General features: G+C 48.6%; 2 protein-coding genes across 5 annotated transcripts; both read left to right on the top strand.

Moving 5' to 3' along the window:
- Nucleotides 1-2,819: 2,819 nt before the first annotated feature.
- TIFAB (TIFA inhibitor) lies at nt 2,820-6,751 on the top strand. The gene is made up of 2 exons (XM_047096578.1): nt 2,820-2,957; nt 5,613-6,751. Exons 1-2 carry the CDS (start codon nt 2,917-2,919, stop codon nt 6,214-6,216), a joined length of 645 nt encoding a protein of 214 aa, XP_046952534.1. The 5' UTR covers nt 2,820-2,916; the 3' UTR covers nt 6,217-6,751.
- A 42,301-nt stretch (nt 6,752-49,052) lies between these two features.
- On the top strand, nt 49,053-128,371 carry LOC124515853 (core histone macro-H2A.1). Of its 4 annotated transcripts, none has more exons than XM_047084905.1 (9): nt 49,053-49,175; nt 59,606-59,810; nt 81,157-81,263; nt 81,691-81,888; nt 102,627-102,737; nt 112,502-112,592; nt 117,427-117,516; nt 119,989-120,163; nt 127,617-128,371. In XM_047084905.1, the coding sequence occupies exons 2-9, from the start codon at nt 59,639-59,641 to the stop codon at nt 127,780-127,782; spliced, it is 1,110 nt and encodes a 369-aa protein (XP_046940861.1). In that variant the 5' UTR covers nt 49,053-49,175; nt 59,606-59,638; the 3' UTR covers nt 127,783-128,371. The 4 variants fall into 4 exon arrangements, with proteins under 4 accessions (XP_046940861.1, XP_046940866.1, XP_046940850.1 ...); XM_047084910.1 differs by having other exon boundaries at nt 49,054-49,175; nt 102,630-102,737; XM_047084894.1 differs by lacking the exon at nt 112,502-112,592 and adding an exon at nt 110,637-110,736 and having other exon boundaries at nt 49,055-49,175.
- The last annotated feature ends 14,408 nt before the right edge of the window (nt 128,372-142,779 follow it).

Here is a 142,779-nt window from a genome sequence, read left to right as displayed (position 1 = left end):
GCCGGAAGCCGGCCTCTCTCTCCCGAGCACACTGCCAGCCAGGTGGCAGGAGCACGTTTGCAGAAGGCAGGACAGCTGGACTCCAGAGAATACCACCTTCGAGGCCCAGCAGCTTCACGATCAGGCCCAAGAGTGCCATGGAATGGGTCCCAGTCCTGGTTCTGCCGCTTCTCAGATATGAGACCCTGGGGCTAGTTGACTAATTGCTGTGGGCCTCAGCTGCCTCATCTGTCAAATACGTAACCTTGTCCTCCTGTGTTAGGGCCACATGCCCCAGGCCATAACTTGGAGAGTCTTCCTGGAGCATGCCCTTTTAATTTCATTATCATTGAAAATGGAATTTATGTTAAATGCGTGCAAATTAGGTATTGCATTCCAAAATTATGTTCCTTTAAAGCAAAACCTGGGTCCGGGCGCCTGGGTGGCTCAGTCGGTCAAGCGTCCGACTTCGACTCGGGTCACGATCTCACAGTCTGTGAGTTCGAGCCCCGCGTCAGGCTCTGTGCTGGCAGCTCGGAGCCTGGAGCCTGTTTCAGATTCTGTGTCTCCCTCTCTCTGACGCTCCCCCGTTCATGCTCTGTCTCTCTCGGTCTCAAAAATAAATAAACATCAAAAAAGAAATTTTAAAGCAAAACCTGGCCTTCTGAGAATTTGGGGTTTGTGCAGGCTGTTAGTCTGCTCCTCCAGCATCTCTCACAAGGTGCATCTTCACGGTCTTCTGCTGTTAAGGCTTCTACCATGAGCGGCCCTCACGTACCAGCTCTGAACCATGTCTTGGGCACTTGGCGCCTATCTCATTTAGCCCTCACACAACAAACTGTCCTTATTTCACAGAGCAGAAATCAGGTTCAGAGAGGCCAGGTAACTTGTTTGGGGTCACACACACACCTGCTATAAGAAGGAACCAAGCCTCACACCAGAGCCTGTGTGACCCCAGAACTCTCGCTTGCCCGCCACTGTAGAAAGCCTTGGAAACTGTTGTTCTGTCCCTGAGTTTTCCCAGGAGCACACGACAGAGACATTTGCTCACTGAGGTACACTCCTCGGGGTCCCGACACCAACTAGAGAAGGCCATCCTGGCCAAGGGGGCCAAGTAGAGAGAAGCCAGCACTTGCTCTCCCCCTGCTCTCGCTGTCCCCTCAGGAGACTGCCAGCCAGTGACGAACAGGACTTCCTGTTCTCCTTCAGAAGACACAGCCCAGGCAAGACTTCCTCATACTGATGGATTCCCTGGCTGTTTCAGTTCTCTTGCTAGGGAATGCTCTGAACCAAGGTCCTGAGGGCACAGGGGGCCATGAACACATCTCTTCTGCCCACCTACTCTCCCATGCCAGGGCTGGAAGTGTGGACAGAGCCCTTCTCTCACTGAGACATGGTTGCAGGGTACAACGGGAAGGCGGTGTCCCATCCCCAAGGAAGGAAAACTAAGACCCAGAGAGGGGATAGGACTTGCACAGAGCAAGAGGTAGTAAAGCCCCTGCCCGGATTCTGCCTGTTGCCCACCGCCCTGGGTTCCTGACAGGAATGCTGATATTCTGTGCGGATCCCCATGGGGACAGGCCTCCCACACACACACCTGGCCCAGCTCTGTGCATGCTGGAGCTTAGAGAGCTAGTGAAGAAGATGCCTCCAGGGAGGCAGCCTGGAGTTAACAGTTGGTCCCCCCCCAGGGGCAGATACAGTTCCCATCTCCGGAGGACCTGGTTTCCTGGGGGAGCCCTCGTGCTTGTGTCACACTGGCTGGGACACATGGGGACAGATGACCGTTTCGAGATTTTCCTATTTTCCTTCTTAGTTACTAAGCAACCAAGTAGAGTCTAAATGCTCAGAAGAGATAAAGCAGACGAAGCACTGAATAGTGCCCAGAGGGGCTTGGCCCCCACAGTGTGGCCTGCTGAGTTCTCAGGGGCTACAAGGGTCATTCTCGGGGGGAGAGTAAGCTGTGGGTTGGGGACAGTGAGGCAGATTGGGAGACCAGCGGGCTGTACTACCCACCTGGATACCCCCCAAGAATCCCCAGGATAGCCCAGATTTGATGGGAAAAAGAGGAAGGATTATATGCTGACGCACTCTGGGGCCTTGGGCCAGGCACTGCCTCTCTTAGGGCCCCCGTTACCCCCTGTATACCATGGGCACCTGTCTCTTGCCAGCTTGGGGGGTACAGTGAAGGCAGTATGAATACACCGGTGGACACTGGGTCACTTCCAGGATGGCCGGGGCTCACAGTGCTGGGCAAGCATCTATCTCAGTCTCTTCCATGCTGCTCTGGAAGGCCAGCAGAGCCCAGGAGGGGTGAGCATAGAAGATGGCCTTTCTGCTGTCCTGTGGGACAGGCTGCCCACCATGAGCAGCCCTCACCCCCATCCGCTGAGGCCCTGCCCTTCCCGAGATATTGAGTGGACTGCTCTGTCACCCACAGCCCTCTTGGCCACCGCCGGCCCATCTGTAACGCTCTCCTCACACTCTCCCACATAAGTGGGGGCTCCCCTCATTGGCTCTCTGTTCAAAAAGCCTCTCCTTTCTAAAAAGCCTGGGAGGCCTTCACCCCACACACCCACACACCCCTGCGGTTGGCAGCAGAGAAGAGTAGCAGCACCAGTGAATGGTGCCCTGGACACAGCTCCCGGGGTGCCTGGGGACAGGCTGCAGACCCAGGCAGTGTACTGAAGCCCAGCGGGGAACCCCACCCCCCAGGGTCCAGGGCTAGCAAGGATCCCAGGCTGCGGTTTCTCAACCACTCAGCGCTAGGCTTGCACTTCTGCAATGGGAAATCACACATACATTTTCCTTCCTAATGGGAAAAAGGAAGAAAGCAGCAAAACTGATGAATGCTCTGACGTATCACATCCCCAAACCGCAGCCTTAAGTGCCAAGCCAGACCTGCCCTGGCCAGGACCCATTTGCTCCTGAGAGCTCATGGCTGCCGAGTCACAGCCAGAGGTGCCCCTGGCGGTAAGGTAGGTGGAGGGAGACTTGATGTACAGCCAGGGGAGATGGCCCGCGGCGGCGGGGGGGGGGGGGGGGGGGAGGTGGGGAGCAGAGCCCCTGCTGGCTACTCACCAGGCACGTATCTCAGTGTCTTCCTGCTGTCTCCTCCCAGAGACGGCATTGGTAGGGCTGGGTTCTGCTTCCCCAGAACAACTGGAGGGTCCTGGAGATGTGAGGGCCTCTTCCGGGGCTCTGTGCTGCTGGGGGATTTCTGTCGGCTCTGGAGCGCGCAGTGGAGCAGAGAGTAATGTCTCACGAGCAGCGGTGAACCCCCATTTCTGAGGGATTTTCTCAGGGTCCCTGGGATGTGAGATTGGGTCCTAGAAGTGAACTCTGAGTTTCTGGCCTGGCCTGAGGACTTGGATACACCGCTTGGCCATTCCGGGCCCAGCTTGTCTTTTGTAGTCAGGAGGTCTCCTGCAGGCTGGGGCCAGAGCGGGTTGTGGATGGAGACATGTGTATATCTGTGCTTTAGGGAAAAGGGAGGGGCCTGAGGGGCCAGAGTGGAAGGTCTTCACCATGAACCTACTTCACCCAAAATGCAGAAGGGGTGGAGGGTCCCAGATTCAGACCACCTGTGACAGGATTCCAGCCGCCCCCCCCGACCCCCCCCCCCCCCCCCGCCACTCCACACACAGCCCTTGAGCTCTAGGCTCACATTTGCCGCGTACCTAAACTTGGTTTCACATGATTTTCCTGTGTGAGCGTGTCTTCATTGAGCCATTTGTCAAATGTGCCCCTAGGCACATGTGGCCAGGCCCTGTTTGTACAGGCCAATGGGACACTGGGCAACAGGGCGGCTCAGACCACAGCCTGACCCTGGGAAGTCTAGGGGACAGAGCAGAAGGGCTCAGGGAAGACAGGACGAGGACCCACATAATTCTGACGTGTAATGAGAAGATGGACTGAATGGCGGTGTCCAGAAAGGGTCAGAGGGCAGAGACAGGAAAAGAGCTACATAGAAGACGCCACGTTAGAAACAGGCCTTTCAAGAGGAGCGGTATTTGGTCAGGGTTTGGGATGGAGGATACATTCTTAGCAGAGAAAAACCTGTAAGCAAAGTCTGGTGCCGAGAAAGTGTACAATTAGTTATTCCAACCCACTCATCCCCTGGTTCCCAGTGAAGGCTCTGGCAGGTTCTGGGCCATATGGGGTTGGGGGATGTGCCAGAGAGTTTATATTCCTCAAATGCATGCAGGAGCAAAGCCGGCTATTGTAAGTAGCCTTGCTGCATGTGCCAGTGACATTCTAAAGGACAAATGATCAGAGATGGAGTTGCTGGAACAAAGGATGTGTGAGATTCACACTGTGGCCGCCTTATTACTTGGCCTCCACACAGCCCCTGTCAGTTCTTTTTTTTTTTTTTTTTTTTTTTTTTTTAAGAGAGAGAGCGCGCATGCATGACTTAGGGAGGGGGAGGGGGGACAGAGCATCTGAAGAGGGCTCTGTGCTGAGAGCAGCAGAGCGAGCCTGATACGGGGCTCGAACTCACAAACTGTGAGATTGTGACCTGAGCCGAAGTCAGGTGCTCAACCAACTGAGCCATCCAGACGCCGTGAGCCCCTGTTGGTTCTTGAGTGACATCTCTCATGGCTCTCCACCTTCTCCATCAGGATCTGTCCTCTGCCCATATAGTGAGACATTCATGCCCAAAATACACTTGGCATGGGGCCAGGCCCATAGAAGCAACTTGGAACATGCTAGCTGTTTTTCTTCATCCTCTGGGTCTCCAGGGAGCCTTTCTGGTTCCCCCAGGAGCCAACTGGGCTTCCCTGTTCTGTCTCTCTCCATAATTCCTGATGCAAGAGGCACCTGTCTCCTCCCCCAGCTGGGTGTTCCGGAAATCAAGTTCTTGTTCTCCTGTTGCCTGTGCTCATTGCCAGCAGCTGCTCAGTGCCTGGCTCAAACAAGGGCCCAGCAAGGGTATTTTTGTGTGACAGTTGGATACAAGGAAGGTGTATCCTGTCTGTCTGTTCTTCCCTCCCCCCAAGACAGGGCCAGATTGTCTCCAGATGTCAGTAGGCCACCACCATAACCACACCGCAGAAGCTGGTATCCCATATACCTTACAAAGACAAGGAGGGGCATACTGACAGTACAGAAAAGAAAACTAAAGCTCAGAGTGGATGGGTGGTAAGGCCCACTCACAGAATATGATCAAGGTGACACTGAGATTAGAACCAGTGGGGCTGAGGGGCGCCTGGGTGGCTCAGTCGGTTAAGCGTCCGACTTTGGCTCAGGTCATGATCTCATGATTCACGGGTTCGAGCCCCATGTTGGGCTCTGTGCTGACAGCTCAGAGCCTGGAGCCTGCTTGGGATTCTGTGTCTCCCCCTCTCTCTGCCCCTCCCCCACTCGCACTCTGTCTCTGTCTCTCAAAAATGAATAAACGTTAAAAAATATTAAAAAAAAAAAAGAACCAGTGGGGCTGAACTTCCACACCAGCTTGAGCCTCGGTGTTATCCTGGCTTGAGCAGGATGACCGTGTCCACACTCCATGCTCTGCTCTGTTGGGCTGTAGGGGGTCCAGGGCCCCTGAGCCGGGCAAGCATGTCTAGGTTCAGGGAGTCACAGAGGTGTCAGGCTCCAACCACACTTCTCTGTCTGTGTTCCATCCTTCCCAGGCTCCCATCCACGGAGAAGCCCCTCACGGTCCTGCATGTGAGCCTGTACCACCCCACGCAGGACCCAGACACCTTTGCCAACGTCCCACCGAAGCTGCAGCATGACACCAACCCGCTGCTGGTGGGGCGGGGCCCGGACGCCCACCTCCAGCTGCGGCTCCCGTGCCTCTCCCGCAGACACCTGTCGCTGGAGCCCTACCGGGAGAAGGGTGGCACTCCCCTGGCCTTCTGCCTGAAGGCCCTGAGCCGCAAAGGCTGTGTGTGGGTCAACGGGCTGACTCTGAGGTTCCTGGAGCAGGTTCCACTGAGCGTGGTCAACAGGGTTGCCTTCTCCGGCATCCAGATGGTGGTCCGCATAGAGCGAGGCACCTCCCTGGAGGCCTTTGTCTGCTGCTTCCATCTCAGCTCCTCGCCCCTGATTCACAGGCCCCAGGCTGAGGAGACTGATGAATGGGAAAGCAAACCCCAGGAGCAGCCGCCCCCAAGTTCGGGGCAGCAAGCTCCAGATCACCGGGGGCTTCTCCACGGCCCTTCCCATCCAAGCCCTGGAGGAGGAACAGAAACACAGCTCCAGAAGGAGCCCTCAGAAAGTATGCTCTGCTAGCCCCGCCAGCGGCCCAGAGCAAGGCTTACCTGAAATAGAACTTGAACTCTTGTAGCTACATCATGTGAGGCTGACAAGCAAGACGGGCCTGGTAATAATGAACAGATTCTGCAAACACGAACAGCCTGGGCTGGGGGAGCACCCTCCATGGTTACAGCTACGTAAAGGAACGGGAACTTTGTATACGTTAGAGGCCCTGAGGGCTTCTGAGAGCCTCTCTCAGCCTTTCCCCACGTTTCCCCTGGCCTGTCTGCCTAGGAGTTACTTTATGTGGCTAATTTCGTGAGCCGCTTAAGAGCTGGAGTCTGAGGTTGCACGAGGAATGCATGGACACATGTACCAATTACGTTCGTGGTAGCTCGGGGTTACCTTGGGCTTTCTAATACCCACAGGCACTCAGGGCTTAGGGAAGCCTGTGTTTAATAAACTGTAAGTATTTCATTAAGCTGGCATGCCCAGTAGGATTCCCTGATCGCCAGACGGGGTGCGTGCACGCCACGTTGTCACGCAGAGGCAGGGGCGGGAAATACAGAAGAGGTGTAAGAGGAAATTGGAAAGGTGGGGGCTCACATTTCTGGAAAGGATGTGGGCAGAGCTCAGGGTTTCCTGGGGGCGGGGAGCTGGGGGCTGGGCCTGCCGGGAAACTCACTGTCACACGGTCATCCTCACACTCCCTCCCTCTGTTATTTCTGGATCAAAGCCTTGGCTGATGGGAGGGCAAGACCTCCAGGGAAAGGTGGCTTCCCAGAGCAGAGAAATCTTTCAAGACTAAGTCAGTGAGGGTGGGGGGAAGAGGTTGTGGTAAAATTCAGCTCAACGGTAATTTTACTCAAAGTGGGTCATATACCAACGGGGGTGGGGTGGTCTTTCCAATATAAGGGACTAGTTAGTAAGCCATGCAGGTTAAGGGTGGGACAACTTCTCAGTGAACAGAGGGGCTGAGCACAAGTACCTACTCTCCACATCATCTCCATTCCAACTCCCCAGTGGGGGCTTGCAAGCATCATTGAGAAACAATGTTCACCCGTGCCGTGAAGGGAGGGACCTACAAACTCAGATGGCCATCATCATCTTAGACCATGCTCTAGGATATTGGAGACACTGAGCCTGGCAAGAAGATTCAGCTGGTCTGCCAGGCACTCTCTGAGCATCCTCTCCATGGGGAAGACAGCAGTGGGCAGGAACCAGGCCTGTCCTGGCTTGGGAAGCTTCCCTTCTAATGGGGAATAGGACAAGTACACTCAGATTACAGCAAAAGGCAGAGGAGGGCAAGGGCTGTAAGAAGAAGGGGCTGTCCAATGTTGTGAATGGCATGTGGGGGCCCCCAAATGGTCCTTCACTCAGTTATTCAACAAACTTTCACCAGATGCTATGCAAAGCCCCAGGAACCCGCAGTGAACTAGGCTGACAAAGTCCCTGCCCCCAGAGAGCTTACCTGGGCTCATGAAAGACACCTGTTGAGGAACTAATCACTGAATTATTTGATCACCCCTGTTCTTGGTGCTGTAAACATTGTGTTCTCTCTCTCTTCGGGCTGGTGTTAACATTAGTTCTACCATTAAGTGGCCATGTCTGGTGAGTGCTTACGTGTGCTTAGCCCTCTGCTAGGAGCTATGTGCCTTGCCCAGCTGAATCCTCAAAACACTCAGATGGACAGTGGTGTTAACACATTGTGCACCTGGGGAAACTGAGGCTTAGAAAAGGTATCTTGCCCAATATCATGCCACTTACTGGCTGTGTGATGTTGGGCCAGGGACTTAGCCTGCTCTTGGTCTCCATTTCCCCCTCCGGCAAGTGGGTAAGATAACAGTCACCATTCACTGGTGATGTTATGACGGTCTTAGGAGCTCATAGTGAAGCATCTGTCACATAGTAGGCACTCAGGAAGGGCTAGATACCATCATGAAACCTGACAGAGGGAACGTGATGGGTCCGTACCCAAGGGCTCACCTGCAGTCTGTGATTTCCTGATAAAGGATTTTGCCTTTGCTGCAGCCCTGGTGGGCAGTCAGGAGGGGGCTTTAACCTGTTCCTTGCACCAGAAGGCCCATATTTAGAGTTTGTTGGATGGGAGACACACGGTCGGGGCTGGCAAGCAGAAGAAGCCGTGTGCTGGGCGGTCTGATGAAGCCCACTGTTTTGGAGCTGCCTTTGTATTTCATGCACGGGTTGAAAATGCAGCGATCATCCCTCCGGAGACCAAAACGTTCACCAAACTGTGTATAAGGGAGCAAATACAGAACAGGGAAGCCACAACCTGGAGACCACACCTGAATTTCAAAGGCAGAAAAGAGGAAGCTGGCTGGTGGCACGCTACCCCAGAGTCCCAGGGGGCAGCTCCCCTGCTCCAGCACGGAACCTCTACCACTCAAGGGGTCCCCTCCCCCCCCCGGAAGAAAGTAAACCCTAGCCGCCGGGGGTCTATGAGAGGAAACGAGTTACCTCCCCCATGAGGAGTGGGAGATTCAGAGGGAAGTGTCTGGGAGTCCCTCCAGGCCCCAGGATGAAGTGTACAGCAGGCTGCAGGATGCCTGCCAGACACGAGGCAGGAGGGAGCCCAGACACGTCCGGCTCGTTGTTTCGGACTCTGCTGATTCACAAACTCTCCTTGGAAAACTCACCGCTTGCCTCGTACCAGGTTGCAGGGCAGCAAAGCTCCGCTCCGTGCTAGATTCCATCTTTCTTGACCAGAGAACCATTTAAATCACCAGGTCCCTGCACCCACCTACATTTGCACACTTGGCCTGCACAGGCAGCCTGAGCAGGTTGGAAAGACCCTCCCAGAAACCTCCTCTGCATTCTCTCAGCTCCCATACACAGGGCAGTGCTCGGAGGCGAGGGGGTGCACGTGCACGAACGGACACGGGCCACGCCCACCCGCTGGGGCGGCTCCAAGCCGGGGCTCTGCAATCGGGTGCTGCCTGGGTTGGAATTCCTACTCCACCGTTACTAGCTCTGTGACCTTGGACAAGTGAATGAATGTCCCTGTGCCTCTGTTTCTTCTTCTGGAAAATGGGAAAAGTGACAGCCAGCGGTGGTGGTAAAATGAAGCAGTGCATATAAAGCACCTAGTGTGGTGCTTGGCGCATAGTAGGTACTCAGTAGAGTAAGCTTTCACTGTCCAATTCGGTGGAATGAATTGAATGCGGGTTGACACATACACTCAGCATAGACACACATGCGTACGTCTGCTACAAAGGGCTACAACAGGTAGCCCTAGAGCACTACGATTCTCTGAAGGCATGTCCGGAAATCTAGAAATCACCCCTTGTGCCCTTTAAGACATTTTAACCTTCACATTCCTCTGCTCTTCCAAGAATGGGAGTCTCCCCAACCTGTCTGTAAGTGGGACACCGTAACCTCCCGAGCTCCATTTCCAGGGAGACCTGAGAACTCCACATAAATGTGCAGGGCTCTGAGGCGTGAGCAAGCATGGTGAGGATGTGATGGCAGGACAGCACAACCGTGGCTGTGGCCTGGAGCAAGGAAGGGCACCGGACACCCCAATGCTGTCGCCATAGTTTCTGTGTCTGTCTCCCTGTGAGACTTAGGCTCCACACAGATGAGGACCACGGGTGGTTTGCTGTTGTGTTCCAGGGGGCCTCTGGGGAGCTGGTCAGAGAATGGATGGACAGATGGGCAAGGTGAGTTGTTAAGGCGTGAGCGAGGCAGGTGAGGGCATGGCCAAGGCTTGTAGTGACAGGAGGAGAGATGGGTCGGCCAACTGGGGCAGCAGGGCCTGGAAGCCGTGGGCAGACAGTAAGTCTCTTCCAGCTCTAGGCCTCAGGGAGGAGAGCCCAGATCCTCCAGCTGGCGCAGAACACAGCTTGTGCTTCTCTGTGGGGCTTGAGCCTCTGCAGCCCAAGCCAGCCAGGATGCTGCATTTTTGAGATTCTGTGAGATGACTGCTGGGGAAGGTCGACAGATGTGACAGGTCCCCATGTGACTGAGAGCTCTCAGCACTTCCTAGAGGCACATAGGTACCTCCAGGAGACTCTAGGAGGGGCTCCAATCACTAGGAGTCTTGAGTTGGACCGGCAGGATAGAGTGTGGGCCCCCAGCCCCCCACATCTCCTTGGATCTGGTTTGATACCTCTGCTCCACGCCCATATGATGGAGACCACCCTCCACAGAACCTCCTCCCCCAGACACTCGCTAGGAACACGCTGCCTCCCTAAACCGACACCCCACCTGCACAGACCAGAACTGTTCCTTGAAGGGATTCCCTGTGGCTTGGGAAGCTAAGATATCACACTGCTGAAGGCATCGGTATTTCCAAAGAAAGGGCTGGAGAGGGTAACGCTTACCCTGCTGGAGTGAGTTTCATTGTAGAATGAGCGGCATTAAACATTTCATTGTAGGCCAGGGGCGCCTGAGTGGCTCAGTTGGTTAAGTGTCTTCACTCTTGATTTCTGCTTGGGTCATGATCTCATGGTTCGTGAGTTCTAGCCCCGTGACGGGTTCTGTGCTGACAGCATGGAGTCTGCTTGGGATTCTGCCTCTGTCCCTCTCTGCCCCTACCCTGCTCGTGCTCTCTCGCTCTCTCTCAAAACAAATAAATAAACTTTAAAAAAAGGCTTCACAGTAGGCCGATGAAGAAAACATGTCCCTTTCCCCTCAAATGGATAGACACTTCATAAATGTATAAAGCAAGACATAGTCAAGTGGCTGGTTCAAGGTCTCCCTGTGACTAAATAGAGCTGAGACAGGATTCCAACAGAGCTAAGAACGGATTCTTTGCCTAACAGCCCACTGAGTAGCTAGGCTGCTGTCAGCAAAGATGTGTGTAGAAGCAAGTAAGCCACAGGCAGTGTGGACAGTTCATCACCACCTCCAGGACCTTCCCCCACCCCCAAACTGGGCTGCGGAGGGGAGACTATCTACTTTATCTACTGTGTGAGCTCATTTCTTCCTCCTCAGCTTCTACCCCATGGCACCTGGTGATGCTGATGCTGCCATCGGGTTAGCTGGTCCCCAAACTGGACCCTCCAGCTTCCTGTCGCTGTGGCCGCCCTGCCCACATTCCGGCGCGCTCTGGTCGCTGGCCGGCACACGAGGCCCAAGCCTGTGCAAGGCTCTGGGAGAGGAGTAGACAGACCCAGCTCCTCCGCCTCTAAGTGGAGATGCCAAGTTAATGAACTCTATTCACATTGCAGGGCTGTGATCCCTCTTACCTTGAATGTGAACTCACAGGCGGATTAAAGTGAAATAAAACCTACCATTTGAATTACATTCTCAGCTGATTGGAAACATACATTACCTCCCTATGACCGGGCCGTGAGAAGGGAAGTTATTATCTTTCTTTAGAGTTTGTAAACTCTTTATGGCTGAGGCAGCTTTAAGCCCGCCGGGGTAAGAAATGATCCGGGAATAAATTGCTCTCATTTACCTTTGTTTTCCAATCACACGCTCCAGTGGGAACAAAACATCCTAAGTGAAGGGATGTGGGAAGCCAGGTGATCCCCAGCAGAAGAGTTTAATTATTTTCTTCTTTAAGGACGTGAGTTGAAAAGGCTTTAAAGTGTCGTTTGGTATGGGGCTTGCTCCGCAAAAATGTGCCCTCCCCCGATAATGCCAGCCTTCCCTGAACTGTTACTGTTCTCTGCCTCTTCTTTCCAGGGGAACATAGCCTCCATTTCCCCCACAGTGCCTACCTTTTTAAGGGGCACTGGCAGCTACAGTGCCCAGCTCCAGACCTTTGGGAACCAGGAAGGAGTCTGAGAAGGGGCAGATTTGAATAAAATTCAAATCACAGTCCTGGAAGGAGGGAAAAGACCCATGGGGTCTGGAGTTCTGAAGGGGGGCTTTCTTCCCCACTCTGTTATTTCTCCGATCCTCTGTGTTACCTAACAGAGAAATTACACAGAGCAGGTACCGGAGCAAAACCATCATGACGTCCAGGCTCTGAGCCAAGCATTCAAACTGCTGGAAGGAGCCCCAGCTGAGACATCTGCCTTGCTTTCCTTTAAAGACACAGAGGCAGGGGGTAGGGGGTGGGGACTCTTCAGAATAAAGCAGAGACGGGGAGGGGGGGGTGGGGGGGGAGGGGGGGTTCCCAGGGAGAGCTCAGTCAGGCAGCCAGCCACGGGTTTCCTTTCCGTAATTTCTTCTCTGAGGGATCAGGACACCATGATATCATTCCTCCATTCATATGCAGCTTTCTGCACGTTGGATCCTATTAGGTCACCTTGCCTGGGGGGAGGGAGCGGCGGGGGTTGGGGGGGAGGTAGGAGAGGGTGCATAGCAGGATCCAGTCAAGAAAACAAAAACCACTGTAAGCATTGCAAAAACATAACAGGCCACGCACCTCAGAAATCAGCAAGAGCAGAAGTTGCTCCCATCTCTGGGGCTGCAGAGTCAACCAGAGCAGGCATTGCCAGGCACAGAGCTAGAACGAATGTGCCTTGTCCCTGCAGAAGCTGGGACCTTAGGGTCAGAGGCCATCTGGGGGAGGGGGGTAGGCTGGAGCCAAAGAGGAGATACACCTGCCGCTCCAGACTCTCTCCCCAGTGTGAGGCGCAGAAAGAGAGGGTGACATATCCTGGCTGCTCCCCTCGCCCACCCCTTGCGGTTCTTATTGGCCGAAGGCAGCCAGAAGGCAGCTGGTGAGCAAACCTGGGGAATGCAGTTTGCAGGGTGGACTGCCGCCCGCCCCTCCTGCCCCGGTAAGCAGAGGAGAGAAGGGAGAAGGAGGGTCTGAGGGCAAAAAGGGAGAAGGGGGCCTGGGCCACCAGAAAGGGAGAGGAAAGGGGGCATGGCCTAGAGGGCTCCCCTGCCTGGGGGCCTCCTGGAGGCAACAGGCGAGCACAGACCCCCTCTTCCACACGTCACCCCAACCACATATCCTTTGGCCTCTGTAAGAAAGGAAAGAGGAGGGCACAAGAGGACAGGTACCAACAGTGAGGTCCAGAGAAGAGCCAGGTGGGGCCATCCTGGCCTGGGTCACGCAATCCAGCCGGGGCTCCTGCTTTGAAAACCCCTCCCCCCCCACCTCAGAGGCAGGGCAGCAGAGGAGGGTCCAAATCCTCACCGCTGTCCACTTACTGACCCTAAAACTTGTCTCATCTCCCAAGCCGCCGACGCCCAAGTACAAAACGGGAATGCTGTCAGTACCCGCGCCCCCTCTGTGCAGACGGAAATGCACACTTATGTGTAATGGAACTTAGCATGCACGCCTTGGAAACCCTCAATGACTGCCGGCCGTGAGTGTGAACTGCCACCACCCATCCCCAAACGTTTCTCCCTCCAGAAAGCTTTCCTGACTTTTTCCAGAAAGGAATGGTCTCCACCCAAGCTCCAAGCCTGTTGTGGGACACTCAGAGGGGCTTCCAGGCAGTGATCCATGGTATCCACTACATGGTATCTCCTCAGCTGGGAATACGTGTAGTTGCCGTGTGCTCCGCCCCGCCAACATGGCCCCGGGCAAGGCAGAGACCAACTCGGACGAGTCTGCGTCTACTGATGGGACAGCCGCCCGGCTCCTCAGCAGGGGTCTATTGACTGACTGCCAAGAAAGTGAGCTGGGACAAAGAATTTGCGTGGGGTGAAAGCAGGTCTTCGGGAATGAGCTTTGAGAAGAACCTCATGTCACAACAAAGCTGCTGGTTTAACAGGTTAAAATGGACTTTAAACAATGAATTACTCAGAATGAGAAGAGGCCAGGGTAAGTGGTTTGTTCCATGAGTGCCCTCATCTTCTCTATAGGACCCTAAGCCCGGGAGGCAAGGACAAATCCAGCAAGGCCCTGCAGGGCTCACACCCCTGATTCTTCTACTCTCTGCCAATAGGTTTTCCCGTTTCCAGATGAGTCCTATGTCTATGGTTCAACACAAGTGCCCAGCCCCCCACCACCCAGAAACACATGTACGAGGTGCGGAGCTCCCAAACTTGGACCTCTGCCCCGGGGAACACTGGAAGCAAGCAGGCTGCATGCTTGATGTCAGAGGTTTCCAGAATCATCCTGGCCCTCATTACTGAGGAACACATGGTCCCCTGTAGACACTTGTTGGAGGCCCAGGAGGGAAGCTAATAATCAGGGGGCTCCATCTTTCACTTTTACGTTCCTCTTCCCCTGGGGCTGCGGTTGCTGTGCAGATTTCAATTTGAAATGTCAGGAAAGCCTCATGTGGTTTGACTTCTCCTTCTCCATGCCACTCCCCATCTCGCGTGCGCGCACACACACACACACACTCACACACTCACACTCTCACGCACATGCAAGCCTCTGGGCTCTGTCTAGCACCCCGGGTAAGGTGTTGGTTAGAAATCCCCAGGGTCATTATGAGCTGTGAGTTTTGCTTCTCTGTTAAAGAGAAAATACCTCCACCTGAGACTCTCAGCATGCTTCACAAAACCAGGGTGAATATTTTGGCTGAGCTCAGGGAAAAAACCAGAAGCCAAGGAGAGACCTCATTACAGGAATGGTAGGAGGCATTCGGAGGAGGCCAAATTCAGTGTTCTGAATAAAGCAATGCCGTATACCCTGCACACGAGGGCCTGGGAATGCTGGAAGATCTAAGTCTGATGGACAAAGCAGCAGTTTGAGAGAACGACGCGGCATACCGAGAAAGTCACCAAAGGCTCTAGAGACTTCACTCTGCCAATCTCTACAGTCAGTCAGGGTCTGGCAGACGGTTAACCACCAGCTCTCTGGGTGGTGGGAGACCTCTGATTGTGTAGTGTTTGCCGATTTCTGATTTCGGTGATGGAAATTCTCCCACCATCATCAGTTTCAAGGTATCAGGGTGACACCACTGAACCTGGAGTTGGAAAGAGATGTGCAGTAAACACACACAGATAGCACTTCTACACACAGAGAGACTGGATGCAAATACCCCAAGAGCACAGATATAGCCAAATATAGTAAAATAATTAGGAAACTGTGAGTTTTTATTATTTAACTTTGTATTTAATGTAACTTATTCAACACTAAGTTCATGTGCTTTAATTTTCTTTTTTTTTAATGTTTATTTTTGAGAGGCAGAGACAGAGGGTGAGTGGGGGAGGGGCAGAGAAAGAGGGAGACACAGAATCCAAAGCAGGCTCCAGGTTCTGAGCTGTCAGCACAGAGCCTGACGCGGGGCTCGAACTCACGAACCGGGAGATCATGACCTGAGCTGAAGTCAGATGCTTAACCAACTAAGCCACCCAGGCACCCCTTTGTGCTTTAATTTTCAGTGGTGGCTTGTTTAACAATCGGCTCTTATAAGACAGTATGGGACCCTCTTAGCACACCACCATGTGGAAAAAGTTCCAGCACCTGAGAACGGTGGGCCAGAGAAACAAACAAACAAACAAACAAACAAACAAACATGTGAAAATGCCTTGAGATGCATATGGTGCCTACACAGAAGTGCTGGAGAGGTCAGGGTAACCATTCTAAGAAAACAGTATGGTGTTTGGCCATTTTAAAAGTGAAGTCATTTGTATTTATAATGTTAGATGTTTCAAATAACCTTATGAGGATTTTAAACCATCCCATGCTACAGATGAAGAAACAAAAGTGCAGGGAGGGGAAAGGCTCCCAAATGCACTCAGCTGGTAAGTGGGGGACTCTTTCCCTTCTCCTCACCCCCACCATCCATGCACACCTGGTGAGAGGAAGCCCACAAGCTCTGGCTGAGCTTGGGTCGTAGAACCCCACTGTTGATGCCCACCTAGCAGACGCCACGAGACATGGTTCACAATTAAAGTGCTGTGCCTGGACCCTGTAATCAGTCCCCTGACTTCAAACATGCCCACAGGTATTAGCTAAGAGGCTGTGCTCATTTCTTTCCTGGGATCTCACTCTCAGAGCTCAAGGAAGTACAGGTCGCCTGGCATTTAGAAGTCACTTTCTTTCTGAGAAGGGAGGAAAACACAGCTCTCTAGGTCCCACCTCATCTCCCTGCCCTCTTAGACGCTGGGTGTTGGAGTTTCTGGTGAACTGATCAGCAAGGAGCAGGGAGACTTTGAGCTCAATCTCCGAGCTGTAGCCCAACCCCAAGGCCTCCAGGACCCCGAGATCAGGGCAGTGACTGGTTGGTCACCCAGGCAGTGTGCGAGCATTACCCGACAGCCCTTTGGGGAGCCCAGACAGGTCACCACCCCAATGTAGAGCGAAGAGCATTGGATTCCAGATGGGATCAGGACGCTTGTTGGGGGCTTGGATCCCAGACCCCAAACTTACATGCATCTAGATGCCAGTCCCTACAAAATCCTCCAGTGCAAAAGGGAGCCCCTCTCCCACTTTCCACCTTCTCCTGGCTTTGCTACTACAGCTCTGGCTTCTGGGTAGGACATGCCCCATTGCCCAGGCCACATCCCCCTCAATCCTTTGTCATTTCAAATCGTCTGGCGTGTAGGTTCCGTATGCTTGGCTCTTTATGGCCGTTTGCAGTGTAATTCTGTTCCTGTCCTGCCATTCAATTTGAATTAAATATCAAACAGATGTGAGTCATTTTTTGCTCTTTTTAAAGAAAAAGTTTAATATTAGGGAGCATGCCCTCCTATATGATCAGGAAAGCCATTCAGAGAAATAAGCCCCTTCAAATTAAAAAAGAATCGCATTGGTTAACGTTAAGATGCTTTCAAGTGATACATTTCGAAGTGTTAAGGGAAGGTGTTTCCAGCAAGCTATAAAGCAGCCAGGAGAAAAGAGGAGAAGATATACGGCCACAGGCCGATGGGGAAATTGGAGCTCAGAGAGGGGGCAACCCCACCTGGGGAGGAAGCTCTAAACTTGGAGATGAGGTTCACAGATGATGGTGGGGGAGGCCATCTTCCCCCCAAGGGCCGGAGGGCTCTGCTCTCTGCAGCCTGTGTGGTCAGAGTAGGAGGGGAGTCAGCAGGAGCTCCATTCTGCTCAGAGAGGCAGCCTGACCTGGGTACCTGTTCCCCCTCCTCACACTCTCGTCAGTCTGGCACATCTCCCCCTGTCAGCCGTCCCAGGGGTGAGCGTATTTTAGAACATGCTGAATGGCTTAATCTCTTGGTCCCTACCTGCAGCCTCTTGGATAGTAGGATCTTGGGTCTGGGATAGCTCTGAAAGCCCAGAGAAAGCTATGGCCGCCCATTGGATACAGGAGCATGCGTAACACTCGCATACAACCTCAGAAGCCCATGGTCCCCTGATTTAGACCGTGCCCCACCCCCAAGGCAGCCATGGCACAGAACATTTCATCACCGGGCACTTAGCCCACAGGACCACGGCCCCTCTGTCACCAAACAGGGATCTACATTCTCAAGCACCCATACGCCCAGCACTGTGCAAGGCATCTTCACGTGTTGCAAGAGCTGGTCAATCTCCAAACCCCTCTGGCTTCTTGGCAACACGCATGCCTGGAGCCCAACATTATTGGACCTGCCGCCATTCATGGCTAAGAGCCAGGGCCTCTCCGATGCTGGCTCAGGCACTGAGTGTTTCCATGTGCTCCTTTTAGTCGCTGCACCTAAAAGGCAGCTCTCCAACTACAGCCGGCTGATTGCAAATGACATTTCCATGTGGCAGGGAAAAGGGCCAGAATGCCTCTGATTCCAGCTGGTTCTGGACACCCTGGACTTGGAGATGAGGCTCTGCACACCCAACATTTGCCTGTAGGGATGATGTGCAAATGCCCAGAGACCCTGCTCTGCGGGGAGCACGAGGCCCTGCTGATGAGAAACAGAACCAACACTTCCTAGAATTCCGCAGACAAAAGAGAAGGTTGAGTGGAGGGATTTAGAGCAAAGGAAAGCCTAGACTTTGGAATCAGACAGTCAAAGTCTGGAGCCTGGCTCTACCTCTTACTAGCTCCGTGACCTTGGGCAAGAGACCAATCTCCTCCAGCCTCAGGGTCTCCCATCTATAAGTAGGAGCACCGCCTGTCTCGTGGGGTGTTTGGGGGAATGAAACCAGATGATGCCTACGGGGTGCTGAGTGCAGTGTTTGGCTTTCAGTGAGCAGTCAGTGTTGGGAAGCTCTCTTTCTTTGCTGTTCCCCCCTCCCAAAGGTGAACAGCACCCTGTCTGATGGTTCTAGGGTGCTCAGAGGTGGATCAGAATCAGGCTTATCCCCGAAGTAGCCATACTGATAACCACAGGAGGAGCAGGAGAAGCAGAGGGGGGAGTGTAAGTTACTGTTTCCTAAGTCCTGTCTGTGGCAAAGGAAGAAGTAGGATGGGGGAGTGGAGGAAAGCAGCAGAAATATCTGCAAGCGGTTTTAGAAGAGGAATTGAAATTCACAAATCATTGCTACTACTCCAACTGCTATTCTGCATCTGTGGCACGGAGAAGGCACGGAGATCCGCTCTGAAAGCCCCAGGGTGGAGAAGGAGGTGCTGTCCAGAAAGGGTGAGGCCTGGCCCCTGCCCTCCTCAGACTCAGGACCACATCCAGATTCTAGAAGCACTCTGAGTGCAGGCTGGCAAGAGCTGAGCTGCTCAGAAGAGGTTCCTGGGAGCAGGAGGATGGAGCTACGCCTTGAAATATGGGAAGTATGTTGAGCAAGAGAGATGCCCACCCTAGGTGCCTTGCAGCATAGCTGGCAGGGCTCTGAGGCCAAGGTAGAGGTAGGGGTAGGGGGCTCAGGGGGCTCAGTTTTAGCCCCCTCCGTACCTCAACCTACACAGTCACTTGTGGCAGCCATTCATTTGTGCTTCACTAAGAACAAGAGGTCCCAGGGCGCCTGGGTGGCTCAGTCGGTTGAGCGTCCGACTCGATTTCAGCTCAGGTCACGATCTCATGGTTTGTGAATTCAAGGCCCGCACTGACAGTGCAGAGCCTACTTGGGATTCTTGCTCTCTGCCCCTCCCCCAATGCTCTCTCTTTTCTCTCTAAAAATAAATAAATAAACTTAAAAAAAAAAAAAACAAAACATGATGTCCCTTCTACAGTGCTGCTTAGGTAACCCAGCCTTAGAACTCCTCACTACAGTGAAAACCCATTTCTCGCACCCTACAGCTAGCGGCAGCAGTGTGCTGGTCAGAGCCCTGTGGACCCTCCTTCCCCTCTTCAGAGACCAGGGGATTATGCGGGGTCCTGAACTGTGCCAGAGGCTTAGCCCCATTTCCCCCAGGATGCCCAGAACACCCTAACCACAACCTCACGTGGGTGGCCACACTCACTGTGATGACTCCACTTTTATGTCCCCCCACGGTGGCCAAGCTCCAGTCATAGGCTTTTCTCCAGCCTTTGAGATCCCATACATCCTGTCCTGGACAGACGACACGGGGTCTCATCCTAGTGGAAACTCGATAACTTACACATATTCATATCGATCTCTGTTCTTACTTAATTTTCATTTTAAATTATGCATTTAAATATTGAATGACAAATATATTTAAATGAACAATTACTTGCATCTTCCTCCAGTCTTCCTTGAGGTACACATTTTCCACACATCGTAATCGGGGGGCATAGACTTGTCTTCAGTCGTTTCCTGGGCCTTTTACATGGTTTCACACTCAACACGGTGATCTGTTTGCTACTCGGTATTACGTCAATGACATACCTCAGTCTGCAACCAACTGAAGGGCATTTTCATTGGTTACATTTTTTGTTGTTGTTGTGCTGTGTCTAAAGTAATACTCTAAACTGCTCATAAAATGATTTTCCTTTTGAGCACTTCCCTTGGGAACATTCCCGGGAGCTGGATGGTCAGTTGAGAGCCGCGCGAAGATTTTGGGCTCCTCACAGACCGAGGGTATCTCCTCAATCGGCCAACACAGCAGACTTCGTTCCTAGGATGCCCATTAAAAAACTGAGGTGGGTGGGTGGGGGTGAGCCTCTGCCCAGAGCTAGCCAGTGTACCTCCCCGTGCCATTTCTCAGGAGGCCTGCTCCCTCCAGGCGCACTCTGGATGGATGGGGAGCCCCAGGTACCTTCATTCACACAGTGAACGGCTGCTGGTGGAGATGCCCCTATGGCAGCATGGGGAAGCCATAGGACGAGGAAAGCTCCTTCTTTGGCCTCTGGAACAAGCCCCCAGATGGCTGTCTCAGACCGAGCCCAAGGCAGCCTCCCCAGCCCTTCCAGAGCCCCTTTAAGCAAGGGAGGGCATGGTTTGTGGCTCTTTAAGCCCTTCAGAAGATGTGAAAATGGGGGCAGGTCAGCCACGTGAAGAGCTGGCTACAACGTGTAAACACCGCCTCAGGGCGCCGCTAATCTTCCAGGTCAGGCCCTGGTGCCACCAGGCGCCACTCTGGGGCGCCTCTCGCCAAGTCGCCTGCGTGATCTTGTGTCAGCGGTGGGCAGGCACGGGGGACCCGGGGCCAGCCGTGGGACCCCTCGTCGGCACCCCTGTCTGCCCTGCAGGGGCCCGAGTGCCCTGTCCAGCCTTCCCCACGGGCAGAGCCACAGCAGCTGCCGGGTCACAGAAGCCCCGGGCTCACAGGCATCCCTGGCCCCCAAACGTGCCCCTGGGCGAGGTGCACGGGGCTAACCAGAAACACCTGTGTACATGGAATTTCCTGCCCCAGTTCAGCCTTCATTTCCTCCGCCAGTAAAAACCCAAGGCGTGCAAAGGTGAAAGAAACCAGCCAGTCAATCACCCAGACGACGGCCACCAGGGCCGCAGAGACGGGACTTTCTAAATTAAATTTTAATTCCCACCCGATGGCCTGGCCGCCACGGCCATGATTCAAACCGTGCAACTGGCCGCCTCGGCCAGGCAGATGCCCGCCCAGGTCCTTGCAGGAATTAACCTCCCCCCCTGGGCCAGGAGATGGTGGCGTCTGCCCTGGCCCTCGGGTTGTGGAATGAGACCCTAAGAATGAAAGGGACCCCTTCTCTCTCGACCTCACTGTGCAGCTGCAGAGGTTGCCCAGCTGATTAGCTGCTCACTGCCCAGGCTGTTTGAATTATTAGGTGCTGGGGAGATCAGAGCCCACTGGTGACTCAGGGACATTTACCAAGACGACATCAAAGCTGGAGGCGCCGGGGTCCAAAGTGTAGGATAACGGTCAGGGCCCGAGGGTCTGCGCTCTGTCCTGGCCCAGCAGGTTTAGGTGAGGAGAGAGTCGTAAAAATGCCTCCGTTTTTCCAGAAAATTTTTCCAGGGGTTCCTGTTGGCGAGAGGAGGCGGGGCTTGGGGCATGAAGAAGGGAGGTAGTGAGCTGCCCGTTTTACGGCCAAACCAACTGAAGCGGTGTCTGAGATAATGACTTGCCTGACCACACAGCTGGTCGTGACCAGGTCAGCAGACAGAGAACATCACCTCGGATGGAGTCCTGCCCCCCTGCCCCCATCTCAGCCAGCGACGGGAGAGGGCAAGACAGTGGCCTTGAGAGGCAATGCTTGTGGCCCAGCTCGGGCCTTAACGAGTTACTTCTTTCAGCATCGGACTCTTGGTGCCTGAACTGGGAAATCATGACAGTCCCTCCTCTGTAAGATGTTGGGGAACAAAGGAGTGTCCAGGAGGTTGCTTTACGCTGACGAATGTGACAAGCCAGGGGACCAGATGAGGCAAATGATGTCTGTGTCTCTACCCGTGGCATGCCAGTGACAGTCACCATGGGAACAGAAGTGAAGACCCTCTTTTCAGGAGTGCCCAGCCCCATTTGGGACACCCCAGGCCCCCCTTCCTGTTCAGCCTTGTGCAAGCCGCACATGCCCCTCTCGCTATCTTGTCTGATCGGTCTCCTCATCGGGGGTGGGGGGAGGGGGTTCAAACACGAATGTGCATCACCAGTGACAGCAGGTGAGCCAGGGGATGGTGAGATCAGCCTACGTCCTCCCTAGACTCGGAGAGCCAACTGGGAAGAGCAAGGCAGGAGGCAGAGGACCAAGGGCTGGAGGCCATGACCAGCTCCCCAGCAGAGAACTGTAGAACATTCATCAGGAAGTGGAAACCATCCCAGGTTTTTAATAGCTGCCATCTGCCGTCTTTGTAAAATAGCTTTATGATTTTAAAAATAATATACGCTCGTTATAAAATACTACAACCACACACCATAACATAAATGAATCGTACCAACAGTATTGAGCCCAAGAAGCCAGATACAAAATAGTTCACGCTGCATGCACAATCGCATCTATATAAAGAATATAAAGCTGTAAAGTATGTAAAGGGAATCTATGGTATTTAAATCAGGACCTGGGTCATCCTGGGGGGAGGGAATGACTGACTGAAAGACGACACACGGGGCTTCTGAGAGGGCTGCTGATACTCTGTTTCTTGATCTAAGCACCGGTTTACACAAGTATATTCACTGGGTGAAAACCCACTGAGCTATATGCCTACAAACTCTTTTTGGACATATGTTAGATCAGTAATAAATTTCCTTAAAATAAATGAGTGGGTCCATGGCCACGCTGTGTGTACAAATAAATAAATATAAAACACCCAGGATCTGTGTAGAAAATGTGGTGGTTTCCTTATTCCTGAAAAGAGAAAACTTGGAAAGAGGTCACTTATCATCCAGAATTAATTTCCTTTCATATGTTAGTATTTTTCATTCCCACCTCTTCCCAGGTATGATGTGTGCTTACTTGTACAATTAGCATTATTCTTGTATAAAAAATTATATGTGCAACTTTTTTCTTCTTATTATTATATTGTAAGGATTCTGGCACACATCCTAAATCACTCCTAAAAGCCATCCTTTTTTTTTTTTTTTTACTTTTATTTATTTTTGAGAGAGAGACAGAGCATGAATGGGGGAGGAGCAGAGAGAGAGGGAGACACAGAATCTGAAACAGGCTCCAGGCTCTGAGCTGTCAGCACAGAGCCCGACACAGACTTGGACCCACGAACTGGGAGATCATGACTTGAGCTGAAGTCGGGTGCTTCACTGACTGAGCCACCCAGGGGCATCTTTAGGATGCTGTAATATGTCACCGTTAGGGCACATCACGGGTTCACCTAAGTATTTCCCAACTGCAGTGGATTTCGCCCCTCCCTCAGGGGGCATTTTGTAATGTCTGGAAATATTTTTGGTTGTCATAATGCAGGGCGGGGTGGGGGTGGCTACTGGCATCTAGTGGGTAGATGCTTTTAAACACCCTACGATGCCCAGGACAGCTTCCACAACAAAGACTCACCTGACCTCAAACATTGACAGCTGAGGGGCGCCTGGGTGGCGCAGTCAGTTAAGCGTCTGACTTCGGCCAGGTCACGATCTTGCGGTCTGTGAGTTCGAGCCCCGCGTCGGGCTCTGGGCTGATGGCTCAGAGCCTGGAGCCTGTTTCCGATTCTGTGTCTCCCTCTCTCTCTGCCCCTCCCCCGTTCATGCTCTGTCTCTCTCTGTCCCAAAAATAAAATAAACGTTGAAAAAAAAAAATTAAAAAAAAAAAACATTGACAGCTGAGGCTGAGAAAAGGTGTCTCTCTATATCCTTATTGTTACACCTATAGGCTACTTTCAGCTTTTCCTGGCACGAATGAAGCAACAACACACCTGCTAGTAAACCCTCCTGCACATGTCCACCTCCTTGCCATCAGCTTCTGTGGGTACGCTCGATGCTAAGGCCACTTGAAAGAGCTGGGCTATCTTCCAGAACGCGGCCTCAGTTGACACTCACCACCTGACCTTTCCTCTACTTCTGGAGTGACAAACTAGAGCCTTTTAGCCTTTAGAGGGTCACAGACCTGCCATACCTGGGGATGTTCCTCTTTGCCCACCCGTCTTTTCTGACTATGGCCCATCCGCTTTCTCTTAAAGATTCCTGTAAAGGCTGTCCACATCCCTGTCCCCTCACCTTGTTTGTGTCCACCGCTCGGGACACCGCAGAAGGCTCTGACCTTCACTGTTCCCCTGCGACTGCCTCCAGAGTTCTATGACATCAGGTAGATATTCAACGCTCACCTGCCGCCGGTAAGCTCCCATCCCCCATCTCTCTTAAAGATTGCAAAAGACGCCCAAGCCCGCCACCCCTCAGGGTCCATCCTCCCAGGGCTCCAAGTGACACCAGCCTTTCTCACCCAGGAGCAGAGCAACTTCCCGCCGGGCCTGCTCGCCTGAACTGCAGGGCCATGTTTCCGACTGAAACAATGTAACTTGGCCTCTTCCCGGGGCTAGAAGATTTGAACCTTCCAGAGTCCACCCTTCCCTGGGTGAGCTTTCTAAAGCAAAAACTGTAACTGGAGTGTGCACACTGGCTTTGAAACCTGATTCAGACAAAGCAACCTTGAAACAAAAACGTTTGGGGACAATGTGGGAAATTTGGTTGTGAACTTGGGATGACATGTTGAGAAATTACTGTTAAGTGTGTGAGGTGTGATAGCAAGTAAAAAGAAAATCTGAATTTGTAAAGGAGGCACACTGAAGTTTCTAGAGAAGATGGCTTGATTTGCCTTAAAATATTTTAGCAAAGAAACACATTAAGAAAATTTGGAGAAGCATTCATAATTGTTCAGTTTAAGTATGGGCTCCTGGTTCATCACACTCTTCTTTTCTTCTTACGGAATTTTCCATACATTCAATAACCCTGCAGATCTGACCACAGCACTCTCCTGCTCAGAATATTCTGGTATTCTCTACTGCCTACAGGATCCAGTCTGGACTTGTAAGGGTGTCATTCCAGTGCAAGGGATCAGGCCGCTTTGCATCCTGCAGCCTCCCCTCCCCTCATCTGGCCCCATATTGACTGGTGATCTTGTTCACGGCTTGGAGAGCTCAGGTCCCAACCACATCCTGTCTGCCTAAAAAAAATACCCATTTCTCAAGAGTCTCCTCAAAGTGTCCTCTCATTTTTGATCTTCCCTGAATCCTCCAATCTATGACCCATCAGGCCAAGCCTCTGGCCCTCCCTCCACACCCCTGCCTTGCCCACCAGTCAAGGTGGCCGGTTGACAAGTGTTCCCCGCCCCCACCCTCACCCCGCCTGGGACTGAGTTCCCCGAAGGCGAGAGCTGTGTCCTGTCCGCTCTCACTTCCCAAGGTGCAGACCCAGCCCCGGGTGGGGATTCAGTAGAAAGCAGGGGAGTGAACGAGCGAGCCTCTTCCCTTCTTCGTCTTTCCGTCCTGAAGACGAACAAGACTTAGATTTGAGTTTCCAGGTTCAGCCTTTTTTTTTTTTTTTCCTCAGCTTTTCTCTGGATGGGGCATTATCAGAATAGTTTCTGAAAATGAGTCTTAGGAACTCAGAGTAGAAGCGTAAACCAATCTCAAAGAATATTTGAGTTGCCAGGCAACAAAAGAACACAAGCACAACTCTCAAATATCAGCCCAGCGAGGTTGTGTCATTGTTGGGTCGTTCTCTTTGCTAGTAATTTGATTACTTGCATGCAAGAAAAGACATAGTCAATAAATACAGTAAAGTGCATTGGTCATGGGGAGGGGAATACCGGAATGGAGATCATGTACCACCTGAGGAAAGAACAGCAAACTTGACCCTGGCACTGGGAGAACTAGGGAGAAAGAAGACAACATGACCAACTCCAGAAGCGGCCAGAACCCCAAGTCAGCTCCTGCCTCTGGCCTTTGCTGGAGTCAGGAGGGAAGAATGGCTGGGCAGGTGCAGGCTGGAGAAGGACACGGGACAGGGCTCCGAGGGCTGGCATAGAGACCGGCAGGCGCAATCACAAGACCCTGGACCTCAGAGTCACGGTGTTGGTCGCAAGGTCCCTGTTCTTCCTCTGGTCCCAAGAGTGCCACCTTCAGATGCAGCCTGTGTAGTAGACCGGTGTGCCCGTCCTCACCAGGCCAGGGCGCGACATTGCCTACTTTTCCTCATCAGGGTGTGTGAAGTGGGCGTGTCCTGCCTCAGGAAAGCTTGGCCCACCCTCCTCTTTTGTTTCTTTATGTTTCCCAAGGAAGGCAGGTGGCCTGACCTATCCTTATGCATATCTGCATCCTAAAAAAATCCCCTGGATTACCCACATCAGAGACACTTGACAAGTCATGATGGAGCTCCACCCTGGTCATACTGATTCAACAAGTTTGGGAGCGTCCTGGGAAGGCGCATTTCAGCAAGCTCTTGTGGTAACTTTTTTTTTAATTACGGTAAAATAAATACCACATGAGATATGCCATTTTAACCATGTTTAAATGTTCAATTCAGTAGCAGGCATTAATCACATCGACCCTGTTGTACAATCTTTACCACGGTTTCCCAAACTTTTTCATCACCCCAAACAGAAGCTGTACCCATTAAATAGTAACTCCCCATTTACCCCAAGGGTCTGATAATCCCTAATCCACTGTCTAGTTCTATGAATTTGCCTATTCTAGAGAGTGTGTGTAAGTGGAAATGTACCATGCATGTCCTTTTGTGTATGGCTTATTTCACTTAGCATAAATATTTTCAAGGTTCATCCATGTTGTCGTGTGTATTAGAACTCCATTCCTTCTGGGGCTTCTGAGTGGCTCAGTTGGTTAAGCATCCGACTTTGGCTCAACTCATGATCCCTCATGGAGCTCTGTGCTGACAGCTCAGAGCCTGGAGCCTGCTTCAGATTCTGTGTCTCCCCCTCACTCTGTTCCTCCCCCACTCATGCTCTTTCTCTGTCTGTCAAAAATAAATGGACGTTAGGGGCACCTGGGTGGCTCAGTCGGTTAAGCGTCCAACTTTGGCTCAGGTCATGATCTCACGGTCTGTGAGTTCGAGCCCCGCGTCAGGCTCTGTGCTGACAGCTCAGAGCCTGGAGCCTGTTTCAGGTTCTGTGTCTCCCTCTCTCTCTGCCCCTCCCCTGTTCATGCTCTGTCTCTCTCTGTCTCAAAAATAAATAAACGTTAAAAAAAATTAAAAAAAAAATAAATGGGCATTACAAAATAATTAAAAAAATAAAAAGAACTCTATTCCTTCTTATGGCTAAATACTATTCCAGTGTATGGCTATACCACATTTTGTGTACCCATCCTTATTTTTTTTTTTTAGGTTTATTTATTTATTTTGAGAGAGAGAAAGAGAGAGAGCATACAAATGGGGTAGGGGCAGAGAGAAAGGAGAGAGAGAATTCCAAGCAGACTCTTCTCTCTGTGCTGAGCCTGACTCAGGGCTCGATCTCACAACCATGAGATCATTACCTGAGTTAAAATCAAGAGTCAGAAACTTAACTCACTGAACCACCCAGGTGCCCCCATTCTTCCGTTGATGGACGCTTGGGGTTCTTCTACTTTTGGCTATTGTGAGTACATTGTGAGTACATTATGTGTGCATCGGTATACAGGTATCAGCTCAAGCCCCCGTTTTCCATTTTTTGGGTGAATATACCCACGAGTGGAAATGCTGGGTCACATGATAATTCTATGTTTAACTTTTCAAGGGACCCCAAAATTTTTCCCACAGCAGCCGCACCACTTGCCGTTCCCACCAGCAATGAACACACAAGGGTTCCACCAACACTTGTTATTTTCCATGGTTTTGATTAGAACCATCCTAGTAGGGGTGACATGGTATCTGACTGTGCTTTTGCTTCAGGTAATTCTCAAGCACGCTAAGTCTGGAGAACTCTGCTGTATACAAAGGAGACGGGACATTCGTTAGAGAGAGATAGGGACTCACAGTAAAGAAAAGGGGATTTGGGTTACTTTTCAAAGAGTGAATTTTCTTCTTCTTCTTTTGTAGACAAACAGTTTCCTAGTGCTGAGTTCAGTGCCCATCAAGAGCACGTCACAGCAGTGAAGAGAATGTGAAGGGTTTGGGGGTTCCCAGGGCAGGGGCAATTCTGGGAAGACCAGGGCAGGTGAGAATGACCAAGCTGGGGGAGAGCCACTTAGTGCTGGGGATCCACTCTCATTAAGCTTTTGCCAGTGAAAGGGATTGAGTCTGAACCTCTCTCCAGGGTCTAATGATTTTATCTGTGGGCTTTGTAGGATCACTCTGCCTTTTAGGAAGAGCTGCAATGAGAATTCAGAGTGGGAAAAGTGCCATGCAGCTTTTAATAATAATAATAAAAAAAAGTGAGTCAGGAGTGGAGAGGCTAACTTCTCTACCTTCTCACCAGCAGTGTCTGTGGAACAGCTCTTGGTGGGCAAGATATCAGGCTTTGGGTTCATCTTGACAGACAAACAATCAGAGGGGTTTTCTCACATTCCAGGATTTAAGTCCAGGCCGAGTGAAAATCTCTCCGGAGGCAGGAGATGCCCCTTATGACCCTCCATCACCCTGATCAAGAAATGGCTGCCCATTAGCTGAATCTGGGAAGGGTCGAGTGGGATCCAGAGCTGACCCCTGAGCCCCCGTAGAGGCTGCCTTCTCCCAAACATCAAATCCTGCCAGAAGAAACACTCACTGCTTTAGGTGGGATTTCGCTTCTTCGGCTACCCGGGGCCAATTAGCATAGCAGAGCTCTGTGGGTAAGCGCACCCTCAATGGGGCTTATGAGAGCCACAGTCAAGAGATCAAATAACCCCCTTGCTCTCTGTGCAGCAGGCCTGGACTCCATCAGAAGGACACGCCCAGCCAGCCAAGACATAACTTTGGTGCAGACAGCAGGGCAATGAGGCAAGCAATAAAAAGGCCTAATCTCTTAAGGCAACATGAATTGTTGGCGAGAACACAAGGGGGAAAGCAACATTAGCCAAGGATCATTTTCCTCTTGTTAGAGATGCCTGCTGACTGCTTGGAAAAACCAAAGTGGGAGGAAGAAAAAATCCTGCTAGCACCGGCGGGCGGCAAGCTGCCATTTACAGAACTGGTTTTCCCCACTTTCGAACAGCTAACCAGGTAGTCTTATGGCAACCATTACTGAGTACCATCGATGGAGTGCTTCTTCGGAAAGCTTGCCTCAGCCCGTGATTGTGTAAGTGTTAGCAGTACCGCCATCCTGTCCAGTTGGGTTCGGTGCAAGGAACTGAAGTTGTTCTAGGTGTTTCTAGCAAAAGAGGGCTTTTGTGCCAGGAGTCAAATGCTTAGGAGGCTATGGTAAGGGCTGGAGGAGCGTACGCAAAGGAGCGACAGCCGGCTGTCGAATATAAGGATCCATCGCATGACTGAGACTTCGGGAAGCTGCTAGAGCTTCCACCACAGCTGCTGTCACAAGGACCCGGTGACTGCCTTTCCGGTCTGCTCCTAAACTCTCCACAACCAGGCTTGCCAGCCACCTCATCCCTGGCACTTAGAGGCCAGGCACCAAGGGTTAGCTTAGTTCCTCCACACAACAACTTAGGAGATAGGCGACTGTCTCCTCGGAACTTCAGAGATAGGGAGCCTGTCTCAGAGAGGTTAAATGACTCACCCAAGGTCACACAGCCAGCTTCTGATAAAGTCAGAGTTGGCACTGGAGTCTGCCCAAGTCCATATTCTACACCCTCAGCTCCTGGCTATGACTGTGCACCAACAACTCTACGAGGTCCGGCAGCCCACACAGCACACACAGACTCGATGAAGCCAAAACAAATGAACACCAGCGGGGTGAGCACGGCTCATGGCACAGCACTGGAGAATGACCGCCCGGACCACAATCTGGAGAACTCAGGGAAGACGGCCTCAGGCCTGGGCACAAGTTGGGGCTACGGCATCTGTCTGCACAAGCGATGCTGTCCAGGCCTATCATGCATTTCCCCCCATCACACCCATCCTGTAGGATTTGGAGCAAGTCCTAAAACCGAGTTGTCCCAAGGTGAGAAAGCTTAGTGGTTTGTCAGTCCCAACCTCCCATAGTACACATGGGAAAACAGAGGTTCTAAAAGAGGAACTAACCTGTCAGAGGTAATTCAGATGTCTGGAATCAAGGGGAGGGCAAGCCTCAGGCCACTTTAGCATTTCGTCAACTTCGGGGCTAGCACTTTTTTTTTTAAGTTTATTTTTTTTTTATTTTGAGGGAGAGAGAGAGAGAGAGAGAGAGAGAGTGCAAGCAGGGGAGGGGCAGAGAGAGGCAGACAGTGAGAAACCCAAGCAGGCTCCATGGAGTCAATGCACAGAGCCCAATGTGGGGCTCGAACTCATGAAACTGTGAGATCATGACCTAAGCCGAAATCAAGAGTCGGACGCTTAACTGACTGAGCCGCCCAGGAGCCCCTGGAGCTAACATTTAAAGGAGAACCCAAGCAAGGTACTACAACTCAGTGCCCCTGGAATACCCTCTCACATCACCAAGAACCCTCCTGTCCACCCTTACTTGTCAATTTCTAAGATGGGGTAATGTTTTCATTCTTTTTTTTTTTTTTTTAATTTTTGTTTTAACGTTTATTTATTTTTGAGACAGAGAAAGACAGAGCATGAACAGGGGAGGGGCAGAGAGAGAGGGAGACACAGAATCGGAAGCAGGCTCCAGGCTCTGAGCCATCAGCCCAGAGCCCGACGCAGGGCTCGAACTCACGGACCGCGAGATCGTGACCTGGCTGAAGTCAGACGCTTAACCGACTGCGCCACCCAGGCGCCCCGGTAATGTTTTCATTCTTGATGGTGATAGTCACATGGCTGTATTGACCTTGTGAAAATTCACTGAACTGTTTCCTTATGGGCCGGTGGTTTTTCTGCATTTTTCTATATTATGTCAAACTTCAATAAGGAGCTTACTTAAAATAATATTGGCCAATTAGATCTATCCCAGGACCAGGAAAATATTCCGTGTTTTAACTGAAAAGCCTCTTCCTTCTAGTCTTAAGTGGCTGAAAAAAATCACATCCTGTGTTGCTGTCAACTCAGGATTTGAGTAGACTGAGAACATCAATGATCTAAGAAGGTTTGGAGGCTCTTTGTGACACCTGACACATTCTTCTTACTTTTTCTTTGGAAGGCAGAAACACACACACACAGACACATACACAAGACCTGTGGTAGGGACTTGATAGCTGTTCACAAACCATTTACCTATTCCTCCTGGGCCACCACTAAGCTATACTTCCTAGCCTCTTTCTCAGGTGGGTGCAGCCATTTGACTGGATGGTGGCCAATGAAATGCCCAAAATGGGTATAATCCCAAGTCTGGCTCATAAACTTCCCTGTGTGCAAGCCTTGACTACCTTTTCCTTGCTACCGGCTGATTGGAGAGTTCTCTGAGGCCCTAGAAGAGGGCAGAGACATTAAACAGAAGCAGCCTGAGTTCCTGTGACATCAGGTGGAAGAGAGCCATACAGAAGAGTCACCTGACCAGGAAAATCTATGGTGGGACACTGCACAAGCAAGAAAACAATTTTTTTTTTTTTAACAAACCCTTCTATTGAGGGCTGACTCTCAATACATCACAGCAAGAGAGTTGCTCTGCTATGTAGGAAAGCCCGACTCAGAAGAAATAAACTTTCCTGTGTAAAGTAGTGAAATGTGTAGCTTATGTGTTACAGCAGTTAGCCTATCCTGGAAAATACAAGAGCGGTATTGAAATTCGGCAAATCCTATTCTCCCCAAATCACGCCTACCTTCTCAACCTAGAGCCAGCCCCAGGGTATTTTTTAAAACCGAGAGGCCAAAGTGTAGTCCTGCTTGTTACTTATTGATTCTTAATTCAGAAACAGTTATCACAGGTACAATTCACCAGTCCCTGGTGAGTTAGGGCAAGAGATCCAGGGGGAAAAGACTCCTTGTAATAACATGTGAGAGTCGGCAGTCCTTTTTCTCTTTTAATTGTTCTGTCTCCTCCTTTGTTGACAGGGTTCAAAATGGCAGCATTCTGGGCCCATTCTATAAGGGACCAACAGTTCCATCCACCAGAGGGCAATACTATATAATAGCTGGTGCACATGATGGTAATGCAATCATCATGAAAAGGAGAATTGGAGTCAACATTTTTGGAAAGGGACAGGAGGCAGATACCAGAATTGTGGAAAGTTCCCTGGGTGATGGAATGGGGGACAGTGAGGTAAGCATCTTTGCGATGCACGCTCCCCACCTCTATCTCCCTTGCAATTGTTCCAAGGACTAACTCTGCATTTTTCCTTCACGTAGAAAGTTCTTTAGTCTACCATATGCTTTCACTCATATGCGGAATTTAAGAAACATGAAGAAAGTGAAGAAAGCGAAGAAAAAAAGAGAAAAGTCAAGAAGACTCTTTAATTTTTTTTTTTTTTAGAGCGGAAGAGAGGGGAAAGGAGAAGAAAAGAATCTTTAAAAACAAAGTTTATTTTATTTATTTTGGAGAGAGAACGGGGGAGGGGCAGAGAGGGAGACCGAGGATGCAAAGCAGGCTCCACAATGACAGCAAAGAACTCAACGTGGGGCTGGAAGAACTCATGAGATCATGACCTGAGCTGAAGTTGGACACTCAACCGACTGAGCCATTCAGGTGCTCTGAGGACTTAGCACATGGTAAACACTCATTAAGTAGCAATCCTTCATAGCATTTGAGACTGGGATGAAGGGAGAGAGAGAGAGAGAGAGAGTCTTTTTTTTTTTAATTTTTTTTAATGTTTATTTTTCAGAGAGGAAGACAGAGCATGAGCGGGGGAAGGGCAGAGAGACAGGGAGACACAGAATCTGAAGCAGGATCCAGGCTCTGAGCTGTCAGCACAGAGCCTGATGCAGGGCTCGAACTCACAAACCGTGAGATCATGACCTGAGCCAAAGCCAGACGCTCAACTGACTGAGCCACCCAGGTGCCCCGAGAGAGACAGAGAGAGAGAGAGAGAGAGAGAGAGAGTTTTAAGCAGCATGGAGCCCCATGTGAGCTTGATTCCACAGCCCTGAGATCATGACCTAAGCTGAAATCAAGAGTCAAACAGACGTTCAACTGACTGAGCCACCCAGGCACCCCAAGAAACAGACTCTTACCTAGAGATCACACTGATGGCTACCAGAGGGGAGGTAAGTGGGGGGTTGGGTTGAATGGATGATGGGGATTAAGGACTACACTTGCTGTGATGAGCACAGGGTGAGGTATGGAAGTGCTGAACCACTATACACCTGAAACAAATATAACGCTGTATGTCAACTACACTGGAATTAAACATTTTTAAATTTAACAAAAAATAAAATTATAGGTAAATGTTAAGTATGATCTTACATCAACATTTTTCAAAACCTTGACCATTTTCTAGGAAAATATATATTAGAAAAAAAATTCTCCAGCTGAGAGATCCAACTGTATATAGCAAGGAAAATTATACTAAAGCTACCTTCCACCAACACACTCAAACATGGAAAGCTGTTAGAAAACAAAGGCAGTGAGAAACAACAGAAATAAAAAGGTGCGTGAGGGGCAGAGCCTTATTCTGTTCTCTGCCGGGCCTGGGGCCTGCCAGAGTCTGTAAGGAAACAGCAGTTTTTCTAGCGGTACCCTGTGGTTTCCTATGAAAACCCAGGGTTGTGAGTTCTGCTTCCTGAAATGGAGAACTAGCTTTTTTTCTGAACCAAGCTTCTAGCTAAAAATAACTAGGGAAAGAAAAAAAAAAGGCAGAAATATATATCTTTAAATGGTTTGATGGCAAGAAAGAGCAATGCAGGATTTCTAGAAGCAAGATCTCGGAGAGAAGCGGACCCCAGGAAACTGAGCCTGATATTTGGCATTCTTTTTCCCCTTGAGATATTGGCCAATTGAGACTTTTTGGTGGAAAAGGTGATCAGAAAGTGGCGGCTGAGAAGCCGAGTACAACTTTTGGCAGCCTCTCAGCAGGAACAAGAGCTGGAGTTCAAGATCTGCCAATCAGGAGGGCCACTCAGGCCTTTGGTCGGGACCCCAAATATCCAGAGCCTAGAACGAGAGAGTCTTACTGCGGATTTCCTAGAAGAAAGAGCCAGAGGCAAAAGCTTGCATGCTGACACTTTTCTAAGCAATGCACTTGCAACGGGGGCTGGAGAGAGGACAAAAGGGAAGTGGGGAAGAGCAGGAGGAACATGGGTGCGAGGGAGGGCACCGTGAGCTCGACACAACACCAGGACTCTTTGGCACTCTCATTAACGTCAAGGAAAATTGGATCCTGTAACAGACTAGAGCAGAAGGAGACGTGGTGACCAGACATGAAGTGGTATCCTGGGACAGAAACAGTATGTTCGGGAAAAACTAAGGAAATCCAAATAAAGTATGGAGCTTAGGGAATGATCATGTACCAGTGTCGGCTCCTTATGTTGTAAATGCACCACTTAGTGCATTAGTGACATTAGTGACAGGGAACAGTGGGTGCAAGGTGTATGCAACTTGCTTTGCTATCTTTGCAACTTTTCTGCAAACCTAAAACGAAAATTTTTATTTCATTATTTAAAAAATTTTTTTTAATGTTTATTTACTTTTGAGAGAGAGAGAGAGAGAGAGAGAGAGGAAGGGCCAGAGAGAGAGGGAGACACAGAATCCGAAACAAGCTCCAGGCTCTGAGGTGTCAGCCCAGAGCCCGACGCGGGGCTCGAACTCACGAACCGCGAGATCATGACCTGAGCCAAAGTCAGACGCTTAATCGACTGAGCCACCCAGGGGCCCCGATAAAATTTTTATTTTAAAGAAAGTAAACAAGTAGTTTAAATCAAATGAATTTTCACTTTGAAAACATCCATAATGTCATGTGGGATTGCAAAAGTATATATTTAGCATTACTTGTAATTAAATCATACACATATTACATATTAATAAACACACACAATTATATTATGTACATAATTAAACATCCAACAGTAACAGAAAATGCAGGAGGAGGGAGGTAAGTGAAGATGTTCTAAAATCCTTGCATTATGCAGAAAATTGTAAAAATATTCATTTATATTAGATTTTAATAAATCAAAAATGCACACTGTAATCTCGGCTTATCGCTAACAAAATAATTACTAAATGTGTAACTCACAACTAATAGAGAAAAAATAGAATAATAAAAGTGCATAATAGAAAAGAGAGTAAGAAAGGGAATGGAACATAAAAGAGGTGGAATAAATAGAAAATAAATAGTAAATTGCAATGCTTAGCCCCAAATATCAGCTCTAACATCACATATAAATGATGGAAATGCTCCAGTTAAAAGTCTTAGTTAGAGTAGATTTAGAAATAATGACAACATTTACCAAATGCTTCTTTAAATACATACTTTATAAGGATACAGAATTATTAGAAATTAGTAGGATGGGGGTGCCTGGGTGCCTCAATCGGTTAAGTGTCCTACTCTTGATTTCAGCTCAGGTCATGATCTCACAGTTGGTGGGATCAATCCCACACCATGAGGGTGGGATTCTCTCTCCCTCTCTCTCTGCCCCTCCTCCACTCATGCTCATGCTCTCTCTCTCTCTCAAAATAAATAAATAAACTTTAAAAAAAAGTAATGGGATGGGGGCACTTGGCTGGCTCAGTTACTAGAGTATGTGATTCTTGATCTTGGGTTGTGAATTCAAGCCCCACATTGTGTGTGGAGCCTACTAAAAATAAAAAAATAATAATAAAATAAAAATCTTAAAAAAATTAATGGGGTGCAAGAGACATTCAATTCAAATAGTCACTAAAAGGAAGCTGGTTTGCTCAGTGGAATTTAAAACAAAGTGTTTCCGAGATAAAGAAGGATAATGCATATTAAAAGGGTCATTCTACCAGAAATATATAACAATTCCAAATTTGTATGTGCTTCAAAACAGGGGCTCAAAATATAAAAAACAAAACTTGCAAGAACTAAAAGGGAAAGGGACAAACTTCAATACATTTTTCTTGATGACATAACAAGGAAAAAAAATCAGTAAGGATTGAAAAGAATTTGACTATACAATAAAAAATGTTGACCTAACTAACATATATAGACTACTACCTCCCAACAGCAAAAGAATGAATTTACATTATTTTTGCAAGCACATGACTATTGGCCAAAATTGAACACATGTTGAGCCATAAGGCAAATTTCAACACATTTCAAAGAATTGAAACCATACAGAAGATATTCTCTAAACACGGTGGAATGAAGTTAGAAATCAGTAAATAAAATACAATAAAATTACCCCCCAAATTCTTAAAAGTTCAGAAGTTAAGTGATATACTTTTAAGTAAGTCATGGATCAAAGAAGACATCTCAATAGAAAGGAGAATCCTATTGAATAGCAATGAAGACAGCATACTAAAACTTGTGTACTATGGAATGGGGTGCTTATGTCTCCCCAAAACTTGTATGTTGAAACACCAATCCCCAGTGTGATGGCATTCAGAGATTGGGCCTCTGGGAGGTCATTTGGTTTAGTTGAGGTGACACTGACAGAACACCCGTAATGAAAATAGTGCCCTTGTAAGATGAGAAAGAGACCAGATTCCTCCCCATCTTTCTACCATGTGAGGACACAGCAAGATCGTGGCTTTCTGCAGACCAGGAAAAGGGTCCTCACCCAGCACCTTGATCTTGGAATTTCCAGCTTTCAGAACAATGACAAATAAATGTTTGCTGTTTAAGCCACACACATGTATGGAATTTTGTTAGAGCCATCTGAGCTGGCTGAGACATTGTGGGATACAGTAAACCTGGGCTTAGAGGGAAATTTATCCCCTGGAGTTCACGTAAGAGAAGAGGAAAGAGCGTCTGTCTCTGGTAAGTTAAGATAACGACAGCAAATTTGACACAGGGTTCCACTTCCCGGTTGATGAAGTAGCTTGTGGCAAGGCAATGCTCCCACTGACAAGACCTAGAAATAGCAGACAACATTAAAAAAAAAAAAATATATATATATATATATATATATTAAAAAGAGTGTGAGACAGGGAAGGACAGAGAGAGAGGGAGACAAAGGATCTGAAGTGGGCTCTGTGCTCACAGCAGAGCCAGACACGGGACTCGAGCCCACAAACCATGAGATCATGAACTTAGCTGAAGTCAGACGCTCAACCAACTGAGCCACCCAGGCAACCCATAAAAATCATATATTCTAAAGCATCAGAGAATTCTGGAGGCAATGGAGATTGAAGGACACAAGATTTCACGAGGGAAGACCTCTCACCAAATGACTGCAGAACACCAAATTCCTTTTGAAAGATGTGTATATATGGTCAATTCATTTTCAAGAAATATGCCACAACAAACCAAAAGAAAGGTTTTCATCAACTGATGCCATAACAACTGAGGACCCAAAGGAGACAAAACAAAGCTTGATTTCCCTGCTACACACACTACACACAAGATTTGAGGTGTCATAGATGGTAGACCTAAACGTGAAAGCTGAAAGTATAAAGCTCTGAAGGAAAATATCTTCACGATCAGGGGCCAAAGATTTTGATAAAACTGTAAAAGAAATCATTGACAAAATGGAGTTTGTCAAAAGTAAAAACACCTGTTCATCAAAAGACATCACAAAGAAAATAAACAGGCAAGCCACAGACCAAAAGAAAATATTTGCAAGATATATAACTAAGAAGTAATTAGTGTCCAGGACATAAAAACACACCTACAACTTAATGGTTAAAAGAACAAACAATCTTACTTTTTAGGGGACATTTCACAAAGGAAGATATTTGAATGGAAAGTGGCAAGGATGTAGAGCAATCCAAACTCTTCTACTGCCGGTAGGAACGTAAAAGGTCCATCAAGAGGAGAATGAATAAACAAATCATGATATATTCATACAATGCAATGCTATTCAACAATAAAAACTTATGCAGTATTCATTCACACAACAAAATGCATCGATCCCTCAAACAAGAACAATGGAACATGAAAGAGATAAACTGTATTATGCCATTTTTATGAGGTTCTAAAACAGGCAAAACCAATGTGAGGTGAAACACATCAAATCAATGGTTGCCTCTGGGGGGTAGAGATTCACTGGGAAGGGACTCAAGGGAACTTTTTAACATGATGAAAATGTTCTGATTGTGATAAAGGAGGCAATTAAAGTAGGGTATTCTCTGTCAAAATCACACAACTAAAGTGTGTGTACCTCCATGATGCACATTTTACCTTAAAAATAAAAGAGCTATTAAAAATCATCATCATCATTGTTTTTATTGGTCAGGCCATACCCCACTGCCCATCTTCTAAAAATCATTTGCAACAGGTTACCTAAACCTACCAAAACTTCAATTCACAAGTTATGAGTTGCTAGATTACAATATCAGGGCATAGTTGAGTATTTTTCACCATTGTTGCGATTGTAGTTCCTAACTTCCTTCCTCAGAAAACAATTGGATTAGGGGTCCCTGAGTGGCTCAGTCAGTTAAGTGCCCGACTTCAGCTCAGATCATGATCTCGCGGTCCATGAGTTTGAGCCCCATGTAGGGCTCTGCGCTGACAGCTCAGAGTCTGTAGCCTGCTTTAGATTCTGTGTCTCCCTCTCTCTACCCCTCCCCTGCTTACGCTCCGTCTCTGTCTCTCAAAAATGAATGAACGTCAGAAAGAATTAAAAAAATAAAACAATTGGATTAGTCTACACCGTAAAGAAGCAGCTTAGAAAAAAATAACTGATTTCACCAACATAAAACCTGTTTTACTTGTCAAAACACTTGCCTTTCTACATATTCAGATACTAAAATTTTAAGGTTTTGTTTCCTCCATATTTGATTTTGTGAGACAGATTCTGAAGTGTCAGATTTCTTTTGCCTACTTTTACAACCGATCTAAACAAAAAAATCTTTCTGGCTTATAGTCTATCTTCTGAGAAACACTGACAAAGTAAAGCTGTCAGGCTGGTGCTTTCCATGATTTATGAAAATTTTCCTTCCTTTGCATTTTCTCTAACACTGTTTTCTCTACAGCCACAGTATCTTATTTTTTCCTTTTATCTTTTGATATATGCATACATCTATCTATCTCTATCTCTATCAGATTTTATAATGCAATTGATACACTGAAATGCCTTGCATTTCCTTCTCTTTTCCCATTTTTAAAGAAATAAAATTAAAGACCATTGTGCAACATTCCTCATTAAAAAAAATCATCATCATCATCAGCATTACCACCAAGTTGGGGTGCGGTTGGGAGAAGATGTGAGAATGGCCGAATTTGATAATTGTCACAACTAGGTGATGAATCCATGGGAATGCGTTACACTCTCCTCTTTACTTTGTAAATGTCTTAATTTTTCCATAACAGAATTTCTTGTGAGTGAAGGTGAAGTAAAGAAGTTTTGAGACTTCTTTAAAGAAGGAAAAACAGAGAATTAGTTGCCGGCACTAATGGTAGTTTTTTTTCAGGAAAAATAAAAATGATCCGCATGACAGCATAGGTGGTGCAAAGGAGAATGAAGAACACCAAAAAGGGTAAATATAAATGAGTAGAACTGCACAAAATAATCCTAGTGATGTAGCTGAATTTAAAGCAGATGTAGAAGATTCATGAGAATAATGAAACGTTGAAAGAGTTAAAATATCCTCGGTTAAATATTCTGGGGTCTTGTAATCATTGGAAAGATAGAAAAAACAATTTCTTGGTAAAATGTCGAGGGCACATCTTGCAATATGTGTGGCAACTTGTTGTAACGGGAATCAGAAACTAATGCAGTATCCACTGAGGACTTTTGCCCAAACTAGTCTTTATCAGCATCATTGCGAAAGGCTGATGTTCTTCTAGCTTCACCCTTCCCTCAATATTTACCAGTTATTTCAATATTCTACTAGAGTAGGAGAACTTCTTCCCCTCACCTTTATAAATGCATATTTAAAATGTATATATATATATATATATGTATACACACACATATATGTATAATAAGTATACGTGATCATATGTGTATGAGATCTTTTTATTTTCAGTATGGACTTAAGAATCCCTCATACTGTCCCAAATTTAGCCCATGGGGTGCCCCCTCAAACTGGCCACTTTGCTCTTGTGACATGCCCCCATTGTGTGTGTGTGTGTGTGTATTTCCCTATTTTTCTGGCATAACAAGATATCACAGGCTTATCTTGCATACTTCCTGCTCCTTTCTCAAAGGAGCCCTGGCTTCTTTTAGTAGGTAGTAGTATTAGAAACCAAGATGAGTGCTAGATGTGTTTATTGCAAAGGGGTGTCTTTGCTTGTGGACAGAGCTAGGAAACATGCATGTATACAAACATACATACGTATGCATGCATATATACATGTGTGCACATATACAGGTATAGACACATAAATATGTATGTATATTTTAGAAGTGAGTTCACACCAATACCTCCAATCCCAATTCATCCTCACAGGGCTCCTTCTTGACTTCCCTCATTTCATACTTGGGTGTCCCTTCTCCTACTCTGAGATCCCTAACTCCCAACAGCATCAACACGTGTACTCATTTACTAAAACCTATAGTAGATCCAAAGTTGCCTTAGAATTGATTTTCCCATGTCACTGAGAAAAACCAAGTCAGTAAAAGTGGTCCAGGATTTGTTTGTAATTCTTCCCTGATGCGCTTTCTCACCACAGAACAAAAGTATCAAATACTGTGTTCATAAATAAAGTGGATTACTTCTTTCTCCCTGCCTTCAGGAGGATTATGACATTCACTTGAGATACACTTGGGTTTTAGTTTGATTTCAGTTTTAGGAATTTTCTTCCTGTCTATTATTATAGATGAAATGCTAGTTTTTGAGTATGCAGAGCACTAACATTATTCCAAAAGCCAAAAGTATGCAAAACAATATACTCAGAGAAATGCCACTGTGTCCCTTTCTTTCTGTCCCTCACCCCTCACGGATAGGTAACTGTCTTTAGGGTTTTCGTTTATCCCCCTGCATTGCCATTTGTACAGATAATATGCATGTGTTCTTATTTTCCCTACTTTCTTACATGAAATGTAGCATCCTATATATATGCTCGCCTGCTGTCTGCGTTTTTCACAACAGTATCTCCTGGAAATCACTCCGTCATCAGTTCACAGGGATCATTTGTTTTTACAGTGTATAGTGCTTAGCGTGTACCTATCATAGTTTATTCAACCAATCTCCCATGCCTGGATATTTCAGTGTTTGCAATAAATATTTTGCAATGACGAATAATGAAGCAATGAGCAATCTTGTGGGTTTGTATTTTCATATCACTGGGGTGCATTTTCAGAGTAAATTCTATAAGCAGAATTGCTTGGTTAGGGATACTTTATTAAACACTGTGAAAGCCCCCTCTGTAGGGCCATAGCAGCTTGTAGTTCTACCAGTTATACATGAGAGCCGGTTTCCTGTGCTAACGGTTTCTAGCTTTGGAACTTGTACCAGCCTGGTAAGTAGAAATGATAGCGAGGTGTGATTTTATTAGCACTTATGAGTGAAGTTGAACATCTTTTCATACTGTAACCACTATTTTAATCTCTGTTTGTTAATTGTTCACAGTTTTTGAGCAGTCTTTCAATGGTTTTAATTACCCTTGGTGATTTTCACTATATATATATGTATATATATATACATTTTCACTATATATATATGTGTGTATATATATATGTATACATGTATACATATGTATATATGTATATATGTATACATATGTGTATATATATATATATATATATATATATATATGACTGCTATGGACTGAATTATGGCCACTCACAGTTCATATTGAAGTCCTAACCCTCAATCTGACTGTATTTAGAGATAGAGTCTTTGGGAGGTAATTGACATTAAATGAGATCATAAGGATGGGACATTAATCCAATAGAGAGCCCTCCCTCCCCTCACCCTCACCCCACCCCTGGCCCCATACACACACGTACAGAGGAAAGGTCATGTGAGGACAAGTGGCTTTGCTTTGGAAGAGAAACTGAATTGAATCAGAACCTGAATCTTGGATTTTACAGCCTCTAGAAGTGTGAGAAAATTCTTACTTTAAAATTTTAGAAATATTTTTATTTATTTGAGAGAGAGAGAGAGAGAGAGAACCAATGGGGGAGGGGCAGAGAGAGAGGGAGACACAGAATCTGAAGCAGCCTCCAGGTTCTGAGCTGTCAGCACAGAATCTTATACAGGACTCAAACTCATGAACCACAAGATCCTGACTTGAGCTGAAGACTGACTGAGCCACCCAGGCACCCGGAGAAAATTCCTTTTTTTGAAGCCACTCAGTCTATGGTATTTTCTTACAACAGCCTGAGCAGATTTAAGACCAGGACAATCCTTTTTATCTGTGTTATATTTTTCCAGTATTTACTTTCAGTTTGTCATTTGTCTTTTGACTTTTTTATGTTGGATTATTTTCCATGCAAAAGTTTTATTTTGATTTTTATGTAGTCAAGGGAGGAATATTATAATAATTTTTCAAATAATTGTAGATATTGTTCTCTGATTCTACACCCAAACTTGACAAGTGGTAGTTTCTTAAAATACCTTCTTAGCGTTATGTGGATTAAAACATATCACTGAGCTGTTCATACTCTGAGATATTAAATCCATTGCTTTATCTTGCACTTTGGATTTTTTAAACCTACTCATGATGCTGTAGCATCATACATTAGTCATTTGGAAAATACTAGTTCACTAGCTTGTACTGTCATAAATCACTAAGATATATAAGATCTTTCCAAATGTTGACAGATTTTATTATACAAGGTAAAAAAAAATTTTTTAAATGTCTGTTAATACCATCACCAGTCTCATCAGAATGTTCTTTTTTATAGTTTTGTGTTTTTTTTGAGAGAGAGAGAGAGACAGACAGTGCAAGCAGGAGGGAGGCAGAGGGAGAGGGAGAAAAAGAATCCTAAGCAGCCTCCACACATAGCTCAGCCCAATTCAGGGCTCAACTTGGGGCTTGATCTCATGACCGTGAGATCATGACCTGAGCCAAAATCACGAGTTGGACACTCAACCAACTGAGCCACCCAGGTGCCCCAGGAAAGTTTTAAGTATTGGGAAGCTGTCAAGTCATGGTGGCAGATACAAAAATTTTTAAATCTGTTTCATTAAGGACATTTTAAATTAAATGAAACTAGCTGTGTGTGTGTGTGTGTGTGTGTGTGTGTGTGTGTGTGTATGTTGAAGAATCCCATGACTGCTAGCAGTTTGAAACCACTGCCTTGATTCACACTGTGGCACCAACGGTCTACCCACCCGTGTTTCTCTATCATCAGTGCAAATGTCAACATAGTGAAAGAGGCAAGTAAGGCCTTAACATTATTATGAAAGTACTTTTGATGCACAGACCCTAATAAAGTGTCTCAGGCACCCCACCATGGTCCGTGGACCACACTTTGAAGACCACTGCTCTACAGGTAGTCTAAATACTTCACACTATATTTTTCAAACCAGCACTAACTTCACTAGGGAAAAGATATTTAAATTTAGAGTTGCCTGGAAAGAGGTAATACAGCCCCTCTTCCTTCCCACACCCATCCTAGGATGGTTTTCCTCAGCCCCTTGTTACACCTTACTAAGGGTAAATATGTACGTGTGCTCCTCTTGGAGAAGGGCATTAACTGCTTAACAAAGACGAGATGGGGTATGGGTTGTTGAAAACAAGGGAGTGTCAGATGTTGCCGCCAATTGCAGATCAAAGAAAAAGTAATCTCTGAAGTAATCAAGTAAGGAAGAAAGTCCCCAGCCAGTAGAGATGACAAATGCACCTGTTCCGTGGAAAAGAACACATCTGTCTGCTTGTGGGGGCAGAGGGTGGTGGGGGAGATGTGTACCAGAGGCTTTGTTTCCTGGGATTCCCCCCACTCCCTCAAGTGCACACACATTCTTCTTGGTGTGGTTTGTATTGATCAAAAGCTTAGGAGTTAACTGGACACCCACTCGCTGCCCTTCCACAATCAAGATCAAGGTAAAGGGACGTTGGCAAAGAGGTGACACCCGACTAAACAGACCCTCAGATCATCACAGGTCTTGGAGAACACTCAGTGTGGGGCAGAGAGGTGCTGGGGAATGCAGGAATGTTCAGGCTGCCCACCAAGGCACGCTGTCCTGCCTTCTCTGTAGGGCCATTTGGCTCCCTGTGTTAAAGCTTCATGCAGTGGCTCTTTGATCAGCAATCGGATGTGCACAAAGATGTATCTCTTAGGGTATTCATTGTGTCTTTGTAATAGAGTTGGAAACAGTCTAAAAGAAAAAAGAATAACATGAAGGAAACAAAGTATGATGGTACAGCCCCAGGATGTTTGGGACAGTGCTTCACAAAATGGGGTCTGCAGAGCCCTGAAGGTCCCTGAGACCCTTTCCAGGAGTCCACGAGTCAGAACTTCTTATGACAAAACTAAGACATTATTGAGACATTTCACTGTCTTCATCTTTGCACCAAGGACGCAAACACAGAAGTGAGTAATACCACCAGTGACTTAGTACAGATCAGCAAGGACACCACCCTGCACTGATATTCATTTTCTTCTTTAATTGCCAAACACTTGCAGGAAAAAAAAAAGTTTCACTTAGGAATGTCCGTGACTAAGCAACAAAAAGTATTAATTTTATTGAATCTTGATCCTTTAGGATACATTTCTAAACATTCTATGTGACCACGTGAGAAGCCTGGAGAAAGCACTTCACCATATCACAAAGACGGTCGCCTTGAGGAAAAACCTTTGTGGGATTGAGTTGCGCACTAACCTAGCTGTTTTTTACAACGAACACCATTTGTTCTTGAAACAGTAACTGCAGGACTTCATTAGTACTGTCACGGGCCCTGAGCATTTTTGCCTCTGTGGACCCTTTTCTCCATAAAAAGATACAAAAATTATATTTTATGATTGCAATGGTAGAAAGACAAATATTTTAATATTTTTTATTAAGATATTTTCTTCTATCTAAAAGAATTAACTTTCATTTTCTCTTTCTGATTTTTTTCATTTCTTTTTAACGTTTATTTATTTTTGAGAGACAGAGAGACGGAGCACAAGCAGGGGAGGGGCAGAGAGAGAGGGAGACACAGAATCCGAAGCAGGCTCCAGGGTCCAAGCTATTAGCACAGAGCCCGATGCGGGGCTTGAACCCACAAACTGCAAGATGCTGACCTGAGCCGAAGTTGGACGCTTAACTGACTGAGCCACCCAGGCGCCCCTTCTTTTTCTGATTTTAAAAGAAAATGTTTCTGTGGGCCCATAAAGTCTTGTGAGCCTCAGCAATGGAGAAGTTGGCCGAGTGACTGACAAACTATGGTTGTTTAGACCTGGAATGTGCAGGGCTGAATTCTCTGTAAGGCACAATTTTAATATCTAATGTTAATATATTTGTCTTTATAACAATGCAGGGTTTTTTGGGTTTTGTTTTTGTTTTAATGGAGGAAGGGACCCATGAGGGGAAAATGCCTAAGGCCTGCAGAAGTCATAATGCAGTCCTGTGTATGTGATAAAACAGTTTCTTGAAAATGCAGGAAACGAACCTGTCACTTCAAGGAAAATAACCAAAATTATGTTGCCAATGATAAATTTGAACTTTCAAGCAAAAATTACAGTTTTGGGGGCGCCTGGGTGGCTCAGTCGGTTAAGCATCTGACTTCGCTCAGGTCATCATTTCATGGTTTGTGAGTTCGAGACTGGGTCAGGCTCTGTGCTGACAGCTCAGAGCCTGGAGCCTGCTTCAGATTCTGTGTCTCCCTCTCTCTCTCTTCTCCTCCCCCACTCGTGCTCTGTCTGTCTCTGTCTCAAAAATAAATACTAAAAAAAAAAAATTTTTTTTAAATACAGTTTTGGGACACTTGTATTTTGTTGCCATAAGCTTTACAACCTACCAATACTTAAAAATCTTTTGATGATATCAATGCTGATACTAAAAAATGTGATTTTCTGATACTGTACAATGAAAGGTGTTCATATTTGGAAGACTGGAAGGTCTATATGACTCATTTGAAAAAAAACATTTTCCAAATGACCAATGTATGATTTTACCAAATCATGCATGGCTAAAAGATCCATTCAAGATACAAGACAGAGTCATGAACTTTTGTGTTAGTTCACAAAATTTATTAATCAGTTTCAGATTCTACATTGCAATGAACCTTTATGAAACTACTACTTCTTGAATTTTGGTATAATATTAAAGAAGAACAGGCAAAATAATCTAAGCAGGCTATTAAAATTCTCCATTTTAATAGAGGATTTATATACATAGAAATAATTTTCTGTGTGTGATGGGATTTTCTTTGTATACTTCAGATAAAACAACATCAGAATCTAGCTATCATTGATTAAGTCAGATGTTAAAGAAATGTGCACAGTGGCAAAACAATGCCACTTTTCTTTTTACATTTTTTTGTTTAGAGACTGTTTTTCATACAAATACATTTATATATATTATACATTTTAAAGTGAATATATTAATAAATATTGAAAATTTTTGTTTTAATTTATAATAGAGCAAATCTTGATAGATATAACCTGCATAACCAAAAGTGCTTTGGAATCTTCGTTAATTTTTAAGAGGACAAAGGTTTTTGTTTTTTTTGTTTTTTTTTTTTTTCAAGGTTTTTTATTTTATTTTTGGGACAGAGAGAGACAGAGCATGAACGGGGGAGGGGCAGAGAGAGAGGGAGACACAGAATCGGAAACAGACTCCAGGCTCTGAGCCATCAGCCCAGAGCCCGAGGCGGGGCTTGAACTCACGGACCGCGAGATCGTGACCTGGCTGAAGTCGGACGCTTAACCGACTGCGCCACCCAGGCGCCCCAAGAGGACAAAGGTTTTTGAATCCAAATAGTTTGAGAACTGCTGTGTTAGAATAATGGCCTGGTAAAATGTTCATAAAGGTCCATTAAGCTTAAAAGGCAGGTGACAGGGGCGCCTGGGTGGCTCAGTCGGTTGGGCGTCTGACTTCAGCTCAGGTCATGATCTCATGGTTTGTGGGTTCAAGCCCCGCGTCGGGCTCTGGGCTGACAGCTCAGAGCCTGGAACCTGTTTCAGATTCTGTGTCTCCCTCTCTCTGTGCCCCTCCCCCGCTCACACTCTCTCTCAAAAATAAATAAACGTTGAAACATATTTTTAAAAAAGCAGGTGACAAGCACTAAATGCAGTAGAAACCCAAATATATTTAATATTAAGTAGATATGGATACAAAAGCTGAAAGAGGAATAGTGGTTCTCTCCTAGTGGTGTACTAAGAGTGATCTTTATATTTTGTGCAATTTTATTTTCCAAGTTCCGCACGGTGAACATGCATTTTATTTTGCAAGTGGAGGGGAAACAGCTTGTGAACCTCCCTGAGCCAGAGTAGGTGAGGGGACAGGTCACCAAAGGCATACAAAATAAGGAGGAGAGACAAAGGAGAGAAAAGGTGGAGCCTTCTAAAGAGAGATGGACACAGGGCCTCTGCCTGAACAGCTCTGGGGGACGATACTCCTAGTGAGTTCTATGAGAACAGTGTGCTGGAGAGGGGAGTTGGGGGTGGGGTGGCACTAAGATCACCTCTGGAAGGGTACAGACTCTAACCCATGGATGGTGGTGTGGGACTGGGTGGGAACAAAAAGACCCACTCTGCATTGGGGGACATGGAAGACTGGACTGTGCACATAGAGAAAACCGAACCTCCAGAAGGGCTCCCTTCAGGCCTGAATCATGAAAACTCAGGTCCTGGACAAACCTGGGTTTGAAACTCTGTGTGATCTCAGGCAGATTTCTTGGCTTCCTGGAACTATAGCGTCCTCATCTGTAAAATGGAAGTAGAAACGTACAGAACTAGCCTGCCTGTCATGAGGGTGAAATTATAGGGTATATGTGATCTTCACTGAGTCAGAGCCAATACTGGGGTGGCGGTGAATGAGTTACTTCTTGGCCTCCTAAGGTTGCAGATTGGGATCTATCGGACGGTCATCCTCTGTGTCTGGCCTTGGCCATCACTGAGGACCTGTCGAAGAAGAAGCTTCACATCTGTCTGCTGCCAGGGTACCAACAGGCTTTACAAGTCTCCCCCCGACAGGTTTGGTCTTCCCTTCAACCCAGAGGTTCTCTCCTGTTAAGGAGACTGGTTCTCCTTTTTCCTATTGCCTATTTCCCTATGGGGTTCAAACTCCAACGCTGGGATTTTTGCCTGTTCGTTCACTGCTTCATCTCCATCACCCAAATTGGAGCATGGCACACAGTATGACCGCAGTAGTTAACCGGATTAATGAATGCATGAATCGCCTGTATTGGACACTGCTTTGCAAACTTTTGAAGTGTGAAAGCAGCATAGTGAGGGGAGGAGGTCACCACCGCTGCTATAGGGGCGGCCTGAGAGTTGGGAGGAGCGGTTTTGGGTTAATTCCATAATCTCTTCCCGTCACCTCCAGCAAGAGCACAGGAAACTTCTGCTGGGCGTGTATTGTTATTTAAATTTGGTCCACACCTGGGTGCTGAGGTGGCTTCCCCCTTCACAGTTTGGCCAGGAGAGGGAAGGACGCAGAGAGAAGGTCCCTATTTAGGCAACCTGGATGGGGCACTAACGCTCTAGAGCAAGGAACCAATTTAGGAATATACAGATGGGCTTTGCAGTGGTTCCTTCTCTTTCTGCTTGTCTGCAGTTTGAAAAAAAGTGTGTGTGATAATCACTTCTGATGTTGTAAATCTCAGTTTGAGTCCAATAGTGAACGTTGGCTGAATCAAAGTAGCTAACCGCTCCCATGCACAAAGCAGGTCCAGACTTCCGGGGGTCACTATAAAGAACCCCAGGTGAGCATGATGTGCAGCGGCTGGTCGTGGGGCAGGAAAGAGTTTGATGGGGGCTCGAACGGAAACACGGCGAACGTTCTCAGGTGCGCGGGAGGTTTGCATTGGTGGTGGAGGGAAAAGTGCTTGCTGGTAACAGCAATTGTGCCTCCCCCTCCCTGGCTTAACGAGAAGGCTTTTAGGGCTGAGTCAGCTACAGTCCCGTGCTCCATGCCAGGCACACAGTAGGCACTCAAGAAGTGTCGTTCGAGACCCACGGGCTGCGACGCGCGCCAGAGAAGCGCCTTTGCGAGGGACCAGACCCCTTCTGAGGACTTAGCTCAGGGCGCTCCCCGGCTCGCGGGGCCCGCCCTGCGTCGGGCGCCCAGCCTCGGGGCGGGGTGCCCGCGGGCAGGGCCTCGGGGAGGCCCGCGGACAGACGGACAGACGGACAGACGTCCCGGCGGCGGAGCGCGGAGGCCGCGGCGCGCGCAGCCGCGGGGCTGGGGTCAAGGCCGGGGCGCCCGGGTGGCGCGGGAGGGGTGGCCGGACGCGCGGGGACGGCATGGGATGTGACGAGCGGCGCGCTGTGCATTGTGGGAATCCCGGGGCCGCGGCGACTGGTTCCAGTTCACTCGGCAGCGGAGCCGGGCGGAGGGGGCGAGCGCGCGGCGCGCGGGCGGGAAGCGAGGAGGCGGGCGGGCGGGCCAGCGACGAGCGCGGAGAGAAAAGGCGCGAGCGGCCGAGAGGGCACGGGCCGGACACCTAGCTGCTGCCGCCGCCGCCGCCGCCGCCGAGCCGCCCCGTAAGTGCCGCGCGGGCCCCCTCGCCCCGCGCCCGGTCCCCGCCGCCGGGTCTGGCCACCGCGCGCTTCCGGCCGCGGGGGCCTGGGAGCGGCCGGGCCTGGCGCGCACGGGCGGCGCTCGGCCGGGCTCGGGTCGCCGCGCTCGGCGTGTGGCCCACGCGGGGCCTCGCGCGCGCACGGCGCCCTCCCAGGCCCTCCCCGCCCGGCCGCGCGGGATTCTCTTTGGTTTTGTTCAAACAGCGAACCCGGAAGCCAACTTCTCTCCAAACCGCGTCCTCCTGCCCGCGCCTGGGCGCTTTTGTGGGAAGGCGACAGTGCTGGCCCCTCCCCCGGCGACCCTTCCCGGGGCGGGCGGGCGGCTAAGCTAGAGGCCCGGGGAGGCCCCGCGGCGCTGGCCGGCCAGCGTGGGCCTGGGCGACCGGGAGCTGCGGTGCTCGGAGTTGTACTTGGTGAGGGCCCCGCGGGCCCGCGAGTTGCCGGCCCCAGCACAATAAGTCGGGCCCGAGAGCCAGGTGGCCGTGGTGCAGGCGTCTGGCTCGCTCTCTGCGGGGAGGGGAGGGTTGGCGGCTGGGGGATACTTGTGGGATTGGAGCCAGGCAGGGCCGGGGAGGGGGTTGTCCAGGGACTGGCTGGAGAGGGGACGCGGGAACCCCCGCTGCCCTCGCTCATCTTCTGATCGGCCTTTTGTTTGCTTTGTGGTTGGGAGGTTTTTGTGTTTTCTTCCTTTCTTTTTTTCTTTCTTTCTTTCCTTTTAAAGGTAACTCCAGAAGGCTGTAGGCTTCCCGGTGGAGAAGGCCGGGAGGGAAGGGACTCGCTGGGGGTGGGGTGGAGTGGAGAGGTGAGTGCGCTGGATGCTGCAGGCGGTGTCACCTGACAACAGGTGTGCGGGGTGGCGCGCCCCGCCTCCACTCCTGCAGGGACCACGGATCACTCAAGGATCTGGTCGGCAGACTGGAAGGTTCTTTTAGACAAGATATTAGGAAAAATATTGCTGAGTTTGAAAGTGAGAAATGTCCGTACAATCAGCTAAGACAAACCTGGAATTCAACAATTACAATTACCGTGAAATCCTTGTAAGATTTTAACGACCCAATAAACAGCATATAAAAATAGACAATTAAGAGGGGCACTCCTGCTAGCTTCTCTTTTTCTTCCACCTTTGTGGTTTGAGGTTTTACCGTTAAAGAGGGGGCAAGGTGCTTTGTTCCAAGGCTTCCTGCCCCACAGACTAGGGGAATTTCAAGCAGCTTTAGGTTTGAATGGGAGACTCTAGTTGTAAGTTTGGTGGAATCCGCCTATTGCAGGGGCGCCTTTAGTGCCTTCAGGGGGGGTTACCGGCTCTGAAATGGCCACTCCCTGCCTGCAACTGGAATTAATACCCATCGTACAACAACTAGCTGAAGTTGGGTAGCCGCATCTCTGTCTTGCACAAGAGGCTCTCCAGTGAAGATAAATATGCTTTTAAACCTTATATTTTTTTCCTTTTTTAAAAGTTTTTTTAAATGTTTATTTATTTTTGAGAGAGAGAGTGTGAGTTGGGGAGGGGGAGAGAGAGAGGGAGACACAGAATCCGAAGCAGGCTCCAGTCTCTAAGCTGCCAGCACAGAGCCTGATGTGGGGCTTGAACTCATGAACCGTGAGATCATTACCTGAGCCAAAGTAGGATGCTCAACTGACTGAGCCACCCAGGTGTCCCATAAACCTTTTTTTTTTTTCTTAACAAAACAAACCAAAAACCCTCAGTCTTTAAATTCTTGCCCCCTATAGTTTTAGGTGGAGGGTGGGAAATCTCTTCATTCTTGTATTTCGTTTTAACCTGTCACCATTGTTAATGCTGATCCCTAAAGGCATTGGGGAGGTGGGAAGGGTTTAAGTGAAAATTATTTGAGGTAGGTAGGTCCTTTAGAATGAAGAGTAGTCTGGAACATCACATGTGACAGTCTAATGCATTGTCCTAAGTCACTACCGTGGTCTATACCAAAGGGCCCAGACACAGGGAGTGGTACATCTCATTCTGCCATTTCCTCTGGTCCTGGTGACAACAGAACTCCAAGAGTCCTCATCCCTTTCCCACAGGAAGGCTTGGAGTACATGTTTTCTGGGATTTGCCTCCAATACCTTCAGAGCTAATGCTGCCCCCAGTCATTTAAAGGAGATTTATTTAAATAAACAAAGGTGCAAAGTCCAAGCTGATGAAGTCCAATAAGAGCCTATGTGTGGTATTGATCAGAATTGCGGCAGCTTCTAGTTTTTGGTTTGATTGTGCCTTTGGATTTGTGTTGGGTTTTTCAGAGCCCCGTTCTTGGCACATATGCTGGGAAGGAGCAGGGACGAGAGGAACCCCGCACCTATCCTGTGAGTCCTCCCCACGTTCTACAGTTTTAGAAGTACATTAGGTCCCGCCCCAGCTCTTACGAGGGAGCCCAGATGGGTTCCAAAGAGTTGTATAGCTTGTTTTCTTTTTTTTTTTTTTAAATTTTTTTTTAATGTTTATTTATTTTGGGGACAGAGAGAGACAGAGCATGAATGGGGGAGGGGCAGAGAGAGAGGGAGACACAGAATCGGAAGCAGGCTCCAGGCTCTGAGCCATCAGCCCAGAGCCCGACGCGGGGCTCGAACTCACGGACCGCGAGATCGTGACCTGGCTGAAGTTGGCCGCTTAACCGACTGAGCCACCCAGGCGCCCCTGTATAGCTTGTTTTCTTGACTGGTGTCTTAAAGTCTTCCAATAAATATTTCCTGAGAATCAACTCTGAGTCAGGCACTGGGGACAAAAGCATGATCAAGAAGTGCTCAGTCCTTGTCCTTGGGAAACTGACACAAGGAGAAGACAGGCAAGGGGCTATTGCGAGTTTGGTGCAGAAGGCCACAGGAGCTCCCATAGTAACCCCCAGAAAGGTGACATAAGCGGAAGCAAGCCCTTACTGTACAGAAAGACCAAGTAGGAGTTGGCTGGGCAACGGAGGGCAGATGGAGACAAGTGTTTGAGGCCTGGGGAACCCCATGTGTCAAGTCTTAGAATAGTGAGCATAGAGGTCATGTGGGGGAACTGCCAGAGGCTCAGGATGGCTGGATGGTGGAGGGAACTCAGGTGAAGCTAGAAGAAGCCGTTGAAGGTTCCGAGCAGGAAAGAATCATGGCCAGATGTATTTTATTGTTATTGTGAATGCTTCATGTATTCCACAAATACTGAATGGCTTCTGGATGGCAAGCCCAGCCAGCCAGGGTCCTGCCCTATTGAAGCTCACATTTAAAGTTTTCCTTTGATAACCTTCCGTTGAAATTATTATCTTAATGTTTGGCACAACTTTTAAAAGAGAGAGGAGCGTGAATTAAAGTTTCCTTGTGAGGCAGGAAGACAGTGCTTTGCTATTGAAATGCCGTGCTGACTCCCCTAGCCTCTTGTAAACTCTTTCCTGAATAACACTTGGTTCGGGTTTCCGTTTGTTCCCCACCACTAAAAACCTAACACACGAGGAAGACACGTGTGCTGGAACAAAAAGTGCCATTTAGGATTTATTTATTATCTCAATTTGTCCTTTTCTCCTTGTTTGTAATCCCTTGGTTCACTGAGGGTGGACTGTAAGTTCTTTGATCCTCCGGCTCCCTTTATGATCTAGTGTTTTATGAATGGAGAGAGAGGTTTTCCCTGATTGGCTCGAGCACCAGAACAAGTCTCTGTTCTCGGCCAATCAGAACGCTGTTTCTGAACCCCAGCTCTGTGAGCGATACTTGTGTAGTAGATCCTCCTGCCTCTGGAGACCTGACAGCAGTGACACCGTTAATCATCTGGTATGGTAGGAGTAAATGGAAGAGAATGCTGTAAACAGGATTAGTGTCCTGTGCTTCAGAATTAAGTGTCTCAGGTTTGCTGTCATGATTGGACTTGACGGGAAGCTGACAAATGCATGTGGACACGTGGGCATTCATCCAGCCGCAGGGAGTGGATGGTGCAGTCCTCCCTCGGCGACAGCAACTGTAAGTGCTGATCGCTCAGGTTCCCTGTCCTCGGGTGCTTGGGATGGGGGCCGTGTGACTGCCAGCTCCGCAGCAATTCTGGTCAACATTTCATTCGGTATCAATATGCACAAATTCATTGCTTAGGTAACAGAGGACCTCACAATCTCCAGTTCAGGTGGTTTTCTAAGTGCCCTGGTTAAGAGTTTTCTGTGCTGTAGCCTTAGTGGAGGTCAGTCACTTACAGGTGTGAGAAAGGGAAGTATTTCCCTCCAGTCTCTTACTGAGCTAGTTGCCTGGCAAGAGGAGAGGTGGCTGGAGCCACAGAATTATTAGGGAGTGGGAAGGCCTCTGTGGGGCTCCCACCTCAGCTGTCAGGGCCGTTGTGGTCTTTCCTCCCTGGGAATCTCTACGATGGCCCCACAAGCTCCCTGAACTTTAAAGGTCTGAGCTCCCACAGGGATCGGCCAGGTATGTGTCCGTGAATGGTTTCAATGAAGGTCCCTGACTGCTGTCCCACTTGCCACATTTCTGAGTCCTGTGGCCTTTGGAAATGCTGCCCTCATCTTTGTCCAGAGAACTGTAAATGCATCCAACTAATTAGTCACCATCCAGCCAGCATTTGAGGGCCTACCAGGTACCAGGCAGGGCAGTGGGTTCCTGGAGGTACACTGGGGAGCAGACTGGTACGTCCCACCAAGACAGACAAGGAAATTGGCAGTGATGATACAGTATAGCAGCTGCTAAGGTTGGGGAGGTTGGCTTCAGGATATTTATATAAATTGGATGTTGAGTAGCAATCCAGTTGGAAGAAAGGGCTGGGAACTGCATTTGCAGAGCACTTTATATAAGATTGAGAAAAGCAATTGAACATATTAAAGAATGGTGTCAGGGTGAGGAATGTCACGAGGGATTTGTAGCTGGGCCTGGGCCACACGCAGGAATGTCCACTAAGGACTCCGGGAGCCGTTCGGCCTGGTGGAGCCCTTGTTGCTGGAAATAGGGAGAGATGGGCGGGAGGTCAGTGGGGCCTTGTGTGCAAGGCTGGAGTCTGGGCATAGGGCTGGCCCAAACTAGACTGTGACTGGCGGGCACAAGGCACCGCCACAGCAGGAACAGACACAGGGCTGGAGAGAGTGCTATCGACTGAGAGGGTGGTATGTGCCAAAGTGACGAAAGTGGTTTACAGGGCAGTGTGGAGCCTGTTACGGTGCCCTGTTGGGGAAGAGTGCAACAGTGTGGTAGTAGGTAGGACAGCCCTTTGACCCTTTTTCCTCTGTGGCCCTTGTGGTAGTAGAGGGCTTGTCATTCTTGTGTCCATCTTACTCGTGGGATCCTCACAGCCAGGCCTCTCGCTAGTCCCGTGCCAAGAGGACAGATCAGGTGCCCCGGTCACAGCTCAGTTGTTGAGGAGCCGGTGGTCAGAGACCTGCCTATCACTCAAGCCTAGCTTGTCTCTGGGTAAGCCTTGGGTTTCTGCAAGCAAGGGTCATGTCTACTGTGATTGATTTATAGTTGGAGGAGTTGCAGAGGTAAAGACCACAGAGATCCCTTTGGGATCAACCACAGAGTCTTCATTTCCTGGCCCGATAATAGTCAAAAAAGCAGCTATGCTCATGTGTAGTGAGGTTGCCTGAGGCCGTGTCACTGTCTTCAAAGCACTTGGGGTCCTCCCTAGGGGTGAGGACTTCTGGTTTATTGAAGGGGGGGCTCTCCTGGATGATTAGCCTGGGAAGGAAGGACATCGCTTTGTCAGTCTGACAAGATAGTACAGCTGTTTCTTTCCTGAGCAATGTCCATGCCTTGAAGAGAAGCCGAGTGTGCAAGAAGCCACTTTTTTATGTGACGTAGGACTGTCCATCTCGCAGAAGAGGCTGGATGCAGGGCATGGGTCAAACAGGGCCCAACAGGCTTTGGCTGGTTGCTCCCACCCTGGCTTCAGGGTCAGCTTTCAAGTTGGTTTGTTATAGGACAGAGACTGGCTGTTTTCTGAGCAAATAGCAAAAGGGCGTTTCTCAACCTCTTTTGCAATCACGTGTGGCCATGTGACCAAGTTCTAGTCGATGAATCATGGTCAGTAGTGGTATGCTCCGCCTCTGGGTGTGGCCCCCGAAGGCCTCCATGTGTTAGCATCCACGACCTCTTTCCTTCTGTGGTGACATTGGGAACTGTGCATTGAAGGATGGGAGGCGGTGTCTGGGTCCCTGAATCATGTGGAGAAGCACCATCCAATCATGGAAACCTACTTTGGACTTTGCACGAGAGAGAAATAAGCTATGGGGGCTTGTTTGTTACAGCAACTGGTGCTGTCCTTGCCAGTTCAAATACCCAACATTGGTTTTCGAGGAGGCGGCCTTTGTTCGTTGTTGTTGTTTTTATTGACTTATCCGAGCACCCACTCAGTGAGTTCTTGGCAGGCCCCGTATATGCATGTTTTGTTCAGTTTTCCCACCAAATGTTTGAAGTCGATTCTACCTTCATCCCCGCTTGACTGATGATAAAATAAGCTCAGAGGGTAACATCATATCACGTGCCCGAGGATGCATGGTTGGTAAGTGGCAGAGCCACAACTTGAATGAGGTCAGTCTGACTTTGGAATTTGAGTTACACAGCCTAGTGCTCAACAGCCACTTCGATCACGGCCGCTCTGTCTCCAACGTGGGTGCCCACATCTCCATAGACCCCTGAAGAGTAGTATAGAGCCAGCACATTCACAGGTTCATCTGGAGACTGCCCAGCCACAAGGTGATTTTCTCCAAGATGTTTTTAAAGTCCGTACACATGACTGGATGTCATGAAGCTGCATGGCTGACTCAGACGTCTTTCCAAGCTGTGGCTGCACATTGGGGACCTAGTTAGAAGTGCAGGGAATAAAAAAGGGGCACCTGGGTGGCTCAGTCGGTTGAGCATCCGACTCGACTTGATTTCAGCTCGGGTCACGATCCCAGGGTCGTGGGAGTGAGCCCCATGTGGGCTTCGTGCTGAGCATGGAGCCTGCGTAAGATTCTCTCTCTCCCTCTGCCCCTCTTCCCCGCTCACTTGCATGTGCACATACTCTCTCTAAAATAAAAAAAGTGCAGGAAGAACGCGGGGAAGGGTGAGGAGCAGGAGCTGCAGGACCGCCGCCAGGGGAGGGGTGAAGATGGGGCTGCTTTATCAGGAGCCTGACTGAAAACTAGATGTGAAGATGGTTTCCTCTCAGCATAATACCCCTTGAGGATCCATGACGTTTAAGGCCCTGCCTGGGACCCTGGGACTTAGGGATGAGCTGACCACAGTGCCTGGCATCAAGTAGCTTGCGGTTCGGCTGAGCTGGGCAGGCAGGCACACAGATACGTGCCAGGATATGTTCTCTGGGAACGTGAAGCAGTGAGCGATTCCAGTCCATGGCTGGGTCCGAGGACAGGGATCTCACAAGTGCCAGTGCAGCAGATTGGCACAAGGACAGAGGGTGTCACAGGCAGGAGAGACAGCCTGTGTAAAGACATTCTGGACACTGCATCCGAGGGCAGGAAACCAGTGGTGGCCTGGAGCATCGCCCCCAGGGGAAGGGGTGGCAGGAAGCGATGCTGCGGAAGTAGTTGAAGGATGCTGTTTGTGGCTGGCTCAGGGTGGTGAGGAACCAGCAAGGGAGCAGAGATCCCCTGGCATCCATGGAGAGAGACTAGTGCTGGGGAGGGTAGATGAGGAGTAGAGAGAGCTGAACCGAGAGGCAGGGAGGCTGAAGAGGAGGGAAGAGGCTTCGGCAGTTACGAGGTGGGTTCAACAGAGCTTGGCTAATGGCTGGGTGCTGGAAAGTGGGCAGAGAGAATGGGCCCATGTTGACTCCCACTTAGGGGCTTCATGCACAAGGTTGTCACTGCTGGAGCTGAAAATTCCACAGGATTTGGAACAGGAAGGGATTCAAGGTGCCCATGGGATTGTCAAGTGGGTCCTAGCCACAGGCAGTCAGAACAGAGCTCTGGGGCTCTGTAGCCAGGTGTGCACTGGACTAGAGACCTGGGAGTCACCGTCCTGTCCATGTCCACGTCAAGACTCTTGGCTGGAGTGGAAGGAAGGCACCAGGAGCATCACTTTTAAAGAATGAGCATGTCTAGGGCCCATCAGGTCTCTGAATGCTAGTGGCTCTTCCCTGGGGCAGGACGTTACTGATTCCCACAGAGGCAGCCCCAAACCTACCCAGACAGGTCTGCCTGGAGATAGGGCTGAAGCCTGTGCTCCAGTAACAATGGGACTGAGCTGCATTCATCATCACTGACTGCAGGCCTCTCCTGCTGAAAGAGGGGAAATGTTCAGATCTGAAAACTCCGGGTCCAGAGGCATTGGGTTGGTCTGTGAAACACATTTGTGGTAAAGCAAACGACTGCTAGGAAACCCAGTGGCAACTTTCCCTGCGAACACACACATGCACACGTGTACATATACCATTTCCTGCTCAGAGTGAGCATGTGCACCTGTTTGCAGGGAATGTCTCAAGATGGAGCTCATCACAGCAAGAAATGGAGCCATCTCATTGTTTCAGAGAAGCGCAGACCCTTCTGGGACTCTATTTTTAGCACTCAGTGATCCATTAACACTTGGTACCCCTTGATGAGAAATACAAGGTATTATCATAGTCGTCTTTAGTGCCCCTCCCCCTGCCTCAACCCTCCAAACATCTATTCAGAGCTGGGGCTTGAGCCACCTTCATTCTGTCAGAGGGCCCCCAAATTCTGCTCTCTGTTGTTTTGGCCATGGCTGTCAGGCACATGACTTGAGGTATCTTAGGGGTCACACTAATGTTAGGTATGAACCACAAGCATGTTCCAAATACAGGGTTGGGCAGCAGAGTAACAAGGACTCCTAACTCCACTGGCATAGAGGCCTGGCCTGTTGGAGCTGGAGGCACCCAGCCTGATCTCAGTTTACCGGTAGATGGGACACCTGCTCATTTGGTTAAATGGTTGAGCATAAATGTCCTCTAAGACATGCTTGCCTCGTGCCGGAGAACAGGCTGAGAGGCCTGTTCACAGCTCCTCTCCCAGCACCCTCACTGCCTTTTGTGATGATCATTTAAATGACTGTAGGGTTATTTCCTCTTTCTCTTCCCTTCTTCCCCACCAACTCTGGGAGGACAGCGACTTCATCTGCCTTGTGTACTACTATCTCCGTTTTCCAGCATCATTCCTAAAGTGGATGCATGAATGACCGGAATGCTTTTAGCAAACATCTGAGACCTTGAGTGCTCTTAGCAAACATGCAGACCTCAGTGGTACTGTGCTAGGGGCCCAGCCAGGGGCAGCTCTCTGAAAGCCGGGGCTGTATGCACATCACTGCCGTGGTGTGAAGTGCAAGGGAGCCCAGTGGATGGAGGAGCTGTACCCGAGCGCTCAGGGTAGGGATGGCAGAGAGCAGGAAGCAAGTGTGAGGAATAGAGGAGGTCTTGGCGAAAGGGCACAGCCACTGCAGGGGAGGGCACTTGAAGGGAACTGTGTGTGACCCCCCCCCCCGCCCCATGTCCGAGTTTGGACCCCAGGAGGTATGGGGTGAAGCTGGATGGATGTGCCAGGCCTAGGTTTCTAGGGCATCGCATGACAGGCCCAGGATCTTGATTTGACCTTAGAAACTGTGGCAGCCAGAGAAAGCTTTAACACCGGGGCCGTCGAGTACTCGGATTCGTATGCACCACCCTCAGAGGGCCAGTGGATTGGAGAGTAGGGCGAGTAGTGGGGAGATCTCTTCAGGACATATTTGCGATCATTTGGTTAGAGATGACCTGGATCCAGTCACAGTTGGGGTGGAGAGGAGAGGACCCTCCGTGAGGTGTTGAAAAGGGGGCATCCTCTGGACTGCGTGGCATTTTGGATGTGGATTGGGAGGAGGATCAGGGTAAGAAAAGCCCTTCTCCCTCTTCTCTAAGGACAGGCCCAGCTAGTGGACTGGGCATGTTCTGAGGGCCTGTGATTGCAGTCTGACTATCTGCTGAACTCCTGTGAGCTGCCATTGCCCCTCACGGGGAAAGGGTCACGAGGTAGAGATGCTGCTTCCATCAGGCGACCTAGGTGTCAGGCTTTACGTCTTTATTCCAGGGGAAGGTGACATCGTTTGCTTTTTTTCCATGAAGACTTCAGCAAATTTATCAGCCCCAGTCTCAAGTGTATGAAAATGCAATTATTAAACAAGCATATTGGACGTAGCCAAGAAATCCCATTTTCTTTTATACCACGTGGCATAAAGGCAGGGCACCTAAGAGCACTCATTGTCAGAGTAACGTTTAAATGTAAGTGGCCGATAAAATTGATGTCGTGGTATAAAATGTGAAAAGCGTAGCCAGTCTCTTCTTAGGGGCCAGAGTGCGCCAACCAAGTGCACGAACTGGGCCCGGAAGACTCAGTGGCCGTGAGGAGTGGCCTTTCTTGTAGGGGCCGGAGAGTGTGGGGAAGAGGGGTGCACTGCCCCCATGATCCTGACAGCTGTGCCTCTTGCCTCCACAGTGTGTTTACTGACTCACCTCCAGGGCCGCCGCCATGTCGAGCCGGGGTGGGAAGAAGAAATCTACCAAGACCTCCCGGTCCGCCAAGGCGGGAGTCATCTTCCCCGTGGGGCGGATGCTGCGGTACATCAAGAAAGGCCACCCCAAGTACAGGATTGGAGTGGGGGCACCCGTGTACATGGCTGCCGTCCTGGAGTATCTGACAGGTGAGTGTGCCCGGGTCCACCGAGGAAGGGCTCCGCTGTGCTCACAGAGTGGCTTTTCCGACACTTGCCCAGGACCTGTCTGCTTCCTTTTATTTTGGAACTTTTCAAACCCCCGGAAGACTCGTAAGAGTAGTACAATGAACATTTTCACCTAGGTGTCCCGGTTGTTAACATTTTGGCCCCTTTCCCTTTTCTCCCCCCCCCCACCTTGTGTGTGTACGTGAACATGCATGTGTGCACACGTTTGTACCTTGATTTTTGGCTGTTACACAGTCCATGTGGAAATTTCCTTAATTGTCCCCAAAACGTCCTCTATAATTTTGTCTGGTTGTCTTTCCTGACCCAGGATCCATTTCAAGATCACACATTTCCTTTGATTGTTGGGTTTCTTTCGTCCTATTGAAGCTGAAACTGTTCCCCAGTTTTCATGATACGGACATTTTTGAAGAGTGCAGGCCAGCTGTGTTGCAGAATGTCCTTCAGCCTGGGCTGGTCTCAGGCTTGGATTCGAGTTAAACATTTTGGTAGGGGGATTGCCTAAGTGGCATTGAGGCCTTGCCTGGTATCACGCCGGGAGGCGCCTGATGTGGATTCGTCCTGCCATTGGTGATTCCGTTTGGTCATTTGGTTAAGGTGGTGTCTAATGGACTTCTGTACCTCCCGAGTCACAGTCTTCACCCGATGGCTTTGGCATCACTTGATGATCTTTCCTGAATCCGTTATAACTGTAGTGGTTATAAAAGAGTGATTTTTCTATTTCTGTCATTTCTGTTACATTTATCAGTTGGCACTCTTCAGTAAAGAACTTACTTTCCTTCTGCCCTTCCTATTTCTTATACTCTCAGTGTTGCTTCATGGACTTCGTTGGTTTAGTGGGTAATACACTATCCTTTCATTGCTCTATATGGTGCTCACCTTGTCCCACATTTGACCTTCAAGCTGGTTCTGCTGTGCTTTGCAGCGGCCTCTTCCATTCTTACACATCTTCTTGCCTTTTCACACAATGCGATGTTCTAGACTCACCCTGAATTTTCCCAGCACCGGTCTTGGAATCAGCTCTCTCTCTCTGGCGGCAGGGGGCGGGAGAGAAGGGGTGGTCCTTTTCCCAGAAGTAATCTTACTGGTCTTACTAGTGGCTCCATGGCCATTGTGGGAAGCCGGCTGGGCAGGGATGTCACCCCCATTTTTAGTGATGACAAAACCCGCCTTAAAGCATAAGAGAACTTGCATAGGGTCGCATATAGCCAGTGAGGAGTTGGGACGGGACGCAGATCCTGCTGGCCTGTTGTAATGCTTTTACCACTTACTGTTCCATACACAGTCAGGGTAGCTGGCAGGAGGGGCACCCTTGATTCTTGCAGCCAGCCCTCCTCCAGCCAGACGAGGAGACTCAGCAAGACAAGGTTTCCTCTTCCAAAGTGGTAAGAGGAAGCAGAAGAGCTGGGTTACCTCTTGCTCTCCCTGGTCTCTCATTAAGGCAAGAGTGAGGGTTCTTCCATAAAGAACATGGTCCTGAGGGATATGGTGTCTTTGTTCTTTTGAGAGCATCTAGGCAGGAAAAGACATGGGTGTGTTACAGTTGGGAGGCATCTGTACTTCTGGGACATTTAACCCTTGGCTCCTCAGAGACTCTTTTAGGTGGCATGCCTGGCAGCATGCGCTAGTCGTGACTCTTCTCTTCTGTAGATGAGGAAACAGAGGACCGGAGCTCGTGACGCAGGCAGGAAAACCATGTATAACGTTGGCAGTCAGGGGCGAAGTTACTAGACAGGAAGCAGAGGACATTTCTAATTCTGGCTTGGTGGTTGTATATGCTCTGTGACCTAGAGTGATTCACTTAACCTGTGTGGACCCCAGTTCCCTTACAACTCAAAATGTTGATAACAGCCCATGTTCCACCAGCTCCAGGCTACTGTGACAGCCGCAGGTCTTTGTTTGAGCACAACAGGAAAGCTCATGTGCTGGGCATACCCAGCTAGGCCACGGTTCCTGGTGCCCGAATGCCATGATGTCCCTGTCACGGGGATGTCCACAGACACTACCGGTAGGTCAAGTACAACATCAGTTTCGTGTCTTCCGTCAAGCTTCTACCATTTAGTTTGCTGGGGGGGAGACCATTGCTCCGGCATATCTGAGGCAGTTACTATGTGTGCCACGCAGAAAATCTAGTCGTCTTTGGTTGCCTGGCTGGCTCTGGAACTGAGCACAGTGCTCATGAGTTTGAGGCCAGTGGGTCCATTCTCATGGGGCCAGAGACCCTGACTCTGTTTGCACCCACAGCATTATGCCTTTCCCACCCCCGCTCTGGTAGGTGTGTGGGAGTGGTCACAGGGGTGTGGGAATGGTCAGGACAGCCCATCACTAGGGCTAGAAAGTAGCTCAAGGCAGATCTTTACTCAGGCAGCAGCCTTGTTAACCCCTGTGTATTAAACATCATACATATTTTTAAGTTTTACCAAGTCCTCCCAGGAGAGCTACAGTTAGCTGAATCTGAGCCACTTTTTGCTGCCCTCACATACTGCTGAGTCATTGGCTTGACCATTGCCTTATGCCTGCCCTCAGCACAGTGCCTGGCCTACGTGACAGACACCTCGGGAGACATCCTGAGCCATCAGTCACTTTTGTGGTTACTTGAGTCCTGTTCCCTGATGGGAGAGTAGCTGAGCTCTGGGGCCCTATCCAGTGAAAACACTGCTCCGTTCTGCCCCTCAGAACAGTGCTGCATTCCCACACTGACTGACCAGCCCTAAGCTCCCTGGGCTGGGATGTGGGAGCATGTGGGTATTTGGAAGTTCTGAGCATCTGCCCAGTCACAGCTTTGGTTTTGATCCATGAATGAGAAGGGAAGGTGGGACAAGCCCGCTTTCTGTCCTGCTCTTTGATTTTATTTCCCCGAAGACACTTTCTGGTTTGTTCCACACACTTACTGAGCACCTGCTGTGTATCAGTCACCATGCTAGGCCCTGTATGAGAACACAGGAATGACTGGGGCCTGTTCTGTGGGGCTCATGGTCTAGTCTGGAGAAAGAACCAACCACACCGGATGGTTACTGCCTGTGATAGATGCCACAGAGAGCGTAAATAGGCCATAGCGGGGCCGGGCTAACTGGGGGCCTGGAGATGAACTGGCTCGGAAGGCTTCTCTGAGGAGATCTCAGCTGAGACCTGGAGAAAGCTGTACGGCCAGCTGGCCCTGTGAGAGCTGGGAGAGGCGCAGTGCCACTCACTCAACTGTACTCCGTGTGCCTGCCGGGTGCCAGGCTCATCCCAGAGCTTGGGGAAGACAGGGAAAGAGCGAGAAGCCCGAGCAGCAGCCGTCGAACAGCTCAGGGCCTAGACAAGGATGTGGCGCAGACATCATGCTCTAACACCAGGCATGTGAAGCGAGCACCACTCACTCAGCAGGTCCTCACCGAACCTGCATCTGGCCCAGGGATTGAATCCAGAGCAAGACCTTTCCTCACCCCTCAGAGCTGCCTGTCCGAGTCCGGCCCAGGCAAGCAAAAGGCGGTGATGCTGCAGAACTGTATGTGCTGCTGGTAGGTGTCAGGCCAGAGGATGCTTGTTAACCCGGTAACCAAAGCTTCCCTGCCTGTCCAGTCGTCACCTGAAGAGGCTTGTGGAAGGATTACGTTCTCTGCACGACCCAGACTCTTACAGGTGGTACACACAGTTGCAGGCACGGTGATGGCGGAGTGCCCCATGGTACCCTTGCACATGGCTGGGCTAGGCCTCCTGCCTTCAGCAGGCCTCAGTGGAGAGATGAGGGGTCTGAGAGGGCTTGCTAAGAGGACTGCTGAGCTACAGGGCCCTGGTGGGACTAGGTGGCTGTGGAGCAGGGAGCTGACGTCTCCTTGGTGGCCGGCCCTGGGGACCATGTGGGACGCCACAGTGTTCAGTAGACATCAGGAAGAGGCAGTGGAGCTGGATGGATAAGATGTGGACCCAGGTGCCAGAGCCGCCCTTTCATTACTGTGGCCTCAGACAAGTCGCTCACATTTCTGAGCTGTGGTTTGGTTATCTGTACAATGGGGTTGTGGGGAGTGTCTCCCAGAGTTCTAGAAGCTGCAGTGAGAGGATGCAGGGGAAGTGCTCTTCCCACGTCCTCACGGTGTAAGTGCCCAAATCTCACGTTAGCATTTGAGAGAGAAGGAAGTCCCTGGTACTCCTGCTCTGGCTGCTGAGGTGACTTTTCTTAGGGCTGGTGATGGGGGCTGTCACCGCCCGCTCATGCGTGTTATCCTGCAACTCGCCAGAAGCCACCGGGCCTCACCAGATGCCCGCAGGATGCCCTGGCAGCTTCAGGCCCTACTCTCCCTGCTCTGTTTCAAGTGGCACTTGACTCCTCCTCCTGAAGCCTGTACTGGCCTCACCACCAACATGTCCTGTTACCGAATTCTTCTGTCTGATGTTGGAGGCCACTTCTGACTGAGCGTCTGGCACATGCATGGAAATCTTCTTGGAAGATTTCTTAGTTAGCCAGGAGCTGAGCATGCCAGAGCTGAGGCCAGACCACCGTTAAGAGCCTGAACCAGGGTGCCTTGGGTTGAGCCAAGTCATGATCTTGCAGCCCGTGAATTTGAACCCTGCGTTATGCTTTGTGCTGACAGCTCAGGGCCTGGAGCCTGCTTCAGGTTCTCTGTCTCCCTCTGTCTCTGCCCCTCCTCTGCTTATACTCTCTCTCTCTCTCTCTCTCCCAAAAATGAATACATGTTTAAAAAAAAAAAGTGTCTGAACCACCAGCAGCCCTTCAGACAGGGGACCATCAGAGCCCGGTGACACCCCACCACCACCTTCCCGCCCCCGCCATGCAGAGCGTGTTTTCAGTGGTGAGGGACCACATAGGTTCTCCTTCGTACAGTCTGCTCCCAGCTGGGGTAGATGTGGGAGGAGGTTGTAGCTTTGCATCTTGCTCTGAAAAGTGAAGCAGGCCTCTCTTTGTCCTCTTGGGTCCAGAGCCCAATCATCTGCTGCACTTAAAAGGAAAAAGGCAACACTTGGAACCAGCTTGGTCGTGGCAACCAGATAGCTCCTTCCCCAGATCCAGCTTCCCTGCCGGACTCTTTCTGGAGTTCTTCCCAAGCAGTGTGACACTGTCCACTTGTCTTCTCAGTGTGGAGGACTATCTGGGCCTCCCTCCATTCTCCACCAGGGGAGTATAGCAGCCTGTATTGCTCTTGGGGCTCTGTGAGGATTGACACTGCATCTAAAGTGTTTAGCCAGCTTTCTTTTTTTATATATATATTTGAAATTTATATATATATATATATGAATTCATATATATATATATATATGAAATTTATTGACAAATTGGTTTCCATACAACACCCAGTGCTCATCCCAAAAGGTGCCCTCCTCAATACCCATCACCCACCCTCCCCTCCCTCCCACCCCCCATCAACCCTCAGTTTGTTCTCAGTTTTTAACAGTCTCTTAGGCTTTGGCTCTCTCCCACTCTAACCTCTTTTTTTTTTTTTCCTTCCCCTCCCCCATGGGTTCCTGTTAAGTTTCTCAGGATCCACATAAGAGTGAAACCATATGGTATCTGTCTTTCTCTGTATTAGCCAGCTTTCTTAGTAACCTCTCAATACATGGTAGATGGAAGTAAGTGTTACTGCATGGAAACTGAGGCAGTCAGGGCAGCCCCAGTCCATTCATTGTCTTTGCCCCCATGGTACTGTGGTACTTCTCCGTTAAATGATATGTAAGGGAAAAGGGAACCTGACTTTAATCAGTTCAGAAGCTTCTGGAATCTCTCCTCTGTGCCCAGCATAGCACTACTGGAAGGTATAGGAGATGTGAAATGAGAACTATATGGCGTGGCTTTTGTCCCAGTGACCTTTCCATTGATGATGGGGATCCCCAAGCCCAGAGACCAATAAGGGAATAGGGCAAACAGGGTGGGGGGGATAAGTTAAAGATGCTTGAGTCCCACAGTTGGGGGTGGAGGGTGGTGGGAAATGAACAGTGTGTGGTAGAGCAAAGAGCAAGCACCCTTATGATTTGATGGTCTTGAGTCATGGGTCAAGGTCCTGTGGGTCAGCATTGCTCAAACAGTGCTCAGCAGAACCTACGTATCTGGTGAAATTTGAGAGGTATTCCACCAAAAAAACACGGCCCTATGACTGAGGTCAGAAGATGGCTAGATTCACATCCCCTCTTTTGAGGTGGATTTTTGAATAACCTCGACAATTTTCTCAGTAAAGGAATTTGTTTTAGTTTGGAAACCAGCAAGAAATAGCTTTCTTTATGGCAAGACTCTTTAGAGCCTTTAACATGTTGATGTCACTGTGAATCCCCATGGGAAGGAGCTGTGCTACGTAGTGGTTCCCAAACTTTTATCACAGAAGTCTTTAAGGAACACCTTTAAACACCTTGCACAGTACAGTGTAGGGAACACTGGTGTGGCTTTAGCCCATGACAGATGGCACTATAGGGAAGGCTCAGTGAGGAAACAAAATCGAAAGCTGTCATGAAGAACCAGCTTTGGTTTGTTGTGGCATTGAGGCAGGAAACTTGGCTGATACATAAGGAGACCTTGGGTCTTCCTCTTCCATACAGGGCCCAACCCATAGAAGGTGCCTGAACATTTGCTAGGTGAGGTGGTATCTTGGGAAGCCCTTAGCACTTACTTTGCTAAGCTGAGTTGCTCAGATATTGACTCGGAGATGGCCTATCATATCCCAGGCTCTGTGCCAGACACTGAGGTCCAAGACAAAAGTCTCTGCCCAAGGAACTTACTTCCTGGAAGGGAAGTGCCTTTGGAGCCATTTTATCCAACCCTTGAGCAAAGAACAGGCCTGGTTCCTGTTCATCAAATCCAAAAAGATGTGCGATGACATCTTTTCCTTTTTTGGGGGGTGGGGGGCAGAAATCCTGTCACATGGCCTGAGCACAAACCTTACTCTACCAACTTCCCTCCTAGTACTTAAGCTTGTTTGCAGAAATTCAGTGCACTCTCAGAGGGTTTCTCTGAGAAAGATGTCAAGCCCTGGCAGCCAGCTCTCAAGACTGAATGCTGACACCTTGTGATAGGTATAGACTCTCCCAAGGTGGCTATGGGAGCAGCCTGCTGGTATGGGTCCCTAAATTGTGGTCCATTTAAAAACCCAGCACCAGGGGCGCCTGGGTGGCTCAGTCGGGTTAAGCGTCTGACTTCGGCTCAGGTCATGATCTCACGGTCCGGGAGTTCAAGCCCCGCATTGGGCTCTGTGCTGACAGCTCAGAGCCTGGAGCCTGCTTCAGATTCTGTGTCTCCCTCTCTCTCTGCCCCTCCCCCGTTCGTGCTCTGTCTCTCTCTGTCTCAAAAATAAATAAACATTAAAAAAAATTTTTTTTTAATAAAGTAAAAAAATAAATAAAAACCCAGCACCATAGGACTGCATTTCCACCTCTCACAAGGTAAGGCTATAGCTAGAATTTTTTTTCCTGTCTTCTTTGGATCTAAACTACAAAATGATGACCTCTGGAGTTTTATATTTCTAAACCCCACTCCTGCCGTTTTCCCAAGCCCTGCCCCTCTCAGTGCCCATGTTTCAGCCTTGGTCTTCCCTCTCCTGTCTCTTGCTGGGGACCAGAGCCTCCCTGTCTTCTAATCAGTACCTGGAATCTTCTCCCCATAGATGCTCCAGTCAGAAGCTGCCGTGGTGAAGTTTACAGGGCCAGCTCCTGACCTGGGGAACAAGCAGGGTCCCCTGGGTGACCTTATGGCCACTTTGCAGACTAGATGAGTCTCAGCCCTTGTGCCTAACCACATCCTACAGTAAAACCCTAAGGGAAAGGGGTGACTCTTGCGAATATACCTTGCTGTCTGGTTTGGCTGACGAAATGATCATCCTTATCCCAAGTTTCAGCTTGCTTCATTTCTGATCTGTAACTGGGTCAGATGCTGCGTATCTCTCCTGTGTTAGGGGCTGGGTTGCACTCCGTCCCCGCCCTGTCTCCTCTCAGTGCAGGAGGGGGAACCCTCCCTTTCAGCAGCCCGTCCTGTTACATGGATAGTCGGTTCAGCAAACACCTATCGGACTTGGTGCTTCTGGCCTAGGAAAGAAAGGATCTGACAAGCTTGGCAGATTGAGGTAGGCAGAGGCTGCCCTTGGCTCCATCACTTACCTGGCCTCTTTACCACTTTCCTATCCAGGACACCCGAGTGTGTCCTGTTACTCCTGCAGCTAAAAATAGGGCAGGAACAAGAGGACAGTCAGGCTGGCTGCTTGATGCTCTGAGGCCCCCCCAAATTCCTCCTGAGTTTCTTGCTTGTCTGCCTGACCACTCCTACCTTAGACTAACACTTCAGGCCAGGACCCAGCTAACTCTTGCTGGCACCTTCTTGGGCATTCATGCTGCCCTCAGGCTCTCACCACCCCACAGTGCTCATTCTTCTGCAAAGCTCTTTGCCAGTTTTATTCTCCTGAACACACACACACACACAAACACACACACACACACACACACACACACACACACACACACGAAAGGGAAGAGATTTAATGAGCCAGAGGGCTGCAACTAGAATGAAGCTGGAAACACTGGAGTTGAGACTAGTGCACTGGACACCCATTGTGTGCAGACCATAGTTAAATTCATATTCCCATTTTGGGTGATATGAGCAGTTTGTGTTTAAAAATGTAAGAATATAGGGGCACCTGGGTGGCCCAGTCAGTTAAGCATCCGACCTCCACTGAGGTCATGATCTCGTGGTTCGTGGGTTCAAGCCCCGCGTTGGGCTCTGTGCTGACAGCTCGGAGCCTGGAGCCTACTTTGGATTCTGTGTCTCCCTTTTTCTCTGCCCCTCCCCCAATTGCACTCTGTTTCTCTCTTTCTCAAAAATAAATAAACATTACAAAACACATATTTTTTAAATGTAAGAAGCTAAAGCTCATCCATAATGCCATTGCCCAGAGATAGCTGCTGGGCCTGACTGCCTCTTGTGTGTATGCACACATGCATGAAAGGAAGTTAGATTTTAGCTTCAATATTTGTTTTTATTGATATCTGCGATTAACGATCTCCACTGATAGCCCATCACAGAAAATCATCATTATACATAATCTTGCAGAGCCAATCATGAGTTAATTTAGGAGGTGCTCCCACCTATGCTGCACTGTTAGTTCTCCCTCACCCTCCCAGGGGAGTAGATGATTCCATGGTGGGTAGACATCCGAGGAGTGCTTGGAAAAGCAGTTTATCACAAGGTGCCTTTGACATTTTCTTTGTCGTGTGCTGTCGGCCTGCCCGCCTGTTAGCAGATCCAGGGTGGGCAGGCCTCGGGGCTTGAGGAGAGAGCCTGGAAACCGCCACAGGGTGCGATGCCTGGAGCTTCACTACACCAGGCAAGATGTGGAGGTAGAAGCCCGGCTTGACAGCACCCTTCTCCCACAAGCACGTGAATGTGCCATGGAGTTCAAACACTGAGTTTCTATCCAGTCCACCACCCAGTCCTTCCAAAGGGTCCATAAGGTGGTCCATGAGAGTGTAAGTGTGACTGGGGTCCACTTCATGAAACAATGGCCCTGCTACCCCTCCCTTCTCGGGGCTGGGGGCTGGACTGTGTCACTGGGATCAGAAAGGAACGGCCTCATTGCTTTCTTTTCTCCCAGGGTGTGGCTGGTCTTCTTACTCTCTTAGCAGTGTCTTTCACAGAGCTGAAGTGTGTGATTTTAATGAAGTCTGGCATCTTAATTCTTTTTTCATCTATTATGCCTCTGGTGTTGTCTCTAAAAAGTCCTCGCCAACCCAAGGTCATGCACATTTTCTCCTATGTTATCTTCCAGGGGTTTTATAGTGTTTTATGTTTAGGGCTGTGATCCATTTTGAGTTAATTTTTGCAAGGGGTATAAGGTCTGTGTCTAGATTCACTTCTTGGGACGTGGATTTACAGCGCTAGCGCCATTTGTGGACAACCTCTCTGTTTTCTCCAAGATAAGCTGCATTGCCTGGGAACGCTCGGTGGTCAAGGAATCTCACTGTTGCCTCATGATTTCCCTGGGAACGGTGACATGCCACTTTCATTTCTGCCATTGGGGTCTGCACATGCATCGATAAGTTCCCTATCAAGGGCTCGGTTTTTGCTGGGGCCAGTGGAAAAGCACACAGCAAGACAAAACCTGTTTTTGGATTCAGGCAAGGAAAAAGGTGTGCCCAACACTAAGTGTGCCTCTTTCCTCTCAGACCTGCCATCTGGGATCACTTAATTGTGACTGAGGTACATCCTTTAGGATTTCATTTCATGACGTCTTTTAGTGATAAGCTTTCTCAGGCTGTTTTTGAACACGCTTCTGTCACATCCATAAAGTTGTTAGCTGTTACTTCTTTAGTGTCTCTATTCTGGGATCTTTCTCCTTATAAAACACAAATCAAATATATGTTAGTGTTTCATTCTTCCATATCTGTTCATCTCATTCTTATTATTCATTTCTGTCTTGCAGGTCTTATTTGTGGATAATTATTTCTGATCTATCTTCTGGAACTGTCTCCCAGTTTAATAATTCTCTCTTCAGCTGTGTCTTATCTGCTATTTAATTCAGTCACTGAATTTTCAATATCAGCTTTGAAACTTTTATTTCTAGAAGTCCTGTCTGGTTTTCTTTTGAATCGGCTTGGTTGTTCTTTATAATTTCTTATTTTCTCTTCATTTTCAAAGTTTTCTCTAAAAATTATTTCTCTAACTAAAGTTATTGTGTATTTATTTGAATAGCTCATTTTTTCAATTTCATCAAGGAAAATGACAAATATGACTGTATATATATAAAGCATATAATGTGATGATTTGATATCCATACATATTGTGGAATGATTGTCAAGTTTATCTGAATAATCCTGATAATGGAAGTCTTCATAAATCTATATCTGCCAGATTTTGTTGTTCATAAAGTCTACCTCTCTTCAAGGTTACAAAGGAATTCCCCTGTGCTTTTGCTTGGTATTTTTATGTTTTAATTTTTTACATTTTTACTTTGATCCATTTATCCTGATACATAGTGTGAGATAAGGATCGACTTAATTTTATTTCAGATGGTTACCCAGTTTTCTCAACACGATTAATTGAGTATCTCATCTTTTCCCTGGTAATCTGAGATGCTACCTTTACCATATGTGAAATTTCTAGATATATTTAGGGTTATTTCTGGGCTTTATTTTCTGTTTCATTGGTCTGTCTAGTTACATACTTTATGTTTCTCATATCTGGTAGGTCTTTTATTGTCTTTGATTGTTTTCTTTACTAAGTGATGTTTACCAATGGTAAAATTTCCATGTTCCCCTGGACATACGGTGAGACATTCATTTCCCTTCCTGCTCTTTTTCCTACCCAGTTCTCCTCCCAGGAGACAGTATTATTAGTTATATGTATGTTATCTATCTTTCTAAAGATATTTTTCTTCTCCGTTTTCATTTCAAAATCTAAAATATGAAATGCCAAGAAATAATGAATCAGGATAATGGGTACATGTGATGTGCACAGACTGACACTGACGTTTGAGCCAGAATCTTGGCTGGGAGAATCTGAGGATTGTTGATCTCCCCAGTACCCCCCAGGCCCCTGAGCCAACCCTGAGACCTCACTTGAGACTGTGAGGTGAAGCCTGCCTGGATCTCGGACCATCAGGGTGCTAGGATGACTTCCCTCTTGGATGACTGCTTTATAGTTCAGTTCATACTGCCTGCCATGGATCCTGAGTGTTGGCTCTAATACATGAAACCAGGCCAGTGCCTTGGAGAATGTCCCTGTACTTCCATCCTTAATCATGGTCTCAGTGGTGCAAGTGCTTAGTGTACTTGTTTAGTGATCCATCCTTAATGACCTATTGGTGAAGGAGTTACCAAGCTCTAACCAGGTGCAAGGTGCCAGGCTGGGTGCTGAAAGTTGAAAGAATCCGTGTTCATTTCAGAAGATTTGTACTGAGTGTCTGTGATGGGTCAGACATATCGGAGGTCGTATTTGTGACCCCGGGGGCTGGAACTGTGCCTTCCCCACCCCTCCCCCATCACTGTGTGCTCAGCTACCAGCATGAGGGCTTACATTCTGCAGCCGCTTAGTAAATAGTTTTTCACTGAAGGTAAGAAGACCAGCTACAGGGATGAATTTCAGGAGGAGGGAATGTCGGTAAGGTCACAGGCTGCCAGGAAATTGATGAGATGGGAGCTGAACTAGACCCCTGGATTTTTAAATGTGGCATAATTAGGGTTATGCTAATGACACCAGGCATCGGGGGCCAGACCGACCTGAGCAACAGCAAGTGTCAGGCAGCTGTTGGTGGCAAATGGGAAGGCGTGGGAAGTTTATCAAGAGCTGATCTCTCACTTCTGACACAAAAGCCACTGAGGATGTCTGTACCTTGAAAAGCAGAGGAAGCGAGGAGCCACTCCACTGACTTAAATAGCATCCCAGGAGCCATGCTAGAAGTACCCCAGGGTCTCTCTGTGGATGACCACCAAGAATGGCTTTAAAGAACTACTTACTAAGAGGAGAAGGAAGTGGTAAGAATTCTACAAATATCTTCTCTCTTGATATCTTCCCGTTAAAATATCAGCAACTAATAAAACATATTTATAGTCCTCTTGCTTTCTTTCTCTGCCTGAGGGCCTCTATGTCTAGTCAACCTAGAATAAAATATCGTGAAAGTGAAAAGCCACTCCTCAGAGCTATAAATACGTTGTAGCAAGAAGACAGACCCAAAGGGTATTCAGGACAGTGCGCCTCCCTCCATCTCCCTGTCTCTCCCATCCCCCCTACCCCACCCCCAGCCGCCTCCAGTTCCAGCTGCCAAGAGGATAACAGGGACTCTCCTTGCATTTGCCAGGCTGCTCAGCCTGCCTGCAGCTCTGACCCTGGCTCCCACCTTCCTTTCCTTTATGTCTTCCCTCCTTCATTTTATGTCCCACCTTCCTTTTTAGGCAAGTGCCTTCTGTGTGGTGGCCAGAAGAGTGTGTTCCCTGGTACTTCAGAGGCTTGTGACGGCGCCTGATGCTGAGGTGTCGTCTCACGGGATTACTGTCATGCCCGCGTACACAGGGAGACATTTGTAGGGTGGCCTTTACAGAAGACATTTATAAATGTCGTCCTCATTACAAGGAGGCTCTTGCTCTGCCAGAGCCCACATTTCTTGCCTGCAGGACTGTGGGAGCCATGTGGGAATCCAGGGCCTCTGTCAAAGGCTAATCGTAGGCTTCCCTTGCCATGTCTGTCCTGACGGATGCTCCTTGTGGTAACTGGTAACCAAGGTAGTCTTTGGTTAACATTTATCTGCTGCTTCTGTAAATCTGGCTATTGGCTGCCGGAAGTCAGTATCAGAAAATGAGGGCTTTTACCTGGAGGAGCATTGGTTTCCTAGCCCTCCGGCCTCCTCCCCAGGCCCTGGCAGGTCCCCATTCCAGATTGAGAGTGGCTTGTGGTAATGTTAGCTTTGGGGGCATGGAGGCCGGTGCTTTCAGTGCTAGGCAAAGGCAGAGCGATTAAGGAATGAAACATCTGCCTTATAGTGAGCACTTGCTATGTGCCAGGCACTGGCTAAGTGCTTCACATTTGGTAGTTCACAGGATCCTCACACTTCCTATTCTGCTTAGAAGGAAATTGGGGCTTAGAGTGTAAGTAACCTCTGCGAGGCCACTCAGCATAGTGACCCGTCTCTAGAAGAGCATCTCCTGTAGGCTCTCTTCAGGAGCTCAGACCTTAGCAGTTACGAGGACAGCATGGGGGTCTCAGGGTCCCTCAGTATACTGCGCATCTCCGTTGTCTCCAGTGGACATCACAGGGGGATGGTATGCACCCAGTCCTCCAAGGCTGGCTTGGTCCTGGGTGGAGCCACAGCCTGGTGAAGGAGGCAGACAAGGCCTCCCAAGAGAGGCAGGCCCTGAGCAGTTGCAGGGTCCTGTGGCCTGGCGTGGGCAGAGGGGACAGGGGTCCTGCAGGGGTGAGGAGTCACCGACAGGAAGGAGACGGGTTTGAACACAAGAAGGGCCGTGGCCGTTGGCATGACCTGTGCTGGGCTATAGAGAAGGGGCGGTCAGGTCACTGTCGAGGTGCTGGCTGTAGCAGCTGCAGGACAAGTGGGGTGCTGGGGGAAAGAGGAGCGAAAAGAGCCCTAGGAGAGGAAGTCAGTGCCCTCATACTGCTCTAAAGAGAGTCGGTGATGCAAAGAACCTAAAAAGTCCAAATGCTCATAACTTGTGAGAAGCAGGATTGAGCAGGCTGGGACAGCTGTCCGGGCTTGGGGGGCGCCTGTGACCCAGAGTTGCGAAAGCGGGGGGGTGCGGTGGGGAGGGGGGCGGTGCACATACCATAGTTACCTCTGTTAATTTACGCTGCGTTTTCATTTCACTTCTGACATTTTGAAAAGACAAACTGTGCATAAGGGAAACAGCACCAAAGAGGGTAGAGCAAGATGCTCTACCCCGATGGAGTTCCACTCAGAGTAGGCATGTCTGCGTCACAGGTCCGTGAACGCGCATGCGCGCCTAAATGCGGAGGACAGGCACCGCCTCCGTCCCCCGCACGAGGGCAGCCAGCCCCACGAGCACTTCTTGTTCTCCTCCTTAAACGTCCCTCTGTCAGGGAAGTGTCACCACGTCAGGGCTGTTGCAGTGAGTTTCCTCTTTACGTTACCCCCTTCAGATCTTTTCATTTCAGCAGACATCTGATTGTTCGCCCCTTCCCGAGATGAATTAAGAACAAATGGCTGTGATTTTCCGTATCAAAACAAACACACATATTAACCGCTTCCTTGAAGATTAACTTGGCGTCCTTGAAAGGGAGTGAGTGGGAGGGCAGAGGGCCTGGCCCAGCTGTCAGCCAGGGGTGGGGAGAGTTAGAGCAGGCTTTCCTGGGCCCGCCCCCGGCACCTCATCCTTCCACCTACCTTCCTGGGCCTTGACTTGTGCTGTCTCAGCAAACGGTTTTGGTTCTGCCCCTGCTGTGGCGCACTCTGTGGGGGTCAGACAACAGCCCCAGACCCCATCCCCAGGCAGAGACTGCCTGTGGGGCCGCCCTGGGTGCTGCATTCTATCAAGGTAAGTCTGGCAGCCCCAAGGTTAATCAGGTTCAAGTGCGTTTTTCAAACATATGTAAACTGTTAAGTGTAACAGCAAAGAGTAAACTATCGGGCAAGGAAACACCAGGTTTTCTATATTGCTTTTCTCCTCCTCCTCCTTCCAACTCTCATGCACGTGCATCTATCCGTTTAGCTAGGCCGTTAGTGTGGTAGGAGGAAACTGAGGAATAGGAAGTTTAGTTTTCTTCTCCTGGAAATCCAGCCTGCTACACTTTTTAAAAGATGAAGTGTGTGGTTGTAGCCCCAATAACTGTAGTTTACATTTATGTAACCATGCTCTAACCATGGAAGTTGGTAACTCGTTAATCCTCACCAGCCCTGGAGTGACCTAATTTTTATCCCCTTTCTATAGAGAGGGAAAACCTGCCTTGGGTGTGCGTTGGCCATTCACAGCAAGGTGCAGGAGCTGGGATTCATACCCAGGCTGTCTGACAGCAGACCCTAGCTCTAGCACGCTGCCCTTTGTGGCTCTTGCACTCTGTTCAAGACAGACCGAGGAGGTAAGCTTATACAGAAGTGCTGGAGACTTGGGGGAAGATACAGGAAGATGTTCCAGAAAGGGAAGGTACTCAGGCACTGGGCTGGGTTGCAGGGTTAGAGGAAGGTCATGTTTGTCAAGAATGAGATCTCCTTTTTGTTAATCTGTATCATGTACAATGACCTACTTTTTACTTGGAAGTCTAAGAACCAGCTTACTTTAGAAACTCCCAAATTAAGCTGTATTTCTGTCTTACTGGGAGACGTGGGGAAGGTGGGAGACTAGACCAGATGCTCATGGGTTTTTAGGAGGGGTCTGTAACGTGGGCTTAACAGCAAGGGACAGTATGTGTCAGACTTGGAACATCTGCAGAAAAGCAGCAGAATGGCTCATTGTTACAAAATACCTTGCATCTTGCACAGAAAATGCTACCTTCTGTTACTGCTGTCGGTTTTATTTTCTCTGTGGAATCCCCAGTTCCTTTGAGGCCCCGGGACAGGCAGACTGGAGAGCTTTGCTGTGGCCTGTAAGTGAGGCCCTGGAGCTCTGGGTTGACAGCTTAGCAGGCTTCAGACTCTGCCGCTCATCTCCTGAAAAGGTGAGGTGCGGGCTGGTGGATTCTGGGCCCCCAGGGGAATTGGAGGAACTCGTGGTGCAGTCGGGATGCAGGAAACTCTTAGCATTTCCTCTCCAATTGGAGTTGATTGGGTTAAAGCTTTCCAGAATGGTGTAAAACAGTTCTGAACTCCGTGAACTGCTGAGGGAGGCCCGATGAATTGAAAGAAATACAATAAACAGATTGCTCGTCATGTTGTTGGCCTTGTAGCAAATATCTGTTTTCTCCTTGGGATTACGTGAGCATTTGCTTTCCTTTGATTTCTGGTTGTTATTTTCAATATTTCTTTTGTTAACGGAGATGCTTCAAACAGCTCTGGAGAAGCCCCTGAGTCTTCGCAAGGTTTGTGTTTAGAGTTTGGCTCAGCCTCCACACGTCACCTGTTAGCTGTTAGGAGTCTAATTCTGCAAGCCATGACTTCATCTCCCTAAAGGAAGATAGACGGAATGCTTCAATACAACAGATAGGGTTCAGTTCAAGATGTGTGTGGGGGGGGTGGTGGGGGGCAGGGGGGGGAAAGACTAAGCCTTTGGTCTCTGGGTGAACTTGGAAAGTAGACCTGTCAGAGGTATTCACGTTCAGACAGCTGGTCTATAGCTGAAAAGGCTGCCAAATAATGCCATTATTCACGGCTGTGGGAATTTTGTCAAGTGGCCTTAAAGAGATCATGTTCCATGAGGCTGGGGGCTGGGGGGCCCAGGGGTGTCTGCAGTGCTTGCTGCTCTGAGTAGAGAATAAGGTCTCATTACTGGTCTGGGCCACTACAAATGATGGATCCGGTGGCTCACTACTTGCCAGAGACTGGCCCTGGCCAGGAGTGGGAGCCAGAGACGCTTGGGTGTTTTGTGAGTTAGATCTTAAAACAAACAAAAAGATCTCAAAACAAAAAAAAAAATAGCTCAGAAGCCGGCCAGTGTTACTTGTCATTCAACATGTCCCCTTTACCCTTTACAGCATTTATCATTGGGAACCTTACCACCCTTAGAGTCCTTTCCAAGGCTGACCCCAAACCAGTTGACCCTTTGGGCCCAAACCAGTTCATTGTTGGTCATTGGTAACAAAATTTTTCCCATCACTGGCCAGGAAGACATGGCTTGAGGGGGTGGAGAACCTGGTAAGGGGTCTGTTTTTTCTCTTCCTAACTGCTCTTGCCCAGTTTCCTCCTGTGGTTTCTTGCAGATTCCATTTGTATTGGTTACCGCCCACAGGGTTGTAGCTCCTAAAAGCAGCCTCCAAAGGAGGATCCAACCATGAAGCTCTGGACACCATAGAGAAAAGGACTTGTGTCTGTAGATCTGGTGCTTTCTGGATTGTCTTTCCCAGAATCCTTTTCTCTTAATGTAGGCAGGGAAAAAAATTTTTTTAGAGATGGACAAAACCTTCCAAAATACAAGATGAATCAAGTGTAGGAAACCGTCCCTTGCAGGAAGGCATGGTTTCCATTCAGGTTAAGACAGAGCTGAAGCTGGCCCGGGACTACCCCTCCCCCTTGTTTGTGGGGGCATGAGCCCTTCCCACGGTGTATGTGGTGGGGGCCGTGGCAGGAACCTACATAACAGCTCTGACCTTAGGCTTCCGTGACCCTGCCCTTGCTGTCATTTGCAAAGACGGGATCAATTACTAGGAAGGAAACTGAATGAGGAAATCTCCTTTGGTGGCATGTGCCCGGCCCCAGTTCCCCAGCAGCCAGCACCCACTCCCTCTGCAGAGCAGATGGGGACTGTTGCATAGGGCCGAGCAGCTGGCATTGCAGTCCTCTCCTCTCCGCCTGCGGCGGGCAGCCGTCTCCTGGCTAGGAAAGCCCCTTGTGATTGCTATTTCTGAAACTGGCCTGAGGACTACAGGGGGGGGCATTTATGGAGACTTGGCCAGGGCTGAGTTCGTGCTCTGGGCTCCTGCCTTTGTTAGCTGTCAGATTCGGCCTCCGTCTTTCTTGGCTGCTGTGAACTGCCCCGGCTCTCTGCCTGCTGCGGTGCACGGCACGGTCGGGCATGGAACAGGCTTCTCATAAAAGGTGTGTCTCAGAGGTGCTCTGTCTTGTGTGTCCCTTGACAGAGGAGTTGCTATGGTAACTACCCTCTGGAAAACATGCAGGAGTCAACTGAACGTATGGCTCTTGCTCAACTAGCTGGAGTGTGAATATGTGCCCCTCTTTGTTCTCCCCACCTGCCACACCTCCTCTCCCTCCCCACAGGCTGAGCTGAGGGCCTGCCCTTTGGCAGTAGAGGGCTAGAGGGCAGGAGGGCCAGTCCTCTTGGCACTCGCAGATTGAATGCTGGATGGGGTTTGCAGCCAGAAAAGAGTTGGGGATTTTCCTGCTCCTTGGTGAAGGAGGCAGAGGAGTGACAAAATGGCTCTTTCCAAGGAGCTACACTGCTCCTCATCCCACTCAACACACCTGTCCCTCAGTGTCACTTCCACGTGGATCCGTGCTGACTTAGCAGTAAGTGAGTGCAGGCCTTGCAATGGCCCAAGTGTGGAAGCTCAGGCCATTAGAACCTTTAGCCACAAAGCAAGAGCGCAGCGGGCGGGGGCACAAACTCTGCTGGAAGCGAGGGGGAAATTCCTAGAGAATTCATCTCCAGATTGCTGTGCCACAGGTGCTACTCACAGTCCTTCCTGTACTTTAAATGCTTGTACATGCTGCCTGTCTCCCACCCAAATTAGCGGCCCAAACCCACCTTCTGAGTCTTTGCATCTGTCATCACCATGTTCACTGCAAACAGAAAAAGTTAAAGCAGCGCTGCCTAACCTAAGACCACAGCCCTTGCCCACAGTGGCCCTGGTGCCTTCTCATGGGAGAGAGCCTTCCACTGACACTCTGGGGGCGGGAAGAGGAAACTGGCCACGTCCACGTGCCTGAGAAGCCATCCTTTCAATCCATTATGCCGGAGGACTTCCGGCTCCGTTGTGGGTCTCTAATGGAGGCCAGGTAAAGCATTCTTAGCACCTTATTAGGAAAAGGTTGTAATCCAACAGCCCCTTTGTGTGCATTCTGGCTCTGCAGATATGGATGGCCCCGTGTTTCCCTGTGGTGTCAGAAAGTGGGGGGGGGGGGGGAGGGGTGGCAAGGAGCGGAGGGGATGGCTGAGGCCAGGAAGAATGCCAGATGGCCTTCAGTTCTCTGGTGCCACCTGCTCCTCTCTGGCCTTCCTGCCACTTGGTTTCCGGCCAGAGATGGCCACAGTTCACTGTCTTCCCTCTGCCCTCACTCCTAGAGCCTGTGCTCACACCAGGTGAGGCTCCCACTTCAGCTCCTCGCCAGCCATGGGCAGGACAGTAGTGTTACAGGTGTGCTGCCTCCTCGGTGAACACAGTAGGAAGAAGCCTGAGGTGGGCTCATTTCTGCATTCATGGCCTCTGGGGCCTGGCGCCACTGAGGCATCCCAAGCACCCTCTTCTGCATTGGCCAAAATGGGCCCATCTGTGCTAGGCATAGGGACACTCCGCCATGATCACTTACAGGGAGGCTTCAGTGAAATGGCTGGAGGGGCTGTCTCCCCCTGCACCTGCACTCAGGGCGCTGGGAAACAGTCCTGCTGAGACTAACAAGTCAGGGTGGGAAGTGGGCTAGTTCTCCTCCTGTCCCGGGCCCTCCCCGGGCCTCACTCTGGTGACTCTCAACTGTGAAATTCAACATGAGGGACACTGGCCTGGGAGCATCAGGTGGCCAGGGGCCTTGTGGTGCCTCCAGTGTTGGTGTGTGCTCACTGACGGGATTATGGAGTAAATGAAGTCCTGCCTTGGGTTCAGAGTGGAAACCTGTCCCAGGTGTGACTGGTTTTTCACTTCTGCCAATATGAGAGTTTGTGTGAGTAGCCAAGCAATTTTTCAGCATTCTACACACACCATAGTTACTGCATTCGATTCGGCACTTGGCACTTGTGGATGTGTACCATGAAATATTGTAAACTTTGAAGACAGGATTTTCATGTAGCTAGAAGGTTTGCCCTACTTACTTTGTAATGAGTCTCAGTTTTGCCTTTGCTGGAGACATCCAGTGTTGACACCGTGACCTGGAATACTAGGAAATCTTTAGTACCAGGAAGAGGTCAGGCTTGAGCTGGGCCCAGAGGACCACAGCATGGGCAGAATTGCAGACATGGGGAGGGGGTGTAAGATACATTTTGAGACAGTTTGGGTTAAGGAAATGAGGACACAGTGATGATGTTGACAGCAAGAGCATTGTGCTGCCAGGGAGAAAAACCCTCTTGCCAAAGGGCACTGGCTGTCCCCCGGGTTGGGTGCTGTGGCAGAGCTGTCACCCTGTCCAGTGAGAGCCTGCCCCGAAGGACCGGCCAGGGGACTTTGACTAACCACCAACCAGGGACCGAACTCCTAGCTTGCTAGCTGGTAACGTTTTTTTTTTTTTTTTCAGTGTCAAGCGTACAGAATGCTGAAGGAGGGACGCTTGTGTCACACACCTAGATTTAACAGCACGTAGCGTATCCCCATGTTAGTTTTACTCCATGGCGTCTGTGAGAATTGTTTGAGAGACTAAATTGCAGACATCAAGATAGTTCACTCCCAAGTACTTGGGCAGGTATCTCCTACGAACAGTGTTCTCTACAGGGTACTGATGCTATGGTCACACCCCAGAAAATTAATAATCCTTTAGTATCTAATATCTAGTTGACATTCAGATCTCATTTTTTCTCTAGAATGACTATTACAACTTTTTTTTTTCTTGGCTTTGAGTGTAAATGTGCAGTGTTGGACATTGCTTTGGTCAACAGATTTGCTCAGCCACCTCCCCCCACCGTCCCGTGGACACATGCATGAGCCGTTGCTTATGGTGCTTGTTGCCTCTCAGGGTCGCACTCTGGCTCTGCAGGGTCGGTCCTGGTGACGTGTGGAGTGCCGACTGTGGGCAGCCCATTCTGGGAAACAGGTTCACATGTCAGCTCCACCACTTATCACCCAGAGACCCTCAGCTCCTCCCTTCTCTCTAAGCCTCCGTGTTCGTATCTCCAAAACAAAGGAGATGGACCGGGGGCCTCCTGGCTCCGTTCGGTACCTCTGTGGCTTCGCGCAAAGTGTGGCCAGGCAGGACCCCTGCAGCTTCATACCTCAGGGCAGCTGTTTGATGAGGCTGCTGCCTGTGCCCATTCACAGCACCATGAACTGTGGGGGGGATCGGGAGGATGCCCGGGACCCCCTGATGCTCTAACATGACCAGCTGCTCTACCCCTCTGCTCCCCACAGCTGAGATTCTGGAGCTGGCTGGCAACGCAGCAAGAGACAACAAGAAGGGGCGGGTCACCCCCCGGCACATCCTGCTGGCTGTGGCCAACGACGAAGAGCTAAATCAGGTATGGGGCTCTCCTCCGCGTCCCGCACGCCAGACGCTTGTGCAGGCAGTCACAGTGGCCGAGAGACGGAGGGAGGTTGGTGTTTGGCTGGCTCTCGGAGGTTTGGGCTGCATTTTGGACCGTTAGCAGCTTCTCCGCCCCCATGGCAGTTCTTCCTCCAGGCTTTATTTGGGAGCAGGAGGGAATGAAACAAGGTATTTGGCTCTCCCTGGAGGAAAGATAGTGAAATTTCACCAGAGTGAGGGACCCTGAGGACTTATTCCCTGTATAGTGAGCCTGGGTCTCATCAGCATCCTTGTAGATCCCGTGGATGAAGGAGCTCTTCATCCCAACCCAAAGCAAGAATGTGAATGGGCAGGGCCGGCTTCTTGAAGGTCAGAGACAGGGTGGGCTGGCTCACCATCTGCTACTTTGATTTTCCTGCAAGCTGCTAAAAGGAGTCACCATAGCCAGTGGGGGAGTGTTACCAAACATCCATCCGGAGTTGCTAGCAAAGAAACGAGGATCCAAAGGGAAGTTGGAAGCCATCATCACACCACCCCCAGCCAAAAAGGCCAAGTCTCCATCCCAGAAGAAGCCCGTGTCTAAGAAAGCAGGAGGCAAGAAAGGGGCTCGGAAATCCAAGGTATGTGATTTGGCAGAAGTGGGCGGGTTGGGGCAGGTGCAAGCAGGTGAGGTCATGAGTGGCTCCTTTGTGCTGAGAGTTATCCGAGGACTAAGGAGGAACATAGGGGAGCTGCTTGCGGAGAGGCTAGTCCAGCTCAGGTGGGCAGAATTGGGGGACCGGATCCCGGTAGGCAAGGGGGTGTGAGGAGGGTCTGGGGCAGATAGCCCCAAGCTGGAAGAGCCCATTCCTGGCCCGCCAGGGAGATGCTTCCACCTCTGGGAAGGGACCTGCGTGTGCAGGAGCTTTCCTGTGCTAGGGGTGGCTGCCATCGGGTCCTACCCACAGGTACTGGCTGCCTCTCGGAACTGTCACTGTGTTACTGTGCCTGCGTGTCTTCCACTGTGCATCTTCCAGTAGGATGGTTCAGACAGTTGGCTCTGTAGGACGGTTGCCTTGTTAAGGAGAAAAATAGATGTGTTATTCAGGTGCCCCTACCAGACCCAGCCTACACCGAGCAGGTCCTAGGTGCTGGTCTTTTTGTGGTGAGTGAAGCCCTCTCATTAGTGTGACCTAATGTTTTCTTGGGTGGGGCAGGCCAGCTGATCCCCATGTTCGCTCCTCACTGCACGCAGCACAGCAGCCCACCCTCGGGAGGTCTGGGCCTGCAGGTGGTTGCTCTTACCTGTCTGAGTATCAGCAGGATCAAGGGCGGGTGCAACTGGAAGCAACTGGAACACATGCTCCGTGTTCCTCCCTCACCCGTCCCCGCCTTTGAGCTGTTGTCAGAACCTCCGGGGCCAACAACCGAGGGACAGTGCAATGAAAGCTCATCATCAGTAAAATGGAATGTAAGCTGCCCTGCCCTGGGCCCCCCCCTCAGGTGTGATCCTTCTGGTCTCCAGCCAGACGAGGAGGAATTTACCCCTGGCAGAAGGCGACCTGGCTGTTTTGTGAGACCCTCAGTAGTAGCTGGTGGAAATGCCTTGTGGATCAGATGCAGTGTCAGCACGTTCTTCCGAGCAAAACCCAAGCCTCTTACCTGATGAGGTGGTGAGGACACCTTCCCAGGACAGGGTGCAGCAGCACTGACCCGGGGCTAGGCTTGGGGCCACACTCCCAGCACATCCTCTCCTCTGAGCCAGTCCACAGAGCAGGCCCCAGGCTCCCAAGTTTGTGTCTACGCTGTTCGCTGGCCTTTGGTGGTTGAAGTTCTTGTACACCCTTCTGGGCGCAGACACATGATTCCCTAAAAACAAAATCTGAATTCCTCTTGCCACCAGGACACCACCTTGCCCTACCCCACCCCACCTGAGAATCACTCCCAGCTCTGTGAGAGAGAAACCTGTTCCTGAGGAGTGTCCTGTAGGTTCTTGCCAGGCGCTTGTGCTCCACCTAGTCCCTGGGGGAGGCTCAGGACCAGGCGAGGATGTCGCAGAATGCTCTCTTACTCATGCTCACCAACTGTAAAATTAGCATATTGAACCGTTCTAGCATTTGCATTTGCTGGGAATAGTGGGGCAGGGAAGGCAGGGGAAAGGTGCATGGGCAAGCCTTTCTAAATGTTTGAGGATCAAGATGCCAAGTCCATCATCTCTTGAACATGGGCCTCAGGGAGCTGGTGCCCTTAGTGCTTGGCTGAGCCTTCTTCTGGCTGTGGCCCTAGCCATGGCCCTTGTTAATGCAGGCCCACTGCTGGTTGGCGTCTGAGCAGCCTCTCTGATTCTGTGTCTCGGGCAACCCTGGGCTGAACCCCTCTGCCGTCATCCCACTACTTCCCCTATTAGTTTCTGCCTGATGACTTTCTGCCTTCCCACTTAAGCGAACACTAAGAATGCTGTGTCTTTCTTTTTGGACTTCAAATGAAGGTGTGTGTGTGTGTGTGTGTGTGTGTGTGTGTGTGTGTGTTCAGCTCCTAGTAGCTATATTTGGAACTCAGTGTTTCTAATAACCATATGCCAATAATCACTCGAACATTCAGCTTTTCCCTTGATTACAAAAGCAGGAAGTCTGTTATGGTGGTCTGTTTTTCTTCCACACAATAAAACACATTGTCTGCTTACTGTACCAGTATTTGGCTAACATTAAACCCTGGGGGAAGCTGAAATTGGAACCGTGAACAGCTAATTTTCAAAACATTTGTTTAATGTAAATTGTGGTGTCAGCTCCCAGAAACAGCAGAAAACCTGCATCTCCAGGTTTAAGTGGAATGTTCTGAAAATAACCTTTCCAGAGACATGCAGAGAAAGCCTTCCTAACATGCTAAAGCACTTGGAGTAAAAGGGAGTTGGTATTTTTCAAGTGTCAACACGTGAATTCCAAATCATAATTTTCCCCCCAGTTCTATGTAATTGGAAGGTTTTGAGAGTCTCCAGTTGTGACAGCTGAGTCAGCTATTGTGGAACCGGTTGGAGAAGGTGCCAAAACCCACCGCAGCCAGGAGTCCGGGGCCCTGGTGGTGCCTTAGGGCTCCTCCTTCCTACTTGGGTGGCCTCAGCCAAGTCTGTGCCTCAGTTTACCCCCTCCCATGAAATGAAGGGGTGCAATCCAGCCTTATGCTTCAATGACTGTGCCTATTTGCATCATGTTTCTGACGAGGTAATAGGTGTCAGAGTTGGGATGGTATGAAAGAGAGTGCTGTAAGAAGTCCCCCTCTCGCCACGGCCCCCCACTCCTCCCCAGAGCAGTCTCTGCAGTGAATTTTTATGGGCCTTTCAGAAAGTCTACGCATGGAAAAGCGTATAGGCCCACACAGTCCTCCTCGTCATACCTGCCTTTGGATATAAATAAGTCCTGTTACCCAGTGCTTTCGCAGGGTGGGGCAGTGCTTAAGGGCGCCTGCTCACTGGCTTTGTGGAGAAGGACGGGAAGGGTGTGCAGCACACGGGTTGGGTGCTGCTATTACTGACTTGTTCTACAGCTCTGACTATACGGCTGGTTCTTTCTATTTCATGATGTGGTGCGAGTGGCCTCTACAGTGTGCAGTACCGTGTTAACCACGCACGTCTCTGTGGATGAGCCTACAGCTGTCCCGAGCGTTCCGACAGACAGTGCCACAGTGACCGCGATGGTTGATGGGTGTGTGTGCCCACGCACCCGTAGGATAAAGTCCCCAGTGTGAACTTGCTGAAGCAGACCGTTTTCTGATGGCTCTTGGTCACATCGAGAACATTTTGTGCCATTAAGAAATTCCAAAATCTGCCTTGTTCTTTTAACATTCAATGCCAAAGTTGTCGAAAGAAGATGCGTTCGTTCGATCAGTATTCACCCAGCCTGCACGTGCCCATTGTTACTCTTGGGAGTGAGGGCACAGCAGTGAACAAAGGCCCTTGCCCTCCCCTGGTGCTCGGTGAGCTCTGCTCTGGTCTAGCAAGGAGAGGCAGAGTCATTCCAGAAGGGCTGTGGGTACAGGCAGGTGCGGTGACAAAAATACAGCAGAGTGACAGCACAAGCGGTGTTACTTCACACAGGTGAGGCTTCTTTGGTAAGGTGACCCTTGAACAGAGACCTGAGAGGGTAAGGTGTCTGGGCCCTCAGGTGACTGGTAGGAGAGGTGACTGGCAGACGACCAGCAAGTAAGTGTGCCTGTCCCCCTCCCAGGGAGAACTCAACAGGACTTGGCATGTGAGGTTCCAACGTTTCCATAACATGCACACCTTTGGCAGTTGGAGAAGCCTAGGAATCTTTCCCAAGATAAGGTTTTCAAGGGCATAAAATGCTGAAGATTCAAAGGAAACTGTTTATGCTTAAATCTTCCAGGTTAACACCCCTTGTCAGAATGTTTACCGAGAGCCATAGGATAGTCTTTACGAGATCTCCAAGAAGATAGATAGTTGTTGCCAAAAATCTGTATAAAAAATGCTCTCATCTAGGATTTTTCTTATTTTTTCCTTAAGTTTTTATTCAAATTCCAGTTAGTTAACCTACAGCGTCATATTAGTTTCAGCTGCACAATACAGTGATTCAGTCTCACGTAAGATTATTTAAACCTAAATCCGCACTACCACCCTAACTGAACTCCACCCCCGTGTGGAAATCACCCTCTGGATCATGAAGATAGGCTTGCTCCTCGCTGCCTGGCAGAAAGCCCGAGGTGATTTTGGGAGAGCACCTGTTTCTTTTTTGAGAAATAAATATTGAAACTGAAAATTGAGTGGTGAATGTTGGGGTTAGGGATGCCAAAGAAAGAGATTGGTTCTTTCGAGAAGCCGCCATCCTTGCAATTAAGAGGCCAATTTTGCTGGCCTTTTAATGAGCTTTCTAGCAGGTCAGACATCAGGGTGAAAGAGAATGTGCATAGGGAATCCTGGATTGATGATTTCACATAAGGCATTTTGGACACTCAGTCCTATATGTTCTTAAAAAGGCCACTGACTCTGACTGATGAGGATTTGTGCCGTTCAGAACAAAACAGGGTGCAGGTACAATGCATGGGGGCTTTGAGATTTGTAGAACAATACAAAATTCTCCAAAATCAACATTTCAGAGATTGACAAAGAGTATTGCTTGCTAGGGTTTCCCCTTCGGGCCAGGATCTGAAAAGAATCTACCACTATCACCATTTCTTAAAAGAAAATGGCATTTTAATCCGAGAGACTGGGAAGGGAAATAGTCCCTGACTACAGGCTTTATGTAAAAGTTCATGAAACAATTACTAATGATTTGAATGTAGTGATATCTCACGAGGCACCTGAGTGCGACTACCCTGTCTTGGGCTGGGAACCTTGCGCGGAAGAGACAGCCATTTGCCAGGTAGAGAGGCTGGAGAGAACCGGGAGGAAAGGCCCGTCCTATACAGACAGGGTTTGGTGGCCTTCTATCAAGGCCAGTGGCTTATCAGGAGTTCTCTCACCTTAGACTCCTTTTCCCCACAAGGAATTGAAGGCAGAGGGAAGTCCAGCAGTTTTCTCAAGGTTACATCACTAGTAGAACTAGAAATGAAATGCAGAATTTCAGAGCCCAAACATAGTGTCACTTGTATGACCTTTGACCGTGGACCACTTACTTTTCCTTGGCAGAAGCCCCTCTGTTCTGTTGGTGGAGGGCTGAACGCCTTCTGTTGTAGGTGAGTGGGGCAACAGCTTAAAAAGTTTTTTTAATACCACATTCTGGGCTCATCGTGAATATATTTGTGCCTTTGCAATATATACCCTGCTTACAATTTCCCCCTCTCGTTCTCTATTGCACTGTTTTCCAGTTTTATTGAGCTGTGCTTGGCATGCAGCACTACACGTATTCAAGTATACAGCATAAAGACCTCACTTAAATACATCATGAAGTGATTATCACACTAAGTTTAGATGACCTCCCTTGTCTCATAGAGATACAAAAAAAAGTGTTTTTCTTTATGATGAGAACCCTTAGGACTGACTGTCAACAACTTTCACATATGCCATACAGCAGTGTTAACTATGGTTGTCTGGCCACACCTTACATCCGCTGTACTTATCTCCTTGCTGGAAGTCTGTACCTTTTGGGGGAGTATTTTAAAAAAGCAGTGTAGTTGCCCTACAATGTTAAATTAGTTTTGGGCCCTCAACACAGTGATGGGTCTTCTCTGGATGTTTTTACTGTGTTCGCCGCACGTGTAGCTGTCATCTGTCACTGCAGCATCATTACGGTAGCATTGATTTTATCCTCCATGCTGGACCTTTTATCCGTGTGACTTCTTCCCTCCATAACTGGAAGCCTGCACCTACTACTGCCCTGCACCCATTTTGCCCTTCCCATCCAACCCCCTCCCCTCTGGCAACCACGAGTTCTCTGTATTTATGATTCTGTTTCTGCTTTTTGTTTACTTATCTCTTTTGCTTTTTAGATTGCGCAAGTAAGCGAAATCTTGGTATTTATCTTTCTCTGACTTATCTCACTTAGCATAACGCTCTCTAGGTCCGTCTATATTGTTGCGAATGGCAAGATCTCATTCTTTGATATGACTAATATTCTTTTGTATGTGAATGTGTATTAAATGTGTATGTGCCACTTCTTTATCCATTCATCTATTGATACTCACTTGGGCTGCTTCTCTCTACTCATTATTGTGAATAATACTGCAGTAAACATAGGGGTGCGTGTCTCTTGTCAAATTAGTGTTTTCGTTTTCTTTGGGTCAATAGCCAGTAGTGGAATTGTTGGATCACATGGCAACTGTATTTTCTTGTTTTGCATAGTGGCTGCACCATTCTGTAATCCCACCAGGGCTTCTTTTTTCTCCATATTTTCGCCCACAGTTGTTATTTCTTGTCCTTTTGATTTTAGCTATTTTCATAGGTGTGAAGTGATACCTCATTGTGGTTTTGCTTTGCGTTTTCCCTGACCATTAATGATGTTGAGCATCTTTTTATGTATCTGTTAGCCATCTGTATGTCCTCTTTGGAAAAATGTGTATTCATGTTCTCAGACTTTTTTTTTTTTTAATGTTTTAATGTTTTAATTTCAGAGGGAAAGACAGTGTGAGTGGGGGAGGGGCAGAGAGAGAGGGAGACACAGAATCTGAAACAGGCTCCAGGCTCTGAGCCGTCAGCACAGAGCCCGATATGGGGCTCGAACTCACAAACCGTGAGATCATGACCTGAGTTGAAATTGGATGCTTAACTGACTGAGCCACCCAGGTGCCTCTCTCTGCCTGTTTTTTATTCGACTCTTATTTTGGCGTTGAGTTGTATAAGTTCTTTATATATTTTAGATATTATACCTTATTAGGTATATCATGGCAAATATCATTTGCTATTTCATAGGCTGCCTTTTCCTTTTCTTATTTTTTTAATATTTATTTTTGAGAGAGACAGACAGAGAGACAGAGCACGAGCAGGGGCGGGACAGAGAGAGACAGAGGGAGACACGGTATCCGAAGCCGGCTCCAGCTCCAAGAAATTGTGAGATCATGACCTGAGCTGAAGTCGGATGCTTGACTGACTGAGCCACCCAGGAGCACCCCCCTCGCCACCACCGTTTTCATTTTCTTGATGGTTTCCTTAGCTGTGCAGAAGCTTTTTAGTTTGATGTAGTCCCAATAGTTTATTTTTGCTTTTGTTTCCCTTGCGTGGGGAGACATGTCTACATAAATGTTGCTAAGGCCAATATCAGAGAAATTACTGCCTATGTTTTCTTCTGTTTTTATGGCTTATTGTCTCACATTTGGGTCTTTAATCCCTTTTGAGCTTATTTTTGTGTGTGGTATGAGAAAGTGGTCCAGTATTTTTCTTCTGCATGTAGCTGTCCAGTTTCCCCCCACCCTTTGTTGAAGAGACTGTCTTTTCCCATTGTATATTCTTGCCTTTGTTGTAGATTAATTGACCATATAAGCATGGGTTTATTTCTCGATTCTGTTCTGTTGATCTGTGTGTCTGTTTTTGTGTCAGTACCGTACTGTTTTGATTGCTACAGCTTTTGGAGTGTATCTTGAAATCTGTGACTGTGATATCTCCAGTTTTGTTCTTCTTTCTCAAGATTGCTTTGGCTGTTTGGGGTCTTTTGTGGTTCTATACAAATGTTGGTTTTACTTGTTCTACTTTTGTGAAAAATGTGGTAGGGATTGTGTTGAGTCTGTAGATTGCTTTGGGTAGTATGGACATATTAACAATATTATTCCATTCCGTGCGGGTGGAATATCTTTTCATTTGTTTGTGTTGTCTTCAATTTCTTGATAGTTTTCAGGGCACTGGTCTTTGACTGCCTTGGTTAAGTGTATTCCTAGGTATTTTATTCTTTTTTGTGCAATTGTAAATGGGATTGTTTTCTTAATTTCTCTTTCTGCTCTTTCATTTTTAGTGTATACACACCAATTACTGTGTATTAACTTTATATCCTGCAACTATACTGAATTCATCGATTACTTCTGGTAGCTTTGTGATGGAGTCTTTAGGGTTTTCTATGTATGGTATCACATCATCTGCATAGAGTGACCCTTTAACTTCTTTACCAATTTGCATCCCTTTTATTTTTGTTTTTCTTTTTTGATTGCTGGGGCTAGGACTTCCAGTACTATGTTGAATAAAAATGGTGAGAGTGGGCATCCTTGTCTTGTTCCTGATAGAGGAAAAGCTCTCACGTTTTCACCAGTGAGTGTATGATGTTTGCTGTTTTTCATATATGGCCTTTATTATGTTGAAGTATATTCCCTCTAAACCTACTTTATTGAGAGTTTTTATCATGAATGGATGTTGAATTATGTCACATGCTTTTTCTGTATCTGTTGAGATGATCATGTGATTTTTATCTTTTATTGTGTTGATGGTGGTACATCATGTTGATTAATTTGCTAATACCGAACCATCCTGCATCCTTAGACTAAAAATCCCACTTGATTATGGTGAATGATCCTTTTAATGTATTCTTGCATTGAATGCAGTTTGCTAATACTTTGTTGAGGATTTTTCATCTGTGTTCATCAAGGATATTGGATCTGGAGCCCTGGGACCCTGCTCTCATCCACCCATGCTACCAAGGTATAGGGGAAATGTAAACCATGGCACTCATCAGCCCCTCTGACGTGAAAAGAGTTCCAGCAGCTTCCCTGTCATTTGGTGGAGTTATAGCACTGGATCTTTTATACACTAGCTGCTCTTTTTACAGTATTTATTTATTTTTGAGAGAGAAAGAATGTGCACGAGCAGAAGAGGGCCAGAGGATCTAGATCTTTTATATACTAGCCACTCTTTTTTTTAAGTTTATTTATTTATTTTGAGAGAGGGAGAGAGAGAGAGAGAGAGAGAGAACGCACGAACCAGAGGGCAAGGGGCAGAGAGAGAAGAGAGAGACAATCCCAAGCAGTCTCCACACTGTCAACGCACAGAGCCTGACGCAGGGCTCGGAGTCATGAGCCATGAGATCATGACTTGAGCCGAAGTCGGACTTCTAACCAACTGAGCCATTCAGGCATCCCTACTAGCTGCTGTTTTAAATCGAGGCTTTTTTTTCTGTGCCCAAGGCTAACAAATTTGCTCCCAGTCCCTCAGTATCTCCTTCCCTACTGCACTTTGCAGCAGCGGGTGGAGGGTTCCCTTCATCACTGTGTCTCTTTCCTTCTGTTATTTTCTGTGTGGTCTCTTTATCTTTGTTGGACAAAAGCTGTTCAGTCAGCCTTCAGTTCTTCAGAAGGAATTGCTCTATCAGTAGCTGGAGATTGGGTGTGTCTTTGGTGGAGGTGAGGGTCAGGGTCTTCCCACGTCATACTTTTGGACTGGAACTCTAGTTGAAAGTTTGAGCCTTTTGACCACTGACATCCAGTTCTCCCACAAATATACAACTATAAATAAAAAATTAGGTACAGACACTTAGGTGGAATCTGAGCGAGGTAAGGGACCTTTTTAATCTCCATAGTACATTTAACTCCATTAGGGTGTATTTTTTTTTCTTTATTTTTGTCTTAACATTGTGTTTGATTCATTTAGGTTATTGTATGTAGCATACAGCACTGAGTCTGTGTGTTGCATGGTTGGAATTTACCACCACGTGGTTATCCATTCTGCTCTTGAGAGATTTAAGTTGCTTGCAATTTGAGGCTCCTACCAATATTCCTGCTATGAAAGTACATGCCTTTTGGTGCACACATGTTGTATTGTCTTGGGAGTATACTTTTAAGTGGAATTGTGGTATCATAGGGTATTCATATGTTCAGCTTTAGTAGAGAGTGCCAAATAGTTTTCCCGAGTGGTGGTGAAAGTGAGCATTCCCATTGCAGCAAATGGGGATTCCAGTTCTACATTCTTGCCAAGGCAGGCTGTTTTGAGAGTTAAATTTTAGCCAGTCTGATGGCTGTGCATTGTCTTCATGACCATTTAGCTTTCGCATGTGCTGAAACAAATTTTGGCCCTTTGGATAGTTCCTTTTGTGCTAGTGTTTTAGGCAGTTTTAAAAATGTGGATTATCTATCTCTTTTAAATGCCTTACAGTACATATTTATTATGGATATGAATTCTTTTTTTATTGAGATATAATTGGCATTTAATATCATATTAATATCAGGTGTACAACATGATGATTTGATATTTGTATATATTGCAAATGATCACTACAGTAAGTCCAGTTAACATCTGTCACCATATGTAATTACCAAGTTTTTTTTCTTAGGAGAACTTCTCAAGTCGGCTTTGTTAGCAACTTCCAAATATGCAGTACGGTATTAAAAACTATAGCCACCGTGCGGTGTATTACATCCCCGTGACTTTGGTTTTTTTATCACTGGAAGTCTGTACCTCTTGACAAGCTTCACCCATTTCACCCCCCCGCCCCACCTCTGTCAACCATCAGTCTGTTCTCTGTATTTGTAAACTCGGATTTTTTTTTCTTTTTTGCGATTCCACACATAAGTGAGAACATACAGTTACTTGTCTTTCTCTGTCTTGATTTATTTCGCTTAGTATAATGCCCTCCAGGTCACATCCTTCTTTTTTAGTGATAACACTCTATTTTGTATATGTGTGTGTATATGTATATATAAAATATATGAGGAGATAATGTATAATAGGATACATAACATATCTAATAGGACATATTATATGTAAGGACATATATATCAGGATATAAAATATGTTAGTATATATAATATATAAGTATCTTTATCAAATTTTCACATTGTCTTTAGCCATGTTTTCATTGATGGATACTCAGGTTATTTTCATTACTTGGCTATTATACATAATGCTGCAGTAACCCTGCAGGTGCACATATATTCTTGAGTTGGTGTTTTGTTTTCTTTAGAAGTAAAAATTGTTGGATCATATGGTAGTTCTATTTAATTTTCTGAGGAACCTCCATAATGTTTCCCATGGTGGCTGCACCAATTTACATTTCCAACCACAGTGCACAAGGAACTCCCCTTTCTCCATGTCCTTACCAGCACTTAACTATTTATTATCTTTTTGATAATAGCCTAACAGGTGTGAGGCGATAGATACCTCACTGTGGATTGGATTTGCATGTATCTGGTGATGAGTTATGTTGAGCACCTTTTCACGTACTTGTTGCCTGTCTGTATGTCTTCTTTGGAAGAGTGTGTATTCAGATTCTCTGACCACTTTTTTTTTTTTTTTAAGTTTTTACTTAAATTCCAGTTATTTAACATACAGTGTAATAATATCAGTTTCAGGGGAACAGTTAGTAATTTAACACTTGCATACAATGCCCAGTGCTCATCATGACACGAGCACTCCTTAATCCCCATCGCCCATTTAGCCCATCCGTCCCCCCCCCCCCCCACCGTTCCCCCTCTGGTAACCATCAGTTCTCTACAGTTAAGAGACTATCTCTTGGTTTGTCTCTCTGTTTTTTTCCCTTTGCTCATTTGTTTCGTTTCTTAAATTCCACAGATGAGTGAAATCATATGGTATCTGTCTTTCTCTGACTTATTTTGCTTAGCATAACATTCTCTAGCTCCCTCCACATCATTGCAAATGGCAAGATTTCATTGTTTTTGATGGTTGAGTAACATTCCACTGTGAACATATACCACATCTTCTTCATCCGTTCGTCAGTGGATACTTGGGCTGTTTCCATAATTTGGTTATTGTAGATAATGCTGCTATAAATATCGGGGTGCATGTGTCCCTTTAAATTAGTATTTTTGTGTTTTTTGGATAATAGGGTAGTTCCATTTTTAACTTTTTGAGGAACCCCCAAACTGTTTTCCACAGTGGCTGCACCAGTTTGCATTCCAGTCAATATAGCAAGAGGGTTCCCTTTCTCCATACCCTCTCCAACACCTGTTGTTTCTTGTGTTGTTGATTTTAGCTATTCTGACAGGTGCAAGGTTATGTCATTGTAGTTTTGATTTGTGTTTCCCTGATGATGAGTGATCATGAGCAGCTTTTCATGTGTCTTTTGGCCATCTGGATATTTTCTTTGGAAAAATGTCTATTTGTGTCTTCTGCCTAGTTTTTAATTGGATTTTTAATTTTGGGGTGTTGAGTTTTATAAGTTCTTTGTATATTTTGGATACTAATCCTTTTTGAGATAGGACGTTTGCAAATATCCCATTCTGTAGATTGCCTTTTAGTTTTGTTGATTGTTCCCTTCCCGGCACAGAAGCTTTTTGTTTTGATGCAGTCCCAGCAGTTTATTTTTGCCTTTCTTTCCCTTGCCTCAGGAGACATAGCTGGAAAGAAGTTGCTGCAGCTGATGTCAAAGAAGTTACTGCCTCTGTTCTCTTCGAGGCTCTTTATGGTTTCAGGTCTCACAGTTAGGTCTCTGACCACTTTTTAATAAAAAAAATTCTTTTTCTTTTGCTATTAAGTTGTATGAGTTCTTTATATATTTTGGATATTAACCCCTTATCAGATACAGATTTTCTTTGACTTATGATGGGGTTGTGTCATGATGAAACCATTGTAAGTTGAAAATATCATTAGGTTGAAAGTGCATTTAATACACATAATTACCATACATCATAGCTTTAGCCCAGCCTACTGTAAACGTGCTCAGAACACTTATTAGCCGACAATTGGACAAAATCATTTAACCCAAAGCCTATTTTATAATAAAGTGTTGAATATTTCATGTAACTTATTGAATACTGTACTGAAAGTGAAAAACAGAATGGTTCTATGGGTACAGAATGTTTGCGTAAGTCTGTCAATCATTTACCATCATGACTGTGTGACTGACTGGGTGCTGTGGCTACGTGTTGATGTCCAACATCACGAGAGAGTATAGCATTGCACATTGCTATCCTGGGGAAAAAAATCAAAATTTAAAATTAAAAGTATACTTTCTACTGAATGCATATAGCTTTTGTTTGCACCATTGGAAAGCAGAAAAATTCAAAGTCAGGGCCTGTCTGTATATGATTTGCAAATAATTTCTCTGAAGGTGGCCTTTTCATTTTGTTGATGGTTCCTTTGCTCTGCAGAATCTTTTTAGTTTGGTGTAGTCCCATTTTTTATTTTGCTTTCATTGCCTTTGCTTCTGATATCATATACTAAACATCATTGCCAAGAGCATTAACAATGAGCTTACCATCTGTTTTCTAGGAGTTTCTTGGTTTCTGGACTTGCATTCTAGTCTTTAATCCATTTTGAGTTAATTTTTGTGTATTATGTAAAATGGCGGTACAGTTTCATCCTTTTGCACGTGGCTATCCTATTTTCCCAACATTGTTTAATTGCAGTGACTGCCCTTTGCCTGTTGTATAGTCTTGGCTCTTATGTCATGAATTCATAATGTATATGTGGGTTTATTTCTGGGCTCTCCATTCTGTTTCACTGGTCTGTGTGTCTGTTTTCGTGTTGATACCATACTGTTTTGATTACACTTGTATCTCATAGCTTTGTAATATAATTTGAAGTCAGGGAGCATGATGACTTCTGTTTTGTTCTCCTTTGTCAAGATGGCTTTGGCTTTTGGAGTCTTTTGTGATTTCATGTAAATCTTAATATTGTTTGTTCTGTTTCCATAAGAAATGCCATTGGAATTTTGATACAGATTGCATTGAATCTGTAGATTGCTTTGGGTAGTATTAACATTTTAACAATATTAATCCTTTCAATCCATGAGCACAGAATATCTTTCCATTTATTTGTGTCTGGTTCAGTTTCTTTAATTAATGTGCTAGAGTTTTGAGGATATAGTTTTTTGCCTTTTTGGTTAAATTTATTTGTAAATATTTTATTTTTTGATGCAACTGTAAATGGGATTATTTTCTTAATTTCTGTTTATGATAATTGTTATTAGCATATACAGATGCAACAGATTTCTGTATATTCATCTGGTATCGTGAAACTTTATTGAATCCATTTATTCTAAGTTTTTTAATGTATACTTACTTTTGAGAGAGACAGAGTGTGAGCAGGGGAGAGTCAATGAGAGAGAGAGACACACACACACAGAATCTCAAGCAGGCTCTGTGCTATGAGCTGTCAGCACAGAACCTGATGCGGGGCTCGAACTAACGACCTGTGAGATCATGACCTGAGCCGAAGTCAGATGCTTAACTGACTGAGCCACCCAGGTGCCTCTATTCTAACAGGTTTTTGATGGAGTCTTTTGGGTTTTCTATATATAGTATCATGCTATTCCCAGACAGAGACAGTTTTACTTCTTTCTGAATTGGATGCCTTTTCTTTTCCTTGCCTAATTGCTCTGGCAAGGACTTCTAATATAGTATTAGAATAAAATACATATATATAATATATATATATGCATACATACATACTGTGTATATATATATACATATACACTATATGTATAGTATACGTATACACATATACATATATACATATATAGTATGTGTGTGTGTATATGTATATATTTATATATATTCTAATATATATTAGAATAAAAGTGGCAAGAATGGGTATTGTTATCTTGTTCCTGATCTTAGAGGAAAAGCTTTCAGCTTTCCACTAATGAATATGAAGTTAGCTGTGGGCTTGACATTTATGGCTTTTACTATGTTGAGGTATGTTCCTCCTATACCCAGTTTGTTGAGATTTTTTATCATAAATGGATGTTGAATTTTGTCAAAGGCTTGTTCTGCATTTGTTTAGGTGATCATAGGTTTGTGGGGGTTTTTTTACCCTTCATTTGTTAATGTGGTGTATCACTTTGATGGATTTGTGGGATATTGAACCACCCTTACATCCCCCACAATAAATCCCACTTGATCATGGTATATGATCCTTTTAATGCATTGTCAAATTCATTTGTTAGTATTTTGTTGAGTGGCTTGCATCTTTGTTCGTCAGGGATATTGGCTTGTAATTTACTTTTCTTATGGCATCTTTGTCTGGTTTTGGTATCGGGGTAGTGCTGGCCTTATAAAATGAGTTTGGAAATGTCCTCTTATATTTTGGAAGTTTTAGAAGGATTGGTATTCATTCTTCTTTAAATGTTTATTAGAATTAACCATCGAAACCTGGTCCTGGACTTGTGTTGGTTGGTTGTGAGGTTTTCGATGACTGATGCTCTATACCTTTACTAGTAATCGGACTGTTGAGATTTTTATTTCTTCATGATTCAATGTTGGTAGTCTGTGTGTTTCTAGGAATTGGTCCATTTCTTCTAGGTTGTCCAATTTTTTTGGCATATAATTGTTCACAGTCATCTCTTAAAATCCTTTGTATTTCTGTGGTATCAGTTGTAACATCTCTTTTATTTCTGATTTATTTATTTGACTCCTCTGGGTTTTTTCTTAGTCTAGCCAAAGGTTTGTCAGTTTTGTTTATCTTTTCAGAGGACTAGCTCTTAGGTTAATTTATCTTTTCTATTTTTGTCTATGTGTTGCTGCACTGATCTGTATTATTTCCTTCTTTCTACTAATTTTGGGCTTCATTTGTTCCTTTTTCTTTTTTCTGGTTTCTTTTGGTGTAAGGTTATATTGTTTGAGCTTTCTCTTGTTTTTTTTTTTTTTTTTTAAACTTTATTGTTTATTTATTTTTGAGACAGAGAGAGACAGAGCATGAGCAGGGAAGGGGCAGAGAGAGAGGGAGACACATAATGTGAAGCAGGCTCCGGGGTCCAAGCTGTCAGCACAGAGCCCGACGCGGGGCTCGAACTCACAAACCGCGAGATCATGACCTGAGCCAAAGTCGGACGCTTAACCGACTGAGCCACCCGGGCGCCCCTCTCCTGTTTTTTCGAAGCAGCCTGTGTTGCTATACACTTTTCCTCTTAGAACTGCTTTTGTTGCATCTCGTAAGTTTTGGCATGTTGTATTTCCGTTTCCCTTTGTCTCAAGGTATCTTTTTATTTCTCTTTTGATTTCTTCTTGACCCGCTGGTTGTTGAGTAGTGTGTAGTTTAATCTCCACATATTTGAATCTTCCAGTTTTTTTTTTTATTCGTAATTGACTTCTAGTTTCTTGGCACTGTGATCAGAGAAGATGATTCATACAATTTCAGTCTTCTCAAATCTATTAAGATGTGTTTTGTGTCCTAAAACATGATCTTTACCACAGAATGTTCTATGTGCATTTGAGAGGAATGTGTATTCTGTTACTTTTGGACGGAATGTTCTGAATATATCTATTAAGTCCACCTGGTCTAATGTGTCATTGATTTTTCTGTCTGGTTGATCTATCTATTGATGAAAATGGAGGTATAATGTCCCCTATTATTATTGTATTCCTTTCTACTTCTGACTTTAGGTTTCTTAGTGTTTGCTTTTTATATTTATGTGCTCTTGGATTGGGTGCATAAATGTTTATGGAATTTATGAAATATATACAAATATCTTCTGGTGGGATTGACACATTTATCATGTAATAGCCTTCATTATCTGTTATTGTAGTCTTTTTTTTAAAGAATATTTTACCTGATACATGTACAGGTACCCCAGCCTCCTTTTGGTTTCTAGTTACATGAAAAATATTTTTCCATCATTTCACTTTCAGTCTGTCTTGTCCTTGTGAAGTAAGCCTCTTGGAGGCACCATATAGATGAGTCTTGTGGGTTTTTTTTTTTATGTTTGTTTATTTTTGAGGGAGAGAGAGAGTGTGTGAGCAGGGAAGGGGCAGACAGAGGGAGACACACAGAATCTGAAGCAGGCTCCAGGCTCTAAGCTGTCAGCACAGAGCCTGATGCGGGGCTGGAACCCACAAACCGCGAGATCATGACCTATGCTTATGTAGGACGCTCAACAGACTGAGCAACCCAGGTGCCCTGATCAGTCTTGTGTTTTTATCCATTTGGCCTCCCTGTCTTTTGGTTGGAGAGTTTAGTTCAAAAGAAATTATTGACAGGTATGTACTTGTTGCCATTATGTTGTTTTCTGTCTATTTTGTAGTTCTTCTGTTCCTTTCTACCTCTCTTGCTCTCTGCCTTTGTGATTTGATGATTGTTTTTAGTGGTATAGATTTATCTTTTGTGCATTTACTGTAGGCTTTTGCTTTGTGTTTATCATGGACACACAGGTTTATAGAACAACCTATAACAGTTTATTTTAAGCTAATAACATAAGTTTGAACACATTCTCAAACTCTACATTTTTACCCTCCCAACATTTTATGTTATGATGTCACACTTTATGTGTTTTAATCTTGTGCATCCCTTAACTAATTATCGCAGTTATTTTTACTACTCTTGTGTCTTAACATTCATATTACCTTTCTAAGCAATTAACTCTCTACCTTTAGTATAGATTTACCTTTACTAGTGAGAGTTATACTCTCATGTATTTTCCTATTACTAATAGCATTCCTTTCTTTTCAGCTTAAAGAAGTCCTTTTAAAAACATTTCTTATAAGGCTAGTTTAGTGGTGATGAACTCCTTTAGCTTTTTCTTGTCTGGAGACTTACTTCTCTATTTCAAAGGATACCTTGGCCAGGTAGAGTATTCTTGGTTAGAAGTTGTTTTAATTTTCAGTACTTGGAATATATTGTGCTTCTCCCTTCTGGCCTACAAATTTCTGCTGAAAGTCTGATAGTCGGATGGGGGTTCCCTTGTATGAAAACAACAAGTTGTTTTTCTCTTGCCACTTAGAAGATTCTCTCCTTGTCAAAAATCTTTAACTTGTGACATTTTAATTATAATGTGTCTTGGTGTGGGTCTCTTTGGGTTCATAGTTTTTGGAGCTCTGTGGGCTTCCTGTCAGGATTTTCTTCTTTTTTTATGGCTGAATATTTCAGTATATATATACCACAGTTCTTTACCCATTCTTCTCTCTGTGGACACTTAGATTGTGTCTGTGTGTTGCCCGTTATAAATGATGCTGCTGTGATCAGGGGGTATGGTTCTCTCTTTGACACAGGATTTTTGTTTCCTTTGGTTATATTCCCAGAAGTGGAATTGCTGGATCATATGGTAGTTCTACTTGTAATTTTTTGAGGAAGCTTCCTATCGTTTTCCCCTAGTGGTTGTCCCAGTGTACAGCATGGGCAACAGCTTTAATGGTGGAGGCCCTGAGCAAATGAACCATTGCTGAAAGCCACCAGGATTAATTATCACAGGCTAAGCCTTATAATTTGGCTTCATAGGCAGCTGCTGACTTATACCCGGGTCCCAGAGAAGCCGTCACAGCCCCTTCTAGTAAAACAAGCTCCCTTTCTTGGATACCTGAAATTCTGAAAGTTAAGGCTTTCTCACCTCTAAAAGTCCAAGTATTTGGGGGGCATAAGCACTAAATCCTTATCTACTTATCAACTGTATCCCATTCCCAAGTGTTTACTGAGGACCCCCTGCATGCACTGCGCTCCCTGGGTAGAGCAGTGGTTCTCAAAGGTTTTTGCTTGCCTACATCCTAAAACAATTTTGAAGATCTTTGTATCTCACACATTTAAATTTTGACAGCTAAACTTTTCATAATAAATTTAAATATCTGTGAAGTGTATAATTTTTGGTATGCAAAACACTGTTTCATCACTCATTTACATGTATCCAAAGAAATTGAAATACAACGTTGATTTGGAGTACCATCACTTAAAAACATACAGACAAGCTCTTTTTTAACAGGCAGCAAATTTACATTAATTTTTCCTTGAACCCGTATTTCCCTTTCACTTGTCCCACAATATTTTATCCTAATGTCAAACATTTTATGCTGCTGGTATTTTCTTGATGTTCAGAACAAAAATAATGTATATAAATTTAAATTTACTTGGAAAAAATTTCTTGTGATCATAAATCCACTAAATGCTGTGGATTCTACAGGATTGGATCATTGTCACATTTATTAACACACAGTTAATCACACCAATACTGTGCAAATTTAATAAATATTAAGGAAAATATTCCCTCAACTGTATCTTTTTTTTTCCCGTAACCGTGTCTTATAATGGGATAGATGGAGATCGTTTTTATAATTCACTCAGGTTCCTAGGACAGTTACTTACTTATAAAATGAAACAGGGTTCAGCATCCTATATTTGGATATTTATAGGTGTAAGTACTTGGAATGTCTTACGCACAGAAAGTAGTTGAACGGGAATGGAAAGGATTTCGGGGCACAGCAATATCACTCGATCCTCCGAACTCTTGAGTTATGTGGCAGCAGTCACATAGTAATCTGTCATCAATTTCTTTTAGTATGTTTTACTTCACAATTGTTTTAGATGGACAGAAAAGTTACAGAGACAGTCCAGAGTGTTCCTGAATGCCCCTCACCAGTTTCCCCATCGTAACATCTTCCATAACCCTGGTACATTTGTCACAACTAAGAAACTGGCACTGTTAACTCCATCAGTCTGTTCTTTAATGATCTCTCATCTGTTAAGTCATTTTGGTATTTCTCCCGTTTTGTTGAAAGCACAGAATTAGAAACATCTGAGTAGTGAAAGGATTTGTCACCCAGCCTTTCCCTTTCTTGTTTCCTGGAAAGTGTATTAAAAATAGGCTTACTAAGACTTACCACGTAACTGTGGGTTATACCTTTTTCACTGTTGGTCTATCATTTGTCCAGTCTGGCGTACTGGAAGAATTAGGAAAGCCATAATAGTGATCATTTTATCATATCTTTGCTAATACCCTGTTTCGTGATAAAATAATTTTTCTCTTATTTATATCAAAACCTTGGAGCTTCGGATTTAGGTCATTTCGTTTATGGAAAATGTTCGAGGTTGGCCATAGAACTTAAATGTCAAAGCATTCCTTCTTGTTAAAGTGTTGAGTAAAACTAGCCCTTATTTTTTCAATGTAAGCAAAAATGTTAATATGTTAATGAATTTGAATCCCTAAGTTGGCATGTGGACAGGGTCTGTGGTCCAGAGCCTTCCTTCATAAATGCATGGTCATCTGGGATACCTTTCATCCCCTGTTTTCTTGGTTTCCTCACACTGGAGCATCTCTCAAGAGTGATGTCCTTTTTGATCGTACTTGGGAAGAGAAAAGGCGAAGTATCTAAACACAAATTGACATTGTTCCCGCTATCCTCAGTGTATGATACATGTGAATGCAGAACATCCCCAAATGAGCCAGAATACCCATTTCTCTTATAATCCTCATGCTTAACAGAAATGCATGAAAGACTGGTAAAGTCCTGTATCCCTTTTCCCTCCCTGGGGGTGTGCCAGGCTACTAGTCACTGTGGGAAGCAGGACAAGGGTGGTGGTGCAGGGAGTTCTGACATGAGACCTCTATCACATGTGCAGATCACTTAGGGTAGATCACTTTCAGGAAAAAGTACATGAGAAAGTTGAGGATCTGGAAATGAATTAAACCTCTCTGGACAACAGACCTTGCAAGGCCCTTAGGAACCCCAGGGTATACATATTTGAGTCGGGTTGGGGCTGGAAGGAGGCCCATGAGATGCTGATATCCATGCCCACTATGAGGATGGGGAGTCCCCAGGGGCAGCGGGACTCAGCATCAGCCACCATAGGGATCCTTCTCCAAGGCTGGTTTTCATGAAGGACAGTTGGGAGTGTCTTACCTACCGGGCTGGAAGAGGTTGCAGGGTTATGGTTCTTGGTCTGATTTTTGCTCTTTGAGAACTAGTGACCAGGAACAGATTGCTTTTTCCCCTCCAACTTGAATAGTGTGCAGACATTGAGAAAGCAAAGACCCTTAAGTAAGAGATACTTAATTGGTCTAAACTTATAAAAATAGTTGTTCTCGATTATCATTCCACAGTAGAGTTTTGCCTTTAAGTAGCTGTGTGTTTACATGACAAAGTGATGCAAATACAGCTAACTGTCCTCATAGAACTCCCGGACTTCACAGTGAGCCTGCAGCTCCCGAGCTGAGACAGGCCCCAAACTGGTTGTGTTTTAGTTTCCTGTTTTCTGAAGTATTAAGGGGAGGGCCTGTGAGCTTCCTCCCCATTAGAAAAGCCCAGATTCCTTTGGTCTCTGCCTGTATGGGCCTCATAGTGACTCTTGTATTTGTGCAAGAAGAAGCAGGGCGAAGTCAGCAAGGCAGCCAGCGCCGACAGCACCACCGAGGGAACGCCGGCCGATGGCTTCACAGTACTCTCCACCAAGAGCCTCTTCCTCGGCCAGAAGGTAGGCAGATGTGCGGCCTCGGTCTGCTCGCGGCCCTGGGACAGACGGGTGGAGGCCACCTCTGTTGCAGGAAGGCCTGGGGATTCCCGGAGGCCACTCCTGGCCTTGTGGGTGTGGAAGGAGGAGTGGGTAGCCTCACGGGGGGCTGCGGCAGGAGCAGTGGGGGAGAGTGGCAGGTGGGAAGAAGAGGTAGTGGTAAAGAAGCGGGAAAGCCGCTCCCGTGGTGGTGGGGGGCTCGGGACAACCCCGGGGTTAGTCTGCAGAAGAAGCTACTAATGTGGGATACACTGGTCATCATGTAGCCCCCGGCCAGCAAAACTGCCCCAAGTCAAAGCTGGGTCTTGGAAAAGGAAAGGTCTAGTAGGCAGCGCACAGGCTCGGGTGGGCACTGAAGTCAGAGCCTCTGCTCCGGGGGCGGGATTGTTTTTAGATGTCCTTAGGTAATGGGTGCACTGAGCCACCTCTGGACTCCTCAAGCCAATCTTTTGTTTGTTTTAATCGTGGGCAATGTATTTTCAGCCATCCCAGTGATGCAGCTTTGCCAGGACGCCATGGTTTTGTAAAAGATGATTCACTTTTGTTGAAAATAAAAATGATGCAAAGGCTTTTAAGACCTGAGAGTGAGAGTTAATTAATAATGCTCTATTAACACCAAAAACAAACAAAACAAAACAAAAAACAAACAAAAAAAAGCGGGGGGTGGAGAGAGAGGGAATTACGCTTCTCTTAATGTTTCAGTCCTACGTGAGAAACAATTAAAGGCATGAATGAATTTGACCTTCATGTAAACTGCGTTGTGGCTAACAACTTGGTTCTGAAGCTGCATCATTTTTACAACCTCACTGTCAATTTTCTTTTGCATCTCAGTGACACAGCCCTCCTGCTCCTGCATTGCAAGCGCTCCTTCCCCTCTTCCCCCCTTCCTGTCACTAATTGCACTCAGGCTCTCATGATGCAATTCCTGTGGTGGACCTTGTGTTCCAGCAAATAACCATTGCAGCTGACATTTTATAACCATTATCTGTATTTTGTACGCATTTTTCAAAGGGAAAAATAAGCAGCGCTTGTCATCTTAAGGTCTGGGGCTTTCAGAGTTTTCGTTTAAAAGATTTTTGTTTTTATTTGTTTAAAAGTTTCAACTCAGCAGTGAAGGCAACCACCTGGGTCTACTTTCACACCCTTTAACGTGTCCTCTGGGTAATACATGCAACGTTAACGCGAAGCGCCTTCCCACTTGCTTTGGTTTGAACTCGAGTGTGAACAGCCTGCTCTTGAGGGGTAGCTCCAGTGTCTTTAGGTCCCTGTTGCAGACCGTCAGCCAGGCCTGGAAGCCGATTCAGCAGGTAGAACAGTTCAGGCCCTCCTGCTGTCCCCCACCGTCTCTCACGCTTTCTCCCATCCCACCCTTGGGTGCCCTGCCCCTGGCCTCTCCCTTCCCTGTGGTGGTCTTGCTGTCTCCTACTGACTGCCCCACAGCCAGCCTCACACCCCCTTACTGGACGAACTCCAGTACCCTCAGAATAGCAGCACTCAGCCACACAGATGTCCATGTACAAATGGATGCCCTTCTCGATCTCGGGGGTCAGGGTCTTGTCTGGGTTCTGCTGCCTGTGAGCCCTGGAAGGGAGCTGGTAAAGGCCGCAGACACCTCGCTAGTTCCTCTGCAGCCACGCAGTGCCTTCTTCCCCACCATGTGGGGTCTCAGGACCAGGTGCCACAGGCCTAACAGTACAAGAGAGTACAAATCGGCAAACACTGTACCCCATTCAGGATTGGGAAGAGGGGAGACCAAAAAGCTATAGGGAAGTGCTGACACTCCATAATAACCTACAGATGTGTCATCTAATGTTGTTTAAGAAACAGGAAAATGGGAGAAGTAGACTTGGCAAAGAAACTAATATGCCTGTCTGAGGTCTTGACTTCTGTTTGGTTGAGCTGAACCCCGTGTAAAGCGGTCAGCTTTCAGAGAGGGGGCTGCGTGCAGACCCAGACAGACCACCCACCTTCTTTCCCACATCCCACAGTTAAGTGTCAGTGGGGAGAACAAACACCGAGCTACCGCGAGGCTGCCCTCCGCGTCAAATGTGCTGCCAGGTTAATGACCCAAAACTCACACATCCAGGGCGAGGTACCCCCAAATCCAGCACCACACATGCCCTTTAGCAGGCATGCCTCTATCTCCCCAACTGTGGCATTACAGAATAAGGGAACACCTCAAGTCAGCCTGGGTGCCAGCATCGGAAACTAGTGTGCCAGAAACCCTTTCTGGAACGCTGGGCCCTGAGGTGTGAGGTAGAGCACGTATTTATGGTCGGGAGCGTTATTTTGCAAGCAGTACTTTCTGGTCCTTTATTGGCTATTACTGTGGGGTGAAAGTCATGGCTTAATAATGCAAGAGGGGCAAGAGTCCTAAAACTGATGAGAATTTTCACACAAAGCGCATTTTAAAATGTTACTACAGACCTTAGTTCGTTTTTGTTTTTTTATTCAAGCTAGTTAACATAGAGTGTAGTCCTGGCTCCTGGAGTAGAACCCAGTGATTCATCTCTTCCATACGACACCCAGTGCTCATCCTGAAATGTCCCCTCCTTCATGCCCATCACCCATTTAGCCCATTCCCCCACCCACCCCTTCCCTTCCAACAGCCCTCAGTTCTCTGTATTCAAGAGTCTATGGACGTTAGTTGTGAGTTGGATTTTAGGCAGTGTCCTAAGAAGGGTACCTGAAGATGAAGACCGTATCGTACCCTTTGTCCCACGAGTCCTGTTTTCCCATCTTTGACCATGAAACCCATGCTTGAACGCTGCAAGCAGGAGAAGGTAGAGAAAGGTGATACTGCGCCCTGCACAGCCCTGCAAGGCCTGGTTGCTAAGCTACTCACAGAAGCTGGCCCAGGGCTCAGGAGCCTGGGGTCTAATTATCATTGACGATGGTGTATTTCAGGTTCTCAAGTCTCAGGAGTGATCGTCCTCATTACTCTGCTTTTATCCAGCGTTCACACACATTGTTGAATTGTTTTCAAAAAGAAGACTGCTGTGAATCTGAATCTACCGAATGTTTTTGCTTTGTGCTTCAACAGAGATTCACAGCTTCCTTCCAGAGATTGAAAAACCTGATGGGTTTTTTTTATTTCCAAAAAATTCTTCCAATGTGCATTTCTATAAATCTGTGTCAGTGGTAGTAACTGATTGGGGCTTCCTTGGTCAGCAGTAGGGAAGGCAGCGTAAGGAGAGTGTGAGTGAGTCTCCAAGCCTCCCAACTGTCAGGATCGGAGCCGCAGCCCCGTAGGCCACTAAAGGCATGGGGCAGGGTACTTTGGGTTGTCTGCCTCGCAGAGACACCCGGTTACCAGAGGCTGGAATACTATAAGGAGAGGGGGCAGTTGAAACGGCAGTGAGGAGAAAAGGGCTGATGCCGTCTTTCTACCCCTACAGCTGACAATGGGCCTCTCACATGCCATGAAGGGTGCTGGCTCCGCTCCAGGCTTCTAGGCCTCCAGCGGTGCTCACATGTGTCCTTTGTGTGGCAGGTCTAGCCTGAAACCTGCCAGATGCTACCACCAGACCTGAGATCTTCAGGAGAATTAAAGCTGGAGATCTGGGGATGTGTGCAGGCAGGGCATCAGAGCACCGTTAAAGAAAACCCCTTGATCCCAGAGACAGGGCAGGATGGGGCCACAGAGAAGACACAGTTCTCCATGAGGGGCTTAGAAACAGTGCCCTCTCCCTTGGCCTTGGTTGAAGTGGACTTGGGTGACAGGAAGAGAGTTGCATTGTATATGGCCAACACAAGGAAATAAGACTGGTCAGTCTTTTCCCTTCCTTGTCCATTATGAAGGCATTGTCAAAGAGACGTCAAAATTTAATAATTCCAGGCTAGATTTAACATGTCCTTCAGATACTGTTTATCAATTACTTTTGTTTCCTAAAATGGAATTTTTGATAAGTAAAAAAAAAAAAATAGGATTCCTCTAGCCAAATAGGTCATGTCAAGGCGCAGTCCACATATCTGTCTAGTAGTTCCAAGCCACTGGCTCCTTCCCTATCATTGGCAGGCCTCCTTCTGACCTGCCCTAAGTGGTGGGGGCCATAGCCTGCCTTCCAGAAAGGCCAGGTTGGCCCTGAGCCACTTGAGGTCCATTGCAGACCAAGGGCCCGGTTTCTGAGCTCTGGCATTTCCATTAGCCCTGCTTTAAGAGAAGAGAGATGTGCATTTCACCTCGGAGTTGTTGGGATGTTTGACATTCAATTCCAGCTCTGTTTGTGTGCCTGTAGCAGCCTGAGCACTGTCTCGGGCCTCTTGTGGCACTCAGGGTTAAGAGACAACCCAGTCTCTGCCTTCTGGGAGCTTCTCCTAATGAGTTCACTTGTGAGTACAGAACAAGGACTAATGTGGACATAACCACTGGAGGGAATATGGGGGTACTACAGACCGAGAGACCGGATGTGGTAAACCCAGCTGAGATTAGGGTAGTCAGGGCCCAGAGGTGGAAGGGTCTCACGGGACACTTAGCAAGGTCCCCTTCTTCCACCTCCACAGCCAAGTAGGACCCCCTTCTACTCTCTAACTGGCAGTGCCCTTTCGTCACTCTCTACGGTGGCCAGCAATCTTCAGATGTTTTAAACTCCCCGTGCTGTCATTCAGAACTTATTTTTCCTTTTTTTTGTTGTTTTTTTAAGACTTTTATTTATGTATTTTTTTTAATGTTTATTTTTGAGAGAGAGAGACAGCATGAGCAGGGAAGGGGCAGAGAAAGAAGGAGACACAGAATCTGAAGCAGGCTATAGACTCTGTGGTGTCAGCACAGAGCTCAACATGGGGCTCAAACTCATGAACTGCAAGATCATGACCTGAGCCAAAGTCTGAGGCTCTGACTGAGCCACCCAGGTGCCCCGAAAACTTATTTTCCCATCATTCCCAATGATAAGACAAAGAAGTAGAGACCTTATTCAAATTTTGAAATCATTAGTCCCACCTCCCAGAGAATCAAACTAAATACGAGAATTTTCACAGTTACCCAGAAATCTTATTTCCCAGCCCACAGGTCCCCCTGCTCTGCCCTGTGCTTCATAGAGCCATGTGGCTCCTGGGGGAAGGGGGTTGGGACTTGGCAGGACTGGCCATCTTTCCTGGCCCCACCAGGCCTATTTGTATGTACCCACTGGACAACAGGATCCTTGCAAGACATTTGCACACGTGGCCTGTTTGTATCCCATGCTCATGGGCTTTCTCCTCCTGTTCAGGGGAGCTTTGGCCTTTGTTCTTGATCATTTCACTGTTGGCTTCTGTCTACTGCCTGCCCGCCCAAGCCAATCTGGTTACCCAGGTGTCTTTCCAAAGTGCCTCTAGCCATGTGGCCTCTCCCCTCGCACCCATGTCTCTCCCAGACACACACAAGGCTCCCCCCACCCCAAACACATGCTATATAGTCCAGAGGTGGTTTTTTAAAGTACCTCTATATATTTAATAGCAGAATGGTTCTGCGGCTCAGCCCCTCACCCTGAGGGCTTGTACTAAGCCTGGTACACAGCAGAATATAGTCGGAAAAGCAAGACTCAGATGTGAGGGAGAGTGAGAGTACTTGGTTGGCTGGGAATTCTCTGTTGCAGGGGCCGCGGCTCGGTGCGGTGCTTCAGAAAGCAGGCTGCCTCTGTCAGAAAGGAAGGTGCAGAGAGTGAATAGGGAGTTCTCCGAGGAATTTGCGCTGTCTGCGACCATTCCCTCGCTTCAGTACTGCCATGAAGCCCCCGGCACCCACCCCCCACACACAGTTTGTCCAGAGAGCCCATCCCACAGGCAAAAGGGGGCTTCTCCCCAGGCAGAGTCAGAGACCATGTTCTGGGGTCTTCTCTGCTAGCCAAATCAAAGCCCGTGGAAAACAGCTGATTTTCCAATGAGGCATCTCCAAGTATAAGTTCAGAAGCATCTACACCATTGGAAAAAAAAATAGCGTGAATTTTGGGGATCTGAACATGTCTTTTTTTAAAACAACAAGAAAGGAAATTCCTAGGTATCCTAAAAGTGTACTTATCTATACCACACCAAGTAAAGTGTTGCTTTCCCGGTTTTCTCCTTTCCCTTCCTCCCTCAACAACCTGCTACTACTTTACAGTATAGGGTCTTGGGGTGTTTGTTTTAGGAGGAAGAGCAGGGAAGATTCACTTAATTTGAGTTGCTATAAACACTGTTTGCTTGAAGTGAGATGCAATACTTATATGATAATCAAACCCTTCCCCTCGTCCTGAATCCCGACTCCTTACTTGCCTTCCTCGAGCCCCCCTAGTCTTGCCCATGCACACCCCTTCTCCCTCAGCACAGCAGTTAGCACCCTCACCCTGGTACTGGTCTCTTGTATGCCTCTGTCCTGCAGTGCTGAGTGCTCTGCTGTGTGAGGTCACCCCCCCACCCCCCTGTGGGCTTCTTCCAGGTTCGGGGATGTTGGTGGCCCCTGAACCACCTGCAGTGCTGGGAACCATATCCCAGGAAGTCCCGGTGCAGAAAACTTGTTCCTCTTCCACCTTCCAGCCCTAACTAGAAGTGGGACCCTGCTGAGCCTTTCCCCAGTCGTATGACCAGATTTCTTTCCAGAAGTGCTTTCTCACAAAGAATGACTTAGTTTCAGCAGGTCTTTTTTGAGAATCTCCTGTCTACTTCTGGGAATCAGAAATGTGGGTTTATATTTCTGGTGCTTATAGCGTGTCAGGTTTTTTGTTTGGTTTTGTTTTCAACAAAACACTTGGCCTCAGAAATTCAGTGCATTGGAGCTTAGTTGCCAAGAGCCTCCCTGCCAAGTGGCTGCACACGGCCCTGTCCTCCAAGTGCGTGCCTGGACAAAGGCTCCTGTCCTGCTGGGCCTTGCGGCTGCGGGCAGCTCTTCCAGCGTGGATCACAGTGGGTCCCAGGCACCAGCTCCTCTGAGGGCTGCTTAGGCATTGCTCTTGGCTGCAGCTGTTAGGAATTCATGTCACTGAAGGATAAGCGTCTTAGAGAGTGAGCTAGCACTTTGCTGCGGGCCCTTGGACCTAAGAACAGGAGGGGAAAGGGTAGGACCCAGGACAGTAGTCCTGGGCCAGCTAATTCCATTTGTCCTTCTGACAGGAGAATCTAGAACTCAGGGCTTCTCTCATCCTGATGCTTGCTATAGCATTGGAATACCTGTGGGAAGGGAGGACATTCATTGGCTCTTCAAAGAGAGCCAGTTGGTTTCCATGCTCATGAAACTCGAGGAAAATCCTCGACCCAGTGGGCCTCCACAAGGTGAAACATTTTAAGAGACACACGGTCTTGCCAGAGAACTGCTGGTTCTCTTCCTGGCTTTCACCAGAACTTCAGGATTAGAGGTTTCTAAGCAACAACCATCTTGCTCCTTGCTACCTCCGAGCAGGGCAGGGGAGCCAGCCAGCCAGTAGTCAGGGTGATGGGGACAACTTTAAAGACCCATGGCCAGTTAGAGGAGAATGGCAGAGCTACTAGGGCTTTCCCACACCAGCTGGGACTTATGTACCATCCCAGGGCTCAAAGAAGAGGTCACATACACCGTTCCCACCTTGGCAATGAGTACCCCGATGCTGGGTCCTGATAGCTGCTGTACTTTGTTCCTTCAAAGGGAAGTGGATCCACCAGTCCACATGGCTTATGCCTCCCTTTGGCCCCAAGCATCACCCAGCAGGTTCTGGAGCCTCAGCCTAGCTTGCTTCCTTTCAGCATCCCGAGCAGCCCTGGAGCCTTGTTTGAACTGGATTCATTTTAGCCAGCGACTCCCTGTCCCGCCTCCCCACCCCTACCCTGTGCACCCAGTGCCCCTGGAGTGTGCACTGCCCTTCATCTGTATCCCAAGGCTCACTTCTCTGTGACTTCCCGGCTGTCCTGTTATTTCCCACCTCATGCTTTTCTTTTCAGCTGAACCTTATTCACAGTGAAATCAGTAATTTAGCCGGCTTTGAGGTGGAGGCCATAATCAATCCTACCAATGCTGACATTGACCTTAAAGATGACCTAGGTAATTGGGGATGGGGTTTGGCACCGCCAGCTGTCAGATGAAAAGTTATGGAACCCAGAATTTAGGCTCTTCATCGTCTCAAACTTCAGATGGTCAAGCCAAATTCCCAAATCCCAGTTGAACATTGGAAGGAAATCCTCAATGTTTACTCACTCCAAGCCATTTCAAATGGAAATGATCCGATAATGTTTCATTGAGTGCAATTGGCTATTTTCCCCTTGATTGTAAATGTATTGCTATCTAAATTCTCTTCCATAATGATCATACTGACTGCTGGTTACTTGGGAGGGATTTTTTAAAAATGTGTTTGTTTTTTTTTAGAACTGAAAAATCTCAGGTTACTACAAAATGATAGTTTCTCCATTTAAGCCCTAATTAAAAATGACAAAGCTTAAAAGCACTTGAAAAGGGAGAAAATTAAACTGCATCAGTATATCATTAAGTTGTCTTTAATCCACCAGTAAATTGGTTTCCCCTAAATTTACCACTTACTGTCACTTCCTCAATTTTTTCTACAACTGAAAACAGTATATGACTGCATGCCAGCTTCATGAATTATTTGATTAGGGGATGATATTAAACAGAAGGGCAACAGCTCTTTCTGGGTGAGCTCCTACAGAGGACAACTCTGCCTCAGAGCCACGGTGTCTCCCTGGTTGGGGGCAAGCTGAGAGGGATCCCTCAGTATCCCATTCTGTGGCTTGATCTTTGCCCGGAGAACTGTCAGCTCAGGGGCTCAATGAAGGCTCCTGACCTCTCAGCCTTGAGCCTTGACAGGGGCAGCAGACTAGCAGAGGCCCACCAAGGTAGCTTCAGGCCTGATGCTGACCCAGGTTTGTTTTATAAACCTTTACCCCCGACCTTTGGCTACCTTTGTAAGGTGGCAGATTCGTTTACTGGCACAGATGCTCATTCCAGAGCCCAGGCCCGACCCACACCAATTGGGTGTAACAGTGGGCCGGAAACATAGGAACTGGGACTCAAGAATGCCTTGCCCAGCCTCGTTTTCCGACCACATACTCTCTTCATATGGATATTTTCTTAAAAAAAAAAAAAAAAAAAAAAGCCACAGGCTAGAAAAAGCAGGGATCCTATCTATCCAAAGTATGTTTTATGTGTAAAATACATGAAAATAAAGAGTGACTAGAATAAATGCTAGACCTGGAAAAACATTTGTACACATTGAGCAGGAAAAAATAAAGGCAGTTCTCTATGCACACATACTGTTTTCTTGGTTTTCAAGAGCTGTCCCTTGAAGGCAGACCAAACGTTGAATGTCGTAAGACCAAAACTCCAGCTCTGAACGTTGACGGCTGCCAACAGAATGGAGAAACTCGTCGTTGTGGTTGGCCTGATAGTCCACGTTTTTTTTAAAACAGATGCCATGTTTTAGTAGCCTTCTCAGTGGGGTGCCAGTTTTATAGGCTTTTGCGAAGTGAAACGGGGCATTCGTTGTTTTGTTATTTCTTTTAATCTTTGGAAATGATCTCATGTGTGTGTTTCTCTTTTTTTGGACATGTCATTCAAATGTTTAATTTAAACATGTCACATTTGATATTCCTCCTCCTCCTCCTCCTCCTCCTCTTCCTCCTCCTCCTCCTCACCCCCATCCACATGTGCGCACACTTCGTGGACTGATTGCCCCTTGGGCTCACATGTTGGAATCGACCAGGTAGGCCAGCCCCGCCATTGGGGCATTAGTAAATGTGCCTGTGCGTGGGTCTCGGTCCAACACAGTTGATATACATTTGTTTACCTGTTATAGTTGCAAGTTGTACAGGCTGACATTGCCTCGATCGACAGTGATGCTGTCGTTCACCCGACAAACACTGACTTCTACACCGGTGGTGAAGTAGGTAATGCCTAGCCGGGTGCTGCCGAGTGTGTGTGTGCATGGTCAGTCGGCCGCCGCAGACAGCTTGATCCTTTGACAGCTATGCAGGGCTGCATTCATTTCACACTTCCAGCTGTCCCCGGCCTCCCCAAGGTCGACCTTGCTAAGGTCTCCAGTCCCCGGGCTGCAGACACGAGAGGTACAGCTAGTTGGCAGCCAGGGTGCGTCATGCAGCTCACAGATGGGCGCGCTTCTGGTTTGGAAACTGGTTCGGCAGCATCATTTCTGCATTTGCTTCACGAGGCACAGCTTTGTCGGAGACTGGGTTCACCCGTGATTTCAGCTGCGAAGGGGATGCAGCCAGGTCGGCCGAGTGGCCTCCAAGACCACTGATGTGACCGCTGTGGACCAGACACATAGCAATACCTAGGCACAGGTGTCAGCACCGCTCCCCCCACTTTGGCATCGGAAGCACGCTTTCCTGAAGATGGCCTCAAGGCCTCAGGTGCACTCGGGCATTTTGAGAACACTCTCCCACACTGAGGTTCTCAGACCTTTATTGCATGAAAGTCACCTCATTCTGGTGTGAGGTGCCTAGACCACTTGAGAAACTCTGCTAGACCCAGAAAGCTCCTTCCCGTTCCCTGGCAGCTGACATCCATAGTCATTTGGCTTCTGGCGCTCAACATCTGAGGGTGGGGTGAGGGAGAGAGAGGGAAGGCTGGGTGCCGAGCCCTGGGGCCGCTGGCCTGCTGCATGAAAGTGAGGTAGTGCCCTGCTCTAAGAGTATGCTGTGCTGCTTACGTGATGACGGGGCATCCGGATGGATGGCAAAAAGGCACCGCTTTGGAGCTAGGTAGAAGGAGCGCAAATCCCAACCTTGCTATCTGTAGGTCATGAGAGCTGGGCCAGTTACTTAACTCCCCAGTGCCTCGGTTTCTCTGTCCTATTGCAAGAGTGATAATAGTGAGAGTTAGGATAACTTAAGCAAAGCACCTTGTTTTGTGTCTGCCTCCTGATTGGTGCTTACCATATAGCCTTACTCTCACGTGTATCTAATGATTTTTACCATCGATGTGCTGGTCCTGAGAGTGGTGCCCTAGGTGTAGATTTGAACACCACTTTCTAAAGTGGTGCCCTTGCTACGGGCAGAAGTGAAGTCATGTTGAAGGCTGAGGCTATGGGGATTTTCATGAGCGTCCCAGACAGTGGAAGTCCAACAGCTTAGCAATGCGAGGCTGTCCAGCTCTGTTTAGTGTCACGTGCAAAGCCCGCTGTGCACAGCCCGCCCTAGCCACTGGGATTTGGGCTGATTGCTCTCCTGGGCATTTTGGATCTCGGACGTGGATGGAAAAGACACACTGGACGGGAAGTTGGGATTCGCCAAGTCGTCCAGGCCAAAATGAAATCAGGCTGTAGGCAATTAAAATAAACTCCACTTTCACAAGATTTTGGAGGAGTTTAAGAGCTCCTAAGTCAGACAGCTTAAGAGAAAGATATTCTTTCTCTTTATTTCTTGACCAAATGAACACTTGATGGGAGGGAAATAAACAGAACAGCTAAGGGCTTATCTTTCCACCAGGAGTGACTGAGGCCTGGGTTCATCCTGCCATCCAGGACTTTGGGTAAAATGGAAATTAGCACCCTTCGGGCGCAAAGGGGTCTCCCCCAGGCCCGAGGAGAAGAGAAAGCTGACTTTCTTTGCTGTGGCTGTGGAAGGGGTGCGTTCAGCAGGATTAGTTGTGCTGGGACATAGAGCTGGAGGCTTTGAGATGGAGTTAGGAACCAGCCGGGGGATAGCAGGAAAAGAACCTAGTCCTTCCTAAACCCTGATCAGAACTGGTGCTAATCCTTTCCCCTGTGATGTGCTTGCCCTCCCCCCACTGAGGTGCACAGGGGAGGCATGCTGAGCCTCAGTGACTTCTAAGTACCCTGGGTCCATGAGCTTGCCCGAGGTCAGGGGGCCCATCACTCACGGACACTGTCACGGCTGGAAAAGAACCTCCACAGGTCCGGATGGCTTCACTGGTTGGCCGGAACCCTAAATGACTGTGCCAGAACCCAGGTCTTCCAAAGCCCACCTCAGTGCCTTTTCTCAGTGAACCAGTCCAGACTAGTACTGAACCCACCTATCTTTTACAATGCCAAAACAATGACAAACCAGATTCATGCATGGCCTCAATTGGTTCCAGCTCCCACTTTGATGTGTGAGAGGGGAAAAGAGGAAGCTAGGACACGATCACTCTATTTCTCCCATTGGGTGTGAATTCCTGAGACCCAAGACTGCTGGAAGAAGGAATGCCAGTGCAGGAATGCTTAGCCCCGTGATTAACTCTTACCCATCACAGTTCTTTCTAACAGTGAAATAGACCACAGGCTTAGCCTGACATATGCCCAAGCCTAAATTTTCGCTTAGGCTGTTTTGAACACCAATACTTATGCCTGCTTTCTAAGCATGAAATAATGTTCTTGTTCTCATGGGAGTAACACGTGTTTATGCTTGGGGGCAAAGAAGCCAATTGCTTTATGATTAACCCTGAAGTGAAGCCTAAAAAACAAGAGTCTTACATTACTAGTGTTGACAATACAGTCGAAATGGGCCTGTTTCTTGTTACAAAGTACACGTGTGTCTACATGAACATGTGCGTACATATGTGTGTGTAGGAGTCCAGTCCTGACCGGGTGATTGCCTGCAACCTAGGGTTCAATTTTTAAGTTTGGGAAATGCATTGAGTGTATTTTAACTTGCAAATTTCACTTCTAATTAAAGCGAGATTTAATTATAAGTAAAAAAATTTTAAAGTAAACACTCTTCCTAAGATCAAACACCTTTAATTACAAATAAGCCCATTTTCTTAATCGTTTTTGCTTTAGAGAGGAGCTGGTAGTATTCCTCCAGTGCTGATCTTATTTTGCCTCCCAAATTTCTCAGTTCTCCCCGAAGAGCATATAGGGGTAGAGGATGCACACCTAAAATAGTTGCACGTAGAGCGTATTTGTTTCCCTCCTGCAAACTTGAGAATGGGTCAGGAGGGAAGGCCCGACCAGGTGTGGCGGGCAGCAGTGTTTGGGACCCAGCAGATTCAGAATTCAGAGGCGTTTTTCTCGGCTGCATGATATTTTGAGTGAACCCGTAATTGGGCCTCACTCCTCTGGGTTGTATCCTCAGAGTCTCCCCTTCCTGCCGGGTGGAGGTGGCTGTGAGGCCTGACCCTGCTCCCTCATGCCTGTCCGGCCACCGTTTGTGACGCTGGTCTTTGTCAGAAATAGACAGCGGCTGTCACAGCAGTTAGAAGTCTCTGGAGTGGATGTGTTTTCCCTCCTGACACCTCTGCTATTTTAAGTGTCTGTGACTGCTTTCCAAGACAGGCGGAGGCGTGAGGGCAGTCTGGGCTAATAAGGGATGCTGGATCCTACCCCAAGCATCCCGTGCTAATTGCTCTTTGAAAGCAGGGCCTGCTCTTCGCCATCCTAGAGCTCCCTGGGGGTGCCGGCCTGCCGGTCACGTTCATGCACACAACCCCAGACTTCCTGCAGTGGGCCGGCGTGCGGGCCAGCGCCTGCCATTAGCCCCGGTGCCGTCTCTTTTGTGACAGTGCCCAGACGATGTGCTCTTCCTTCCAGATACTTCTTGGGGTTAGTTCACTCCTGCAGAACAAGCACGCCAGTGAGGCAGGTTTTTCTAAGAGAAAGAGACCTAGTCCCGACAGGGTGAATCCAAAGAGAATTTGGGCTGGTGCACTCTGATGCACCCTGACTGACACCTACTACAGTGTGCCGAGTGCAACTCCGAATTTTCCAAGATAAATGGTGAATCTTAAGGGGAGTATTTTATCCTCTTGTGAGGAAAAGTACTTTAAAATGTGCAAAACTGATGAATCAGAGCTTAAGGAAGAGAGACCCCATCCTGGCCAAACTTTAAAGGACGATGTTGTCACACGTTTTCAATGCCTCCTGTTGTGCCATACGAGGCATTTAACCAACAGGCCTCACAGGTGTTGGTAACCTTGTGTGGGAACCCAGTTTTCCTGGCAGGAATTGGGTACTTAGCAAGAACCCGAATTCCAGAAAAGGTGCTGCCTACCTCCGCTGGGTTTAACCTTGAAAATCTGGTGAACAGTCATCTTCTTTTACAAACTTTCATGTAGTACAAGCTCCCCTTTAAGCTCTGCTTCTGATGTTGCCTTCCTTTACCTAAAGTGATTCTGAGTCATTAGTGTGATGAAGGAAATACTGTCTGAGGCCATTTTTTTCTTTTTTTTTTTTTTTATCTTTTTTCTTTTTTTTTTTTTTTTTTTTTTGTATTCACCTTTGACACCAGAGCTGCAAAATAGGAAAGAAGTATGGTCATAACGGTGGTCCAGAGGTGACCAAATCTGAATGCTTTCTTCTGGGCACACTGCCAAGGGGAGAGCTGGCTCCCTGATGGGAACTTGGTATGCTTCCCCTAAAGCCTTCATATTTGGGGGTTCTCCTCAGAAGAAAATCTAGGGGCGGGGGGCATGAGCCTCAGAAGCCAACACCATCTGATTTCTCATGGCGAGAAATGCAGGACAGGCACGCTTGCAGGGAACAGACGTGTCCCATGTCCCTCGTATCTCTGGCATATCCAGGATTACCCTGAGTCACCCCCAAATGTCGATAGCAAAGCCAGCTCAGTGGTAATTGGCCGAGTGGTGAATCTTTTCTAAATTTCACTTTCATGACTTAACCAAGTCTTAGTTTCCTGTTTTGCAGCTGTATGGAAATTTAGCTGGTCAGATCATTTGAAGTATGTAATCACCTGACATGCTAAGTGTCTGTGTGTGCCCTGAGATGCAAGAATGACAGTCTGACCTCACCCTGTCCTTGTCTAGGAAACACGCTGGAGAAGAAAGGCGGCAAGGAGTTTGTGGAAGCTGTTCTGGAACTCCGAAAAAAGAACGGGCCCTTGGAAGTAGCTGGAGGTGAGCTGGGGCAGCGCCTTGCTTATTTGGGCGTGGCCCGTGCAGCATTAGGAAAGCCTGATTATGAGGCATCTTGGAACTCAGGAGTGCGTGGCCACGCAAACCTGTCTGAGCCGGTTAGCCTTACAAATTTGGACTTAAAACACATGCAAATTGTCGGGGGGAGTGTAAGGGTTGTGAAAACTACCTTTCCAGTTTTTTTCTTTATTGCTCAAAATAGCTTTTAAATGTTTGGTGTCTAGACTCTGATTTTAAGGAATTACAGCATTCGAGTTTGGCAAAGCTGAGAGCTGAGAATTGTAGGCACTGATACTGAGCCATCTGCAAAAGTGCTGGCGAGAAGTGCAAATTAATCATTTTCATTCAGCCATCTGTGTGTTTAATGGGCAAAATAGAAATAGACATTTTTCATTTGCCAGTCACACCTTTCCTGATACCAAGGGTAAGAAAATAACTTGGAACCGGATGTGTGGAGAATGATTGCTAAGAGCTAGTGGCAGAGCCTTCTTCCTGCTACTGGCCTGGATTTTGGAATTGGAGGTGGTCCGTAGGAGGTGAAGGACAGAGGGCCTCCTGAGGACCTAGGGGTCCAAACAGTGGGGTGAGGCCCGGTTCACTCCACCAGTGATGTGAGGACAAGCCATTCTCTTCCTTTGGGCTCTGGTTCCTCTTCATACTGGATGGTCCCCAGTGTCCAAGCTGTCTTGCAAATCCTACTGCTGCTTTAAAAATGACTCTTAATTGAATACAGGTGTCAACAGTTAACTGTGTGACTTCTACACAAGCCCTCTTTCAGAGGGTACACCAGTGACCCTCTTTCACCAGTCATCCTGGGCTAGGCACGGAGCCCGGTGTGGATAAGAGGGTAGCATTCGCTTTGCCTTGGACCTCTGCCTTGCCCATTTTCTTTTGCTTGCAATGAGTGTGGTATCAAGTAGGGTACATTTCCAGGTCCTTACAGGTATTTCCACCAAAGTCCCATATTGGACAAGGGAGAACTGATGTAGTATTAACTACCCAGCCAGGGGCTCCTGACCTTTCTTCAATCCCTTCCCAGAACTTCTCTGTGCCAGTCTGGAGGTGCTTCCCATGGGTGGCCCTCAGATGGAGGTGTGATGAGAGGTCAGCCTGGTGCTTCCATACCCCAAACTCAGCAGGTGACACCTGGGCCACCGGTGATGCAAACCCATTACATTTAGCATGGCTGAGGATATGGTTGCCTGTTTTAATAACTCATTTTGTCCTTGATATTAAGATCAATTTTAGAAAAAGTTTTAGAACATTTAAAGGTGGTGTAAAACCTTAGCCCTGGCTCCACCAACGGATGATGATCACAGTTACCGATGTTTCTTTCCAGTCTTTTCCCACGCATTGTTCAGCAGTGACTTCTCCCGAGGACAGACCAGTGCGTAAACCCCCCAAATCTCATGTTGCTATAGGTCAGCACTTGAGCCCAGAGTCAAGAGTCAAACTGAGACCTCTTAGTTCAGAGCTGTTTCTCTGCACCATGAGGCACTACCCACCGATCACTCTTCCCCAGTACCTACTAGTGCCACAGCAGACCTGACAGTCCTACCCACGAGGACGGTCACCCCAAGTGGCCTCAGGCAACAATCAGACCATAGCAGCGATGTGGGGCCTCAGTGTGTTCCTGTACAGAAATGGCACAGGAGGCACTCAGCAAACCCAGTACCCAGAACCACCACCTGTGCATTGCACCTTTAGGAACAGGAGTCCCAGAACATGCTCTGGGAGACCCGGCGCTGACTTGGAACACTTCCTAAGGGATAGCACGCCCGAAGCCAGTGCCTTTAGTTCTGATGAGAAGGCAAAGCCTGAGGGAGGGAGCTGGGTGGGGTGTAGAGATGTGTAGTGGGAAAAAGGCAGCTCTCCCCGGAACAGAAACCAGTTCCAGCGTGAAAGAACAATTTAATTCTGTCAAAAACGAAGATCAGTTCAGGAGGAGAAGAGGGCACCAGAGCTGCCAGTCATGTTGCTTAGTGGCTCATTAAATGGAGTTGCTTTCCTAATAGGTTTATCCTGAACTCTGCCGGGGAGATTTATAGACACATCATAATTATGTGTACAGGAGTTCACAGGAGGAAGGGGGCTTAGAGATCCCCAGAGGCGAATTTGAGGCTGCAAACATTCTGACACAGGCAGTCAAGTTAGGTGGTTCAGGGTCCGCCTCTGGGAGGATGTACAGAGAGGGCTGGCTGTAATCTTGGCTAAAATTCTTAGTGGCGGTGCATCTCAATGCCAGCTTTCAAGGGTGGCTCTTGACCTGGTGTTTCCCGAGAAGACTCGCTGGTGAGCAGTTTCTAGAGGGACATCAGAAGCACAAGATGGCAGGCAGCTGCAGCCCTCCCTGGATGCAGGCCACAGGGGAGCCTGGGGGCACGCTGCAGCTGGAGGGCGATGTGTTGGGCGTGTGAGGGACAGAACTCACTGTTCCTGTCTTGTCTCCTCCAGCTGCTGTCAGCGCAGGTCACGGCCTGCCTGCCAAGTTTGTGATCCACTGTAACAGTCCGGTCTGGGGTGCAGACAAGTGTGAGGAACTTCTGGAAAAGACGGTGAAGAACTGTCTGGCCCTGGCAGACGATAAGAAGCTCAAGTCCATCGCGTTCCCGTCCATTGGCAGCGGCAGGTAAGGGCACGTCGTGGCTTGTGAGGTCATTATACTTAGCTGCATACTTAGCCCATAATCGTGGAGCTCTGACTTGTGCACGGTCAGCTAAGGCTGTTTTCGAGCCATCTGCTTTAGTCGAGAAGACCCAAAGCACAGGAAGGGAAAGAATACAAACATTAAGCAATGGTGAACAGCAATTGAAGAGACGGAGTGAGACAGGAAGACTGAGGAACGTATCAAATTTCCTTTGTGACAGCAGATGTCAGCATAGAAAGTGGCTTCAGGGTGTAGTGGGACCATCAGAGATGGTGGTTTAGAGAGTGAACCTGGCAGGACACGAAGACTCAGATATGAGGGAAGTGGAGAGGACAGGGGAGGTGTGAAAGCCAGGACCTTCATTCCAGGAGCACCCTCCCAGCCACAGCATGCCTCTGCCCCTTACCTTTGTATCTCTGGCATCCTTCACTCGCCCGTCCCCCCCCCACCCCCCCGCCCCCGCAACCTGCCAGCTCTGTCTCCATGTGTCCTGCTGTCTGGCTCGTGCAAGGCAGACATGAATGGACACTTCTGTGACAGTGACATAGGGCTGGGTCTGCTCTGGCTTCCAGTGCTGAAGTAGCCCCCAGTAACTCTGGGTGTGCACAAAAAGAAATTAGAGCTCTGAGAAGGGAGAGTGCTTTGGGAACTCCGTGCCATGATGCAGGGGCGGTGCTCCACTTCCCATCACATCATGGGGTCCTCCCTGTCCCGGTCTGTGCCTCATGCCTCACACTCTGGATTTGGCACCAGAGGCTGCAGCTGTGGACATCTTGGGCCCAAGAGGGCCATAACCCAGGGCTATGTATTGGCCGTGGCTGCACCTGGGGCATCTGATCCAGACTGTGCGCCCACTTGGGTCTCTGCCATCGGACCCTCCCGGTGCCCAGGCAGGGCTGTGTGGCGGCCATATACCGGCTTCCTTTGACACTGCAGGCCGCACAGGGTGACCATCCTCAACCCCCTTCCTCATGTTTAGAGAAAGCGCCTCTTTTCAAAGCACTTCCCCTCTGAACCCACGAGGAGCAAAGAGTAGAGTTTGCGAGCTCCATCTTGGGCAGACTTTGTAATGATGCCTCTCTGAACACTGCTGCCACTGGGGTTCCACACCTCAAGTGACAGAGCTAGCCGTGGGCAGGCTTCCTATCACGTGGCACCGGGAGGTCTGCCTAAGCTGCCCTGTTCCCACAGTATGTGGGGGGGAAGAGGAGCCCTCAGGGGACAGTGATAGCTCATGCCAGCGCCCCACCCTCATGCATGCCCACAGTCTCCCTACCCTGTACACTGAGTGCCACTTTACTGCCAAAGTGAGGGACATCCAGAGGTATGTGATGACACGTGTTGGTTTGGGTGCTGTCCACACTTCCGGTCTGTGCTTTTAAATCCTGTTCTCTTTTGCCAAGAGCCTATGTTGAACATCACTTTGCAACACCATTTAAGGGTCTCTTAAAAGAAAAGTTAAAGGAGAGGGACCATTGAAAGCCATTTGCTGTCAGGCTGCCGTCAGTTGGCTGTCACAGCCGGTGGCAAAGACAAAAGCCACCATTGTAAGGTCGTCAGCACACCCCCCCCCCCCGCCCCTAGCTTGAAATTTCCCCAGAACTAGGGAGATGTGTAATGGGTGCCAGAGTTGATTCCGAACCTTTTTTTGACAAAGTGCTTCTGAATCAGAGTTTAAGTAGCCAGCTTCCTGCTTCTTCCACATCCTGTAGACGGTCTGTTCTTTGGCACAGTGCTGCTGTGTGACCTTTGCTAAACGAGTTAGCCTCTCTGTCCGTGGCCTCCCTTATCAGTGAGCACGGCTTTGGGGGATGGCCCTCCCTCACAGATGGTCCTGAGGCTCAATTAGTGCTTCGGATGCACTTTGATCTGCTCTGATGAAAGGTGCTTCTGAAGAAAGAAGCAACAGGAGCCTTTATTGGAGGTAATAATTTCATATTCTTTCATATAGCTATTGGGAAACTTTTAATTGAAGCATTAAAGTAATTCTCTACATTTTTCATGGAGTAAGAAGTTTGAAAGCTTTTAAGAGGGCAGAATGCCAAAGGCAAGCACATGTGCAATGCCAGTGGCCCCACATCTGTCAGGCAGACCTTGCCCCACAGAGCCATGTAAACATCTGCCCTCTCTTTCATGAGTAAAGATTAGGATTACACCAGAGCCGGCCTGTAAATCACAGTGGGTTTTAGGAGGGGAAATAAAAAGCTTGTTTGTGGCATCCAGTGTCTCCGGCCTAAAAGTCGGGTTGGAATGAAAATAATAGAAATGCAAACATGTTGGCAAGGAGCAGAGGGGTCACTTTCTCTCAGCCAAGGCCCAGCATGTGGAGGGCCATCCCACCCTTATGCCCTCTCCCTGTAGCCCCCCGGAGGCCAGACCCTGACCTCAGGGAGACTGTCCTTGGGTACTATGGTCACAACATTCATGGATACCCCCACTCTCTCAGCTCTGTGTGACATTAGGGGGCGACCCCCTCTCTGGAGGGGTAGGATATAGGGAATGGGTAGTTTGGAACTTTGATTAAACTCTCTGTAGATTTATGAGCTTCAAGGCCAGTTCATTTTTTTTCAAGCTACCATTTATGGGTATTCATGGAGTCCCAAGTACTGTGCTAAACCCTTGATCTGCATTATCTCACAGCACCCTTACAGGGTGAGCACTGTCATTAATTCCACTAAAAGAAAAAATAAAAAGGAAGCTGAGAGGGGTTAACTCACTCCCCTGAGGTGACACGACTTAGACGGGGGAGAGCCCGAATTTTAGGGCAAGTCCTTGGCCAAGATGAGAGGCATGGAGCCCCTTCCAGACCCCATTTGCTCTCCACCAGAGGATCGCCCCACTGCTTGAGGGTGATGTACAGGAGGAGGTTTTAGGGAAGCTCAGAAACCCCCCTGGGGAAGTCCCTGACTTCCCTGGGCCCAGCCGTCAGCCTCCCTCCACCTTGAGAATTGGCCTTAGAAGAGATAGGAAGAAACCAAACAGAACGGGCAGAATTACCTACTAGCCTAAGACAAGAACATCTGGAAAGAAGGCTACAGGCCACAAGGGGGCTGTGCTCCCCAGTCCATCCCCCCCACCATGCCCTCTGGAAGTGGAGCCCACTGCTCTCAGCTGCTGCCCTGGTCTCTGCCTCTGGAGGGAGTGGCCTTCAGGCAGCCCAACTTGACAAAGGCACTTGCTCAAAGCTACATAGAACATGGAAAATGGAAAGGGGCGGGAGCACCATGAGAGGGAATCCTAATCCTACCAGAAAAAATGACCACACAGGAACACACTTTCCTAAAGTCACTCAACCTTTTGTGACATCCAGCCCTACCCTCTTGCAAACCGCCAAGACAATTAGACAGGTGGACCAGTCCCATACAAAAACCAGAGTCCGTCTAGAATCCACCTTTAATCCTGCTCTGCCTTCAAAGGCAAGCTGCCAGTCTGTCTCCTCCAGAAGAATCTGCCTGGACTCCTCCAACCCCCGAGACATAGCCTCTCCCCACAGGAGCTTCCAGGGTCCCTGATCAGGCTGTGCAACACAGCTCTTGGCTTAGAGTCCTGTGTGCCTGCCGTGGCCAGCCCTGCAGGTGAGCTCACTGATATCAGAGACACTTAGTGATGCCCCATCGAAGGTGGGGGCCCAGCAGGGCTGGAGGCATGACAGTCTCTTATGGGACATGGCCCTTGTGAACCCAGAACCCCTGCGGTCCAGGTGGAATGCAAGAACAGACAACCAATATGTAGCCCCCAGCTATCACTGAGCAGGCTGACCCAAAGGGTGCGACAGCTCATGTGGTCCCCTTTCACTAGTCTAGAGAAACTGAGGCTGAAGACAACTGAAATGACTTCAGGGGAAGCTCCTTAGTTAGCTCAAGACCAAAAGGCTGGAGTCTAGGACACTTGCCTGCAGAGTAACTTAAGGCACATGCCTTAACCATGGCCCCTGGCAGGCCCCATGGGACCTAAATGGGAATATGAGGGACACCTGCCTCTTGGCATCAGCATCCTGTGTACCCACGTGAAGGAGACTAATGCTTGGAGAGGTTAAGGCCCCGGCCCCAGGGCAGCTGGGCTTCAAACCCAAATCTAACACTACAAGGGAAGCCCCATTCCCCTTACTCTACTGTGCATTGGGGAAGGGGGCATCTGGTCTTCTCCAGAAGGTGGAAAGAGTGTTGCTAGGGGAGGTGGGCCCAAAGACTTGGCCAAGCAGGGATGGCCACTGGGGACGGCTGCAGGGAAGCAACCAGCAGGGACCCCAACCAGCCAGGAAGCCGGGAGATGAGAGAGACCCCACAGACCAGTGATGCTTCTGAAGCTGTCCCACACAGCACCAGTGACCCTGTGTCACCCTGCCATACCATGCATGCCAGTAGTCATCGCTGACTGGGCATCGCAGACCCCGATGGCCTTCTGGGGGCCTGAGGCCGACATTGTCGGCACAGGGAAAGCGCAGTGGTGACAGCGATCACGGGGCCTGGGAGGAAGACAGTTTTGTACCACATGAGCCTCTAGAAAGATGCTGCCAGACTGCCTGTTCTATAGACGCCATTACCACTTGAGGATGTTCTGCACGTTGTCTTGTTCAATACTCACAGCCCCCAGGGATAACAGGTGCCTTGCTTACCTACCCCATTTCCCCGGATGACAAACAAGACACAGAGGCAGGGCCTGGACTCAAATCCTGTGTGGCTCCACGGCCTGAGCCTCTAACTGCCCTGCTGCTCGGCCCTCCTGAGGACGGGAGACCATCTGGGCCTCTGCAACGACACAGCTGCCCCTGACTTGAGGGCTCCGGGTGTGTAAAGCACTGCCATGAGAACAGCTGCTGCTATGCTCCATTTTGCTACAAGCACCGCTCACTATGGCCACAAGAAAACATTCTGGAGCCCTGAAAGCATAAAGAAAGGAATCACCTTCCCCACTCCTTCCTGGCGGCCTGCGTGGTCCAGAACAGCTACGGTCCCTTGGCTGCATTTTTTCTTTAGGCTGTGGTTGCCTAGGACAGAGGGATGGGTTTGTCAATAAGAGGTTCTCCTAGAAATAAGTCAAATTCACTTGTACCCAACAACCTTGAAAGAGACCAGCCCGTGCTCCATTAACAGTAGGGCTGACAGATACTGATAGTACGGGCCTAGAGCCTTCGATCCCCACCTTTTCTCCCTCACTTCTAGGTTTTTAACCTTGGGGCCCACCCTGTGAGCTCAGACTACAACCTCCTTGCTGGCTCCACGCAGAACAGTGGTTCTCAAAGGGTGTGCCCTCAACCTGCCCAGTCCGATTCCCTGGACAGAGCCCAGCAACCTGCATCTGAATAAGCCCTCCCTGATCTTGACACAGGCTGCTCGGGAGGGTGGGCCAGGCTCCCTGTCCTGCCTCGGCTTCCAGGCACTTCCGGAACTCCTGCAGATCTGGCCACTGGCTTTTCTCGCCAGGGATGAAGTTAGAGGCCGTAATCTGAGTTTACAGTGGGAAAATAAATATTGGCTCTTTGTGAGACACTTTAAAGGGTCCCTTATTCCAGTGACCCCCGTGACCCTGTAACGGCATAGCCCTCCCCCAAAGCTGGCCCTGGTCTCACCCTCAGGACTGGGGCTGGGTGAAGGGCAGCCTGTACACGCTCAGGCACCCATAGCGGGTGTGAGGTGGACCCCCCACAACACTCATGTATACATGTGCCCCTAGGAACGTGCCCCTAAAATGGGAAGTCGAGTTCATGTCTTCGAATACTTGCCAACACGTGCCTTTTCCCAGACAACCTATCCTGTGAAAATGGTCAGGGCAACTCTGTCAGGGGTGATGAGAACAGCTTCTTCCCAGAATGAGCTTGCAGATCTGAGAGTGGATGGGGAGAAGGGGAATAACTTGCTTTGTGGGTCCCACATTCTCCCCCCTTCCAGCGAAACCTTTCATTCAGCATGGTCCCCACCACCCTCCGTCCTGCCCCACCTGCTGGGCACCCTTCCTGCGCTGCTGGTAGAGCGCCCAGGATCTGCTCCAGGGGAGTCTGGGCCTGACACCCCCTTCCTGCAGCTGGTACACTTGTGCAGCTCTTCCTTCGGCCTCTGAATCCCGCTCCTCCCGGGCAGTCCTGTGCGGGCTGGCTGCCTTGTGGGCGCCGTGTGGCTGAGGACGAGCCTCACACCCCACTGTTGCCCAGAGGCCCCTCGGCACAGGCTGGGAACGTGCCCCGGGTGACACCCCCTGTCTGCTAAGAATGAGCTTCACTTCCAAAGCATCCACAAGTACTAGGGATCCATCTTCCAGCTGGGCGAAGCCCTGTTTGATGAAAACCAAGTCACTAGAATGGTTTTGCCCTGTGGCCCTGAGATGTGCTTAGTACTGACAACTGGAGAGTAAGTGTGGCTCTCCAGAGGAATAAGCTAAGGTAGTTCAAAACTCAGAGGCACTTAGCAAGCAAGGCTCAGAATGTTCTAAGAAAGCCTCCACCTTATGCATTTGAAAACCTGTCACCTGGCAGCAGACACCCCATCTGAAGGAGAAGTGTGGCCTAAGCCGGCAGGCTGGCCCAGCACGTTGGATACAATGGTCCACAGGCTGGGGGCTCTGGAAGACTGCAGATCTGCCATTGAAAAAAGAAATCCCCATGAAACCTGGCCTCAGACTCTCACCTGAGGATCCTTAACTGTACCCAGGGGGTCAGTAAGGGATCTGAATCCAGACCACTGGCTCAAAACCCACATCCTTTCTGCCAGCCTAGGCAAGCCGCTATGTTCCTGCCACTGTCCCGGGTTCCCTGGGTCCTGCACCTGCGGTGTTGACCAGGAACAGCCCCAGGCACATGTAGAGCAAGAGACTCCAGTCTCTCTAGGCCTCATTTCAGATTCTGCCAGAGTTCTGAGCCCTACCTCCAAAATTCCCACCTGACTTTTACCTTAAGTGGAAATATGTGAATTCACAGCCGTCTGGCAGGGAAATTTGAATGCCATTTCTTGAGATAAAGAGCCCCCTCAGCCAGGAGTCGTCCCCTGCACTCCCAGCCCCCCATGCCCTGGCCTATGGGTGATAGCAAGCTGGTGGGTCCTGGGATGCACTCCAGGCCAGCAGCCCCAGCACCTGTCAAGTCTAAGGCCCACATGAAGGCTTTAACGCCCCTATGTGTGTGAACAACAGTCCCCTCCTGTAGAAGCTCCAGCCTCCAGCTGTCCCATGGGGGAGGGGTGGCGTCAAGCCCCGTCCTAGTCACAGTAACACTGGGAACAGAAATGTGGGAACCCACACTACCCTTGGGAGACTCCACGCAGGAGACACAAGTCGTGCGTATGTGCTTGTTGCTTGGCCCTTCCCCTGTGTGTGAACAGCCCTCGCAGGCACTGAGGCCCCTCGAGGCGAAGCACAGCACCCAGCCCTGGGGGCCTCCGGGAGGGAGGGCGGCAGGCCCATGGCCACGGTGGCCCTGGTTGCTGAGCCCCGTTCTCTCCTGCAGGAATGGCTTTCCAAAGCAGACGGCAGCTCAGCTGATTCTGAAGGCCATCTCCAGTTACTTCGTGTCAACGATGTCCTCTTCCATCAAAACGGTGTATTTCGTGCTTTTTGACAGCGAGAGTATAGGCATCTACGTACAGGAAATGGCCAAGCTGGACGCCAACTAGGCTGAAGTACAGAAGCAGCCTGCGCCGCGCCCCCGCCTCCGATCTGAAAGAAAGAAAGAAAAATCCCCCTCACGCCTGTTGGGAGGCGGAACCCTTTCATTTCCAGTTTTGCTCATCTAGGGAAGATAAGGTTTTGGTTTCCAGTTTAATTGTTTTTGACCTTCTAAAATGTTTTTACGTTAGCACTGATAGTTGGCATTACTGTTGTTAAGCACTGTGTTCCAGACCGTGTCTGACTTTAGTGTAACCTAGGAGATTTTATAGTTTATTTTAATGAAATCCTGCTTGACGCAGAACAGCGGGGAGAGCAGTGTCTTCTACGTGTGGCCGAATCCAGGAAGCCTGTTTTGTAACCGTGTGTCGTGGTGCTTTATTGTACACCCAGTGGCGTTCTTTTTACTCTAATGTTCCTTTTTTTTCCTCAAGAAGAAAGATCATGAATTTGCAGCAGACTTCATTTTTGTTTACTTTTTGTCTTAATGATGGATTTGAAAATGAAAGATTTAAAAGGCAGAACAGAATCTGTTGTCCTTAATTATATTTGCGATTTGGAATTTGTGTGAATCGATTTAGTAAAATGTTAAATTGCTGTGGTGACTGGCTTGTTTCAAGTTACTGTGCCCTTGAGCCCCAGGTGGACTTCTCCTGTCACAGGATGGGGGACGAGAGCAGCTGCCCCCAGAGCCACCACAGGGCCACCGCTGCCTGGACACAGGAGCATCCTCAGGCCCTAATGACTGGTAGGGGGAGCTCATTTAAAGTCTCTCCTTCCATCCTTGTGACACTAGGGCAAGGGCGTTCTCCCCATTTCACAGGTGAGGAAGCAGGTATACTGAAAGCCATGTGGGTGGTAAGTGGCAGACTGGTACTTGAGCCCAGATCTTCAGAATCTGAGCCCAGCTCTCTCCTCCCGTCTGCCCCCTCCTGACAGTCTCTCTGGTTCATGGACGGGCCCAGTGTCTCCGGGCCGCTTGCCACATGGAGCTGGCAAAGCCTGGAGACTTCTGCCGGAGCTGGGTCGGGTCTCTTGTTCCTGTAGGACAGGGTCCCTGCGGCCAAAAACTTTCCAAGGGCAAGGTGCCACTCCCAAGGTCCCCGAGATGTGCTCCCAGCTTTGACATGCTTTCTCACAGCTGTGGGTGTTTAGTGATGCAGATTACAGCTGACCCTTGAACAAGGTGGGGGTTCGGGGCACCAACTCACGCACAGTTGAAAGTCCAAGTCTAATTTTGACTCCCCCAACACTTACCTACCGATAGCCTACTGCTGACTGGAAGCCTTGCTAATAACATAGCCGATTAACCTATTTTGTATGTTACGTGCATTATAGGCTGTATTGCTACAATAAAGAAAGCTGGAGAAAAGAAAATGTTAAGAAAAACGGAAGGAAGACAAAATACATACACCATGTTATACTGCATTTATCAAAAAAAAATCCTCACGTAAGTGGACCTGTGCAGTTCCAACACATCTTGTTCAAGGGTCAGCTGTATTTACGGAGATCCCAGCTGGACGACAGTGGCTAAACCTTATGTTACCTAAATTCAGCAAAACACAGACACTCTTTGCTTCAGAAGGTACATTTGCCTAAAATGCACAGAAGACCGTTCTCTCTAAAAAGAAATAGGCCTGCTTCTAGAACAGACTTTAACCAGGAGAAAATATGCAGCACACACATATCAGAGATGAACATGAAGGATCAGTTTTCCTTTCCCAACTGTGCCTAATGAAATCAAAATAGAAGTCCCAAGCCATCACACAACCATGCTTTTCAATGAAAAGGCAACTGCTTCTAACTCAAACCTGAAAGACAGACAGTTTTTTCCAAGTTTCTCATAAAGGTAAGGTGTTGTTAATACTTTTACTTTTCTTCCCCAAGATCTCTACTGAGTCTACACTTCCTACTTCTTGATTAGAATTTGATTAAAAAAAAAAAAAGAAAGAAAGAAAAACTTTATTGTGGACTTTTCAAGACGCATCTTAAAATGTCATCAGGTCAAAAGTAGTATCTTCAAAGTGTTTGCTTGGACAAACCACACGGTGCAGTCATTCACCCAAGAGCATTTTGTCTATAGGTAGAATCCTCAGCATGCAGGATAACGAGAAATAAACCGTGCTATTGTTAGCTGGGGATGGTGATCATTTGCTGTGTGCCAGTCACTGTCTTGAGCCCCTCAGGGGCATAATTTCATCATGCCTCAGGGATAATTTGATGGGCACTTCCTGTTTTCAGAGCCATTTTGCAGCTGAGAACACTGAGGCTGGGAGAAGTTAAGTAACTTCCTAGTGATCACACGACTAGTAAGTCACCACCAGACTCAGATGCAGAGATGCTGACAACTACAGTGCAGGGCCCCTGATGGCTCACTCTTATCAGCAACAAAAGGAAATCCAGTTAACCATGGTGGTATTTTTTTTTTTTTTTAATGCTTATTTTTGAGAGAGAGAGAAAGCGAGCGAGCTGGAGAAGGGCAGAGAGAGAGGAGGAAGACGGAGGCTCCCAAGTGGGCTCTGTGCTGACAGCAGAGACGTTTAACCAACTGAGGCACCCAGGTACCCCCACCGTGGTGGTGTTTCTAACTTGGAGACTGAAACACAAAAGGAACCGAGGGTTAAAAGGCCTCTAGGTGAATTGCATTTCCTCAACTTTGAAGAAGGGACCACAGGAGCAAATCCTATTATTTAGCAAGGGGCCTCCACTAGATGGCGCTAAGAGGACTGGGAAGCAAATACAGGAAAGGGAGCCAGCTTAGGCTCTTCCTCCAGCACACACAAAAGAATAAGTTGCAGTTGTCGGGATTTGCGTGAATTATTTACCATAATCACCTAAATGTTTCTAAACTTTCACTAATCCAAAGTGCGTCTCGCCCCTGAGATGTGGGCTCATTGAAGAAATGCTTTTCAGTGAAACAGAAAAGAGAGCCAGCCAACTGCCTGGGATTCCCATCATGTCTAAACCACCCAGTTAGTTTTTAAAACCAGGATCAAAAATTGTTCTCTGATGTCAGCCTCATGTTTACAGGGGAAAAAGAAAACAGCTCATTACTTGAAAGAAAACTTGGTGTAACTGCAAGGAAAACTTGAAATGCACACATGCCTCCATTCAAAAGAGCCGTGGCAGTTAGTGAAATTTACCAAAAATGAAATTATTCTGTAAGCTAGGGGCTGTGCAGCCCTGCAATCTGGTGGTGGCACTAGATAGACAACAGCCACCCCCCACTCCCTGTTCCTGAGGAGCAGCCCTTGCCCTCGGCAGCTGGGCTCTGCCCTCAATAATCCAGACAATTTCCTCCGCCTCCTGCGTCTGAGATCTAACACAGCACCATAGCTCCAACTGGGACTAATATGACAGTAATAACTACTGTGTGTGTCTGTGCGTGTGTGTGTGTCTGTGTGTGTATGCACACCCATATCCCAGTCCTCTACATCCATTCAGCTGGATGGCAACCCTGTGATGTTGGTAATACTATCCCTATTTTACAGACGAGAAAACTACAACACAGAGAGGTGAGGCATATTCCCCAAGGTCACACAGCTCTCAGTGCTAGAGCTGGGACATGAGCCCAGTTGTCTAACTAAACAAAGTGCTCCCCACTGTATGTTCTCTGAACCTCCAAGGTGGCCTCTCCTTTGGTATGTACTCCCAAGTTCTGCTGCAGTTAGGCAGGCCTTCTTGCCTATTCCAGACAGGTCGTGTGTGGCCAGCCCTGGCAGCATGAACAGAACGTGTTAGAGGACAGATGAATAGAAATGTATGTTAAAGCCATCTAGGGGCCAACGGGATTTACTGGGTACTTACTATGAAAAAAGCCTCAAACGGGCAAAGGCAGGTGAGACCCTGCCTCTGTCCAGCCAAGTGGGAGACCCAGAGACATGCGTGCTAAATGGGCAGGGACTCGGGAGGGAGCTGTGTGCCCTAGCTCAGTGTTGCAGGGGGTGGGGGTGGGGGTTGTGCAGCAGAAGACATAGACAGGACTTCATAGGTCAGGGTGATACATGGTAAGTGGCCACACAGCACACAGGCCTGGCGGTGCCAGCCAGGGGAGCTACGGGTCTGCCGGGGACCAAGAAGCCCAGACCTGCACCCCATGTGCAGCCAGGCCAGCCACATCCGCCATGGCCCTGCTCCCTGGCTCTGGCCCCGGCATGTGGAGCTGTCCATCTGTGCCTGTGTTTATCTGGCAGAATTCCTCCTGCCCGTTCAGGGTCAGGCGGCTGGGTCTGGTCACAGCTACAGTCTGCCCTGACAGAGAAAAGGCAAGAAGGCAAGAAGACAGGAGAAGAAAACAAGAGATGAGCAGTCACTTCCGTCTCGTCCAGTCATGCAGTCCCAATCCTGGTCCCCATCTCGAGGCCGGAGGGGTGGAAGACCCAACCGGGCCGGTCAGGGCCGGGTGCAGGCAGTCCTCAGGCCGTTTCCTCAACATGTCACTCGGGCTGTGTCATCATTCACCCTGAGTGGGCCGGCACTCCCTCTGTCAGAGGCAGCGGAGGCTGGGGGATGGCCCGGACGTTTCCTTTCGTTAGCAACCGTGATGTTTAATTTTCCTGGCCCGGCGCCACCGGCCAATGTTATCTTGGGAACTGGCTTTGGTGCGGCCTCAGAGGGATCCCCCTGAAAGCACCGGGGTGGGAGGAGGGTCCTGGGCCCATCCCTGGCTGAGAAGAAAAGGAAACGCTCAATGGCCAGGGGTGAGGCCACCTTTCCTTTGGCATTTCTTCTGTTTATAACTTAACCCGATGTGTTTGCTTCTGGGGGCCCCCCGATATCAAAATAATATCCCATGACCCTCCTGACAGGCGAGGCAATAAAACTGCTCATTAATCCCGGCCGCCATCACTGCCCCGCCATGCTCCTTAGCAAAGGTGTGTAAATAGATTGGCCTTTCCCTGACCCCTAAAAACCAACTCAGCCGGGCTGCTTTGTCAAACTCCAGAAAGTGTTTCACAAATGCTCTCTCCACAGAAGGTACTGTCTTCCTCAAATCCCTCTACCACCAAAGCAACACTCACCCCTCCCACGCCCCCCACCTCACATGCCGAAGGAGACTCCAGAGCCCCATGTCAGCAGAGTGCAGAACTGAGGGATACGCAGAAAAATACCCACCTTGAACAGGATCACCCAGGACGCAAAGCAGCTGAAATTTCCCCTCGGAGAGGCTGTTTTTGCCCCGTAAATGCAGACCTTTGCTAACAGCCCCCTTGAGTATGCTTAGAGGGGTCACCCAGACTGCCTTCCAGAGTCTGCTGGGGCCCGGCACCCAAAGTCGAGCAGGGGCATCATGCGCCCTGGAGCACATGCCACAGGCACTATAATCGTGGAGGAAAAGGCCTCGGATTTCCCTGAACACTGTCCCAGCGTCGCAAGGTGAAGGTCCCTGCCACGGCTGTGGGCTTGTGACCATACTTTACGGAGGGCAGACAGCTCAGAGTCCCAGAATTACAGCCTCCAAATCTTCTAGCAGGCCCATGACCACAGCATGGGGAAACCCAGCCCTAGAATGCATGGAAGCAGATCACCTGTGCCATGCTGGCCAAAGTGCCTTCTGGCCTTAGCCCTGGGGCAGGCAACTTTGGTCTCAGGGACTTAGATGTCCTACCACTCCTATTCCCACATACAACCTTCCCACCTATGAGCCCAGACTCCTGGACTAGGACCCTGGCTGATGGCATGGGCCCTGCCTGAGCACTCCAGCCGCCCGATCAGGCCACCCACTCAACCTTCTCCACATGCCCGCCTGTACACCCCATGCCCAGGCTGGCCAGGGAAGCTGGTATTGCTGTACGTTGAAACGGCAAGGCTTCTGAAGCTTAAGAGAATAAATTAGAGTAGGCTTCGAGCAGGCTCAGCTGCAGTGGATGGACAAATTGATTTGCTTGCCATCTGGGAGATTAAATTCCACCGCCCAAAATGGCAGTGGGGTAATGAGCTGTCAGTCACACGGTGCAGTGCCAGATTCGGCGCCTAATTGAACCCCGGCAGCTCCTCATTACGTCCCATGGAGGTCATGCCCGTGGCATCCCACCTGGAGGCAGCCCCTAAAGGCCTGGAGAGAGGTCACCTGGCCCTGTGGCACATCCCGGTTAGGGAAACGCCACCTCACGGATAGGCCAACTGTGAGGAACTCTCACTTACTCACGGCCTTAATTCCGGGCAAATCCAAATGACCAAGGGGATGTTCACAACTTCCCTTAAACAACCTCGCTAGGCAGGGGGCCCTCACCTGAACCCTCCTGGACCTCTGGACCTCAAGTGGCCCCAGTCACTCCAGGGCCTCTACAGGGCAGCACCCAGAGCCATCAGCCACGCAGCCCTTTACAGCACACAAGACACGTGCACGCACACGGCTGCCTCAGGCCTCACAACGGGCTGGGATGATGGCACAGCATTTCTGTTTGCAGAACGGTCAAAGGAAGAGGGACCCATGGAAGTTCCGAAGCTGCCTCCTGAAGGGGACATGGGCCTGGGTCCCGAGGAAGGCTGCCCAGCCTCCCCCCGCCTCACCTCCCCGCCTCCGCCCCTCTTTCCACCAGTACAGACTGTTGCACCCCTCTCTTACGTCGCTTTCAGGCCACCGTGTATGCCAGTGCCTCAGTCTGGAACATGCCACGGCCACCTTTTCTTCGTCATCCTGCTCAACCCTCAGGCCTCTGCTCTCAGACCTCCATTCCTCCTCCTTCAGGAAGCCTTCCCCGATCCCCTGTCTGTCTAGGCCAGGTGCCCTGTCTCAGTGCACCAGGCACACTCAGCAGCCACAACACTGTGCCTCCTGGATGGCTGTCATGTGTTCACACGGCTGTCTCCCCATCACCCAGCAAGGATCACTCACTCACACACATCCCCTGAGCCCTCTGGACCCATCAGTATGCGAGGCCCTAGGCGTGCAGCAGTGGACAAGCAAAAGAAACCCTGCCCTCCGTGAGGCCAGGGAGAGGGGCCTTTGCCCTGTGGGGCACCGTCGGTGTCTTACCCCAAGGACCCAGATGGGAATCACTGCGTGAGCAGACTCCACCAGAACCTCAGAGGCTAGTCACCAGGCAGACAGCCTGAGTCAGACAAGGCAGTGAGAAGATTGGGGAGAACGTGGTCGTTCCCGAAAATCCATCCCTGTGCAAGTCAGCCAGGGGCACCACCCTGCTGGATCTCTCGCTTCATGCGGGCACACGGCGGCTTCAGAGTGAAGTGTGATGTTGGCCCCAGGCCCCGGCACGGCACCCTCTCGCCACACTGCTAACCACAGCCCAGATCTCGTGGCATCTGGTGCTTCTGCTTTCTTTGGCTCTCGATTTGAAAAGGGAGTGGTCATGGGAACTTTCTGGCCAGATGCTAAATCCACGATATCCATAAACAGGGAAAACAGTAGAAAATGTTTGCAGGAGAGACCTCTGAGTTATCGCAGCCAAGAGCTTCTTGCCTGCGTGCCAGGGGGCCTGGTGCACAAACTTTCCAGGCAAGGGTACCGGCCACAGGGCAGGTGTCCTTGGGGGGAGACTAGCACCACTTCCTGATGGCCCAACACACAAGCCCGAGTCAGGGATCTCCTGCTCACAGACCCAGCCCCAGGACAAGCCCCGCTCTCAGTCCAAGGCCCAGATTCTACCAGCGGAAAGAGGACAAGGGACGTGTCGGCCCCTATGAGTCTCCAACGTGCCCCTGACAGGGTATGGGTCTGACCCTCTGAAGCCCAGACACCACAGCACAGCTGCAGAATCACACTGACACAGGGCCTTCAAGAACCCATCTGCCACTCGCATGCTTGTGTAGGAAGATGACAGTAACACAGCCAGCCATGACCGCGTGCAGAGGTGGCAGCAGTTTGAGTACCTGGTACACTAAGGAGTCCACGTGCGTTCTCTTGTCAAATCCTCCTCGTCACCCTGCAAACTGAACACCATTATCCCCACTTTCTAGGTGAGGGAGCCTGGCTCAGAGAGGTGAAGTTTCTCGGCAAGCCACACAGCAGAACCAGGCAGATAACCAAGACTCCGAACCAGAAACGGGCCATCTGCGAGGTCCACCCTTGTTCACTCTGGTATGCTGTCACCCCCTGGCCTCAGAAGGCACATCGCCCCATTTTACAGATGAGGAAAAGTAAGGAGGAGGTCAGCGGCTTCTGCAATGCCATAGGTAGCAAGTGGCATGTCTCGTGCCTCCCGCTGGGCCTCCTGAGTAGAGACCGAAGACTCCAGCAAAGCCTAAGCTGACACCAGCCCCACGCTCTGCTCCTCCACAGGCTGGGGACCTGGCCGGGGCCTTCCAGTAATTAGTGGGCTCTTGTTAAGACCCAGTCGCGCCGTTCTCGGGCCAGGAATTGTTTTTGTTCCCGTGCGGAGGCCCTCGCAGGAAGGCCAGGCGCACGTGCGCAGCCCCATAAATCCAGCCGGCGTCGCTCATTACAACGTTCTGCTTCACGACTCCGCCGGCCCCAGCCTGCTCGGGCTTCGCGGGCCCCGGGCCTCCTTGCAGCCAAGCTCGGCTGCCCCGTGCCGCCCGCAGCCTCAGACATGAGCTCATCCAGCGCGCGGCGTGTGAGGAAGTGGCCGGGCGGTGCTCTCGGCAGCAAGGGGACAATGTGCCCATTAAGGCCGTCAGCTGTCAGTCCCCCACCAGTGCACACCGCCCCGCTGAGGCAGGACCACCCCACTCAGGGCCCTGCCCTCGCTCCAGTTCGTGTGGACGTGCCCTGTGGTGTGGCCTGTCCACCCTGACAGTGGCCACAGAAAGTCGAAGCAGGGCAGGGAGGACTTGGGTGACAGGAGAAGTGATCTTCAGGGACCAGCGGGCCCTGAGTACCGTCCTGCCTCCTCATGGAATGACCAACTCCCTGTGACCTCTGGGGAGGTCCTCTGGACTCTCTGAGCCTTCACTCTCACAACTATAAAATGGGAAGCTACTCCCTGCTCTGGCTGGGGAAACACTGCTCTGCAGCCCGTGACCTTGAGCCATACTTTGGCATTCCGATAGTACGAGACTGGCTGGGCCTCTATTTTTGTGGTCTGAGAAGGGAGGAGGAGCGAGTTAAGTCACCCCACCTCTTGGGGGTGTGGTCTCGTCTGTGAAATAGAGTTGGCAACACAGTGTCGCGGCCAAATACTTCAATAAATGTGACCTATTTCTTACTATTGCTCTGATTCTCATAAAGGTTAGAAGCCAGGCACCTGCCATGGCCAGAATCCAAACTCTGGCTATGGTCAGTGTTTGAGAGTAGCCAGTTCATCTTCATGCGGGCCAAGTTTAAAGGAATCTGGCCAGGTGGTTACCAATACCATGTGTAACCCCAACCTTATTGTTTGTAGCTGGAAGTGCTGGCGTTATTAGTAAACCCTTCTCCATCCGGTGCTAACACAGCTCAGAGAAGATCTAGGCCATGTCCAGTTTGGAGGGAACCTTCTAGAACCTTCAGGACCAATATGGTACACATGAACCACATGAGACTATTTAAATTAAAATTAAGTACAATTTCAAATTCAGTTTCTCATTTTTACTTATCACATTTTAAGTCCTCAGTGGGTGGGCACATGTGGCTAGTGGCTATTGTATTGAGCAACACTGTTCTAGAACCTGAGTTGGTGGAGTTCTTCAGGGTGACACTCCAAGCTTTTCATACCATTTAACTTAGCGTATGGAGCAACAACCATGGCCAGGGCATTTCGATCAACCAATGGTTCTATGCTACCGATAGTGAAAATCATGGTGGTAGAAATAATAATATCCATGTAGTGAACATTTCTGTGTTCCAGGCACTGCGCTGGGTGCCTCACACTCATTGCATTAAACTCCCCCCCCTCCCCAAATACTCTACAGTTTGTGAACTATCACCACTTTACTTGTGACAAAATGGACTCAGAGAGAGTAAAGAATTCAAGCAAGGTAGAGAGGCAAGGCCAATTTGGACTTGAAAGCCAGCCTGCCCATCAGGTACAGAACCCATGCTAACCTTCTTCTGTGCTTTGACCAGATTTACACTCGGAGGGTAACTGTTCTTTCCAAAAGGTTTCTATCCCCTTCCTGCCTTTCTCTTAGCTTTGAATACTTCCTGCTCTCAGGAAAGCTCATACCTGTTTGAGCCTAGGCCAAGGCTCATGCTCTCCCTTGGTTGCCAGGAGGAATACCTTGGTCTGGACAGGCCTGTGAAGGCTGCTGCTGACCACTGGGGCTGCTCTGGCCCCATCAACTACCCCTGGTGCCCAGAGGGACCTCCTTACTGGGCCCAGGCGACACGTGGGGAGACCACAGATGGAGGCCCCCGCTGCGCTGCCACACCTCTTCGGACAGCATGGCCCAATGCGAGGGGCAGATCAGCAGAGCCAAAAGGGACAGCCAGTATCAGGGAGACGCCCCAGGGTGTGTGCCTGTGAGTGGGACCAGATCCTGTGTTCCTGCCCAAAGCCATACCTACAGAATAGAATACACTGAGACACAGCGAGGAGGACACAGTGACTGGCCAGGCCCTGGGAGTGAGCCCCAGCACATTCATTCTCTCACCCCTCCATTAGCTGTCTGCTGAACAAAGGAGTGCCAGGGTCACCTTCTGCAGATCAGGTCCCTCTGGGCCATAAAGCACCTTTGTCCCACCCACCATTCCCAAATGCGTCTCTCCCACTGTAGCCTTGCGACAACCTGAGAGGCAGACAGGCAGGGCAGGGAGGGCCCCCCAGCTTGACAAACGGAGAAAGTGAGGGCTGAGGAACAAAACCAATTTCCCAAAGCCTGCAAACTGCCTCCCCCCACCCCCCCAACCCGCAAGTCTTGACTACAGGGCTCATCACTTGATTACCAAGTCACTCTTTAAAGGGAGCATTTTACATGGACAGGGCATGCCGTGGGCTCTGTGGTTCTTGTGGCCACACAAGGACCCCAGAGGTACAAGTCCATCCTGCACCCCCACCCTCTCCAGCACCCCAGCAGGCCATCCTAGGCTCTAAGTCACCAGGGCCGATGATCAGGAAGCTCACTTAGCCAGATGCTGAGCATGTGGGACACTTCCTCTCCTGTACTTGCTTAGAGACCCCGGGATCTCAGGCACCCCCCACTGGCCCTGGGCAAGGCCGACTCTCCTGCTGTTACACCCCAGAGAGCCATGCAGGCCAGCCAGCTTTCACTAGGGACACACCAGAGATAGAGTGCACAGGCAGCCCCCACATCCGGACCCCTCTGCCCGCTGGCATGGGTCTGCTGTGGTTGTATGAGCCAAGCTGGGGTTTCCAGGCTTCAAGCTGAAGCAACATCCGAAATGGGCTCACACCTCCGTGAAGGCGGGGGGACGGACTACACCATCCCTAAGGCCTGATCCTACATTTGTCTCGCTCAAGCCCTAGGACTCCAGTTTAAGAGCCTTTTTATAGACTCCTATAAAGGAGAAAGTGAACTTTTAACATGTTTGCACTCCGCTAAGTCAATACGCATAAAAGGGACAAGAGCAGAGTGTCCTCTGCCCAGATGCAGGCCAGCAGGGTGGGCGAGCAGCGTCGGGGCCATCCCGGCCCCCACGGGCACTGGTGGTCACTTCTCCTCCCGGCAGGCCTACCGTGTGGCCCCCAATTAGCCGGCTGCCGTCCACCAGGGCCGTGCGCAGGCACTAATGAAGCCAGAAAGCCTTGCCTGGCGGGGCTAATGGGTGGCTCCTGGCCTCACTCAGTCGAGACACTCCCCCAGACGTGCGGTTTTCATGGGAAGATTGAGAGGAGCAGAAGTGCGGAAGCTGTAAAGTTTTACTGGGAATTCTCAACCATCCTCCCTTGGCCCTGACACCCAGACTGCCCTTCATTTTTAAGAGAGCTTCCTTTCTGCTTTGAACTTACTCCTTAAATCTAAGCAATGCTGCGCCTGCCTCCAGGATCTAGGATCTGGGCTCGAACTCTAGACATCCCTGCCTGCCCCGGAGGGAGGGGAGAAGACTGCTCAGGCACTCCAGAGGGCCTTCTGCTTCCCAGCCGTGCCCTGGAACAATCCCCAAGGAGGCCATCTGCCTGCCTGCCATCATGCTGAGATCCTGGGAATCCAGGTTTCATGCATGAGACCTGACACACTCCTTGGGATCAGGTTTACAGACAACGCACTCAGCTCTCTTCTCTTTGTCCGTTCATTTGTACTGTGTACCTACTGCACGCAAGCCCTTCCAAGGGCAAGCATTGTCTCAGTGGTTGAGAAAGAGGACATATGACTGCGGGCCCCTGGGTGGCTCAGTCAGTTAAACGTCCAACTTCAGCTCAGGCCATGATCTCATAGCTTGTGAGTTGGAGCCCCATATGGGGCTCCGTGCTGACAGTGTGGAGCCTGCTTCAGATTCTCTGTCTCCCTCTCTCTCTCTCTGCTGCTCCCCTGCTCACTCTCAAAAATAAATAAATAAACATTAGAGAGAGAGAGAGAGAGAGAGAGAGGACATTTGAGTCCACTTCCAGATTCGAGTCTCAGCTGTGCTGCTCACCAGCTGTGGACTTGGGTGAGTCACTTGGCTTCTCGGGGTCTACAACTTATCTATAAAATAGGAACAATACTACCCCCCTGGACACCCCCACCATGAGGTCACTGCGAATGCTAAATGGCAGGGTACATGTGCCCCAGCACACAGCAAGCACTCAATAAATGGTAGCTTAGTGCCCTAACAGCTCTGTGAGGAAGATCCCATTCTCTCCTGAGAACAAGGGAACAGAAAAGGTTAAATAACTTACTTAAGGTCACATAGGAAATAGGGACAGAACTGGATTCAATCCCAGCTCTTCAAGGCTCCAGGGCCACAACCATAAATGCTGTAATGCAAAGTACCCCAGGCATGGGAGGACAGCAAGCCCCTGCATCACTGAGAAAAACTTAGTGTCAAGAAACCCACCTAGAATTTTGTAATCAGCAAATCTACAAAGGCATTATTTTAATTTCAGCATCATGGTTTAGTGTGGTTTCTTGGCGTGAGTTAGTGACAGCAGAGAGAGGGTGGAATTATCATGTTTCCAGGGCTCAGGGGAATTGGTTTAGTGCATGGGAACAATTTATTATCTGCTGTCGGAGATCAAACCCTCACTCCACAGGCAGTTGGTAATTGTGGCTCCTGAGAAGCCAGTCCCTGCAGCATGCCAGCCAGCGGAGGCCAGGCTGATGCGAGCCCCTCTGGTTGCCCTCAGGGAGGGGTGGGGCAGGGAGGGACAGCAGGCTGGCATCTAGCTCTCTGCCACATCCTGCTCTGGAATTACTGGGACAATTGGTATCTCTCTGCAAATTCTGAGGACTGTGTGCTAACTACCTTTGTGGAATTCTTACTTTCCAAGGGAATTTTTTTTTAATAACTCACAAAACAGTTTCTCTTTGTTTCTGAATGGATCAAGGACTCCTCGGTGTGAAGTCTTGCAAACCTGCAGCCATGTTCAAGCCTGGAATCAATGAAGGGTACAAGTCAGAAGTGGATGGACCCATGGGGAATGTGTACGTAGGAGACAGGGAAACTAAGAACCAGGTACAGAGGGTCTGCTCAAGATCCAGGGACCAGTCTTGTATCAGTGCTGGAAAATAAAGCAGCGCTGTCTCGGTCCTTCTGCCTTTTTGTTTTTGCCCCAGCTTCCTTTATAACAACCTTGAAATGCCTAAAGCCCGTGGTAATTGTCTGTGCTAAATTCCTCTTTGGATAAAGAACTGAAGTGTTTTTCTAAGTTGTTAAAAGGTCCAGGGATATGCAAACCAATCCAGTTCTGGGAAGAAGCCCTCCATGGGCAAAGGCTGGCCTGTTCAGGGAAGATTCCTGAGGCCTTAAATAAAGCAAAACCCCAAGGCTGTTTGCCTCTATCCTCACCTCCCCCGCCCCGAACCCCACTTGTCCATCCACACAACCCAACAGTTCCTCTCAACAAAGCCCGCTGCCAGTTGTAGGCTCACTTCTGCAAGCCATGGTGAAGAGAGTGGTTTAGCGCTTGCTCTTGGATACACCAAAGCCAAAGGTATTTCTGAAAAAAACCTCACAGATCCCATGGCCATGTTGGCTTTGTCTACAGCCATGAACGTGGAGTGGGCTCCCTGTGGTTCCCTGACTGCACTTGAAACCCATCTCTTGGCTGGCGCTCACCTTCCTGGGAGCTTCTGTACTCTGGAGCACAGACCCAGAGCCAAAAATTATGGAAGAAAGCAACCAAAGGGAGACAAAGTGTTGTCAAAAAGCCCACAGTCCTGACTCCATAGGAAAGAAGGTGCATGGAACGGTGGTTCCATGTCACGCGTGATTACCCTCCCTTCTCTTTGCTCCTAATGTGCTGTTAGACTTAACCCTGAAGGAAACGCATGCTCATGAGGACACACGGGCTAAAGACACACCCATCCATGAAGCTCTGCTGAAGAGGGGCGGTCTGGATCCCTGCTCTGGAGCCCAGGAGGGTGAGGCAGGAGACAGATCTCTGGGGTGGGTCTAGGACACGCACTGCACTCACCGTCTCCTGCCCCGAACCTCAGGTCTTAGTGTCTGTATTAGTTTCCCACTGCTGCTGTAACAAATTACCGGGAACTTAGTAACTTGAAACAACACAAGTTATCTTACGGTTCTGGGGGTCACAAGTCCCACCTGTGTCTCACTACACAAAAAATCAAGGCATCACCAAGCTGTGTTCCTTCTTGAGGCTCAAGGGGAGAATTTTTTTCCTTGCCTTTTTGCACCTTCTCAAGGCTGCCTGCATCCTTGGGCTTGTGCCTCTCCCCCCTCTATAAAGCCATTCCAGAAGCATCTTCTAACTTCTCTCTGCCTCTCTCTGACCTGTGCTTCCATAATCTCTTCTCCTTTTCTGACTCTGACACTCCGCCTCCCTCACTCACTGACAAGGGCTCTTGTGAAAACACTGGGCCCAACAGGAAAATCCATGGTAAGCTCCCCATCCCCAAACCCTTAACTTAATCACACCTGGCAGGTCACCTGTGCCATGCAAGGGAACACACACATTCACAGGGTCTGAAGATTAGGATGTGGATATCTTTGGGGGGCAGGACTCTATCGATGAGAGGGTCTTCATAGACCCTCAGGACAT

Source organism: Lynx rufus, unplaced genomic scaffold (genome assembly GCF_022079265.1).
Source record: "Lynx rufus isolate CCGP_SWC_20201006 ecotype Redwood Valley unplaced genomic scaffold, mLynRuf1.p SCAF_1, whole genome shotgun sequence".
Taxonomy (NCBI): domain Eukaryota; kingdom Metazoa; phylum Chordata; class Mammalia; order Carnivora; family Felidae; genus Lynx; species Lynx rufus.
This window is presented reverse-complemented; position numbering and strand designations above follow the sequence as displayed.

Coding starts and splice junctions, on each gene's coding strand:
- TIFAB (XM_047096578.1), top strand. CDS start 2,917: ATGGCTGCCGAGTCACAGCCAGAGGTGCCCCTGGCGGTAAG. Junction 2,958..5,612: donor GAGGTGCCCCTGGCGGTAAG/GTAGGTGGAGGG, acceptor CATCCTTCCCAG/GCTCCCATCCACGGAGAAGC.
- LOC124515853 (XM_047084894.1), top strand. CDS start 59,639: ATGTCGAGCCGGGGTGGGAAGAAGAAATCTACCAAGACCTCCCGGTCC. Junction 59,811..81,156: donor CGTCCTGGAGTATCTGACAG/GTGAGTGTGCCC, acceptor TGCTCCCCACAG/CTGAGATTCTGGAGCTGGCT. Junction 117,517..119,988: donor GCCCTTGGAAGTAGCTGGAG/GTGAGCTGGGGC, acceptor TGTCTCCTCCAG/CTGCTGTCAGCGCAGGTCAC.